Raw genomic sequence first — 144,179 nt, forward strand, 5'->3', positions numbered from 1 at the left:
GAAAATCCTACTATGAATTAAATCCTGTACTTTGCTAGGTAACATCTGACTGGAGTTCTGTATCAGTTATCATAAAAATCCTACGGAAAACATGATTCTTTTCTCTTCAAAATATTGGCAGAATAATTTGCCACTGACTGTTTTTCTCTTTCTTTTCTTTTCTCTCCTTCATATTTTAGCAGCCCATAAATACTTCAGCAAAAGAGATTTTTGACTAAAGTTACCTGATGTTTACGTTATGAGAGTTCAGTTATGAGGACTTGATTTCAGCTGGATTTTCTCAAAGTTTTGCTTCAGAGGATGTTTTCAGTGCTGGGATTTAACCCTTGCAATATGTCAGTTGCCTTTAAGAATGTCTTAACCACCATTTCATTACCATAACTCTCAGCTTTAATTTTTTGAACGATAGTTCCGAGAGCTCCACACCTAGCCATACTCATTGGCACATGTTCAGAAGAACTGTTGTCCAAAAAAAAAGAGCAGTGTTTCCAAGATTTGCCATAACCCCACATTTTCACATTTCTGAGATTATGGGGGAAGGTCTTTAAGGCCAAGCAGAGTGATTTTCCTGGATGGCCTATAACCGCTGAAGCCTAGCAAGTCTCATGCTCAAATCAACCTAGTGCTCACAACTTCGAACATTATTACTACAGTGCTTAGCAACACAAACTGGCGCACAAAACCTTCTCTGCTCTTTGCCACAGCCTTTACTACTGAAGCCTTATTTCAGCCTCAGTTGCTTCAGATCATTCCTGCATCTGACAGAGAGAGAGAGAGAGAGAGAGAGAGAGAGAGAGAGAGAGAGAGAGAGGAGGTTCCATTTTGGAAGTGTTACTTTTATGATGTTATGTTTCAGAGCCGTGGTCCAGCGAGGCCTCATGGACCCGTGTGCTACTTCCTCTGAAGCTTTACTGCTTCACAGCTGGGTGTTAATTTCCTGTTTTGAGATGAATTCACAGACACCATTTGAAAAAAAAAGGAAAAGAAGGGTTTTTTTGTTTTTAAAAAAAAGAAAGAAAAGGACCCTGCAATGCTGACAAAAGGCACTAATAAAGCTCTAAAGTTTAAAGGTGGCTATAGTGTTTCCTCGGTGTAGCATGACAGAGTGAACTTTTCTCTCCTTTTTTAGATGTATTTATTGTAAAGGATATTTGCTCTTCTCCCAGTCCCTATCGTCTCTTCCTTTCCTTTTAATTAAAGCTGCAGAGAGTGTAAGCAAGTCATAATTGTATTTGGAAACAACTGTCTGCCATGCAGCAAGCTGTAATACACATGTTTGCCCTTTTCAATGAGCTTTTAAAATGGATGCTGGACTCTAGTGTAACCACTGGAAAGTTAATGGTGGAGGGTGAGAGATGGAAAGAAATGACTGAATAAGAGAGAGACAGAGAGACAGAGAGAAGCGAAGAAGAAATAGAAACAAGGTTCTTTTGATAAAGGAGAAGCTTGAGAAATGATAGCTCTACATGCTATATTTATTTTTGTTTTTTGTGTTTCTGTGTGAGTCCATTTTTTATCCCGGATAGAACCAGAAGGCCACTCCCCCCCCCCCCAAGTAGGCTTCTTTTGCTTTTAGCAGCTGTCCAACTAAGAGCAGTTCCACACGTTGAGCCTTTATTTCCTGGCACTGCAGTTATGGGAGGCAGGAGCCTCACTGTTTGAATGTGGGGGGGGGGAAGCGGGGAGGGGGAGGGAGGGAGGAAGGAACAAAATACTGTGGCATCTTAAAGATTAATAGTTTTGTTTCTGTGTGGTTTCTGACTCACAAAAGTATTCAAGGTGCCACAATATTTCCCCACACACAGCTTTTTTTTTTTCCTTGTCAGCATGCTGAAATGGATTAATGTGGCTACCTCTTTGGAAATCACATGTTGAATGTTTGTCTGACAGAAGGGGTGCAAGAGATTTACCCACAAACAGTTTATTTTTGTTGTTGTTATCTGCCATCAAGTTGCCTCCGAGGCGACCCTATGAATGAGCGACCTCCAAAATATCCTGTCCTCAACAGCCCTGCTCAGCTCTTGTAAATGTAACACTGTGGCTTCCTTTATGGAACAAATCCATCTCATATTTGATCTTCCTCTTCTCCTACTGCAACTTTTCCTAGTATTACTGCTCCCCTCCCCATCCCAAGTGAATCTTGCCTTCTCATGATGCGCCCAAAGTATGACTACTTCTGTTTCATCATTTTTGCCTTCAGAGAATGTTCAGGATTGATTTGATCTAGGACCCCCCTTTTTTGCCTTTTTGGTAGTCCAAGGTATCTGCTTTCAACCCCCCCCCCCCAAAAGTATACTTTTATTTATTACCACAAAGCTTTGAAAGGCACTAGTAGTGCCATTTTACAGAAGAAACTGAAGTTGAATCCATACATATTATGCTAGAATTTTGTTCTGCCCCAGGATTCACATAAACTGGCCCAAATTGCCTCTCCGAACAGGTTTTCTTCAGCCTTCTGTTGCTTTTTCACACAGATGGGCTGCGAGGAAACTCTACTGCCCCCTTTGGTATTCCGACAGACTGCCATCCATGTTCGCTCTATCTCTTAATAATAGTGCCCTGTCACTTCTGACATGGATTTTCTGACTTTCAGGACTATCTAGATAAAGAGTATTCATTCATTTAGGTCTAAGTGCTATGCTTTTTTTTACACTGAGGATGTGGGTGAGATGCATGATGAAATTAATTGTAAATCTTTATTGGGTGGCAAAGAGTTTTGGGATTTTTTTTTTAAAAAATTATGATTATTACTACACCCAGAATCTCCCAGCCACCACAGCCCTATATATTCTGGGAGCTACAGTTCATAAAAGTAATTTTTCTATGTTCTGTAAATAAATATTGTGTGTGTGATTAGGCCAGCATATAACTCACTACAGTATTAGGTGAGAATTGGCTTGAACCCATTCAAATCTGCATATGGCCATGGAAACTCCCTGGGAGACCTGGCAATGATACCACCCCTAACCATTCTCATATAACTCAAAAAACAAACAAACAAACAAAAAACTACTGTGTTTGCAATATGTTGGTAATGACCTGACAGCATATAAGAACCACTAGTTCTAGTTCAATTACTCTAACCTCTACCCCATGCTAGGCTGCTTCCTTAGTCTTCAGATATATTCTGTTTTATTTAATGAATACAAGTGTCCATCCATAAACCTGTTATACTCTGCTAATAAATTGGCTTATTTAAGTAGTATGTAAATAGACTGCAGGGGAAACTTTGTTTTTGGTAAGCTATCATCTGAAAAAAGGAACACTTCTTCCCCTCTGATGCAGTCTTGCATGGAAGTAATTAAATAATGAACAGACTTATTGATTTAGAAAGCATTGCTTGTATACCTTCTATCTCCCACATACAACTGGGATATTTTGTATCTTTTTGTAATGAAAGAAAGAAAGGAAACAACAGAGTGTACCACATGACTGAATGAACTATCTATCTTTCTCGAACTGCACGAACTGTAGAACACGATAATCAGGAGTGCTCTGAATCACGACAAAATAAACTGTAGCTTTAGCGCTATGCTAGAAAGGAGTGGAACAGCTTTTAAAAGGGGGTGGGAGGGATTGCTCTTATTCAAAACACGTGTGGTTGCTGAGATTGGATTCAAACCAAACTGTACCCAAATTGAACCTGAGCTAGAAAAAAAGGGATGTGGTAGCGCTGCGGGTTAAACCGCAGAAGCCTCTGTGCTGCAAGGTTGGAAGACCAACAGTCCTAAGATCAAATCCACGCAACGGAGTGAGCTCCTGTCACTTGTCCCAGCTCCTGCCAACCTAGCCATTCGAAAGCATGTACAAATGCGAGTAGATAAATAGGTACCACAATGGTGGGGAGGTAACAGCATTCCGTGTCTAGTTGCGCTGGCCACGTGACCACGGAAACTGTCTATGGGCAAATGCTGGCTCTACGGCTTGGAAAACGGGGATGAGCACTGTCCCCTATAGTCGGACATGACTAGACTAAATGTCAAGGGGAAACTTTACCTTTACCTAGTGATTAGACCCCTTCTTTCCGAATTTAATTTTCATGATCTTTGGGCCTTGCCTTTTGTTGATTTTATTCAATAAATGAGCAAGAAGAGTCCACACTGTAACATAAGATATAACTCTGTATCTTCATTCAAGATATTTCACAGTACCTAATGGAGATAGGCCCTAGTATAATTTATTCAGTAAAACTCTACTGTGAGAGCATTGGACATATGGGCAAGATAAATGGAAGAAATGCTGGACTTTACTTGAGGTGTGTGATTGTATGTAAGTGGAGTGGCACAGGACTATTGTTCGTAAGACTGAACATGACTTCCTCTTCTTTATTTAATATTTGATTTTAAATATTTTTACTCTGCCTATCTCCGTAAGAAGGACCCAAGGTGGCTTATATCATCAGAAGACATTATTTAAAGCTAAAAACAGTAACTAAAAAGAGTCAAACAAAAAGACTAAAAAGTATACCACACTAAAAGACAGGAAACCCTTGGAAATCACAAATCCATCACCAGAGTAGCTGTCTTTGTGGGCATTGGGATTCCTTTGGAGTTTGTTACATCCCTGTTCCTAATCTGTGCATAAAACTGATAGAGTAAGAGACAAAAAGCAAAAAAAGAGTGAAATTAAATTGGATAGTTAGATGAAACATACTTATTCTCACTATACTTTTCACTGTTGATCCATATTTAAGATGACCTCTGACTAAACTTCACTGGGGCCTCCACTATATTTGCAAAAATCCTATTTCTGTTCCTGAATTTCATTTGTTTACGGGCCATCCATTGTGGTCAGCCATATAGCCATTGTTGCTTCCTGAAATGGATTGAGGAAATTGAAATGTACATGCTTGTGCAGTATGAGAAACAGATGAGAACTTAAAGATGAGTCAGGGTTGCTTGGAGCCAAAGGCAAGATTGGTATTTTTAACTAGGTCTGTTTTGCAGCTTGCATGTTTGCGGTTTGCATTAGTGCACCTAATATGAAATTTCGGGAAATCAGCAGCAATAAAGCTGAAACAAATAGTGAATTATATGAGTTGTACGGATTTTATTTTTGGGACCTAAACTCTTGCCCTTATCTTCAAGAATGTGGATGCATAGGTATATGGACGTATGGGATAGGCATATTAATACATGTGAAATTACAGTGCATGCTTTCCATACAGACATACTTTAAACCAGAATTGGGTTATGGCACATGTGATATGTCTGCTTTCCAAGCTTTGGTGATTTTCTCATTCAAACACAATCAAGTTACAGTGGTGCCTTGCTTAGTGATTGCCTCATTTAACGATGTATTCATTTAGCGATGAGGTTTTAGGAGCGATATTGCGCTCCATTTAGCGATGTTTCCAATGGGGGAATTTTGCATAGCGATGTTCGGGACCTTGCTTCGATTAGCGATGACAGTTTAGGTCCCCTTGTTTCGCTTAGTGATGTTTTTGACAGCTCCATTTTCGCTATTTTTAAAAGGGGTTAAATTGTTTTAAAAGGATTTAGAGTGCTTAAAATCGTTAGTGCACTTAATAAACCCTTTGTTAACCAAATTTGGCTTCGTTCTGACTCTTTTTGAATTTTTGGTGATTTTTTTTCTCCCCCATTGAAATGCATTGAAAAGGTTTCAGTGCATTCCAATGGGGGAACCGCGTTTCACTTAGCGATGTTTCCTATGGCGATTTTCGCTTAAGGATGGCAATCTGTTCCCATTGGAACGGATTATCCGGTTTTCAATGCATCTCTATGGGAAAACGCGTTTCGCTTAGTGATGTTTTCCCATAGTGATGAATTTTTTGGAACCAATTAAAATCGTTAAGCGAGGCACCACTGTATTTCCAACCATTTCTAGTCATTACCTCCTACTACGGAAATTTCAGGCAACCATTTAGAGTTATAAACAAACCATCTGGGTAACAAGAAAAGAACAACTAGCTAGCTTCAAGAAGCAACTGCAGATTCCCCGACCCACAACAATCCCATCTTGTCTGGTTTAAGTTGCAAGACTATTTCCCCTTATCCACATCAAAATTGCTGCTAATAAAACACAGGGTACAGGGTTTCTGCTACTTGGCTAGTACAAGAACTATAGAGCTGACTGTTCTTTGCACGCTGATCAACTCACCAGCCCATATCTTCTGTTGATTCTGCCCAGTAGTTTTATGGAGATGATGTTGAAGGTCAAGATGGAACCTTGATCCCCCGCCCCAACCAATAGGCATGAGAAAAAACCATACGTTTCCCTGTACAATGTTTTGGAAAATTTACACATTCATAAAATATTGAAGGTACAGACTGTTTGAAATTCAGTGGCCAGAATCCTATAGATGTTCATGGAAGATCTGTGTGACTTGCTGCAGTTCATTGTTGCTTACTGATGAGATGCTGGAGCTCATCTTGGTGGTGTGTCTGGTCATAAAAAAATTGAGATACACCTCGATACCTCATCAATTAGCTACCATTAGCCATGAAAAGTTAACATAGATTTTGCACAGATGCCAGTAGGATTTTAGCTAGTAAAGAAATAAAATTAAAACTTGTATGTAAAAAATAATGTACAACTAAAGCCACTGCATCATAATTATCTTTCAACATTGCTCACAGCTCTGATTGATGATTTATCAAGACTTCAGACACATCACTGAAGACTGGTGGAAATATTCACCACAGCTTGACAGGATGATGTTTTCCAAACTCAGAATTGGCTTGTGGAGATGGGCAGATCAGTCTGTTTCCAGACTGGATCATTCTTAATGTGTTTATTCATAAGTACTTTCCATCTCATTTCTATTTTAATCTATGATTTTTTAAAAAAACTATAATGAAAAGCCATTTAAATATGTGTTTTAAAATATATTTTCTCTCAAAATATGCATTTCTAGATGTATTTCCTTTCAAAATATGCACTTCTAGACATATTTCCTCTCATAATATTTACATTTGAATGCATTTTGAGAGAGGTTTTTTTCCATATAAAAACCTGAGAACTGAATTCCAGCATCTGGATAAATGTGGCATTTGATGGATATTTACATTCCAATCACACATTAGTCAGGAGGCAAATGTGTAGGGTCTGGTTCAGGTCAGTTCCTATTGGAATTCACAAATATTGAATTCCTTATATATCTGTGTTAGTCAGTCCCTGCCACGAATCTTTTCCTAACTCTAAGGCACCAAAATGGTAATATATTCATAATTCAAACAAGATTTGTTATGCATCTCTCTCTCCACCTGCCCAATCTGCACAGCTAGCATAAATAAACAAAAAGTTGAGTGTGTTTGAGAACCACCATCTCTGTGCAAAGTCAGGCCTACGTATGGAAATTCTTTGCTTAGAGAAAGAAATGAAAATGCCCACTGTTGACACACGTTTAGCATGAGTTTCCTTTAATCCTTCACTTATGCTTTGAGAATGAAACCAATCAATTTAAAAGTCTGGATCCAAGCAGGCAAAATGATTTTGCTGCCAATGCCACCTTGTACCTCAGATGTGCAGCTCCACGTTGATCTCACCAGTATATGAATGAAAAACACATGACAGTAACTGCTTGTAAGATAATCTGTTGTGATGCATGACGTTGTGATACACAGGCATGTAAAAAAATGTTGCAAATACAGTGGTGCCCCACATAGCGACGTTAATCCGTTCCGAATTAATCGTCGCTATGCAAAAACATCGCTAAATGGATCAAAAAACCCTATAGGAACACATTAAACTATGGGGCCCAAACTCACCATTCAGCGAAGTTCCTCCATAGCACCGCCATTTTCGCGCCCTCGGTAAGCAAGGGCAGGGCGCGAAAACACTTGCGGTGGCCATTTTGGGCACTCAGTGGCCATTTTGGATCAGCTGTTGTAAAAACATCGCAATGCGAAGATCGGTAAGCGAAACGCTTACCGCTCATCGCAATGCGAGTTTTTGCCTATCTAAACATCGCTATGCGATCGCTTTTGCAATCGCAAAAGCGACATCGCTATGCGGATTCATCGTTAAATGGTGCGCTCGTTAAGCGAGGCACCACTGTATATGCCGTATTTGCAAGGTGCGCTTTGGTATCATTCGTATACTAAAATTCACCCATGGTTCAAAACATATAAGAGATTTCTTTGGTACTTTTATTCACCTGGGCTCATTCATCACACTGGAGGTAGATGATACTGTTATTAGAACACCATAGAAAAAAAGCTCCCTTAAGAGGTAACAGATATCAATTGCAGCAGAAGGTTGCCTTATTTTCCATGTTGCAAATTAGATTGCTTTTGTCTTGTGATTGGTACTCAGGCATTAAACAGAGGCTTCATTGACAAGTTTTATATTGTTCAGACACGGAATTTTGAACGAATTGTGTTATCTAGAGGAAAACTACCGTAATAACAGGTAATATTAATTTATCTAGAATCCCTAGATCATATAGGGTTTGCTACCATTTTGTATTCAAGGCATGGGAGCCACTGCCATGTGATTTCTTCCTATGATGAAAAGGGACTGCAGAAGACTTAGACCATGTAGGACATGGCCATACCATGACTCCTCTCATGAAAACATCTCAGGGCAACGCTGGTGTGATTTGGAATACCAGCATTGCCTCTTCCCATATGAAGCACAGATTTCTCATGCTGCCTTTGCAGGATGAAGATACTGTATGTACCTGCCATAAATGTACTAACATTGTTTGCTAATATCTATCTATGGGTTTCCCTTCTAATTGTAAGTGAGGCAGGTAGGCTGGAAGAATATATTTTCAATTTGTGGAGTTTTCTTCTAAGAAGATCCAGCTGGTGCCATCATTGCTATAATTCAGGTTAATTTCTTTTTCTTTTTCTCCTACTCAGCCTTTAAAAAAATGAATTGACTTCAACTGAATTCTGTATGCTGCTGTTTACTTTTTAATGTGATTGTAAAATCTAGCCTGAATTAGTTTTTATTATCACTGATATTTCTTGAATACATTTTTCTTTTCTACACACACACACACACACACACACACACACACACACACACACACACACACACACACACACACACACACACACACACACACACACACACATATGTATACATTTCTCGCAGAAAAGAAAAATGTATTCAAGAAATATCAGTGATAATAAAAACTAATTCAGGCTAGATTTATATATGTGTGTACAGTATATATGTGTGTATACACACACACACACACATACAGACATTATATATATATTGGTTGCTATATTCTACTTCATGTGAAAGGCTGGACTGGTTGGTCTTCTTCATATGGAATTTAAATTCTTTGGGAATGTTCGTTAAATTATAGTTTTGAAATTTATTTCATGTCCTTCCTCAGCTTTTTGATATTAGCAATTGGTGACATGCACTACTCCTGGCCTTCTTTTTGCAGAGAGAAGAGAACCTCTTCATATTCTTTTTCTAATTATATAGTCTGCTTGATTTATGTATTGGCCAATCATTGACATTTAAGTGTACAATCATCTGCTTCATTCTCAGAAGCTAATATTTGAAATAAACAAATTGTTGGTTTCACAGATCTCTGTGAGTCACTGTCCTGCTTTCATGCCTAATACTTAGTCCAAATATTCCAGCAATAGTTGGTTCTGCTGTAATCCTACATTTGCATTCTAGTTCCCAATGATTATAAATACATCCAATTTTGGTGACTAATCTGTTTCCTCCTGGACATAAAAACTTTCAATATTTTATTTTTCCTTTTTTCTTTGGCATCTATAGTTGAAACAATGTCCTAAAAGATGATTTTGTTGATAGGCTAGCTGTGAGGTCTAATTGACATTATAAGGACAGTGTTTACATTATTGCTCCCAGCTGTTTGTGTTATTTCTTCCCTCGCTATTAGAGTCACACTTTTTCTTCTGAGTGCATGATTTTCAGAGTAAAACACTCTGTAAGTATCTGATTGAAAATGTTCTATTTCAGTCCACTTCATTTCAATCATCCCAAGCATTGCAAAATGTAAACATTTGTTTCTTATTTTATGATTTTGACTTTCCTTTGATTCATATTTCTGACATTCCATGTTTCAGTTATGTGTGTTGTGCGCGCTATAGACTTTCCTACTTGTTCTGTTCACATCAGCAACCAGACATTCTTTTAGCTTTAATCCACTTTCTGGATTAGCCAATTTGTACTTAATTTGTACTTAAAACTTTGCTGTTCCCTAGTAGCTAATTCTAACCTGAGAGTCTCATCTTCCAGCATTATCTCTTTTTTTTCATTCTGGATTGTTTTATAGGGTTTTCAAAGTATAAACAGCCACAGGTATAAACACCGTTGCCTTTTTCTGTACATACTAAGGGTCACTGCTGTTGTCTATGCAAGACTGATTGATTGATTGATTGATTGATTGATTGTATTTATATCCCGCCTATCTAGTCATTTCGACCACTCTAGGCGGCTCTGCCAGTGCTACTGTCGAATGCTACTGCTGCTCAGTTACTGCTGTTCATGAATGTTTCCACTGCTAATCCAATTGGTACAATTAATTCTTTTTTGTTGATGCAACTATTAATCCTGAAGAGGGTAGGCATGTCTTGTTATGATATCTCAGTGTCAAGCATTCTGCCTTGGATGATCATGCGAGGTGTCTAGAATCTTAATGGAGTTAAAACATGTGATGTTATCAATCTCAGCTTGTCTGACACACTGAAACCCCCTCCCTGTGTTCAGGTCTGATCTAATATTCATTGTTTAGGGTCCCATTATTGACATATCAGGGGATTCTTACTGAAATGAGACTTTCACCTGAAAATGAAAGACCTTGGTTTGTGTCATAGTAAATAAACCACAGAAACCTGAGGAATTTCCACCGAGATAGCTATAGATTCTCAGAGCTTAAGCCCTCTGAAAGGCAACCCTGGGGAGTTTTGTGAGCTTAACAGGGAGAAGGAGCAGCAGCTGTTGTTTTGACAGGATTGGAAGTATCCGAGCATTATCAGGAGTTAAGGAGAGCTGAAAAGCATGTCTTGACAGTGTTGTGCAAAACAAAAAAAAAATGAGGGTTATTCATTAAAGTCCAGGCAGGGGTAGCTGGCTGCCAGAAAGAAGCTGCCATTGCAATGAACAGTAACGCTAGAAGGGAAGAAAAACAGGAAGAGGACTGGAGAGCGGGAGAGCCATGCCAACTAATTGCCACTATTTAATCCTGGCAGGGAACAGTGACCATTCTGAAGTCCTTGAGCAAACTCAAACTCAGTGGATAAGGGGCATTAGCGGCCTGTTTCTCAGTTTGCCTCTTGCTCTGCACACACCTCAGGGTAGATCCTATCCCGTGACCTGTAAGCAGAAACAGCTGATAAGAGTGAGATGAGAATGTGCACGTAGCAACTAGGTGGGCTGGGTGCTTCCCACCCTCCTGCACGGCGAGTCAGAAGTGCTCATCATGAAACTCACAGGCATTAGACTTCCTACTGTTTCGGAAGGAAAGTGTTGGTAGCTGATGAGTGAGCTCTGGGAAGCCCAGGTCTTTCCTCTTCTTTTCTTTCCCAGTGCTTTGCCACATGGGGTAACACAATATATATCTCAAATATATACTACACTCGATCTGACAGCGTAGGTTGCACCTAAAAAGGTAAAGGTAAAGGTTCCCCTTGACAATTTTTGTCCAGTCGTGTTCGACTCTAGGGGGCGGTGCTCATCCCCGTTTCTAAGCCATAGAGCCAGCGTTTTGTCCGAAGACAATCTTCCGTGGTCACATGGCCAGTGCGACTTAGACACGGAACGCTGTTACCTTCCCACCAAGGTGGTCCCTATTGATCTACTTGCATTTGCATGTTTTCGAACCGCTAGGTTGGCGGGAGCTGGGACAAGCGACGGGCGCTCACTCCGTCGCGTGGATTCGATCTTACGACTGCTTGGTCTTCTGACCCTGCAGCACAGGCTTCTGCAGTTTAGCCCACAGCGCCACCACTTACTCCTTTTCTTGAAATGCCAGAGCCAGGCAGTGAGGACCAGCCAGAATGGGGCTAGCTGTTCTGTTTTCTGGGATATGTTTTCAATTTTAGAATTCCAGGGCACCATAATTGTATTTAAAATACAGGGGAGGGCTCAAGCCTAGCCACACTATCATGAGGAATTTTGTCTAGATGAGGATGTGTTTCTGTATCAGCTTGAGTTTTTAGCTCAAATTTGTGAGCTAAAAATTGGATGGTACACAGTTGTTATTATTATTATTAAGTAAATGATGAATATATATATTTTGTTCAGTGTTGTCAAAATGAAATTCGCCGCTGAATAATAATAATGATTAAAGGAAGCAGTTGTCCGCGTGACAACCATGAAGGCCATGACAACATAATAATGGGACTTCTGACATTCACAGCCCTATCTGGGTACATCAAGTTCTCCATAAACTCCATAGATTCAAATGGGTCTACTCTGGTTGCAGCTTCTTATGCTAATTGCAGTAGGACTATTAAATCGGTGGAGAAGTTGACTCAGCAGATCCCCACTGATCCAGTTGGATATCCACTGATGGAAAAGGCTTCGAGGCAAAATCCGGAGCTGGAGTCCCAAAGGCAGTTCGTGTTGTTCTGCCAACTCCTGCGACGTTGCTGGAACCAGTTGTATTGGGTCTTGCCTTTCCATTGGACTATTTCAGCAACGTGGAGAGGGGGGATCTGCTGCTTGGGTAACAGCCTATCCTCCATATTACTCTACCCAGGCTTCATGCTCTGGAGAGGACACTCCTCGATTCAGAGCATGTTACCATAGTCTCTCGAGACTGAAGGATGCCTATGGAGTGCAACTCACAACACTAAGCAACAGGATTTCAGTCAATATTTTTGAAGCTATTAAGGCTTCTTTCCCTGTAAGAAGCAGCCTTATAATGCTGTCAAGACAATTTATGCAGCCAGCCCCCCCCCCCAAATTCACGTACTTACCCTTCTGGCTTATTGTAAAATATGTGACTGTTTAAAAGACAGCAATATTAAATCAGTGACAGGGGAACATAGAAAGTTCTGTCAGGCAGAACAGAATCTCTTGCTCATCTTGTGTTACAACAAATAGTTCTTGTTAGTTCAAGAGAGAGAACAATGGCTCCTGATTCAGCTATTTGAGGTAGAAATATGGGCTAATTTGTTTGCTGGCACAGGCCGCTCTCCACAGTTCATACCTTTCAAGCACACATTGTAATTCTGATTGGGAATAACCACATGGAAAAATAAAAATAAAATTGGGGTTGTTTATTTTAGAAGAAATTAAGTCATGCATTCCTGCATTAGTTCCATGGAGCTCCAAAAGGAGGAAACATTGATGAAGAATTAATGTGTTAAAAGATGGGCCAACATTCCATTTCCTGAATTCAGCTTTATCTACATTGAATGCAGAGATGGAATATGGTGGAAGCAGAGATAGTTATTTGGCCAGGAAAGTGTATATGTGGGGAGATCGATACAGTTGTGGCCAACATAGGTTATTAGGTTGATATTCAAAAAGGAGAGAGAAATGAGAAGAGAAAATAATTCTAGAAGGCTTGAAATTTGTGCATTCCCAGACTGGAAGCAGTGGAAACCGTTTTAAATTATTTATCCGTTTGCTTCTTACATATATACCCTACCTTTCCTCCCATGAGCTGAAGGCAGTGTATGTGGCTTGCCTCTTCTCCTGTTTCTCCTTACAAGCTTTCTCAGAGGCAGGTCAGATGGAGGGCATGTAAATGCCCCAGGGTTACCCAGGTTTCATAGCTGAAGGGGCAACTGAATCTAGGTTTCCTTAGTGATAGGTTGGTAGGAAATGGTCTAAAGCGAAGATTCAAACTGAGCACATTTTGTTGTTGTTTTCCAACAAATAAAACAATAATATTAAACAAGTTTATGGGCTATATGAGGAAGAAGCAAAAATAATAATAATTCTTTTTAAAAACGGAGTAAATCAAAAATTAATAATATTGTGGGCAGCCAAAAACAACTCTATTCACATTTTTTTCTCCTGTGTGATCACACTCACAGTGGGGAATACTGTGTAGTGGAGATTTGGTGTAAATAGTTCATGACAACTGTTTGTTAGGTGGTTGATTACTGATTCCAGGTCTTCTTCTGTATGATAAAAGACATAGGAGTATTGTTTGTGGTCCCCAATCCCTGGGAGGAGGGGTTCTTCACACCGATAGGTAGGTAGGTAGGTAGGTAGGTAGGTAGGTAGGTAGGTAGGTAGGTAGGTAGGTAGGTAGGTAGGTAGGTAGGTAGGTAGGTAGGTAGGTAGGTAGGTAGGTAGGTAGGTACCTACCTACCTACCTACCTACCTACCTACCTACCTACCTACCTACCTACCTACCTACCTACCTACCTACCTACCTACCTACCTACATACATACATACATACATACATACATACATACATACAGTGGACCTTCTACTTACTGAATTAATCTGTATTGGAATGGTGGCTGCAGGTTGAAAAGTCTGTAGGTCGAGACTCCATTGACCTACAATGCACTGAAAACCGATTAATCCGTAACTGGCTGTTTTTGTTCCATTTTGGGTTTTTTTTTCTGGTCTGTAGGTCGATTCTCCAGCTGCAAGTCTAACCTAAATTTTGCAGCCATAGAAGTCTGTAACTGGAAAAGTCTGTAAGTGGAGCCGTCTGTAAATCAAGGGTCCACTTTAGGTAGGTAGGTAGGTAGGTAGGTAGGTAGGTAGGTAGGTAGGTAGGTAGGTAGGTAGGTAGGTAGGTAGGTAGGTAGGAAGGAAGGAAGGTAGGTAGGTAGGTAGGTAGGTAGGTAGGTAGGTAGGTAGGTAGGTAGGTAGGTAGATAGATAGATAGATAGATAGATAGATAGATAGATAGATAGATAGATAGATAGATAGATAGATAGATAGATAGATAGATAGATAGATAGATAGATAGATAGGGCTGAGATGGAATGGGTTTTTGTCTTATATTTTATTTTTCATAAATTTTAAACATTATTATATTTTCCCTTGAGTTTTGCCTGATCTGCTCCACAGTTTTGTTTTCATTCTGTTAATTTCCTAAACTACCTCAATTTTCCCTCTGATGCTTAGTAGTCCGTTCAAGTTTTCCATTCTATTTCGTAGACCTACTGTATGTGGACTCTGGACAAATATAGTTTGTGATGATTACTGTATATTGTGTCAAAAGTCTGTGCGTATGTTTAAAAATGGTTTCCGCCTGAGAAATCAGATTACTGCACCAATAGTATAGCTGGTGGTATAAGGGGAGTCATCATTCAATGCTCGTGTGACAGCAACCGCTGTGTCCTATGAGTTGGTATTAGTGAGCTTTAAACCTCATATTTATCCACCATAACCTTACTTTTCTGGGTGAGAACATTGTTCTCACTTTCTTAATGATGAGGTTTTGAAAATGCTGAGCAGCCCTCGGGAGTTCATGTTTTACGTAACATTGTTTTCATAGCTTTTCCTGGAAGCTTTTTATAGATTGTGTGTTTCGCATCTCTTTGTATCCTGATCACTTTTGTTGCTGTCGTAGTGCAAAATTAACTGCTACTCCCATGGAGGAATAAAGTTTTGGGAAACAGGTGACATAATATGAAGCTAGACTTTCAAAGCACACTAGACTTCCTCTACCAGATCAACTTTATTCCCAGTCAGATTTTAATGGAGGAAATGGCATGTTATTTTGGTCTGTTTTTTGGCTGAAGGACAAGACATTTTAGAACAAAATGCTTTCTGCTGGGGGGGGGGGTTAGTCAGTACCCCACTATGGCAAGCTGAGGTTGGATGGTTTGTGTTCTTGATGGGTTAAAGGCAGAAATGGCCTTAACAAATGGAATTAACAAATGCCCAGGGACTTATTTTTTTTAAAGAGCTAGATTGTATCTGCAGACACTGTAGCTCTTGTGAATGGATGACTCCAGCCAACTTTTGACAGATACATTTAAGGGTTTCTGCTTTTGCCCCAGTCTGACCAATATACATGCAGATGTTGGTATCTGCATAATCTTTTTCCAGGGTGGGGAAGTATATGCATTCATAACTTGTGCCACAGAACAGCTGTACCAATTTTGGTATGTGTTGCAGTGCCAGCAGTGAGGCTTAGAGAACTAAGCTAGGTAGACCTGGCCTCTGAGCAATTTATGTACCAGATTTATATCTTGTGGTTTCTCAGTGGATAGCCCCAGTGTCCAGATTGTTGAAAAAAATAATAATCTCGTAGGATGTTAAATACACAGTTAGTTATGAGCCATGAAGTTGGAATGGACGTACAGCAATCCCAACAGGGATTTCAAGGTAAGTGAGACATTTAAGGGGTGCTTTTATCAGTTCCACTCCCTCAGTGAGCTTTCCTGGCTGAGCAGAGAATCAAACCAAGCCCCCCTGAGAACTAGTCTGTCATTCTACCCACTATACCATAATGGGTATAGATAGATAGCCAACTAGAATTTGGAATCTTGGCCTTTCTTGGTTGCTAAGTGATCACTTATAAATTCTTATCCTTAGGTGACTTTCCACTAGGTATATTCCACCAAATTGTTTTGGTCTCCTTTGTCTGCAATGGATGGCCCCCTGTCAGGGACATTCCGTGCTGGCTTTCAGCAGACTCACATACACATAGAAGCAGCTCTAAGGCTGTCTGTACTTGATTCTGGGTTGCACCCTATTTATCCTGAATGAATGTCTTCAAATAAAAACATAATAAAATATATTTCAATACAAATACAAATAAGAAACATTTTCCTTTTACTTCACATGAGTGTGATGTGGGACCCCACTTAATTTATAGCTAGGAGCTCATTGAATTAATCTGCTACACTCTGCTGACACAATTACCACACATTCCTGCCAGATATCTTCCCATCCATGTGAAACTCTCAGCTCTATCCCCAACTCCCTTAACCACCTTCAGTCCTTAATTAATTGCATTGCTAGTATGACTGTGGAATAGGGTATAATGGTTATGGACTGTATCTACATTGGCAGAGTCACAATTTTACAAACTGAAGCAAATAGCACTCTTTGGGGTATGAAATAACATTTGATTTTGAAAGATCGCAAACTCTTGTGTTTGTCGTTACTTTTCATTTTGGGAGAGGCCCTAGGTTTCTAAAAGGTTTTCTGTGTTGCAGACATCAGTTATCCACCAGAGATGACCCCTTTCCAAAGAGGATTATAAACAAGCAAGCAAGGAAGGAAGGAAGGAGAAATTTGTGTCCCATTTAATTCATGTTCCACTCCAGACACAAGCTAATTTCTGAATTTGCTTTGCTTTGCTCCAGAACCAAATCTAGTATTTCCATGTCCATCTGAACTTCATGCAAATCAGTCCAAACTAGGCTCATTTAATTAATAATTGGGGATTTGTCTGAATCTGATGCACACCCTTATTAATGGATAACATAACACTTTTTTTTCGTTACACTATAATAGTGATATGAGAAAAAGAGCAGAACCCACTAGCAATTGCTTTGAGGTCTCCTCCCTGTCCCCCGTTGTCATCCTTTTTTTTGTCACTGGTTTCTAGGACTACTGACAATGACACGCTCAATCCATCTCATCTCTGGAGGCAAAGCCTTTTTGACCATGAAATGTCCTTTCTTTCCACCTAAGCCAGGATAGTCATTTAATGCAGAGGTTAGAATAACAAGTTCCATTTCTCATGGCCTTAGTAAGGCAATCAGTTGCCTTCTATGGAAATGTAAGTTCTCCTGTTTTCACAGCACTATGCATTGATGGCAAAACTCATCATTGGGACTTCTATTCTGCTGTTTAAATGTGACTGATTGTAGAAATGCAAACCATTTAATAGTACTTCTTGCTTCCCCTCTCTTTCTCTCTCTGCAATATGGTATTAAGGGCAATGCTAACCTTGGAAAACATATGCCAGAAGCCATTACAAGGATCAAACAGAGGCCAGAGAGTTCTGATGCAGGGAGCGAATTCGTGAATGGAGCACATTTGTGAATGGCAGGATGAAAGGCAGCAGAGTCGCCTAAAAACAGAAGGCAAAATGTTTTTAATCACTTCTTTTTGTAAAGTATCATATTTTGAGATGAAATTACATGTTTCTATTATCTCGAGCAATGAAAAGTTCCAGAGATACCACTACTAGCTTGAACTGCCATTGGATGAGAGGCAGAGAAAGGGGAACACTGGAATGAGTTATTGTGCTTATACAATTTTGATTTCTTTACAGTATTGGAAGCAAAATATAAATGGCACCAAGCCAATCTTCCTGCTACAGGCGAAAGACTCTCACCAAGAAGCTTGGCATCCTAACATCATTTGCCTTCAGACAATTCATAGCTTTCCATTTTCCTGTCCCTCTGGCATTGAAAATGTACTTCCACATACTCATTTGCTGGCACTAAGGAAGTGTCCGTTAAGCAAATTTGTTGGAAAATGTCTATTAAAGAAACAGTGACAAATTTCATCGGTAAGTGAGCTTAAAGCTTCCTTGATAAAATTCTCCCGATAAAGGGATCTGAAGTGGCTCAGAATATGGAAAACAATAGAATTTTTAACATAATAAGTTAAATATTTTTTTTAAAAAAATGAAACTATGCTAATTAAAATACAATTGAATAATTAAAAGCAAGTAAACATTAAAAACCCGTCTTAACTTCAAAAAGACATTCAGGAATCAATGACAATTGTTAAAATCCTTCCTGAAAAGTTAGGTCTTCAGCTGTCAGCAGAAGGATAATAGGGAGTGGGCCAGCCTGGCCTTTCCACCATCTGGGACCTGCCACAGAGGAGGCCTTCTCTTGTGTGCCCGTCAGCTGTGCCTTTGCTGGCAATAGGACCGAGAGGAGGGTCTCCTCTGATGATCTTAAACGCTGAGAAGCCAAAGCCCTGATGATACATCCATCAAGAGTAACCAAGTCAAGGCAAACCTAGAACATTGGAACAGTGAAATTGATGCAGACGCAGAAGGGTCGCTGTGGGGCCAATGATGAAGAAAATAGAGGGAGAGATTTTCTTTCTCTCTTGTAAAACAAGAAATGGAGTCCATTCACTGATGCTGAATAATGAGTTCGCAACAAATAAAAGGAAGTGGAATTTACTGCCACCAGATATATTGATGTTTGCCAACTTAGACATCTTTAAAAGGGTATTACTGTATATAAATTTAAGGATGCTAGAGCTGGTAATGGCTACGAGTATCAGAGTTACCTGCTAGGAAAAGTTGAAGGCAGCAGCAGGAGGAAGATTAAATATGATCTGGGTGGATCCCACAGCCTTGAGCTTGCATGAACTGAGCAGGTTTGTTAATGACAGGACATTTTGGAAGTCACTCTTTCATAGGGTTGCTGTAAGTCAGAGGTGTCTTGATACCATAGAACAATAAAACAACAGTACTAATAGCATTAGGATTACTTGGCAGGGAACGAAAGAAGAATTGTGCCCGTACTGGTACACCCTCATATACTATTGTTGTGTTCCCCATAGGTGACTGATCGACCCAGTGTGATAGTGTGGGCTGGGCCACGGGGGTGGTTGCCTTGGGCACAAAATTCTTAAGAGGTGCAAAATTTCAGCCCTGCCACAGAGGCATCTGGCATGGCAGAGTGTACAGCATGACACACCTGCCTTCCCCTCCCTTCTTTTGGCTGTGGCTGCCTCATTGCGCCAGCAGTGGGGTTTGGTGATGGCCAAGCGGACCCGCTTCCTTTGAGAGGTGGCCTGGAGGGCAAAGGGCAGACTGGAGCAAACTGACCTCTCTCCCCTGGAGTAAAAAAAAACAGGTGGGTGAGCCACGAGTAGGGGGCAATGGAGGGAGAAGTTTCTGCCAGCACCGAGTCCCCTCCCCTGCCTCTTCCCAAGACGACCTCAAGAGGGCGCTATACTTGCCTTGCCCCGGGTGCTGGCAACCAATGCTAGCCACTGGACTGACCGTAGAATGAAGAAAACATTGGACTAGGTAGATTTTTGGCCTGAACCAGCAAAGCTCTTCTTAGCGTCATTTGAAAATGCCATATAATTTTCCACAGTGGAACAGAACAGTTGAGAGAATGTTTATTCAAGTAGCGCAATCTGTTTTGGACTAATAAACAAAAGAGATTTCTATTTTAACAGATTCCAGATGATATTGAATGTGTGGACACTTGGATCTGAGGACTTGGTCAGAGTGTTGTAATACCTGGAAAAATGCCACTATCATAATTGTTAACTTCCTTCTTAGATGTTAAAAGTCTCTCCACCTATAGCCATAACAAGGAAAACAATAAATGGAAGTGGATGAAGCCTGTAGCCTATCGACACCGGGGACCTACCAAGGCGAGGAGCCCAAAAGAAGCCCCTCCTCCCTACAAACAGACCTGTGTGAAGGCAAATCCAGATGAATTCTGCAATATTCTTATCAATTATTGAATTGAAGAACCTTACTCTTAATGGCTTGCCTGAAGATGAAGGTCTTTGGCTGATGATGGAAGGACAAGAGGGAGGGGGGCAACTAGCTTCTAGGGGCAGTGCATGTCAAAGCCTGGGAGCAGCCACTGAGAAGGCCCTCTATTGCAGTGGTCCCCAACCTTGGGCCTCCAGATGTTCTTGGACTACAACTCCCAGAAATCTTCACCACCACCTGGCCAGGATTTCTGGAAGTTGAAGTCCAAGAACATCTGGAGGCCCAAGGTTGGGGACCACTGCTCTATTGTGTTCTTACCAGGCAAGCATGGGAAGGTGGTTGAACCAAGAGAAGGGACTCCCCAGAAGATCTTAAAGCTGAGAATGTCTTTCAGACTTTGGAAAATTATGCAACTTCCAACATGCTGTTATAGTGAGGTAATCTGAAATATACAGGTAATGAGGAGCATTGGAGGACTAAAAGGTGGGGTGAAGACTATGTAACAAAGACATACTCATGGACATCAAGTTTGAGGAGATACATTTTACCATTTTTTAAAAAAATTAGTGCTGTTATAGGGCATACAGGAAAATCTGAAACAAAACAAAACACTAACATCTGATACTTTTGAGTAGCATGTGTTGCATAGTTGAGTGACTGAAAGGGGAACAAGGAAGAGCTGCAGGCTTGGTTTGCTTGTTTTTAATTTAAGGACCTTTTGGAGAAAAGGCACAAGACTAGAACTAATTTGGTAGCAGCTTTTTCTGGAAGCTTCCCAAACTGCCCAGGAAAAAAAAGTTCAGACACCTTGTTGTGTACATGTTTGTGTCCTTGTGTCATTTTCTGTTGTGTGGGTAGCAGGGACATTGGTTCAACCCTAGCTATTGTCTGGAGTTTGCTTTTGACTTCTCTGTGCTGTCAGAGAGCCAGTCATTGTTTGCACAATGGAAAGTGTCAAGGAAATTCCCTTGCTTCTAAGTGACCTCTAAGCACTCAGAATGTTGTGTTTTATGTATTCGTTTGTTTTCTCTCTCCCTCTCTTCTGTGAAGTACAGAAACTTCCCAGGCCCTGCTTTTTTGGGTTGTTTGAGAGGGGGAAAAGAAGCACATTTCAAACAGGGACATGAAGCAGTTTTTCAATGACTTTCTTTTAAGACAAGGGTCTCCAAACTTTTGACCCTGAGGGCCACACTGGGTTTTAAAAACATCTTTGAGGGCTGAAGGAACAGCAATGTGTGTGTCCACGTATGTGCAAATGCACGCACACACCCCGCCTGCACCCCCCTGTGCACACACCACCCCACTTCCCCCCCCCCTTCACCACACATGCATGGGCTGAAGAGAACGGGCCAGATAAAACAGCAAGGCGGGCTGGATATGGCCCATGGGCCGTAGTTTGGAGACCCCTGTTAAGAGAAAAGTGGTTTTGGGAAATGGGAACAGAAAGTGAAGAAGTTATAGCACATACAAACTAAGACTTTGCAAGTGTCTGTCAATCCAAGTTTGGAGACAATCCCAGGGGTTTGAAATACATCCCAATTAAGTGAATGACTAGATGGATATTTATCCAGGTGCTTAGGGTGTGTTCCTCACTGGTCCTTTCAATAATTATTCTGTCAACTATATTGCATTTGCACTAACTGTGAATAGATCTGGTGTTTTGCCATTAGGTATGGCTATATTCAGCCAACAAGTCTTGTGTTTTTTGCTTATTTTTTCTGCTTGCATTGTTTTGTCTTGATTCTTGGCTTGTGTGATTGCCTGTATCAGTCCTTTGGGACAGTTGTTGAGTGTGCTCCAGTGGCAGAATCGATGGCATGCAGAGTGCACCTTAATGTGAGGCTCAACTTCAGTCCTTCTGCCTGCTTTCAGCTCGCACTGGTCAGGACTACAACTCTTGAAAACATTTTTTCTCATTGTTTAACATAATTTGTAGAACGGTTGTTAAAATACTTTTCATCAAAACTTGGTGCTATAGTGCTGCATTGATGCAGCACTGATTCAAATACATATAATGTCTTGTCAATTCAGTACTATTTCACTTTCAAACATTAAAAAATGGTGGCCAGTTGCTTAATATTTTGGCAGTTGAAGAACATGGGCTTTGGCTGGCACACAAGGAGAGGTAGTGGAACACTCTCTGGTTCTATGGGGCTACATATATATATATATATAAAGCAAAATAACAACAGTGATATAAACACAACATGTACACCTCAGCTCTCCTCCCCCAGCACTAGAGCAGGAGTTGTGTGAAGAAACAAGAAGAATGCAAATGTCTCATTGAAGCCAAATAAAAATAAAGTCCCAGATATATTTATCAACCAAAGTAGGAGATCCATAACCTAAAGGAAACAGTTCTAAGTTAACAGTCTTCAAAGTATTAAAATAAAATACAAATATAAATGAAAACATATAAGATCACTACATCTATTCACCCTTGCAGTGCCCCTCCTGCACAAACATATCGACATTCTACCACCTAAACACAGGTGGTAAGGGTGTTATAATTCTCCATGGGAACTGAGAAGCTCCTGCTGCTCCAGCGTTCCTGCTCTTTCTCAACCAAAATCTGAATCACAGTCCCTCCCTAAAATTTCTTCACCCATTGGACTGAACCAAATAAGTCCATCAGAGTTACCGTAGCATCCAACCAGCAGCCATTTTAGAGAAGTCTGGCATGGCAATGACTGGGGCCGGTCCTACCACTGGGCAAAGTGAAGTAGCTATTTTAGGCAGCAGAACTAATTGTTGCATTTTACAGCCAGGGAGAGGAACTTGTGGGATTTTCTGTTCCTGGTGTTGAAATAATTTTGCAGTGTCACCCAATGGAACGAGTACAAGTGTTGCAAGAAGCCTGTTACACTCCGCCTCCCCCACATCCCAAACAGCATCCATTGTCCTCAGAGGTGACTTTCCTCAAAATCCATTTGCCATGGCATGGATGGCCATGCCCTTTGTAGTCATAGCATGACAACATGGACATCCGAGAAGTCTGGAAAGAAATCCAGAGTGCACTCTCTGACTCAGTGCCAAAATTAGCCTGTCTGTTGCGTTGGAGATGAACAAAGCAGTTGACCTTTTTACAGATGGCAGAGCAGAAGCTGTATAGGAAGTCGGTTGTGCTGACACTGTTGAGATGGCAGAGATGCCTGAAGTGTCTGCTGCGTGAGCTGAAAATATACTGCGTGAGAAAGCCCCTCTCTCTAGACCTCCCAGACAAGACAGTTGCCCAGCTAACCTACAGGATGAGTCTGTTCTTGCAGTGACAGCTGCAGGAAACTGTGATGCGGCCCCTGACCACTGCTGACATGGGTGTCATGTTTTCCCCTGAGGATGCCACATGCAAATGGAAAATGGATTTTTCCTTCAACAGCCCTCCATCCTGGCTCTTAAAATCTGTGCAAAGCAATAAGGGCAGCTTTGTTAAAATGTGCGTTCTGTACAAAAAAAAAAAAGAGAGAGAGAGAGAGAGAAAGAAATATGAATTAACTCTGTGATTGTGAATCCCAGAAATCTGAATTGTTAGAAGAGAAGGTACGAAATAGGTTCTAGCTTGAGGGCAAAACACGTCTGAGTGTTTGCAGCCAAGTTCAGGCATTCTTGGCAGAAAACTGTGTTTTTTGTGGACTTTTGGTTGGGATGCAAATCTAGTTTTGAAGTTCAGTCTGTTCCTGAGAATGATTCCGACACAGCCAGAATCTGGGAAAGGAGTGATAAAAGCATTCTGGAGCAGGACTCTGTGGAGTTGAGATCATTTTGGAAGTACTCTAATTGTGCTTGGTCTGACCAGTCAGTGGCAACATTATTAGTCCCTGGACTTCAGTGGAGGTTTATAGCAGGCTAAAGCATTGTTCTATATCTAGAGTATGCTAGGAACTTCTTTAGACTGATTTAGAATTCTGTTTCATATATCTTGGTTATGTGTGCTGTGACCAGCTTGTCAAAAACAAAACAAAACACACAGACTACTTCTTGTGGCTCCATTGGATGTTGGTAGCATATGAGATGTCCTCCCAGATTATTTCAAGATTATGTGCAGGCCCCTTTTGAGTCCTGCTTTAAAACAACAAATATAAAAATCCTTTAGATTTGCTTAAACAAGAGTGTAACAAAGAGTGTAACAAAGCTCTCTCTTGCTATGGCTTCTACCTTCTAGTCTAAAGTAGTGACTGGGTGACGTTTAAATTTGAAAGTGCATGTCCCCCTTATGATTGTTCCCATAATCAGCACTCCTATAAGGGGAGCCCCAGGTAGCTGGATCAGTACATATCAACAAATAAGGAGCAGGTGTTTTACCAGGTTATTGGCTTAGAATTCCTATTCATCACTACCTGTGAAAATTGTGAATTAAAATGCAGATTGTTTGCAGTGGGAAATGCATTTCAATCACAGCCATTGTAAGGATTACAGGGAAGCTCAAAGGGAGCAGGGAATCTTGAGAAGTGCAGCAGATGGTAGTGTAGTCCCTGTTACTCAGAATGTGCCAGGGAGCCCTGGTTCCATTGCTCTACTAGTTTCTTCCCAGCAAGCACAACTAATTTAGATGCAGACATCCACACCAGAATCAAAGTACATGAAAAACATTGCAGACTAAAACAACCGAAAAAAATCAGCAGTAGCGGAAACAAGCTAGACACAAAATCCTATTTGAAAGCACAGAACTACTGGACAACACTAGCAGTCATTATGTTAGATTACACAGTGAAGCTAATGAAATCCACAAACATCAGCAGAGCTTCAACAAAAAAGATGACCGTCTAAAACTCAACAAAGCCTGGCTCCCAGCACTGAAAAATACAGCCTGCAAAAAGGTCAACAAACTCTACCCAGTCACAAGGACCAATGATCACTGCACACAAAAGACTAGTTAACAACACCCATAAATAATACCCTGATAACCATAATCACCCAATCTTCTGAAAAGGACAAAAAGCTTATCCCACAGCTACAAATACTCAATAATCCCACACATTACACCAGAACACAGAGAGAGTTCTAACTCCTGTCCTCTAAAGATGCCAGCCACAGAGACTGGTGAAACGTTAGGAAGAAAAACCTTCGGGAGATGGCCAAACAGCCTGAAAAACCTACAACAACCATTAGGATCTTGGCCATGAAAGCCTTCGAGAATACATTTCCCTTAATAATTGTTTTTTTTAAAAAAACAGATTGTTGTGCTCTGTTGTTTTAAGTGTGTTTTAGTACTGACTTTATTTGCCGCTTTTAATATAATACTTGTTTAATTCTTTTTTAAATATTTGCACAGTTTTTAGCTTTTAAACATTGTTTTCTAATGATGTAAGCCACCTTGGGTTCTTTTTAAGGAGAAAGGTGGGATAAAAACATTTTAAATAAATAAATAAATAAAGTCTCAATATCGTTGCCCAGAGTGGGAAAGAGATGGTGTTCCTGTGGTGCTCGAAGGTGCTGCTCTCTGCTTCATCTCTCCTGAGTGACTTTGCCATTCCTACTCCCCCCCCCCCCCGGTTATAGGGTTGGAGCATTTGAACTATTCTCTTACAGTGATACAGAAAGATCCCTGGGCCGTGGTATTTCCTTGTAATACTAGCTCAAGACCAGCGTGTACAAAAAGATCAAACAGGTGTTCTTCTGCGTTTCCAGAGTAGACTGCAGAGCCTGCTACAAAGTCCACTCTGGAGTTCATCTCTTTCATTATGTTCCAGCGGGTACAATTCTGTGTTGTGGAACTGCCTTAGTGTTTGCCCAGCCCTTTCTTGCATAACAGTGAATGGATCCCATCTAGTGCAAATCTTGGTTCATTCAAAAAATGGGGCAAGACTAGACTTTGTGGCTTAGTTTCCTCTGCAAATCGTCCTGTTCATTGACGATCTATAAACAATAGCAAAGAAATGTTGGGCCTTTGGGTGTTGACAGCTTGCCTAATATGTAGGGTTATCATTTCAAACATGATGGCTCTTGGTAGAGGTAAGCAGGTTGGCTAGAGTGGGAAAAGAGAAGGGATTTTTTTTGGCACTGAAATCCCTCCCCTCCCCAAAAAAAGTTCAGTGTCAGACATCTTTGGACACAACAGCATTCAAAAAGAAAATGAGAATCAGAGGAGAGAGAGAAAGAGAGAGAAAGATTCTGGACGCTTCTTACTATAAAAGCAGAATGCATCTGGTGGCTCGTAAAGTATAGCAAACAATCCAGACACTTTTTGCAAGATCTCCATGGAGTTCACCAAGAAAGGAAAAGATGGTTTTAAAAACATTTTCCCCCTTACCCACTTGCAGCCTTGGGATTCATGTAGCTCAGGGCTGGTTCCCAGCAAAACCACAGATCTATGTGTTTGGCATGGTGGTGGTGGAGGAGGAAAAAGAGTACACATTGCAAAAATCAAACCAAAGGCAGCACTTGTATCCACATCTTTTCTTGATCTTCTTAGTGAATAAACCCCTTTACCCACTTAGTGAACTGCTGGATAATTTAGTGGTTTTGGCGTCTGGCTACAAAGTTAGAGGTTGGAAATTCGATTCCCTGCTGTGTCTTCTTGATAGGAACTGGACTTGATGATCCATAGGATCTCTTCCAGATCTGCAGTCCTAAGAGGATGATGATGATGATGAAGCTGATACATTGTGACCCCCTTTCTGCAATAAGAGGGGCTATGGACAAACTGTGCAAAATATGTCCATGTACATATATTTGCATTTAAGGGCTAAACTTTGCCATTCTGTGATTCTTTCCTCTTACTGGGATTTTCTTTTCCAAAAGAAAAAGCACAAGCATGGATTCCCAAGTTTGTATGACTGGTTTGGTGAGGAAGGACTGGAAAGAAAGCTGAAGAGGAGTTACTTATTCTATTTTCTTTCATTGACCTCATTGGTTTTCTGCTGATGGAGTTATGTTTTAGACTTCTATTGTAGGACTTATCATTTTCTATTCTATCAACATTATGTACAGCTTGGAATATTTACTGTTTTGAATTATAGTTCCTTTGTCCCCAAGATGACATGGCCATTGATCATGTTGGCTGAGAGCTATACAAGTGGACCCTTGACTTACAGACGGCTTGACTTACAGACTTTTTGAGTTACAGACTTCTCTGGCCGCAAAATTTAGGTTTGACTTGCAGACTGAGATTTGACTTACAGACCAGAAAAAAACCAAAATGGAACAAAAACGGCCTGTTACGGGATTAATCGGTTTTCAATGCACTGTAGGTCAATGGAGACTTGACTTACAGACTTTTTGACTTGAGAACCGCCTTCCAATACAGATTAAGTTCTCAAGTCAAGACCCCACTGTAGTAAAAACAAACAAACAAACAAAAAACCTCAGTAGCTTCGGCATCTGGCTGAAGAGCCAAAGGTCCAGAGTTTGATTCTCCATTGTTCCTCCTTGACAAAGTTTGAACTCAATGATCCATCATTGCAGTTCTATGATGACGGTGAATAGCTGGCTGGATAGCTATTTGGCTGCAAAGTTGGAGGTTTAGGTATTTGGCTGCAAAGGAGGAGGTTGGGAGTTTGATTTCCCACTATGTCTCCTATGAATAGAGCCAACCTGTGTGGCCTTGATCAACCTGCACAGTCCCAGGATGTCCCCAGAAGAAGAGAATCGTAAACCATTCCTGAGTATTGTCTACCTGGAAAAACCTGAAAAGAGTCACCATAAGTCACAATTGACTTGATGGCATATGATGATGATTATGATGTCTGAGTTTGGAAGTAAGAGAGCTTCTTTCTGAACAACTAGTTACAAGAACAAATTAAGTGGGCTTTTAAAGTGTATTTGTTTGGTCACAGAGGAGAATACTGTTCAGACTGCATTCACCCTGTGTGCAGACACTAATCTTATCAGACTGTGGGCCATATGAAATTAGTAGCAAACGTGTCTTGCACATCCATATGGGGAGCTGAAATGTGTGTTTATTGGATGCGGCGCACATTTCCAAAGTTTTCTTTTTAACAACTGCACCATCTCATTAAAACACAAACCAACTCTTCCCAGTTGGGAACAGCATTTCATCTTGGAGGCTGTTTACATTTCATTTTATCCTGTGATACTTGCACAGTGTGTTCAGTCAAAGCCTGCTTTTGCACTTGGTTTGAGAAAACTCTAGGCAAGCCTGCCAAACGTCCCTCAATTCACAGAATGGCTGTTTATTTCAAAGAATAATATTCTTATCCCCTTTTCAGTCTACATCCCCTAGATGAAAATTTGTTATTCATTATTAAAGTTCATAGTATCAGAATAAATTCTGGGCTTTGGATAGGACTCAAGACCTTTAGGAAGAATAAGCTCTTGATAAAATAAAAGGAGAAAAAGAAAGGGTAGAAAAAGGCAGCTGAGATCACCTCAAATAGGTCATAAATAGGTCTTTACACAATAGTTTCACTAATATATTCTCATCAGGGGCTTCAATCTTTCAAACAATTTTTAAAGGTGCTCTAAATGACAGATTTGGAGGGCTTGCTTTCTTTTCTTTTTCTTTTAAATATATCTTATTTTCTTCAGTTTAGGCATTCTTATTCTGAGAGCTTCTTAACACAGTTGATAACCTATGAGCTTGCTTGAAAATGGGCAGAGAGTCAGGGTGATTGACTTGCATTGTCATCCATGCTTTTAAGTAGAAATGGGAAGAGAAAGAGGGAAAAAATCCAGAAAAAAATTACCATTTCCCCAGCCAGCATCGCATCTGACCATACTGGGATATTCCGGGAGTTTTAGTAACTGTTAAAAAGTAACCTTCCCTGGCCCTGCTTTTAAGCAGGACTGTTGGGACTCAGATTTGGATGAGAGATGATAACTTATTGGAGCCTACTGTCCTTAACTATATTCTCATTGATCATCATACAAAGTGCTAATAAATTTGGGAAGCATAGCACCAAAATAAGCTGCTTGGATAGCTTAATAGTTTAGGTACCTGTCTGTGGAGTCAGAGGTTGGGAGTTTGTGTAGCCTTGGGCAAGCTGCACAGTCCCCGAGTGTCCTCAGGAGAAGGGAGTGGTAATCCACTTTTGTGTATTCTCTACCTGGAAAATCCTGGGCAGGGTCACTGTAACTTAGAATTGACTTGAAAGCATACAATTATTTACTATTTGGCATCCAAAGAGGGAGTGGATGGGTAACTGCCCTCCTTAATTCCATCAGCATGCCCAGCAAGAGGGATAAAGCTCTGAAGGCCACTCTGTCAACCAATTTGATTTAACTGTTGATTTGGGAGGGTTCAGTGGTACAACACACTATTTGCACGCAGAAAGTCCCAGCTTCACTTTTTGACACCTCTTGTTAAAAAAATCCCACAGCAGCCAATAGGAAAGCTCTTTGCTCGAGAGACTGAATGGCAAGGGTAGATATTGCAGGACCACGGGGACAAACTGGTGCTTTCTGGGTGATAGAACAAATACAGCTTGAAATCCTTCAGTATGGCAGCAATGGGCCAGGAATGGCAGGCGCCCAATTTAACATGCTATATGTTGCCTGCTCTGTAATGTGGTAAAAAGAAAGTTACATTCCATATGAAGCTGTAGCAATATGGTATGTACTATCAACACAAAAGGCCGGAGGTTCCTATGCTGACATCACCAAGGACTGCCACGAAAAACTTTTGTCTAAAATACTGGGATGCCCTGCAGACAGGCTGGAGATCATCTCCCATGAGCCTTGAGAGTTGGCCATGCAGGCAGTGACAGATTGAGATCTAAAGTCCAAAATTTTGGAGATTTGCCTACCCCTGAAGTATTGAATGGCATGAAACAATGTTATAGGTCTGTCTTGGTTTGCAGGGGATGTGTGTGGAAAGAGGTTTAAGTGGCTCATTCCTCCCCTCTGTTTCTTTGGGGTGTTCAAAACAGCTTCTCTGGTATGTTCAAGGCCGTGCATTTGTAGGAGCTATCTGAAAGCAGCGATCTGCAAATATTCTTTAGAGCAGAGATGGGGAACATCTGGCCATCCAGACTGCGCCACCAGGATCCTTTGCTGATTGACTATGCTGACTAGAGTTGACCAGTTATAATCTGACGCTGTTTAAAAGAGCAACATGCTCTCTGTCACTGCAGTCTAGCAACTGCCTCTTTTTTGGGGTGGGGGAAGAAGCAGAGAAGCTGTTTTTTATTGAGCTATTTCTGGGGAAAGAGGTAAAGCAGTTTAAGCTGTTTGGGGGTGGGGAGAAAGGCTGGCCTTGTGCAGGAAGACTTGTCACTGCATTCATTCATTCGAGCTGATGCAAGAAACCAGGAATTCCTTAACAATAGCTTAGAACTCCAGATGACATGTTTGGAGCAGAAACTAGTATAGATTTACAACCAAGCTGTAATCCAGCACCATGCTAAAGAAAAGAGAAAGAGCTTGATTTGCAATCTATTATGGAGGCAATTCTATGACTGTTAAAATGAGTAGCTAGATAAACAGAACCTGACACGTATTGTATTGCTGCCTGAATTATTTTAACATCTTGTGTAGTCAAAAAATGGATAACTGGAACTGGAGGATCTATGCTGGGAATATGATCTTAAATTCATTGACTTGGGGTTTGTACACACACATATCAAATATTCCCTTGTAGATATTTCCCTATGGCTTTCTGGTAATAAGATATTTTTTCAGTTCTATGCTTGTTTTTTTTTTGTAAGTCTTTAATGTTCATAACTGAATGGAAGCTTTATATTTTTCAGCTTCAAAACATGTTTGCCCTTATGCATCTTGTTAGGGGCCTTCTCACAGTGTGGAAATTAAGAAATTACAGAGATTTCTTTTCTTAATAATGAAGGTATAACAACATTACATCACAAATTAATCTTATTAAGGTTTAATGTTGCTTCTTTTGTGGTTGACAACATTCAAGAGGAAAAAGTGGGGGGAGAGAAAGCAAAATATTGCAGCACTTTAAAGGCTGGTTTATGTAAGGATGTGTTTTTGTGGCTCAAATCTACTTCCTCAGACTCATGGATTACTCATACTATGTTCTCCATATTTATTCATATCCCATGCTGGTGAAAAGTCATGAGGAGGTGTGGATAAATAGACAAAGTGACAGTGCTGTTTTAGGATTAGGAGGAGCATCTGAGGGAATTGCTTGTATCACTGTTCCGGTGGGCTCTGGCTCTGAGATCTTCCACAGCCAGGCATTTTGAATGTTTGTGTGTAAGCCATCTTTAGTGGTGGTCAAAACATTCTTCTTTCCCTCCTCTTCCCTTGAGGTGAGGCTCCTGTATCACAGTTGTTATTGCACTGGAATATCCTCCTTCTTTTTCTTGGGCAGATACTATTGCTACATTGCATCATTACTGTTTGTAGTGGAGGGTGGGTGGGATGGGAAATGCTACTTTCAGGGCATCTTCCTTCCTTCCTTCCTTCCTTCCTTCCTTCCTTCCTTCCTTCCTTCCTTCCTTCCTTCCTTCCTTCCTTCCTCCCTCCCTCCCTCCCTCCCTCCCTCCCTTCCTTCCTTCCTTCCTTCCTTCCTTCCTTCCTTCCTTCCTTCCTTCCTTCCTTCCTTCCTTCCTTCCTTCCTTCCTTCCTTCCTTCCTTCCTTCCTTCCTTCCTTCCTTCCTTCCTTCCTTCCTTCCTCTCTCTTCAGAGACTCTGAGCAATGAATCCAGGAAGTACCACAATATGCTCTTATAATCTCTGTTAGGACAGAGGATGGGTAGCATCCTCATTTCTTTCTTTTCTGGAGGACTCTTTGGGAGGAGTTGGGAGATTTCTGCATGATGTTGGGACTTTGTTTCTTACTTCAGGCAGCGGAAGAGCTTGGGCTTCTCCAATAAGGACATTGTACTCTGCCAACCCTTTCTGCTTCCTCTGTATGGCTGGGGCACACAGGAATTCTTCTCCTAAGGTGTTCCTTAGGCTTTCTGACTTTATTTGAATTGCCTCCTGACAGACTGAAGCTTTTCTACTTTTGGCACCTAATGAGAAGACTTATTAGAAAAGATAATAATGCTGGAAAAAAGTTGAAGGCAGGAGGAAAAGAGATGGATTGAAACAATAAAGGCGGCCAGAGGCTTCAGTTCGCAAGAGGTGAGCAAGGCTGTTAATGATAGGAAATTTTGAAAGCCACTCATTAAGAAGCTCGTCATAAGAAGTAACTTGATAAGACCTAACCAAAACTGATGGATCAATGTAACTAAAGCCAGGAAAAAAACCCTGCAGAAATCCCCCTAAAAACGATGGAAAGAATATCTCAGTTTTCATTTACAATAGTTTTCAAAGCCTAACAACATAGACGCTATGTTGGTTGGATTCTCATCCACCCACTCCACATCTCATAATCATCATAATCATTTAATAAGTCAGAAGGCTAGTTTTGTAATGCTCCAAACTGAAACACACCCATGCACAAAGGAGATGAGTGGCCTGTCTGTTATCTTAGCAGTTAATTTAGCTATCAGAAAATTTCCCAAATAATGAAAATGTTGTAAATTGCGAGTTTGAGTATGGATTGAAAGCCCTACATGTTTTATGACTCTGAATATTTTGGGAATATCTTTCCCTCCTGAGCTTTCCAGCAGAGAGTCTTCTTTCTCTGAGGCAGAAGAAGCCGGCTTTTTAGATCAATGTACTGTACATCTGGCTAAGATATAGATAACACTGCTATGCTCATGGGATGGAATTTAGGGATATAATGTTAGGCTTGGCTTCCTGCCCCTCCATCTTGTTATCATGCACGTCTCCTTGACTGAGGCCAGTTAGTGGTGAGACTATGAAGAATGTGCAAGGATGCTATGGTTTAAGCAAATGTGGAGGGGCCTCCAAACAGCTGAATAAGTGAGGAGTATGCAAAGCTACTTCAGAGTGAATCAGAAGAATTAAGTACTCCTGGTCTAGTACTCGCTGCTCCAGGGTTGGGGAGCCTGTAAAGGTAAAGGTAAAGGTTCCCCTTGACAATTTTTGTCCAGTCGTGTTCGACCCTAGGGGGCGGTGCTCATCCCCGTTTCCAAGCCATAGAGCCAGCGTTTTGTCCGAAGACAATCTTCCGTGGTCACATGGCCAGTGCGACTTAGACACGGAACGCTGTTACCTTCCCACCGAGGTGGTCCCTATTTATCTACTTGCATTTGCATGCTTTCGAACTGCTAGGTTGGCGGGAGCTGGGACAAGCGACGGGCGCTCACTCCATTGCGTGGATTCGATCTTACGACTGCTTGGTCTTCTGACCCTGCAGCACAGACTTCTGCGGTTTAGCCCGCAGCGCCACCACATCCCCTTACAAATATCTGAACTACAATTCTCTTTTATCCTACCTAGGGTGGCTAATGGTGAGGGATTATGGAAGCTGTAGTCTAGAACATCTGGAGAGCACCAGGTTGGCTGCCTCTACTCCAACTGGCAATGGATCTCTCAGATCTCAGGCAGGCAATGCCTTGCACCAGACAGACACATTTTAGCTGGAGATACTAGGAGCTGCATCTGAGACTATGTGAATGGAAAAGCTCCAGGGTTAGCCAAAGACATTTTGCTGCCTGAAGTGGAAAAACAACTGCGCTTCTTCAGCATCAGTTGCATGTGGTTGTCTCATCCTACAGTGCCTCACCTTCCCTGGTTGGACTGTGGGCTTCCCCTGCTCCTCAACAAATAAAAACACATAGTATCTAAGGCCTGACATTGTTTGGATCTCTGCGGCAGAAAATGTCACAAGCACTCCTTCCCCATCCTAATAGTAAAAATCTAAAATCAACCAATGGAATCAGTCATAATTTACTGTCCTTTCATGACACCCTGTATCAATTGTCTCGGGCAGCTGCTTCATTCTGCTAATGGTAAAGATGGCTCTACTTTGCTCGACCACTGGTAGAGCAAAGTTCTAGGGCTCCTGCCAATGAATGTGATACTCTCACAGCAAAAGTATCCACCTCTCTATGACCCACACTTTAGGATCAGAAGGCAGTGCTTAAATTGGTTTTTGGGTACCAGCTTAATGCTAGAGATCATCGTGTGTTCTGACCAATTATCTTCAATGAGCTAAATTAAGTCAAAAACATTAAGTTAACTTGTAATAATTTTAGAAAAGGTTTATTAATGACAGACTTTAGTATTCCAGTAGTAAAGGTCAAAATATAGCATTTGAGTGAAAAAGAAAGAAGGTTACATATTCCAGGCATTTCTTATATTTCTTTAGCTTTGATGAATGTTTCTAAACTGGGTAAACCACCCCCTAAAAGCTGGATGGCATGGATGCAAGTGTGGATGGAGAGAGACCATGTGCTCAGGCAAGTGCTCATCTTGGAAAAGGGCCCTTCTTCAAGGAAGAAGGCACATAAGAAAGAGGAGGGGCAGGAAGTGATCAATGCACAATAGTGTCCCAATAGCAGGGTAGAACTGAGTGACTGGCAGGATCACCCACTGCATACTGGGACACAATTGATCTGCATACTCCAACACTTAAGAGGGATAGTCACCATCTAGAACAGTGGTACCCAACCTTGGGCCTCCAGATGTTCTTGGACTTCAACTCCCAGAAATCCTGGCCAGAAGAGGTGGTGATGAAGGCTTCTGGGAGTTGTAGTTCAAGAACATCTGGAGGCCCAAGGTTGGGGATCACTGACATGTCCATTAAAAGTTGGAAAAAATGCCACAGGAGGCCAGAGACAAAATTCTATGGAATTGAGGGAGGTATGCGTGTATTTAGCTTCAAGAAGAGACATTTGAGAGAAGACTCAGAGGGTTCAAATTACAATAAAAGGGAGTTAGACAAGAAACTAGGACAGGTATGTGCTTCCAGACGTGCCAGCTGAGGCTGACTATATTTGAAGTCCAACATGTGGAGGGCCACACATTGCTCACTTCTGCCTTAAATCATGATGCAAACTGTACCTGGGCTGCCCAGCTTCAAGCTTTCACTAAAAAAAATATTCACCCCAGATCCACTATTCATCTCACACATTAATTCATCTTAAAGGTTTCACAAAATGTTTCATTTTGTTTTTCCTCCTCCACTTCCTTCTCCTCCACCCTTTCTTCTAACATATTCCATCTCTTCCAAGCTGGCTGGAGAATTCTGAGAATTGTAGCCATTAAAAGAAACTTTTCTCAGCTTAGATTTTTGTTGTCTTTGGAAAAAATAGTGGCTCAGAGGTCTCACTCCTAGACAAATACATATAGGATTGCAGGCTTAAGCGAAATATGTGTGTACGTGTTTTTAATGTTGTTGCTGCCAGAAAGAAGCCCTGGTCTTTTTGCTTTTATGGAGGAGTCAATAGTCACCATGATTAATAGTTTTTAAAGTGGGGTTTCTCTTTTTCAGCGGGGGATGAGAAAAACGTGTGTGTATTGTTCCCTTTTCCTTTGTGTGTGCTTGAAGGACTATTTCTTGGATTCTTTCTAAAGATCAAGGCCTCAGTCCATCAGTCTCTGCAGACCTCCCCTTTCAGTGAAATCCAAGTAGCACACATGGAAGAAAACATGTCAGAGCTTGGAACGGGAGGGAAGAACAAGAATAACTGCAATAGCATTTGTGTCCCATATTCATGACCATCTTGTGTTACCAATGTTAAGTCAGTTCCAAAAGTAGGGAGAACTTACTTTTGCTTAACCCTTTCCTAGAACAACACATTTATAGTGAAAACAAGCACAACAGACTTCAAACCTGCAGTATCAAAATATCAAGAATTAGGGATATCCAGAAACAAAGTTCAATTGATATATGCTCACCAACTATAGACACATTTAACCAGAACAAAATAAAAACAAATGTCTTCTGGCACCTTTAAAACTAACAATTTTATTTTAGTGTGAACTTTAATGAACTATAATCTTCAGACATGTCTGAGTACTTCCTACTTAACACCCCCCCCCCCAGAAATAAACAAACATCTCCCATCAAGATAATCCCTGGATCTGATACTGTCCAAAAATCAGACCCCCCCTAAGCCTGTTTAGGTTGTCCACCTTTGGTTATTGCTGAGGTTGTCCACCCTTAAGTTATTGGACTTATCTTTCACAAAATAGTACGTAATTGATACTCCCCATGGAGAGTGGTTCCATACTTTGTGTCTACAAAAGAAACAAAGAAATAATATCTTTTCCAATCTCTCTCAATCTCTCCATCTTGATTCTTCTGTAATCAAGCAGCTCCTCAGGCCTGTAAATGAAGAACAGGAAGAAGCAGTTAATACCCAAGGTAGTTGAGAAAAAAAATAGGCAAAAGCACACTCCAGGATGAGAAAATTGCTCACAGGTGCATTAAACTCTGCAGCCCCATTCAGTCGTTTTTTAAAAAGTGGGATTAAAATAAATGTGTGAGGAGAGGAGCATGATAGTTCTGCTCCTATCCTTACTCACCATGTGTGGAGAGCAATAGCATGAGGGGGAGTGCCTTCGCTACATGTGGAGGCTCTTTTTTCGTGCTCAGGACCCTTGATTTCTTTCAGGGTTACTGATTTCATGGAAGAACTTTCATATAAGGGGGAGGTTCTTCTCTCTAGATTCTTGCTCCTCACATATGGAGAAAGACAACAGACGGATGGTAGACAGGGTGTTCCCTGCCTAATGTGCTTAATTTCAATATCTGAATATGACGTGTGTGTGTAGGTTGGTGTCAGATCTGGGGAAAGTAATTTCGGGGGACAACTCCCCAAATTCTCCTGCCAGCATTGGTACTGGCTCCACTGTTTGGAATACTCAGGGAGGTGTCATTCCAAAAATAATTATACAGTACATGTGCACACACACGCATGTATACATAAGCATAGTTTTATGTGCAAACATGCACACACATTAGAAACAGATTCTAGGGGAATTGTTTGTGTGTGTGTGTGTGTGTGTGTGTATACATGTACCCCCTTGTGTTAAAACAGTTCCAATGAGGGGGAAACATAGACCTCCCACTGCTGTTTCACTTCTGGCTGACCAAAGTCCTTACAGAAATGTTTGGACCTGTTTCAACATAGTTTGAGCTCATACTATTACACTGAAAATTATTTCTTATAATAATACAACCCTCTTCCAGTGTATACATTGATTCCACCTGGACTGTTCCCAGTTGCCTATTTAGATTTTGACCTTCTACTTTGAAGAATATAGGAAGCTGTCTTAACCTAGCCTAGGCTATGTAGCCCAGTGGTGTCTACTCAGGTCAACAAGAACTCTTCAGCGGAAGCTGCTCCCATCATGTGCTGGTTGACACATGAAGTCACTTATGCATTGCCAAAAACTGGAAAGGTATCAGTGAAAAAGATTTACATAAAATTTGGCATGGGCTATTTTTTAAAAATGCCGATACATATGGCTTGGTTGGGAACTTCGAACCTTGCAGATAATCTGCCATTACAGCTGAAATCATTGTAGTGTTCCAGAGTTCATGTTTGAGAAATCAGACATATAAATAAAAGACCATGCTTACTGGCCAGTGATAAAATAAAGCAAGCTGATTTGAAAGGGAGGCGAGAAAAGCTCCTGCTGTGAATATCTGTTTACAATCAGCCCTTCCTGTAATCTGTAGTGTATAGTTGGGCTCTTAATCATCCTTATAGCAGAGACACTAAAATCAGTGGAGTTTAAGTCAGTTGTGACTTGATTGTCCCATTGTTTTTGGTGCATGTGCTCCGAAAATGGCTCAATATGAGCCCAACCCATTATAATTTAAATAAGACAGGCATTAGAGAGAATATGTGTCACCAAAGTGGGAAGGAATATGCACAGGCAACCAAGGTGATTGTCCAGGAGCAAATTTTTGCTGGGCAATTTCAAGGTTCCTGCTGCTCTCATTTCTTGTTATGGTTCTTCAGCTTTTAACTGGGCATGGACTTGCAGTCTCAAAATAGACAACTCGTCTGTCAAGATCATTACTGAGGTGCCATGCAAATATAAATAAAAACAATAAGAATGCCAGCTTTTACATCCAAACAAAATTTGTGCATGTCCTGGACTGCCAGAAATATGCATGTCCTAGATCAAAACAATTCTGATCTATCTCTGAAGGCAAAAACGACAAAACTGAGGTCTCTTACTCTGACCACATCATGACAAGGCAAGATTCATTGGAAAAAGACAATAATGCTGGGAAAATTTGAAGGCAGAAATAAAAGAGGAAGACAAATATGAGATGGATGGACTCCATCAGGTGACCCACATCCTTGGGTTTGCAATTGTTGAGCAGAGCTCTGGAGGACAGGACATTTTGGAGATCACGCATTCATAAGGTCACCATATATTGGTGCTAATTTGATGGTAGGTAGTTGTTTGGAAATAGTTGCTCTGTATCTATGTTGTGATAGTTGTGTAGACATTATGTGGACATTGTCCTGTGGAGTTTCCTATACTTTTAACTGAACCTGTGATCTCTGCTTAGAATGGGGCCTGTCATGTGTTCTTTTTCAATTGCAGATCAGTAATGGCACCTTGGTGACATAAAGAACCTGCTGAGGATCAACCTATGCATTATAAGCAGCACCACATCATTGGAACACTGATGTGATTACAGCTTCTAATGGGGTGTTATCTGCAATATACAACTAGCGCACAGTTGACTAAAACAAAACTGTGAGGAGCAGAGTTGAACACAGCTGAGAAATCTTCATTGAGCTTACTCTGTAAAGGTGATGGGAGCAAAGAGATCTTACTTTTCTGTTACCATTCAAGCTGTCTGATGGTGGCCAGTGGACCCTTTCCAGGTGTTGAAAAGCACTGGCTTTGCTAAATCAGCAGATTAAGTAGATATCTTCCTGGCTTACTGTGTGCTACTTGCATGGCGTAAGTTAAATGTAACTAAGGTACATGTGTTTCTCATCTGTTTTATGGGTGCTTGATCATATTGATCAAGAATCACCTGCCAATCTATTTTATTGAAATATATAATGCTTAGAGAGAGACTACTCTCTCAATCAGGGAGATAGAGAGAGCCAGCAGGAGAATGAAAGAATACTCAAAATGTGTCTGTGTTCTTAACATATTTCAGCTTCTTGGAATGTTTTGAAACAGTTAATTTTTCTTTTCTTTTCTTTTTTAAAAAATAAACAACTACTCCTTGTCACCTTTGAATGGTTGGTGACACCCCATAATTTACCAGCAGGAATGCAGAAGTGAAGGAAGATGACGGGGATGAAATATGGTGTCATGTTTGTATCTGCTCCCGTTTCACACACTAAAGAGACAAGCCCCTTTGGTCCGTTGCCATGGAGAATTTTCTTTTAGAAGAACGTAACTCAGAACACTGAGGGAAGGGGAGGGGGGGGAACTTATGCTGTCCCAGCTGCAGAATATCATTAGCTCTCAAAGGATTGAACACACAGTGTGTGAAGGAAGGAAATTTATAATGGGGGTATTGATGCAATTGGAAAATTAGCTGAGCAGATTTTGTTTTACTTTTCAGCTTTGAAGACTATTTCCTGTGGTCACAGTAAGGTAAGTGCAGATTATCTTTGCTTGTCAAAACTTCAGTCAGATGTCCCCAGTTCACTGCCATCCAGATTTGTTCGACAACAACTCCCATGTTCCCCAACCAGCGCAGTCATTGGTCTAGATTAGTACACGTGGTGCCAGAGAATAAATCTTTTGGGGGATTCCTGTGCCTGCTGGAAAGAATGATGTCTTTCACAAGCTCCAGAGCACTTTCCTTTATTATCACTAATCAATGGGCTAGACCCATGCCAGGTCGAAATACACAAGACATTTAAACACATTTTTAGAAGATGTGCTCCCTCAAGTGGTAGAAGATGTCTATTCATCACAGTTGTCTCTACCTATTTATCTTGCATTTAGTGTGTTGTGTTTTGTGGTTGGTCACTCAAAGGACAAACATGGGTTTAAAAATAAGTTAGATCAAAACAGCAATGAAGTAACATAATTGAAAAAGACCTGGAAAGCAGCACAATACTCACCTTCCATTAAAAGGCCCTCTGCCCTCAGTCAATCATTATCCAAAGGCCTTTCTAAATAGAAATATGTTTTCCTGTTGACAGATGGACAGTAGAGAGGGGGTCATCCTAGCTTCCTTCCTTCCATTGCCCAATACTAAGAAGGCTCCCTATTTTATCCCAGGGCACCCCCAGAAGAAGGAAATGGTAAATCACTTCTGAATACTTTCTATCTGGAATGGGCTGCCATATGCCAGAATTGACTTGACAGCACATAATTATTAGAAAGGTCTGCAAAGTGGCACAGTATAGGTAGGGCAACAATCTGAATTGCTTAGAGAAAGATGAGCCGGATGCAGGATATGGGAGAATATAGAGCCACAGCTTTATTGCTGAACATACAGATACAGAGTTTGGAAGGTAAATGGGAAGAACCCAGAGGCTGGTGTTTGGCAGTGCCCTCAGAAAGGTCCACAAAGGACCAGTAAGCTCAAGCATAGGCAGCTAACCAAAAGGTTTGGCCTTCTTTAAGCAGGGTCTTCAAAGGCTTGCTTGAATCTTGTGAGCCACTGTAGTCTTGTGAGAATATAGGGCAGACCCATGCAAGACCTCCACGCTTCCCAAGACTCTGCTCTAAGCCCACTCCCACCCAGGTTTCTATGAAACAAGGTTCCCAGCCAGTGGGAACCTTCACCTAGAAGATGCACCCGCTCCCTGCTGTCAAAAGCCTTCCTTCCACGAGAGACATTCGGGTGGAGCATACTGATGTGTATGCTACTATTTCAGAGGTAGCATTAGTATCTAAAATTCAACTTAGTTTCCATTGGCCAATGAACAGCTGCCTTCCAATGACTAAGCACAGAACAAAGCGCCACAGTTCGGCAGGGTTTGGGCCAATACGTGTTACACTGGCACCCAGATTCCCCACCCTACCTCCCCCTGCAGGTACCCACTCAGAAGCAGCATCCTAAGCTTCCCTGCCCTTCCTCCTCCTCTGCGTAAGTATCTGTGGGAGGAGCGGGGGTGTGTGAAGAATCCTGGACAATACCTGCACAATACACCAGGGCCTGAACTACTAAACTGTGGTTCATGCCTATCTCTAATCACAAGCTAAGGAGCCAGCATAGGTATTTGTTATTTTGTGCCGAATTGCTGGTGGATCTAACCGATAGGATTCTGGCCACTAAGTGGCATGGATTAGACCAAGGCCCCTAAGCACATGTATGAGTAAACACTTGGTTATAATATTGTCATCATGCAAGCCAACTCAAGAAGAACGACATTTATAAAGAAACAAAGAAGTGCCTATTAAAAATGCTTGCATTCCATATCCAACTTGCTGGTACCTGTGTAGGCTTCTAACTTCCATTCCTCCCGCCCAACCATTCCTTTATGCTTGACTGGAGTACAGATTTTTCTTATATAGAGGCAGGTTTCAACATGATTAAAAGAGGCATTAAATCAAAACACCAAACCCAGAATTTCTAAGTCCCAAAGTTCTTCTATATGCACAATTAAACGTTACAGCTGAGTTGAGGGCCTTGTCTTAATTTTCCTATTTTATTAGGCAGCATCTTCTGTTTCGGATGCCCAATTTAGAGCTGTTCAAAAAACTCCCAACAAACTTCCTTTCTTAGATTCAAGCCTTGGTATGCTTCCCCTTCACCACCACCCCCAAGTCCCAGCACACTTCATAAGTCTCGATTAGAACCATATGGCCGGTGGACTTGAGGTGGGGGATGGCATTCCGATGTTGAAGCTCACAGCGCTCTATGCCTTGCAGCAAATGTGGCAATATGCTTTGCATTAGGGCTCTCTGCAGGGTGGATTTCTGAACCAGAGACATGCCTCTTGTGGAATATCTGGGTATGCTTTCATTAAGTGCTGTGTCAGTACTGTAAAAAAAAAAGACAATTGAAAATGGGATATACTTTAGAATATCCCTTTTAAAGTCCTCTTTCTCTTCCAGCATTCAAAAAGGCAAAAGTCTGCCTAGTTACAGATCTAATTCTGTAATGGAGTTGGCTCCATCTAACAGTAAGTGATGGAGGACATATACTCTGTTGTGTTGTGTGTGCCATCGCTCTAATAGGAGTTTCAAAGTATGTAAGATATTTTTCCATGGCCAAGAGGGGATTCAAACTAGTTATGGGCACAAACCAAATGACTAACCAGAAAAAAACACCACAAACTGGGCGGGTTCATTTGTGCAACACATTTTGCTGAAATAAAATGAAGCACTGAACTTTTCTTTTTTTGCTTACTGGTTTTTTTTTTGCTTAGGCAAAATGGATGACCACCCTCCCACCCCCTTCACCTCCCTCTGCCTCACCCTCCTCTGCCATCTTTAGAGATAACAGCCCGGCTTCCCTTCCAGGATCCAGACCTGTTGTCTCTGTGTATGCCACTGCTAGAGATGGGGGGGGGTATTCGTATACAAATATGACTGTCCCTTGCACAGGTGGCTATAACGAGAGCCCAGCCCCATAGGGACAGATGGTCCACTCATTGATTTGCTGCTGCTACAAATGACGTGATTCTTCCAATGGCTTCTCAGATCGCGATTGGCTAGCCACTCCTGGCAGGAGGCGGGAGGACAAACCTTGCTGCAAGGCTGAAGAGTGGCTCGGAGATTGCTATCTGCAGAGCCATTGGAAGAATCGCGGTGTCCGTGGCAGTGGTGGATCGGTGAGTGGACCGTCTGGCCCCAAGGGGCTGGACCCTGGTTATTGCCACCTGTGCGGGGATATTCGTATACAAACACCCCCATCTCTAGTGCCTGCCTATTAGCTGATAGAAAGGCGTATGTGCAGACACAGCCAGCTCAGCTCCTGGTGTATGTCTCTGAAGATGCTGGTGGTGGCGGTGCTGGCGGCAGCAGAAGAGGAAGCTGCAGCAGTGGCAGGACCAGGTAGGGAGGTGATGGGGCAGCAGGAAGAGGGCTGGCGGGCAGCATAGAGGGCAGAAGTGGTAGGTTCCCCTCACCCCAGGCGCGAAGCTGAAAAGCAAAGCTCAAATTGGTTCATTTTTTCCCAGATGTTCACTGTGGCTCATGGTTAGCCATCCACACTTTTAAATTGTGCAACGCTCTGATACAGGAAAGATTTAAAAAGGACAAACGATACCACTGATTTGCATAAAATATTGCTACTGTATAGGTACATATTCAAAATTAGATTTAAAAGAAAATATTTTTTTTAAAGCCACAATGCATTTTATTTTAGTAGAGAAGAGTCATAGCAATAATCAGGGGCTGATGTAGATGAACTGGAAACATCAATCTATTCTTGATTGCGCTTTATCTTTAAATTAGAGACAGGAGTATACAAATCTGAATATTCCCCCACAGGTGCAGATAACAAGGGTCCAGCTGCCCGGGGACAGACCGACCACTCACATGTCTGCTGCTGCCATGGGCTCCGTGCTCCCTTCCTATCGCTCTGGAGCTCACGATGGATTAGCCACTCTTCAACCTGGCAGAGAGGCTCGTCATCCTGCCTTCTGCCAGGAGTGGCTAATCCGTCGCAAATTCCAGAGTGATAGGAAGGGATCATTATCTGCATCTGTGGAGGGATATTCATATACAAATACCCCCATCTCTACTTTAAATCATTCTTGTACTGGGCACCTCTTCAAATGGGAGGTCTTTTTGTACCTATCAGAGGATGTGTGGTCACCCAAAGAGGTCCTGTGGCACCAGTGAGGATGGGATCCCCTAGCAATAGTTTCGTAGGCTCCAGTTCACTTATTGACTCAAAATAGCTTTCATTAGTGGTATAGTGTCAGTTCACCCTGCCTCCCCCCACAAATTTCATAGGATTGGGTGCCACTTATCAGCTTGGAGATCCAGTTAACTTCACTGGAGTTCCCCAGAGTACAGGCCCTTGAAAGTAGGAAGAACAGCTTAGGTCTAGGAAACACCCCTTTTAGGAAAAGCTGTGTAGACAGCTTCCAGCATCCTCCTCTTCCACAGCCTTTTCTTTGAAGATAGGAAAGGACCCTCTGCCTTCCTGGTCCTGCCTTTTTATTCTCATTAACACTCCCTCTTCCAGCTGTTTCTCATTAGGGGCGGCCACTCCTTCAGCTGCATCAGTCTGATCCTGAGAAAACTTACTCTCCTCCCGGCTGCCTGATGCTTATGTGCTGGGACTGGACAGCTTGCTGGACACCCTGCATCGCCTCACAAAGAGACTGGAAGTATGGAAACATTTCTTTTGGGGATTAGGCTCCCAGAATCCACCACAAAGTCTAGCATCACTAGTGGTATCAACAGCCATAGAGGTTTGGCTATGTTCTGCATGTAAAATCCAAGTTCATATTTCTGGAGGTCTAGGAGTAAACTCAACAGCACCCTCTCCTAGATTGCTTGTCTGCAATTTTCTGCCATGATGCAATTTATTGCTTTCCTCTGACTTAATGCACATTCTTTTCTAACTTTTCAGGATTTTTCGACTGCCTGTTCATCCTCCTCTTAGGAGTCTCCCTGCTCTTGCTCGCCCCACCCATCCACGAAGTTCCTTAGCCTTTAAAAGGGGGCTCCCTCTGCCCCACCATTCCTTCCCAGCCATACTTTCTAATCCAATTTAGTCATCTAGTTAGGCTAAATCCCTCGGAGGCCTACAGTTTGTCCAATTCTCCCACAGTGCTGAAATTTCCCTCCAGCCCAGCTGGCAGAAGTTTTTAGAAATAACAATATCTCAGTGAATGGGGGGCTGGGGAAGGAGCTAACGATTGAATGAGGTCTTTTGTCAAAGATCTCTATGAACCCAGATTAATTATGCATTGCAGAGCACGGTTTTAAAGCACTGAATCAGGTCCTCGTTGCAATTAAAAGAAGGAGAGCGGGAGAGGGTCAGAGAGAGCACATGGTAGAGAGTAAAAGCAGGCCTATTGCCCAAGTACAGATTTGTAATGACTGAGCCACAGAATAAATTCTGAAATTACGAATCAAATACCATGTTGCACGAATTGCTCCGGAACATTTATTGTTAAATAAATAATTTTTGGTAATTAAAAAAAATGGTTCCTTGACATCAGACTGTGAACAGTGTTCCTTGAACTGTGTTTCTTTGCTTCTCTGAGCGTAACTAAGCCGCTCTTGAAAGCATGTAGGCCAAAGCTGTTAAAAGTTACTCTTTTTAAACTACAACTCTGGGAATACACTACAATCTCCACTATCTATGTCAGCTCGGAGATTCTGGGAGATGTCTTTAAAAAGCTAGCTTCTCGCAGGTCTGGCTTGGACTACTATAAATGAGAAAATCTGGGTTTTCTGCATCCAGTTATTGCACTTATGTAAAACATTTCTAGACCACTTAGTCGTCAAAAAGAAAATTCCAAAGTAAGCTCAAATATGCATTCAACCTGCATCCAGTCTCCAAATACAAACATCGTAAACAATACAATTTATATAGCAAAACATAAGATTGCAGAGCTAGTGTTCATTCTTAAGAAATGTTTGGACAAATGGGCTTGGTTGTGGCAAGCATCAGAAGCCTCCCAAATAAAAGGAGGCAGATGATTGGGTACCCCAGTGGGTACTACCGCAATGAAACCCTGCATCTGTGTTACTTTAAATCTTCATATCCTGTCCTATAAATATCTTGGAAGTGCTCTTGGTTTTTTTAACTGTATTTCCCAGAATGCTTCATCCAAAGGTTATACTGGTGTAGGGATTCTGGGAACTAGATTAAGCCATGGTCACTGCACCTAAAAAATTTATGTAAAGAAACAATATTGCTTTTTTAATTAGATTTTGTAAACTAAACATTGCAAAATATTACAAAAGTAGAAAGAAAGAATAAAAAACAAATTTAAAACGTAACACAAAACACATGTTACATCCAGTGCACCCATCCAACCTTGGCATACAACCTTTTTTTTTAATCTTTCTAATTCATGTACTCCATTTCTCTTCAAAAATATAATGACCTTTCCCTTTCCCAAACACATATTCTAAAAATACATTCCATATATCTGTAAAATGATTTACTTCCAATATTCCTTTTCTAATTTTCAATTCACATGTTAATTTATTATTAATAGCAATATTTTACATTTCTTTATTCCATTCCATATTACAATAGTGGTTACTCATCCAAATTCTCTTCCATTTGGAAACAGTGTCTAAGGACTTCATGAACAATTTGCGTCGAGCTGTATTTTTTTTGAGGGTGCTCTTTATCTAAAAAAGAGAAGGCTGTACATTGCAATATAAAATCCATTTAAATGTATTGTATTAAAATGAGCATTGAATTAAAACAATTTAAAATACCAGAGAAGAAAAGAACATCCAGCGAAACCAGAAGAACCAGTAGCTTTGGGTGTGTTTACTCACTATTTAATATACACAGAATCATAGCCTAACAAATTGTATCATGGCTCACTTAATAACTTCAGGAGAAAACAAACTTCAACTTTATATTTTAATAAGCGTGTTGGTCTTTAAAAGTGTTCTTGTTGTGACAAGATTAATGCAATACAAAAAATCACCTCTTTGAAAAAATTCTGAAGTTGTTTCGGATAGAGTCCGTGCAATTTATCCATTTGCTTGAGGCCAGAGGCTATTTTTGCTCCAAATGTAAAGCTTTGAAAGTGTTTCTTAAAGTAAATGATCCACCGGAGCCTGGGAGCTAGTCGTTTTCAATGGCGTGAACATACGATGGATGCGGTGGGTATGGTAGGAAATGGACTGCTGTGACCTGTGTAGAGGGGTAAGACTGGGGGCCTGTTGAACTTTAGTCTGTACAGTACGTTCAGAGATAACTTCTTTGGTGTCTTGCAAAAGAAGTATATTTGGAAGTGTACTTCTTTCATCTTTCTCCTTAAAAAGGACTTATGGCAGTTCACATCCTTAAAAGACCATTTTAAAGCTAAAAACAGTAAGTATACAAATACTAAAAAGGATCAAGCAACAACACCCTAAAAATGGTAAACAAAAGCAATGCCAAAAACACTTTCAGAGCAGTAAGGCAAAAGAATCCATCTAAAAATGCAAACTCAGGCAGCCGGTCATTGAGAGAAAGTTTGCCTGAGGCTTGCTGTCCTTGTGGAAAGACAGCAAAAATGGGGCCAACCTGGCCTCCGGTGGGAGGGAGTTCCAAAGTCCAGGTGCAGCAACAGAGGAGGCCCTCTCCTGTGTCCCTACCAAGCACAGCTGAGAAGGAGGTGGGACTGAGATGCAGGCTCATAAAGGGAGACACAGTCCTTGAAATTGCTTGGACCAAAGCCGTTTAGGACTCTATAGTCAACCTTGTTTGAGGTGTATGAGTACCTCTTTGCAGGATTGAGGACTGTGCACACAGGAGCATACAGAGTAACAGAGGAATGACTATTGATGTTGAATAAATGACAGACTCGTTGCTCTTATTTTGAAGAACTTAGATTGCTGCCATCTCCCCCTATTTGAGGAAAATTAATTAATGCGAACTAATAAAACATGAACATTCCAAAACCAACGTGTTATTTACAGGCGCTGCAGAACTGTAAAGCTTGCACTCTTTTTGTGCATTAGTGGTCACTCTTATGGCATTAGCCTATTCTGTGTAGACTAATAGATGAAGAAAAAGGAGAGGCAACTGCCACTGTTCTCATCTCAAATAAAAATTCACCTGAGACCTTTCAACTATAAGCCTTGCCAGCTTTTTCTACAGTGACAGACAATGGCCCTCTATAACTGCAAACAAAGGCCTACCTCAAATGTTTTTTTTTTAAAAATTGAGTCAGGAACTTTCTAAAGCTGAGCTGGGCCTGATGGCCAAACCTGGGGCTGGCCTAGACCACCAAAAATTGTTGTAAAGCAGTGCAGTACTTTTCCCACCCCTTTTCTAAAGAATGCTATTTATTAGTGAGCTATAATCCCACAGAGTTAGGGATTTTAGGAGAAATAGATGCCTTTTTTTTTTAAAATATCCTTTTGTCACAGTATGGTACAAAAGGCTTCTCCCCCCTCTTTAGTGAGCTTAATGTGAATGGTGCACAAGCACGACGAATGAATCATCCCGACTGCAGTCTGGTGGAAGATGAAAACATATGCATTCATATAAGCTTGTGGCAGTAAAAAAGTTCCCATTGCTGATTCTAAGATATGCAGTGACCTCAAGCCATAAAAATTTCCCAGAGATTGCTATCCATATCTATCCAGCTGTTTTCCTTACATATTTCATTCATAATGCTTTCTCGATGAAGGAACAGCCTGACACACACATCATGTTTTTCATTTATTTTTATTGTGCAATGAAGCATTTTCCAGTCCATGTTGCAAAGAAACAAGAACGGTTACGATATCCATCCATTCACCTATCATCCATCTGCACGTCTTCAGAAGCTTCAAAAGAAATGTACGGTAATGGCATGCAACTTAGCTTAAGGAGGCAAATGCCTGTTCTGCCATTCACTCATTATTATGGAGAGACAAATTTATTTACTTCCCTTTACCATAATCTCCTGCCACTTCAAAGTTATGGATACAAAGCAGTTTTATAGTTGTTGGTGAAAACGATCATCCAGTGATTTTATATATACATGTACAGCTGAAATGGATATTTCGTACGTTTGTTCATTCAGTCGTTCACTCGTGTCTGACTCTTCATGACCCCATGGACCAGAGCACGCCAGGCCCTCCTATCCACCACTGCCTCCTGGAGTTATGTTAAATTCATGTTGGTTGCTTCGATGACACTGCCCAACCATCTCATCCTCTGTCGTCCCCTTCTCTTCTTGCCTTCATACTTTCCCAACATAAGGGTTTTTTCAGAGGGTCTTCCCTCCTCATGAGATGGCCAAAGTATTGGAGCCTCAGCTTCAGGATCTGTCCTTCCAGTGATCACTCAGGATTGATTTCCTTCAAAATGGATAGGTTTGTTCTCCTTGCAGTCCAGGGGACTCTCAAGAGCCTCCTCCAGCACCACAGTTCAAAAGTATCAATTCTTCAGTCGTCAGCCTTCTTTATGGTCCAGCTGTCACTTCCATACATCACTACTGGAAAAACTATAGCTTTGACTATGCGGACCTTTGTTGGCAAGGTGATGTCTCTGCTTTTTAAGATGCTGTCTAGGTTTGTCATCCCTTTCCTCCCAAGAAGCAGGGGTCTTTTAATTTTGTGGCTGCTGTCACCATTTGCAGTGATCTGTCACTGCCTCCATATCTCCCCCTTCTATTTTTATGTTGAGCTTCAGACCATTTTTTTCACTCTCCTCTTTCACCCTCACTAAGAGGTTCTTTAATTCCTCCTCACTTTCTGCCATCATAGTGGTATCATCTGCATATTGGAAGTTGTTGGTATTTCTTTTGGCAATCTTAATTCTGATTTGGGACTCCTCCAGTCCGGCCTTTTGCATGATGTATTCTGCATATGAGTTAGATAAGCAGCCTTGTCGTACTCCTTTCCCAATTTTGAACCAATCAGTTCTAACTGTTGCTTCCTGTCCCACATATAGATTTCTCAGGAGATAGGTAAGGTGGTCAGGCACTACCATTTCTTTAAGAACTTGCCATAGTTTGCTGTGGTCCACACAGTCAAAGGCTTTTGCGTAGTCAATGAAGCAGAAGTAGATTTTTTGGGGACTCTCTGGCTTTCTCCATAATCCAGTGCATGTTAGCAATTTGTTCTCTAGTTCCTCTGCCCCTTCGAAAACCAGCTTGTACTTCTGGGAGTTCTCAGTCCATACTGATGAAGCCTACCTTGTAGGATTTTGAGCATAACCTTGCTAGGGTGTGAAATGAGTGCAATTGTACAGTAGTTGGAGCATTCTTTAGCACTGCCCTTCTTTAGGATTGGGGTGTAGACTGATCTTTTCCAATCCTCTGGCCACTATTGAGTTTTCCAAACTTGCTGGCATATTGAGTGTAGCACCTTAACAATGTTATCTTTTAAAGTTTTAAATAGTTCCACTGGAATGCCATCACCTCCACTGGCCTTGTTGTTAGCCATGCTGTTTAAGGCCCACTTGACTTCACTCTCCAGGATGTCTGGCTCAAGCTCATCAACCACACTATCTGGGTTGTCCGGGGTATCCAAAACTTTCTGGTATAATTCCTCTGTGTATTCTTGCCACCTCTTATTGATGCCTTCTGCTTCTGTTAGGTCCCTACCATTTTTTCCTTTATCATGTCCATCTTTGTACAAAATGTTCCTTTCATATCTCCAATTTTCCTGAACAGATCTCTGGTTTTTCCTTTTCTATTATTTTCCTCTACTTCTTTACATTGTTCATTTAAGAAGGCCCTCTTGTCTCTCCTTGCTATTCTTTGGAAGTCTGCATTCAATTTTCTGTAACTTTCCCTATCTCCCTTGCATTTTGTTTCCCTTCTCCTCTCTGCTATTTCTAAGGCCTCATTGGACAGCCACTTTGCTTTCTTGCATTTCCTTTTCTTTGGGATAGTTTTTGTTGCTGCCTCCTGTACAATGTTACGAGCCTCCATCCAAAGTTCTTCAAGCACTCTGTCCACCAAATCTAGTTCCTTAAATCTGTTCTTCACTTCCACTGTGTATTCATAACTTTCGCGTGCAGGAGGGGTGCGATCGCGCCCTTGAACTGCACAGTGGCTTTGCTCTCCTGGCCCCGGAAGAGGTAAGGAAGTGGGCCACGTGACCTGGGTATGGGCTGGAGGTGATATAAAGAAGCGCCGGCCCATTGCTTGCCCTCTTTCGCTTTTGGCATGGAGAACAGACAGACGGATTTGGCTGGCTGCTTGGAGGCTTTGGAGACCGGTTTGAAGGGGGGTAGCCTTGAGCTCCCCCTCTGTTCTTTATTCATTTGTTCAGGATGCATGGGAGGCTAGACTGAAGGGAGGCTAAATTGCACGCAGAGTTGATTGGTTTTGGGAGGCATTAGGGGAGCAAGGAGGGTGAGCGAGGCAGCGTGCCGAGAGTCAGCAACAGAGCCTTCCTTTCCTCGCGGCAATTTTTTTTTTAAAAAAGAAGGGGAATGGGCTGAAAAGAGGGCATTCTTTTTCTGGGATTCCCGCTCCTTCTGCCGTGGTTTCGGGGATAGCCGGGGGAGTTAGTGTGGGGTTGTTAGAAGTGCCGCTGGCTCAGGAACATTAAGAAGTAGAGGGACTGGCTGGTGTTTTTTTCCTACACCCCCCCCCGATCCCTTTGGTTATTAGCTCTCTACCTCCCTGTTCTGGTAGAGATCTTACTGTTTTTACAGCCGAACAAGGGGTGGTTGTTTTGAGCGGGTGCCATTTTGTGTGCCAGCATGCCCGCTCTGTATAGCTCCGTCCACCATTTTGTGGGCTAAATACACGTGGGAGGATATTCAATTTAAAAAAGTGAGAGGAAAAAGGGGGGAAAATAAGATAGTATTTTATTAAGGGATAGGAGTTAAGGGGTGGGGAAGCCAAATCAGGGTTTCATATTAGCGGTTTTTTTTTTTTTAAATTTAAAATTAAAAAAATTTAGGAAAACCTAACAACAAAATAGGAGCAGTATAGGGTGTAGGGAACCAATTAATGGTTAGAAATTGGTTGGTAAGAATTAATATACGTTCATTGGATATCAATTTAAAAAAAATTAAAAATTAAAACTTTTAAATCTTTTTATGAATCCACCAATCTTTATGGCCTTTAATTGGCCCTAATGATTTTTTATTAAAGTTTTAAATTACTTATATTGAAGAGGGGAGGCAATTTGGTTGGGGTAGCACTTGGGGATTTGTCAAAGCATTGGGCACTCACCGAAGTAAAACAGAAGGACATCTGGGCATTAGGTTAAAATGCCACCCAAGAAAGGAGCTGGAAATAAGAACGGTAAAGCCCCTGTGAAGAGACATGTTGTTCCCCAGGTGTCCCCCCCCCTCAGTCATCCCCTGATGAGGAATCATGGGTTATGCTGAGGGATTTGCAGGCCAAAGTGGCAGATTTGGAAGCTAAATGGTTGGATAGGCAGGCATCTATAGAGCACGAGGTTACACCTCGTCGCTCTGCCAGAGACACTAATGGATGGTGCAGGGCAGAAATGAGGGCAATCACACAAGATCTCATGAGACGTTTTAATGCCCTTGAATCTGAGGAGGGTCAGGAGGTGGAAAGACAAACTGTGGACGAAGGAGCAGCGGCAAAGCGGCCTGGAGGGCGAAAAAGCAGAAGGATGGAAGCAACAGATGGTCAGGAGGTGGCAGAGGGTACATCATATGGGCATGAGCCCTATGATGAACCTTCTATGAGTTTGCAAGGGGCATTGGAGGCTCCAGGAACATCAAGGGCTGTATGGTGAGTATGTAGCTACGCACAACACACAAGGTCAACCAGCCTCTTGGCCATGGGTTGGGGCCATGTAACAGCTGCCTGGAGTGGTCGAAATGACTAGATAGGCAGGGTATAAATACAATAAAAAATAAATAAAATAAAAATAACAGCCATATGCATCACCCAACCCTTATATGGCATGGCCCGGTGGTTTTTGGCCCCAATGAGCCCGCAGTGGTTTGGATGGGTATTCCCTATGTAAATCCAAGTAGAACAGGACCAGCCAATGAGGAAAAGAATACGGGAGCTAAACAACACCCTTTAGTACCTGATACAGGTTACAATACAGTTCCGATAGTGGCTCTTCCTTATATGGACTATAGCATGCCATTGGGTGATCATCTGACCCCGGCGTTGAAGGAAAAGATTTGAAGATTAAATACATTGATTTTTATGAGCTCCTTAACCAGAAGGTTGAGGTCAAGGAGATAGATAAGGACGATGAAAAACTGAAAGAGAAATACAGGCTAAAGAGGCCTGATAGAAATTGGACTAATTGGGTTACCGGATTCACCATATATGCAGGTGTACTGGTTAAAACGCAACCCTGGATGGCTTCAGCCCTATTCCAATACTTTCACATAATGTGCAGAGCGAGGGCTGAATTTGAAGGCCAGGCTTGGCTTAGATATGATGAAGCGTTCAGAATGAGGAGCGCAATCAGGCCAGAGTTGCGTTGAGATGAACCACACCCTGGGCTTTGATTACAACATATGATACCCGCTAAAACTAATCTAGGTGATAGATTTGACAGTGGGCATCTGAATGTAAAGTTCACAGGGAACACCGGGACCCACCAGTGGGCGGGGCAGGTGGTTCAAACCCGGCTGCCTTGCTATGAATTCAATAATAGAGGTTCCTGTGCAAAGTCCCCATGCAGGTTTAAGCACGAATGTCTCACCTGTGGGGAAAACACTCAAAGATTAACTGTTTCAGAACTGGGGTTCAGCTGCAGAACAAGCCAAGTGGACCTAACAAAAAGCCAGAAGGAGGGGTGGTGCTCCTGGAAAGGGGGCCTACACCAATTAGAATGGAGATACTGGAAAAGGGAATATCTGCATCTTGGTTTCAAATATGGATTTCAAATACCAGCTTTAGGCGTTAGGAGGGCATTTATGGCAAAGAACCTTAAGTTGATAAAGGGCATGGAGGATATAGTATTGGGAAAGATCGGTAAGGAAGTTAGAGAAGGTAGGGTCCTGGGACCCTTTCGGGAGCCGCCCATAGATAGCCTAAGGGTTTCACCATTGGGGATTGTTCCTAAAAAAGCCCCTGGTGAATTTAGGCTAATACATCATTTATCATTCCCAGAGGGGAAGTCTGTAAATGATGCTATTCCTGGAGAACTCTGTTCAGTAAGATAACCTCATTTGATGAGGCAGTAAAAATGATTAGGTCTTGTGGAGTTGGCACTGAGCTTGCGAAGGCTGATGTGAAATCAGCTTTCAGTATCTTACCTGTTCACCCGTCAGACTTTAATCTGTTGGGTTTTCAATTTCAAGGGCAATATTATATTGATAGGGCCCTTCCCATGGGGTGCTCAATTTCGTGTTCAGCTTTCGAAAGGTTTAGTACCTTCATTGAATGGTGGATTCGGCAGAGAGTGGGCTGTAATTCTACAGCTCACTATTTGGATGATTTTCTCTTCTGTGGAAGAGCAAATTCTGGAAAATGCCAAATGATTTTGGATAAATTTCATGAACTGGCTATGGAATTGGGGTTACCATTAGCTGAAGAAAAAACAGAGGGGCCAACAACGTCCCTTGCTTTCCTGGGGATTGAATTAGACACAATACACCAGACTTCAAAGCTGCCACAAGACAAATTGGTAAACATTAGGAACATTATACGCAATTTAAGGGGAAAGAGGAATGTGATGCTGAAGGAATTGCAGGAAGTAGTGGGGCACTTGAATTTTGCATGTAAAGTAGTAGCTCCAGGGAGAGCCTTCGTAAGGCGACTTTGCAGCGCCACATCAGGGTTAAGGAGACCACTGCACAAAACTAGAATCACAATGGGTATTCGCAAAGACCTGATAGTTTGGGAGCAGTTTCTAGATCAATTTAATGGGGTTTCATTTTGGAGATCTGAACTCAGTTTAAAGGCAGATGTCCAAGTAAATTCGGATGCAGCAGGTGCACAGGGGTTCGGAATTTATTTACGTGGTAGGTGGTGTGCTGGGACCTGGCCTGAGGAATGGCATTAGGAAGGTATAACGAGAGGCTTAACATTTTTAGAATTCTTCCCAATAGTGGATCTGGGCAAAGAAGTGGGTTAATACGGTAGTCCGCTTTTGGTGTGATAATCAAGCAGTGGTATATATCGTCAACAACTTGACGTCACGTTCAGAAAGGGTTATGGAATTAGTTAGGGTGTTCACATTATGGGCACCGCAATTTAATGTTAGGGTGCACACCCGTCACGTTCCAGGTATCGATAACAGGATAGCTGATGCTCTTTCACGCCAACAGATCCAGCGTTTCAGGGAGCTGGCACCGGAGGCCAGGGATCTGCCAGAAGTTCTTCCAGCAAAGGTCTGGCAGATTGGCATGAGGAAGCATCAAGAGCAATAGGTCTGGCACTGGCCCCGAGAACATGAAAGAATTATATAGCTGGGACAGGGGATCACTGCACACAAAAGACCAGTTAATGACACCAATCAATTACAGTGACAGATAATCTCTCCTCCTTATCACACACAATACACCCACAACAAGACACACTAATCACCCATCTCCTGAATAGGACAAAAGCCTATCTCACAGCCATAAATACTCCACTCCCAAGCAAACTACACCAGAGCACAGAGTGCTATCCTCTGAAGATGCCGGCCACAGAGACTGGTGAGACGTCAGGAAGAACAACCTTCAGAACACGGCCAAAGAGCCTGAAAAACCCACAACAACCATTAGATCCCGGCCGTGAAAGCCTTCGCGAATACATTAATATCTAGATTGTCTAGGAGACTGACATGGGTGGCTGATATTGCAGTCTGTAAAATATCTTGCAGAAGGCTATACATTATTTTGTATTTCGGCAGCCTGGTTGAAAGACTAGTCTGTTGATTTTAAAAAGCATCATGTCACAGCCACACACGCTTATGGTACCATAGCAATTTCCACTGTCATTCTTTAGGAGAGGGGCTGACATCACTATGAGGCAGAATGGGATGGCATCCTCAAGCAAAAGACGTAGAGGGGTAGATAGCAGCAAAAGGATGCTGATAGACAGAGTTATGTGTGTCGTGGACTTCATTTTGGAACCCTAAAAGTAGCTTCCTGCCCTCAAGTATGGTGGAAATGCTAGTTTGAAGTGAAATTCAGCGACTGTTGTCTCATCAGCTTCTGTATCTGAAAGCTGCCATCTTGTCTTATCTGTTACTTAAGACAACAAGGACAGGCTATGTTTAGGATTAGGGTAGTTTTTTTAAAAAGAGAACAATGGAATCAAAGAGTGGGAGTATTAAGGAGAAAGAAAAAAGCATGAAGGAACATATGAAGAGCATGCTCAATAAGAAAATTAAAAATAAGGCAAAGATAAGTCCTGTTGGAATTTTATTTACAACCTCACGTGCTGTCTGTAATTTGAGTGACTGAGAGGGACTTTATGAGCTGGGATGATTTTCTATCCAGCACTAACCAATCTTTCCTTCCAGCCCTTCAATTCAAAGAGAGTCCAGCCTCTCTGCTGAGTGTTCTATCCCTCTCTTTGTCGGTTGGTGACAGTTGTTTGTCTGCTGTTGATCTGTTCAGTTGGTTGTTACTATGTGTGCCATAAAAAGCAGTATCTACAAGTCTGTAATTTCAAGCAACCTTACAGTAAGTAAAGAAACATTTTAAATTATTCTCCAAATGCTTCAGAGTGAGTTATAGGGATGGTAGGTGCCAGTTAATGAGAAATAGCTGGACACTGGGGAACTTAAAGCTATTCTCCTTTGTGGATCTCTGTACTTCTACTTTGTATAAAAAAGATAATTTTACTAGAAATTCAAAAACCTGCAACAGGTCTTGCATCTAAAACAGTGGAAAGTAGTAAATAAGTGTGGCTCAATGTGGCTTGAGATCTGCACACAAAAACTGAAAAACAGAACACCCGCCCGCAGTGCTTGGAAAAGTTACTTTTCTGAGCTGTGGTGGGGAAAAAAGTGGATGCTTTCCCATATACAATGCACAATGGGTGGGAAAGTTTCCAGCCAGCAAGTGGAAGACCTAAAGAGAGGATACACCTGGATATTATCTAGGCTTCCTTTTGCCACAAAATAGAGCCAGCAGAATGTCTCAGGAGAACGACTTTTCCCTCCAGGAATGAGTCCAGATTGTAACCTACAGATAGGACAGAGAGGAAGACAGAACTGCGCTGTTGCTTGCCGAGCACCGAGGCAGCTGAAATCTGCTGATACAGGCTTTTCATTATCTGAAACAATTATTTAGGCAAGCACAGCAGGAGACTTCATGAAATGTTTTTGAACTTGGATTCCTGGTAGGGGTTCATTACATAACACGCTCTTTGTGAATGCTGGCAACCAGGAACGCACAAAAAGGACGCAGTCAGGAGCGTTGCACTCAGCTGCTTTCTTTCTGCTTTTAAATCTGAGCCAAGCATTCAACAGTCAGGGCTATATCTTCCCTTTGCCATCCCCCCCACCCCGCCCCGCCCTCAGTGCCGGCAACAACAGGAGCCTGGTTTTCATCACAGATTAATAAACCAAACTCTCTGTCGTATTGCTCCACTTCCCACAGCCCTCCCTTTTCGGCATTTCTTTCCTAGATGGGCCTGTTTGTACCTCACTTCCTTCCAACAAGGACTAGTAGGTGTAGAATTAGACGCAATCTTTTCTATTTGTTTCCAGGTTAATCATCGTATTATTCAGTTAAATATTTAGACCCTTTAAATATTGGCATCCCCATTGAACTAAAAGTCATTAACATGTATCTTATCTTACAGTATCTTAAAGATACTGCATTTATTTTTTTTTTACTTATTTGTTAGTCACCTTTATGTCTTGCCTCTCCTGATTTGAACTCGAAGTGTCATACAAAACTCTTCTCTTCCCCAGTGAATCGACAGAACAGTCCTGTGAGCTAGTCAAGCTGAGAATATGTGTGTGTGTGTGTGTGTGTGTGTGTGTGTGTGTGTGTGTGTGTGTGTGTGTGTGTGTGTGTGTGTGTGTGTGTGTGTGTGTGTGTGTGTGTGTGAGAGAGAGAGAGAGAGAGAGAGACAGAGACAGAGACAGAGACAGAGACAGAGACAGAGACAGAGACAGAGACACACACACAGAGAGAGAGAGAGACTAACATTTTAGGCCAGATGGGCGGGGTATAAATCAAATAAATAAATAAATAAATAAATAAATAAATAAATAACTGACCAACCTAGGATTCCTGGTGAGTTTCATGGCTCAGTGGGTATTAGGATCTCTGTTTCCAACGGCGTTATTCACCTTGCTCTAAACATATATACTATATACCAGTTCATGTGGGAAGCCACCGTATGAGCAAAAACTTTTCTTTCCATGTATGGAAACCAACAATGGAAGGGCAGAGATAGGTGATCCTCTGCTTCATATATATATACACACTGTATGATCTTCCTCTTCTGCAAATGCATCACTTTCTATGCAAGAAAAGCAGCAATAGTGATAAGCTTTCCTCTGGTCATGTACTGGAAGAATGCTTGGTAGCACCTAATTAGGCAATCCAGCACCGTAACTTCTACATCAGAGGGAAGGAATTCCATAAGTCTGGTCTAGTCACTGAACAGAATGCTGTCTTGATATGACACATGGGTATGATAGTCTTTAGAAGCAGTGTTGGATGCAGGTTTTGAGATTCCATTAAGCAAGATGCGCTTCCTCTGGAGCACTATGGATAACCAAGTTGTTCTTGGATTGCAGTTCCCAGAAGCTTTCACCACCAGCCGTGATTTCTGGGAGTTGCAGCCCAAGAACACCTCAGTTACCCAGGGTTGAAAACCACTGCTCTGTAGCCATTCTCCCTCTCTCCTCCTCCTTTTTGTCAGAATAGAGTCACAATGAATCATGTAGCAAGTAACCTGAACCAGAGATAGACAGATGTGTATTATTTCCTTCTTATATTTTCTAGATTGATGCTACTCCCAGGTTCATTTCCTTCCCCTGTCTTTCTGTCAGATTATTCCCTGTTTGTTTCCTTCTTAGACAGAGAAGGACAGCTTTTCACTGGCTAGTATATCCTACAGACATGGAAGTCAGTTCTAGTTTGACCATTCTTTCTTTTTAAATATTAAATAAACCTTCACATCATTTTGCCTCTCCTCTTTCTCCCTCCTGGTTCTTTCTGTTTCCTTGCCTTCTCCCTCTGGGCCATTCGGCACCAGGCATGGCAAATGGAGGCTGCTGTCACTACTCTTAGTTTGCTACTTTTCTGTGACTTGAAGAGGATTGATAAAGATGTTGAACTATTACGGGTGTTATAGAGTATTGGGGTGGAGGAAATGGCTTTGTGGGCTTTTTTAAATTCATTTAAGACGTTTATTATATCACCCTTTTTCCTGCCAGAATTTCAGGACAATATACACTTGATTATGGCAGAAAACAAAGAAAAAATACTGAACAAAGATGGCTGCCCCATTGCTTCTAATGTGGCCGAAGGCCACATGATACTGCTGAAAATCGGCTCCCTGCACAGATTCTCTTCCTTCATGTCTTTGCCCAGGGCATCCTACTTTTATTCAGTTATATTTAAATAGAATTGCCTCACAGTCTTCAGAAAACATTAGGTGGTTTGGAATTCACACACCTCTGTTCCTGATTAAAGAGCAATGCTACAGATGTCAGTGTGTGAGGGTTTGCTCTGACCTCCTGTGGTACAACTCAAACTTCTGGTACAACTCAAAAGCATTAGCTGTAAACCCCAAAGCGCCCTCCCAACAGGGCTTCAAGAAACACATACCACAGATCATGAGCCATTTTGTTTGGACAAGATGATAAGTGGAGGGAAAACAGGGCATGTGCAATTGACTTGTGTTTCCTGCTCTCTATCTTTCATCCAAAACTTCTCTGGTGCATCTAACTTTGTGGGGAGCTACAAGATTGCTTTCAGATGAGACAGAAGCATAATAAACAAGAAAGGGAATTGTCCTTGGCATTCCTCTTTCCCTGCCCCGAAGTGGTTCCATACACTTTATCATATACCCTTAAGCAGTCAGCAGTGCTTAAAGGGGTTGACTGCTTTTTTAATAAGAGGGTAGATCTATAATTTATAAATAACAGGGCATATCATAATATACCCTTTCAGCAATCAGCACTGTAGATTTGCATTGCTGGGCATCTGTGAAGGCTGAGATTCCAATAGAAGCCCAATTAAATGACTGAGGTGGCCATGTTGGTTGTTCAAGACATGTTTGTCTTATTTACATTAAAAGTAAGATGTAGGGAATTTTCATTTTTACATCAAACGTCCCCACCCCAGGGCAGTTTATACTTTTCCATCTTGTTTTTGAGTACCCTAATGGCTTCAAGCATTTTTCGTAGGCCAGGAGGTTTCCCGGACTAAAATAAATGACAGGTAAGATTGTCCAATACACACCTAAGAACAGACTTCCCCCAGAATGACTATAGCAACATGAAAACAACTGAACAAAAAACTACCGTATGCTGTCTGAAGGCAGGCAGGACATCCCAAAGGTTTGGGCATCTTGATTTTGAAACCTTTTGTTTTTATGGCAAACATTTTTCTGTTTTGTTTTACTAAGAGGCCTGCTTTCCCTGCCTGTTGAATCACCATGGTATCTTTGCTCTAAGGTTACGAATGCATTTCTGGATTTGTTTACATGGTAGGTGAGTGGGTGGGTGGTAAAGAGACGAGAAATCCTTTTTCTTCTCTTTGTTGTTTATTTTCTGTCCCTTAAGGGAAAAGTAAGGAAGTGTTTGTGAAAGGAAGAAGAGACTGCAAACAGAAAGGTTTTCATCTTATGTGGAAAAACACGAAACTCTCCATTTTTAGTCAGAGGCTTGGGAGAAGGAGAGAAAGAGAGAGGGAGAGATTGATGGAGGGAGGGAAGGAGAGTTTCAGAGATGTGGGCCAGCTGCCAAAGAGGCCTCGTTTCCCCTCCTCTCAACTCCATTCTTGGCTCTGGACATTGATGATGCCAGCTGTCATGCTGGGTCATGCTTAGCTGTCAAGTGAGATAAGACATGTGATAACCAGGACCTGGCCTATTGGGATCCCGGACGAAAACAGTCAAAGTCTTAAACTGGAAACCAAATGAGACAGCATGGCTAAAGAGCATATATAAAGATCCAACATTCAGCTATTTGCACTCTGAAGATGGCTTATGTTGGTATAAACCAAATGACAGCGTACCAGTGCTTAATCTCCAGGCCATGTATTGTTTGAAAGATCAAAATCTGGACTGTAAGGATGTGAATGCAGTAATGGCACTTTTCATTTTAGAATTTTGGCATTAAACATTCTTAAACCAAATTGGGTGCCTTTTATTGGCCAAGAGTGAGTGCTCAGAAAATCCATGTTTCTAATTTCACTTGTCAGTGGGGTCACTGAGCCTTGTAATCACCCAACTGGGAATACAAACACAGTGGACCTGAAAATCTTATCTGTGATTATCTCATGATTCATCTTCTCTATATAAAAACTATGCCTATGTCTCACTCTTCCGTGGTTTAAAATGTCAGTAGCTGCTGCCTTGCTGAATGGAAATTTAGATGCATTTGGATGGCTTGTCTTTGCCTTGTTAAGCGGTGTTTCTGTGATTGCTGTGCAAGTGTGTGTGTTTTGCTTCTTGAAGAGAAAGGACACTAGCTTTGCACAGACTTCCACAGAGACACTTTTGTGAAAAACCTGATGGGGGAAAAACAACTCTTTAGCTAACTCTTGCCCTGGAGGAGAGTCCTGGAAATTCCTTGTCAAAGTGTCTTATCTCTTGCAACAACCTAAACTGATGAGAATGAGAAATTTAGTAAGTCTTCTTCAAATCCATCATGTATTAAAAAGTGCTCTGAGTAAAGTATGTTTAAATATAATCTATTACAGAGTCAGGGATGATTTAGAATGAAGCATCTCCTTTCTACACTACCTCACTACAACCCCAGGTGAGTTAACATTTCTGGTTCAGACTCTAGAAAGTGACTTCAAGGGTGCTAGCTTTTGTACACATCATCAACAACAAGAAAAACAAAGATGATTTTCTGTTTCTTGCATTTGTTAGCAGTTTTGTCCACCCATCTAAAACTCCAAGTATTCACAGAACATAGCTTTCTGCCCATTTAAGCCATGATATTGAAATGAAAGCCTGCTGCACCTCCCAGTGGAGCATAATAGAGGTTGAGGCTGCAATCACACCAGAAAAAGTATGGGAAATATTACGGGTTTGGGACTGGTTGATTCACATTTTTTTTATTAGATGATATAAAATGAAGTGCAAATCAGCCCAGAGTCCACACCCAACCCCAAATCCTTAGTTTTTCATCACTTGGGTTTCTATTTTTAAAAAAGGGTCCATTCACATCAGTTCAGGAATGTGATCACTTAAAATGATGCAGGAAATCCACTGTGCCAACATGCACTCAGGGAATGGTGAGCAAGATCTGTTAGCAAGATTTGTCTTTTTCTTTTTTCTTTAAAACAACTAATGATGAGCAAACCCCTCCTTTTAAACAGAGAGAAGGAAATCAGCACACAGGGAATGGCAAGCAAAGCCCATCATCAAGATTTTTCTTCCCCCCTCCATTTTTTTAAACAGGTAAGAGCAAAGCCTCTTGTTTTTTTTAAAATCACTTTGACAAAGCTAATGAAATGATTTCCGCTTGTTAGGCAGTTCTCTTTTAACCATGCCACCTGGTGGGCTATAAATAGAGTTGCAAACAAGCTGTAAACAATGCTTTATCTTTCCCTCTGTCTGGTCATTTAATGTGGAGAGACCTGGGCAAATCTGAATTCCCTGGTGTGACTTCACAGTGAGTGAATGTGAGTGGACCTGTTTTTTCCTCACTGTGAAATTGCACCCTTATTCTATCTAAAACTCTAACATTTATGTGTGTCTCAGATATGTATGTGCTTCCTGCTTCTGAAGCATTGTTTTTATCAGGGTGAGCAATACCAATGAGGTGGCTACTTTTAGATGGCAAGTGTTTGGTGTCATGAGAAAACAGCAAATGGTTTGGGTTTGTTTGTTTGTTATCTCTGTCCCACCCTATATCAAAATATCCAGTTCTTAATGTATTATTATTGGGTTGGATTCAAACTAACTGAAATTCCATGGCTCTCAGTGGGTCTACTCTGACAAGATCAATGCCGAATATCCAACATACTATATTTTTTTCATTCCAGAGGAGAGTTGCAGTGTCATGAATGGGAAAGAGGGCTACTACCTCAGAGCAGGCCAACATCCTAATTTCTAGACCCATGAGCTATCACTCTACTTTACCTCCATATCTTGTCAGGATTATTTTCAATGTAGGGCCAGCCTCCATCCCAATACTGACTTAGGTAGAGTTGGAATAATGTGGCAGTCTTCCTGTCAGCCAGATTAAAAAAATATATCTTGCCTTCTTTCTACCTCAGATATTTAATTAATTAAAGAAATGTATTTTTATCCCGCCTTTCTCCTTAAAAGGACCCAAGGCATTGTACATCATTAAAAGACAAGATTTAAAGCAAAAAACAAAATATGAAGACATTTCCATGTTTATTTAAACCAAACTGAATGGAAATTGTCACTCATCTGCACTGGCCAAATTGAGCAAGAACAGCTAGCCCTATCATAGAGAGGACCAGCTGTGCCTGCCTGTTGTATAGGTATTAAACATCAGGAGACGATTGGAGAAAAAAATGCAAGGGAGTTTATAATTAATTTAGCACCAACATTCCTGAATATACAAAGACTGAAAGCCAGTGTTTTCAGAGATGTGATGTCTCGAGTCTGAATTGCTGAATCTGCCAGACAACCTTTCTTCCATATGTACATTTTGTAATGATTTTGAATCTAAATGTTTTGCAACTCTTGGTGAATTGTCACGAAGAAAAATTCTCAGCACATTCTTCTTACAGAAAGTAGAAGTGAGCTGGATGTCATTCGCATGTTGATGGTACCTTGACCCCATATACCCAACGACCATTCCCATAGAGATGCTAAGTTAAACGAGTGACAAGATGAAACCTTATGCAGCATGGCAGCACAGCTGTCAAGCAGCTGAGCAGGAAAGGAATGGCAATGGAAATAAAACTAGGCCAAAGTAAAATAGGTAAATAGATACACTGTGTAGATACCTACTACTCAAAATTGCCTAGAAAAGCTATCCGGCCGGATAACTTAGTGATTTAGACACTGGCGGCTGGGAGTTCAATTCCCCATTATGCTTGCTATGAAGTAGAATCAGCCTGTGTGGCCTTGGGCAAGCTACACAGTCCCAGAGTACCCCCAGAAGAAGGGAATGGAAAACCACGTCTGATCTTTTGTACCTGGAAAACCGTGAAAAGGGTAAGTCAGAATTGATTTGACAGCACATCACAATGGTGATGATGTCTAGCTACTAGTTATGTTCATTTGCAGTTCTTTGACAGCCTTTTTTTTTGCTAAAAGTGACAATCCTTGTTTTTTTTTCCTTTGCTTCTGCCTTACAGCAGCCTATTCTCCATTTTAATGTCTAATGTTCCTGAGCCATAAACATGGTGTGAAGATTGAACAAAGGCTAGCAGGTTCAGATCCAAGATCACACTCAAACAGACCAGTAACTGTATTCGCGAAGGCTTTCATGGCTGGGATCTAATGGTTGTTGTGGGTTTTTCGGGCTTCTTGGCCATGTTCTGAAAGTGGTTCTTCCTAACGTTTCGCCAGTCTCTGTGGCCGGCACCTTCAGAGGACAGCACACTGTGCTCTGGGTAGGCTTGAGAGTGGGTGGAGTATTTATGGCTGTGAGAAGGCTAGTTTGTGAGATAGGCTATTGTCCTGAAATCCACAAGCATCAACGAAACTTCAACCGGAAGGAGGAATGTCTGAAACCCAACAAAGCCTGGCTCCCAGCTCTCGAAAACACAGAGTGCAAAAGGTCAAGGAACTCCACCCAGCCACAAGGTCAAGGGATTACTGCACACAAAAAAACAGCTAATGACACCCATCAACCACAGGGACAGATAATCTCCCCTCCTTATCAAAACAATACAGCCACAACAAAACACACTAATCAACCATCTCCTGATCAGGACAATAGCCTATCTCACAAACTAGCCTTCTCACAGCCATAAATACTCCACCCACTCTCAAGCCTACCCAGAGCACAGTTTGCTGTCCTCTGAAGATGCCGGCCACAGAGACTGGTGAAACGTTAGGAAGAACCACTTTCAGAACATGGCCAAGCCCGAAAAACCCACAACAGCCATTAGACCAGTAACTGTCCTGAAGCCTGATCTAACTTCCAGGACTCTGGATGCTAACTTCTTTGGAGGAAAGGTGGAATAAAAACAATAGATGCTCCAGATGAAAGATATCTGTTCTGTTCTTTACCAACTACAGCAATGGTGCAAACAGAACGAGATCTCCACTGAGGGCTGAACTACTGACCTCAGGACTTGTCTCTTATCAAATCCCATGTCTTTTCTGAGTTTTCATTTCATCATGAGCTACAAGGTACAGTGCATTTAAGAAAAAAAAGAGAGAGGTCCTATTTTCAGAAATATTGATTTTATTCTAAAAAGAAGAATAAGAAAACATGTATTAATCAAGAGGTGATAAAGATGAAAACCATGGGGCAAATACTCAAATGAAATTTTGTTGCCATAACTTACAATGTCTAAGACTGACAATGAAGTCATCCTGGTGGCAGTGATTTTGGGGAATTAAAAACATCCTCCCTCCTGCCTTGTGGTTCCCAGTGGCTTCCTGATGATGGAAGCTATTACACAACAGCCTCAGGACCTTAAGAGGGTAAGCTGGAAATATTTAATTTCTGAAAAATCACAATTGCTGCTGATGTCATCAGCCTTATGTGGTGTAACTTATGTAACAGGATTTCAGCCATTGGGAGAATGGAAATGCTTTGAGTGACGTAATTGAAATGGATGAAGACACATGATTGTATATTTAGTGTTTGTTGATTTAAGTTTCTCAATAGACTCATAAACATGGAACATTGAGAACAGATGCACACAATTTTAATTTTGAAGTAATAGGTGTGAGACATTAAAACTGATTGTATTTACATATCTTTGTTTATGCATAGATGTGTGCTGAGACTGCAGTATATTTAAGGGTAACTAGTATTCCAACTCCTTGGTGCTCTGAATTGGGAAAATTACTTTAAAAGTAATTATGCTTCAGTTCTTTGGTTTTTGTTAAAGAGATACTCCAAAAACATGCACACAAGGAGTCTTGCTTCTTAACTGGGCTTTAATTACTGTGCTCAAGGCTTTTATTAAAGGCCCCATAATCCTTAATGCAGTATTCCTTCTCTATTTTGTAAGTATGTGGAAGAATTATTGAATATAAACATTTGAAACTGATCACCACTCATATTTGTTTTAACCAACACACTAGAGCATGACTGAATCAAATCAAGAATGTTTCCAAGTCAGTGTATTTGACCTCTTGCCATGATAGGGAGAATGAAGAGTGGCTTCAATGTGATCTGGAAGAGTGTAACTGAGTCACTGACACATGGTGTCATATATTTAGTGAAGATTTCTCCACTCTACTTCCAGGGACATATAATACTGAAGTTATTGCACAGCCTGGGAAAGTTACTCTCTTGGACTCCATGTCTCAAATTCTCCCAGCCAAGATCCCCAGATCCAAAGCACAAGTCTGAAAAGGGGGGGGGGGAGAAACAGGGATAGATAGATAGATAGATAGATAGATAGATAGATAGATAGATAGATAGATAGATAGATAGATAGACAGATAGACAGAGAGAGAGAGAGAGAGAGAGAGAGAGAGAGAGAGAGAGAGAGATAGAGATAGAGATAGTTTTGAGCCATCTGCATTGTTGTGTGTAGTAACATCAGTCCTTCAGTCTCTGTTAGATCAAGGCAATCTAGTCAAAGTTACAAAATGAAGACAGAACTCTGTCTCTAGTTTCTTGCACATTTTTATTGTCCTTAAAAATGTGCAAATATATAAAAATGGGAATGATTATTGTTGAAATTTGGGTAAACTAAATACTTTCACCTCAGTAGATATTTTCTTCCCAGAAATCAATTTCCCACACTTCAGTAGACCACCTCCAGCGGGCGCGTAACAACATTTCCGAGGCTATACTAATTGAAATTCTGCTGATCTTACTAAGAAAATTATAAGTTCTCTGAATATGCCTAGCTGGCAGTTCTCTAGGGCATGGATGGAGGAATGTGTGGCTTTCCAGATGCTGCTGGACTGCGACTCAACTCAACCCAAGTCAACATAGCCAATGGCAACTGATGGTGGGAATTGCTGCCCAACATCTGGTGGGCTACAAATTCCTCATCACTGTTGGTGGGGGAGGGGAGGAAATTCACAGATCATAGATGATAAATATGGGTGGTCTTAGAATCCAAGACGGGATAGAAATGAGAATGGAGGCCAAGCTATTAATGGTCTTTTAGATCAAAAGCAGCAACTTGAATTCTGCCTGGAAAACAGCAGTCAGCTTGCCCAGATGCTGGAGAGCTGGACTGTACGAATATATATGGTAGAGTAATTATTCAAGAGATGCAAACATGAATAGACCAGATCTATGCCAAAGTTAACCCAGGAGAGAATCATGGCACACAGAGATGAATAGAAAAGTAAACTGAACTGTTCTGGTGAGTGTGAGCCAAGATCTGAGTTAATGGTTGGCACCAGTTAGGTGAAGAGAATAGAAAATGGATCTGAGCCATCTTTCTGTCTACCCCACGGACAGTGATGTTCCCATAAGGGCTATCCACTTTGGCATTACCCCTTCTGTCATTATTATAGTCTTGGCTTGCTCTCTTCACTACAATATGCACTTTTATGCAGAGGCAGGCAGTGTAGGTGACACAGATCCATGTATTGCTCATGTTGCATCTCTCCGTCAGAGGGTAGGCATTCTGGAAAGTGTTTTGTGCTTTGCCAGAAGAGTGTCTCAGAAAAGTAATGAAGTGCCTTGGTAAAGTGTCCAGGTTTGAAGCTTTTCCCTAATGAAGAAAATGTAGGCCAATTTGAATGTTTTGTGTTAAAAGAGAAGGGCTTGGTATAGCCCTCCCGGAGGTGTACAACGCCAGAGTGCAGGTAGGCATGTTAAAATCTTTCCTTGGAAAGAACTTGGTATAATCTTCCTGGACCTTTGGATCTGGGAAAATAGTTTCGGCTTCCTTTCTCCCAGACTGTATCTCCTAGACAGAGAAAAAGTATTAGGGCAACTATCAAGCAGTCAGCTTGAAACTGATTAGTAGACAAAGTTCTAAAACAGGTAATTTAAAAATCTTGCACTTAGAAAAGAATATGGAAACTAGTAAGATGCATCATGGGTTTTCTCAGAAACAAGTCATGCCTGATAATTGGGGGAAATTGGGGGAATCATGTGGATGTAGTGTACAGTATCTTGATTTCAACAAGGCTTTTGACAAGAGTTCCTATGATCTGCTTGTGGACAAGTTTGTAAAATGTGAGCTAGATGATGCTATTGCTGTTATGGGTTGAAAAAGTCACCTAAGGAATGATTTTCAATGGTTCCTCATTATCCTGGAGAGAAATGGCAAGTGAAGTACTGCATGCTTCTGTCCTTGGTTTGGTGTTGTTCAACATCTTGGATGAAGGCATGGAGTTGGATGCCCATCAAATATATGGATGGCATTGAATGGAGAGGGTATCAGAGGGCAGAATCAGGATTCAAGAAGGCCTTAACAGATGGCAGAACTGCCTGGGAGCCAAAACAAAATAAAATAAATTTGAATAAGGAAAAATGTGAAGTTCTATATTTAGGCAGGAAAAATCAGAGGGACACATATAGGACGCACACCTGGCTTTGCAGCAGCATGTGTGGAAAAGATCTTGACATCTTCATAGACCACAAGTTAAACATGAGTCAATACTGTGATATGCTGGCAGAAATTAAAAATATATGCAAAACAAAATCCAGTACAATTAGAGGCTACATCAATAGATAGATAGGCTGAAGGCCTGTTGCAACTAGAGTAAACCCATTTAATCTATGGGAATTTTCTATGTCAGCTCCTTTGTAAGGTCCATTGGTTTGGTGGGCTGCTCTAGTTGTGATGTACTATGCTAAGCAACAAGATTTCGGCCATTGTTGTCCAGGACAAGGGATATAAACAGCATCACAGTAATCTGCTTTGGTCAGACCTCTGCTGTAATATTATGTCCAGTTTTGGACATTTCAGTTTAAGAATTATATCCAGAAACTAAAATGTGTCCTGGTGATGGCAACTAAGATGGTAAGAGTTTAGAGACAAAATCCTGTGAGGAATAGTTGAGGAAACCGAATATGTCAAACTTGGATAAGACATGATTGAGGGCAGATATAAAAAACATCTTCGAATATTTTGAACAGCTTCCACATGGAAGATACATTAAGCTTGGGTTTTTTTTTTTTTGATGGCTCTACATAGGTAAAATCTAGAGGGTGTCCTTGTAATATTGGGCATGCTTTTACAATGATATAGGGGGCAGACTTCAGCAACAATTGGAAAATGGCCTTAAATAATGGCCTCTGATAGAAATAAAATGTGGACACAGAGTGTTGAATTTAAATGAGTAGCCCTACTAAGGGTCGCCTCCAATAGCCTATTGGCAGTACAGTGGTGCCTCGCTAGACAATGATAATCCGTTCCACTGAAATCGCTGTTTAGCAAAATCATCGTCTAGCGAAAAGCATTTCACCATTGGAATGCATTGAAACCTGTTTAATGCATTCCAATGGGAAAGAATCATTGTTGTCTAGCGAAGATCGCCCATAGGAAAGCCACTTTGCGAACCGCCAATCAAGTGTTTAAATAGCTGTGTTGTGAAGCTTAGGACCTGAAAACACCCATTTTGCGAGCACGGAGGAAGCTGTCAAGATTGTTGTCTAGCGAAAATTGGTTTGCGAAGCAGGGACCAAACATTGTCCAGCGAGATTCCCCCATAGGAATCACTGTTTTGAGAATTGCTATAGCGATTGCAAAAAGTCAAAGTCTAGCGAAAAAAATGTCATGGGGGGTAACTGTCTAGTGAGGCACCACTGTAATTTGTAGGATGAAGGCTAAAACACATAGTAGGAACAGTAAGATACAACTGCTTTACACAAAGTGAAAGAATACATTTGGATCTTTTGGTGGATTGCAGTGTGATCTGCAGTATGCTAGGGTGAACGCCCAACCTGGTTAAGAATTGTCAGACCACCAGCATTTTGTTCCCTGAAACTTTGGGACCAAAGTCTAATGCTTGGAGGAAGAACCCCAAAACCTGAGGCAAAGATTGACCATAGGCAACTCCATTAACTTTAGCTGCTCTCTTAGTAAGACTGTGTTAGGATTTTGTTGTTTAGTGCATTCTCAGTACTCTCCTTCCCTTAGGAGTTCTTTAAGCCTCCTGAACTGAATTGTTGGGTTGCGTTTAAAAGGAATTGATGGTGGCAGGGGAAAAAAAAGGAGAGTAAAAGGTGAACAGCACAACGCCAAAGTCCTGACCCACAGCATGGCCGTCCACAATTATCGGAGTCACCCATATACCTTAAAAGAGAAAGATACTATAAATCAAATTGTAGGATGATCACATCACCCATGGCCCTGCTGTTGAGGAAGAGTCATGAAGTTCTTCATTTTCACTCTCACACTCCTGGCCTCCCCTTTCAAAGCTCTTATCTTCCCCGGTTTTATATATTGTTCCGTCTAGACAGCGGAAAGTGACTAGCATACCTATATGTCAAGAATGCAGCGGTAAATCTTTCAGATAAATATAGCTGGGCATTTCAAAGTAAAAATAAATATGTAAAGCTCTCGACTTATTAGCAGCATCTGTCTCAGGCTTGATGTGTACTTCTCAGAAATATTCTAATACCTACTGCATCTATATTTAAGCAACCTTGTTTCTGCTCTGGTGATCACATGTCATAAACTATCTCTATATTGTTGATGTTGTTGCTAAGCCGCCCTGTGAGTTCTGGTTTCCAGTGTTTCAGGTTACACTTTTAAAAACAGGCCTTCCAACTGTTTCACACTCCACATTTAAAGATGATACGCAGGGCAGATCTTACTATTCCACCCTGGTCCACTCTGGCATTAGAGAATTACAGCTGAGGGAGGAGCTAGGGTTACAAACTTGTCATACACTGGACCTTCTAACTTTCCATTCCGGAAATATCATTTGGAAGGAAGGTAGAGCCAGGAGGTATGGTCAATGAATTATCCCATGCCTGGCCACATTCCTTGGGGATTGCAAAAATCTTCAGAAGACAGGAAGGAAAAAAAGAAAGCATCCCAGAAATTGGTTATTGGAAATCTGAAGTCTTAACTCACATAATAACAATTTCTCAAAATTTAAAAAGATTGCTATGTAGTGTCTTTTATCCCCTACTTTTTATGATAAAAGTGGTTTAGTCTAAACACTTGGCAAATTAAGATTCTAATAAAAGAAACATGGAATTCCAGTGTTTTCACAATGCAGTATTTTCTGTTCTGCAAATTACTTATAAAATATGTGTATAAACTCTGATCTCTGGGAAAAAAACATTTTGGATCTTTATCCTCTAGGGAAAAAAACCTGTTTTCTGATTTCTTTTGAAGTGGGCAAAGAGGTAGATGCATCATTTAATAATATAGCACAGGGAGCAAAGAAAGTCATTAACATCCTCCTGTTACATAAAGGAGACTGAGACCTTTCCTTCCTTCCTTCTATTTATAACCTGCCTTGGGGGACACCAAGGGGACTCATAAAATAGATCAAGCACTTGCATATATAGATAGAAAAACAACAGTATGTTGAAAACACAATCAAAACCAAAAAAGAAAATGAAAGAAAAAGCCAAACTAAAACTCAATATTAAATCATAAACCTTCAAAGGAAGAGAAGGAAACAAATTCGTAGAATCATAAAATAATTGCATTGGAAAGGGCCTATAAGGCCATTGAGTCCAACCCCCTGCTCAGTACAAGAATCTAAGTCAAAGTAGATCTAGCAGATAGTTGTCCAGTTTTCCCTTGAGCGCCTCCAGCATTAGCGCACTCACCCCCTCCTGAGGCGATTGACTCCATTATTCGAACAGTTAAGATGTTTTCCCTTACTTACCATTGTCCTCAGTTTATTAAAATTGGTTTTCTTAAAATCCAGCATACATATGCAGTTACACTCTGCATTTGTTTTCTCTGAAATCAAGAACTTGAGTAGAGCATGATCGTTTCCCCCCAGAGTCCCCTCACTGCCACTTCCTCCACTTGGTTATAATCAAGTAAAGGATAGCTAATCTTCTGATTTCTTCTGCCACCTTTTGTAGGATAAAATAATCAGCAACACAAGCTAGGAATTTCTTGGAAGGGTTTTATTGGCTCCCAACAGATATCAAAATAATCGAAATCTCCCATTACTTCTACATCATACCTCTCTGGAATGTTTGCAATCTATTTTTCAGAGGTTTCATCGACATCTTCTCTTTGATTGGGTGGTCAGTAATAGACTCCAACAGCTACATTACATTTCTGTTTCTCCTCAATTATATTAATCCAGATGCTGTCAATGGGGCAATCATGTTCACCCTCCTGTACTTCTGGCAAGGATATGTATTTGACACATACTGCAGCACCATCTCCCTTTCTACTCTTGCTATTCTTCTCAAACAATGTTTATCCTGTGTTTCAGTTATGGATATCATTCCACCATGTTTCAGTTATCTGTATTGAGCCATATTTACCCTCCTGAACCAATATTTCAAATTATCCTTGTTTGTTTCCCATATTCCTGGCATTCACATATAGGCACAGGAGACTGTGTGTTTTGTGGCCTGCTTTCCTTCATAGGTTTTTATGAAGATTATTATCTTCGTCTGTTCCTCTTATTGTGCATAAGTCTTCATCTATTATTACCCTAAGCTTACATCTCCCTCTCCCTTCCAATTCAGTTTAGAGCCCTTCTGATGAAATTGTTCATTCTGTGGCCAAACATATTTCCCAGTGTTTGTGACGTGCAGTCCATCGCTTGCTTGCCTCCATATAGTCAGATGTGTGATTTTATGTTCCTTTTAGGCTGATGCTGATTAAGGATAACCAGTGTTTATGGCCAGAAGTCCCACTTTGTGTTTTCATTTAATTTTGAGTTTTTACTGCTGTTTGGATAGTTTGCTGGTTCCAAAGCAATTAGCCTTCAAGCAATATATATATATATATATATATATATATATATATATATATATATATATATATATATAAAACAAACTAACAACAATCTAAAAAACATAAGGACCAGAACACAGATGTAAATAGAATAACATTCATTTCAGTGGTGAATTGTACTAGTTAATAAGTCACTGTTTGTCTCCTCCATTGTGCACTAGTCATGTGCCTTGGTATGCAACAAGGGATTTGTCAGCAATCCATTAATCCACAGTCTGCTACTGTAATTTATGTTATTACACTTACACCAAGATAACTATCCAACAAAATTCTGGCCAATGTTTAAATATAACATTATCCTTTAAAATACACTAGTCATTTTACAAAAAATTCAAAATGGTGGTGTTTTGGTGAAATGCGCAAGCACCATCTGTGAATGAGACTATTGTGTTTGTTTCTGGTGATGAAAAAGATCATGTCAAACAAGAATGTCTCAAATGTGCAATTTAAATAAATAGATTTAAACACATGGAATTTTGCATGGTTTCCATGTAAATTGGTGGGCAATGGAATTGTCTAGTGCAGAATCTCTAGATCCACTGTCTGTAGAGCAGAAGTGTAGTATGATGGAAAAAAAATAGGTACATTTGTTTTATGTTAACTTAATAAGTGTTTTTTTTTTTTTTTTTTTTTTTTTTGGCTATCATTTCCATAGGGTACAGAGCTACGTCCTACCAAGGAGTTATTGCAATATGGTCTAGAAACATCATCTTCCCATTGTGCTGTCTTGAATGTGTACATGTATGCTACTGTATATTTTGGAAAAGCAAACATGTTGAGAATTTCAGAAGCAGTAGCCGTGAACAAAATTGTGTGATTTCACCCCAAGATACACAGACAGACAGTATTATACTAGCCAGTTAGATATTGTATGATTGCAGGAAAGTTTCAGTATTAGGGGAACACATTATACGCACCACCAACTGGAAGTCTGTTGGTCTCACTGAGAGATTTATATGCATTCCAGAGGCAGTTTCCCTTCCATACCAAGGCCTAATACTGAGTTTCAAAAAACTGTCCATACCAAAGGCAGCTACATGTGAAACTTCATAACTTCAGTTAAGATTTTCAGTTTTGAGTCATGCTTGAATAATAAATACTTCTGTAGATGGGGAAAGCAAGACATATTAACACTACTTCTTGCTGTACAACAATTTATTTTGGTTCCTACCACAACTTACCTCATAGCCTTTCCAGTTCAGTAATTTGTAGTCCAAAAAAAGCTACTTTCCCAAACTAATGAATTGGGATAGAAACGGGTAGCCCATAGAGCACACACTGATAGAAAACAGACAGGTGGGTCCCATTTTGGTTCCTACCACATCTTACCTCATAGCCTTTCCAGAATCTCCTGTTCTAGAATTTGTAGTCCATCCACCACTTCCCTCATCACTCCTTCTTTAGTTTTACAACTTCTCACCCACCAAAGGCACCTCTCCCCTTTTCTTTGTCAACTGTCATGTGACACATTCACTCCCTGACACTGGCTGAAAGGTGGCGTGGTTTCCTTTCTGCCATGTCATCACAGTGTCAGAAAAAGCACAAAGTGAGCTATATGTATCACGAGGCACCGGCATCTCAAACTATATTTCCGAGGTCGGTAATGGTTTCCATGTTATTTTGGCAGCAAGTTGTAACAACTGCATGCAGAATCAATGCCAAGGAGAGAGATAATAAGAGTAGACTCAGATGCACACCAAAGTAATTGATCACACCGCTTCCTGACAGTTTAGAAGCTGTGTAGAAGAACTTTAGTTCATAGCAGTGCACTTCAAAGGGCAGAGATATGGCACAGGCTTGGCTAATAGTAACAATCCACTTGTCTGTTTCCTCTCAGTGTCTCCTCTATGGGATATCCTTTTCTATTCTAGTTCATTAGAGTTTGGGAAAGTTACTTTTTTGAACTACAAATTCCAGAACTGGAAAATCCAGGATTCCCCCCCCCCCCCAAAAAAAAAAGCTTTACAAGCTCAGTCTTAATCTTAGAACAAGGGAACCTATCTTCCAAACTTGGCAAAGTTACTTTTCTGAACTGTTGCTCCCAGAATCCTAGATATGGTTCTGGAAGCTTGTGAAATTTCCAAGCACTGTTTTTTTTAAATGTCAAATAACTGCTGGAAAGCTCAGGGGTTTAAGCATCTGGCTGTGGAGCCAGAGGTTGGGACTTTGATTCCCCACTTTGCCTCCTTTACAGAGGTTGGACTGAATGGTTCATAGAGTCCTCTCTAGCTCTGCAATTCTGATAATAATTTTGCACAATTCTCTTTTGCCCAGTTTATCCTTAGGGAAGACATGAATCCTAAATTAGTCCTTCTAATCAATTTAGGCTGTCTTGATTGGACCTCAGTATGGAATATTCAGACTTTGAGAGATTTCTCACTTTCAGACAAGAGTAAGATGAGTAGTATTTTTATTTGCCAGGATCTCCAAACCCCATTATTTGCATGAACTGCCTTTGTACAAAACTAGTTTCTTTTCACTTTGAGGGGCAAAACGTGTATGCACACAGCAAGCACAGAAGAACTGGATGGTTGTTTTAAAAGATGCAAACATTCTTCCTTACGTATTTGATTCTTGAAAATCAATGCAACAAAGCAACAACCATCAACATTTTGCACATGTTGCATTATTAAAGCATTATCTCTTTTGTGCAATTTTACTTAATCCCCACCCCCTTTTCCCCCTTTTCTGTTGAGGCTGCAACAAAATACCTCACTCCCTTGCGAGGTGAGGAGGATAATTTTGCAACTTCGAAATAGGGACAGTCTTCTAGGCATTATTATTAGACAAGAAATCCACATATCTTCTGATTTCCCACTCAGCCTTTCTACAGAGTAGCAGTTTCATTTTAGAGTATTTTATTGAAATGTGAGCAAGCTGAATTGATTATTTCTGTCTTCTCTAATTTTGAAAGTTCGGGCTGGTTGGGCTGCGATTGCCTGTCAGAGCTGGCAATTAACATTCTTGAGCATTTCAGTAAGATAGCAACACAGTGAGTTTCATGGCTGAGAAGGGATTGGATGTCACTCTTTCCCCACATTTAAGGTTCTAGTTACACCACATATTTAAACTTGGTTAACAGTCATTCCACACACACCATGTTTTGCTTTATTTTGTTTTATTTTATTTATATGCTGTCTTTTTTTCTTTTTCTTTTTTTGGCTAGAATTGGTATCCAGGGTAGCTGACAGGACAGTTTAAAACAACTGAATATTACAATTCAGTAAAATCAAGAGCATGAAAATGGAATTAAGTTCAACTATATAATAAAAATGTACAGTGGTGCCTCACAAGACGATTGCCTCACGGGATGATTAATCCGCAAGGCGATTAGTTTTTGCGATTGCTGTTGAGCTTCGCAAGACGATGGTTTCCTATGGACGATTTTGGCAAGACAACGATTTCCCCCCCACTGGAACGCATTAAATAGATTTCAGTGCATTCCAATGGGGAACTGTGTTTCACAAGATGATGGACGATTTTTGCAAGATGACGATTTTTCCATTCGAATGCATTAATTGGATTTCAATGCATTCCAATGGGGAACCGCGTTTTGCAAGATGATGTTTTCGCAAGATAGCGTTTTTCGCGGAACGAATTAATATCGTCTTGTGAGGCACCACTGTAATTAAAATTAAAATCCCCTTCTTGAATGAACACAGCGCATAGTGAAGTGGTTTGAGGATGTCAGTAAAGCTGAGAGCAAAGCCGTTAGAAGACCAGGCACCATGTCAGAAAGCACTAAATCTGCTACTGTGGAAGAACAAAAGAGAACTATGAATAGCTCTGTCACCAATGACACAATTAAATTAAAGCCAAAAGGACATAAAATGGCTGATGCGCACAGAAGTGAAGGGACGACAATAGTGGAAAAGCAAGAGATCTCTTCCAGAAGATCAAAGAAATCAAAGGGAAACAAGCCTAGATTAAGAATGCTGAATTACTAGCAGGGAAGCATACTATCTGACCAGAAGAAAATAAAGAGAAGATGCCAATAGTATACTGAAGTCTTATACAGAAGAGATGAAAGGATGACAGACTCCTTCAGAGATGAATCCCATGATGAAGAACCTGCAATTCTAGAAAGCTGTTCTGAAAATACTAGGAAGAAATTAAAAACCACGGGTAGATGAAATATTGATAGAACTATTTTAAGTTGCAGAAACTGAATCTGTCAAAATCCTAAGAAGAATATAGGAACAAATTTAGAAAACAGAACAATGGCCCACAGACTGGCAACGTTCAGTAATACAGTCGAATACCGAAGAAAGGAGATGCCAAGGAGTTCAGTAATTATAGGATCATTGCTTTATTTTCTCATGCAAGCAAATGGATGCTTAAGGTGCTGCAACAAAGGCTTTTGTCATATAAGAACTGAGAAATGCCTGGTGCTCAAGCTGGATCCCAAAAAGGAAGAGGATCTGAAAATCATATTGCAAATATCCATTAGTTACTGGAGTCTGCCAAATAATTTCAGAAGAAAATGCCAAAGCAGGACTGCAGTTGAATGTTAAGAAGACAAAAATCATGACTACAGAAAAACGATACAACTTTAATGTTGAAAATAACAAAATTGAAGTAGCGAAAGATTTGGTATACCTTGGTTCAATCATCAACCCAAATGGAGACTGCAGCCAAGAAATCAGAAGGAGACTGACTTAGCAGCAATGAAGGAATTAGAAAAGATTATGAAGTGTCACTGGCGATTAAGACCAAGATCATCCACATCATTTTATTTCTAGTCACCAGGTGTGGGTGTGAAAGCTGGACAGTTAAGAAAGCTAAAAGGAAAAAAAATGATTTGCTCGAAATGTGATACTGTATCTAAGTCTCTTAGGGAAGGGTAAACAGGTCATTCCTAGTAAAACAACAAATTACTAAAATTACATAAGAAAAACATAACAAAATAGTAAGCAAGTAGGACGACGGCAGCTCAGGTAAAGCTCATGGCTCGGGCAAGCACACAGAGTTTCTACCTTTCTTTGTCTGTCTGTCAGTTTGCATCAGTGTGAGAATCTCTGGCAAAAACAATTAACCCCTTTTGTAGAGCCTTACAGAGGAGAGAGACAGAACTCTTGGCTCTAAACTAGGTCATACTACCAGGTGAGGTCCACTTAAGATAAACACATTAATCCCATAGTGACTGGATTATAGATCTTGACATATCCCAACAAGCACATCACGAGAAGGCAAGGTTCTCTGGGAAAGACAATAATGCTGGGAAAGATGGAAGGCAACAGGAAAAGAGGAAGACCAAATATGAGATGGATTGACTCCATGAAGGAAGCCATTGGCTTGAGTTTATAAGAGCTGAGCAGGGCACTTGAGGACAGGACATTTGGAGATTGCTCATTCATAGGGTTACCGTTAGACATAGGTGATTTGGCAGCACGTGACAACAACAAAAATGAAAACTCTTTAAAGTTATTTAATTAAAAATAGTAATGATAACTTCCCTTAAAATACTAAATCTCAGCATCCAAATATCAATCACCAGGATTCCTTGGAAAAGCCAGGGCCATAATAGAACTATATCCATGTGGGTAGTAGGATAGCATCACAGAAACACAGGATTGATCAGATTTCCACCATGAGGCCAGAGAAAACGGTCCATCAAAATAAGGCATCCCATTTTTGATATTTGTTTCCAGTACCTTTTGGAAACTTCAGGGGCAAATCTTTCTCGAAGAATGCTGATAATGCGAGGGGAGAAGGGACGGCCCAAACATCTATTATTGCTTATTTACATTTATTTATAACAACAACAACAGCATCATCATCATCATCATCATCAACAATGTGTAGCCTGTATAATTAAAAAAAAAATTGTAAACCGCCGGAGAGTGCTTGTAGCGCTATGGGGCGGTATATAAGTCCAATAAATAAATAAATAAATAAAATAAACAATATAAAATAAATAAATAAATAAATAAATAAACAACAACAATAACAACAACAACAACAACGATGATGATGTTTTATTATGGTCATTGACCAGCAAAAGTAAGAAACTTTTTAATTTAAATTAGGAGGCATAAAATCAATCTGAAAATACTAAAAACATGTATATTCATCTACATACATATACATATACATATACATATACATATACATATACATATACATATACATATATACATATACATACATACATACATACATATATATACACACACATATATATATACATATATATATATATATATATATATATATATATATATATACATACATACACACACATATATACATATATACATATATACATATATACATATGCATACACACACACACACACACACACACACACACACACACACACACACACACACATCCTGCCTTCCTATCATAGGACTTATCTATTTTTAATATTTATTTGCCAGTCCACTATATTTGACTTCCTTCTCCGTATTTGTAGGTAGGAATTGGATTCAGTGGAAGAATCACTGTGTTATTCATACAGGGTGCCCAGATACACTTTCATTTTTTTTGTCTGTACCTAAACACCACCTGTTTTACAGAGAACATTTCAAAATAGGAATGGGTGGATCTTTCATAAGTCTTTGATCAGAAACGGGTTTTGTCCCATGTCCACGTTAATGTGAGATTTTAAAAAAAGTCATGGAAACTTCCTTCGAAATGTGTATTCCTAAAATGAACTTCTTTTCAAAATCATCATCCCACAATGTGTTTTCTTTCAAAACAATGATTTCTAAGCATATTCTGACGTGTGTTTAAGCTGGCAATGGTGTCAGTGTGAAAGCTGACAGATAGCAGCTTTTCTTTGGGGTGGATGGAGGGCACCAATCAGAACCCATTCACATTGGAATCAAACGGCCAAGACTGAAACTCCTTCAGCATCCCTAATGTAGACCAAAGAATCTGGAGGTATTCATGAGCTCTCATCCATCAGTGCCACACCAAAGAGAAGATAAACACTACGTTTCTCTGTAGGTTCCTCCACCGCCATTCAATGTATTGTGTAAATTTAGAACAATAATTTAGAACAAAAGTGGGCAAAGTACAGTTCTTGTGGTCACTTTCAGTCTACCGTCCACCAGACCCCATTTTTTTCAATTAAAAACAACAAGTGAATCACTGTTCTCGCTTTCTCTCTGTATGTTGAGGGGAGAGGGGACACTGACCTATGGAAGATCTGTGGCAGAAAAATGCCTCTTGAACCCATCCAAGCTAACCTGTTTCCCCGAAAACAAGACAGGGTTTTATATTAATTTTTGCTCCCAAAAACTCACTTGGGCTTATTTTCAGGGGATGTTTTATTTTTTTTTTCATGTACAACAATCTATATTTATTCAAATACAGCCATGTCATCTTCTTCTGGTTGCTGCACAATGGTGGAAGGCGAGGTTTCACTTAACTTGGCCTTATTTTTGGGGTAGGGCTTATATTACGAGCATCCTGAAAAATCATACTAGGACATATTTTCAGGTTAGGTCTTATTTTCAGGGAAAATGGGTATGTGATCTAGAATATACACGCCCAGCAGAGTAGAAGCCACTATTGCATAGCACAGGTTCAGGCTACCTGGGACATGTACGCTGGTAATGGGGACGGACAAGAATTTAATTGGATTCAAATGCTGGCTATCTCAGTGGTTTAAGGATCTGGCTATGGAAGCAGAGGTTGGGAGTTTGATTTCCGCACTGTGCTTCTTTGACAGGGGCTTGGACACAATGATCCAGCTCTGCAGTTCTAAGATTAAGATCATAACAGTCTTGACAAAAGTAATTTAGGCAAAAGTAATTTGTTAGACTCATGAGTAGAAATGTATCTTGCTTTAAGAATTTGCATGTTTCTGAGGCTAGTAGGGCATTTTTGAGAAGCAATGTGTACAAAAACTATGTACATATTTTGTATGGATGGAATACTTACCACTGAAAAAAGGTACAGACATGTGAATGGCTGGCTGGATAACTTAGTGAGTCAGTTACTGGCTTTGGGGTCAGAGGTTGAGAGTTCGATTTCTCACTGTGCCTCCTATGAGTACAGCCAATCCCTATGTCCTTGAGCAAGCTGCACAGCCTCAGGATGCCCCCAGAAGAAAAGAAGGATAAAGTACTTCTGAGTACTCTACTTGGAAGACTCTGAAAAGGGTCGTCTTGAGTCAGAATTTTGTAAAAAATATAAGGAAATGCATGCAACCGGTAAAATGCATAAGGAAATGCACAAAATGTGCAGAAAATATGTATAGCTTTCAGTGCAGAAAGAAAAAAAATCTGATGGAAGGATGGGGTTTCGAGGTACACAACAAAATTAAGAATGAAAGCTTTTCACATCCTATAATCTGGTGGGCCAATTGTGAGGATCCTTGTATGACTTGGAAAGAGGCTACATCATGTTCCTCTGCCCGCTGCATTATCATTGCTGCTGTTCAGGTCAGTTACTAACTGCGATTGAAAGGCTGCGTCTTTTTCTCTTCGTTGGCTGTTTTTAAGTTGCCGCCTTTGTTTTCTGCAGTTGTTTTTGGGCGCTGCCTGCTTCGGTTACTGCTGAGATGGGGTAATGAGCTGTCATCTTGTCAAAGTGCACGTTTACTTCACTTTGCCATCCTTCATTCCACTCCAGGTTTGTTAATGTCACCCCTGTTGGCTTCGCTCTTGCCATCCCTGCCAAGTCGACAGTGGGACAGCTGTTTAAGGAAGGCGTGAAATGAAGTGTAGAAAAGTGTCATTTGCAGAAAGATGGTTCCTCAAGGAGAGGGATGTTTGATTCAGGAAATGAGGTATAGCCATCCTGGCACATATGACACATACGCAAGATGTTTACACTTGTCTATGACACAGATTCTGCATTACCTGATTTTCAGTTGCCTGTAGCTTCCCTCCCTGGATCTCACAAGCTGGAGGATGTGCCGGTTCTCTAGAACCCCTTTCTCCTTCAGCATTGATTACGGAGAATCATATCCGTCTGCACAGACCATTGTTTGTTTTATTTTGCCACGGAGACGTTGGAAATGGGCAGAGCTGCTAAACTTCTTTTTTTCTTTTCCAGTGAATGATTAATATTGCCATTTTTGGCAAGTAGTAGCTGTTCTGGAGCCAAGCTATACTCCTTCCCTCCTCAGTCCTCCACGTGAAGGAGGAAAGAAAAAGAGAAGGAAATGAAAATGTGCAAAACCCACAAAGTGTTTAGAATAAACATTGAATTTAATGTTTATCTTTTTTTAAAAAAAAACAATAAACTGAGTTTTGAGTATGGATGGGCATTGAACCAGAATTCATTGTTTATCCCTTTAATCATGATCATAATCATCATCTTAGATCTGCCGAGCTGGAAGGGACCCTATGGATCATGAAGTCCAGCCCCTGTCAAGGAGGTACAGTAGAGGGTCAAACTCTCAACCTCTGGCTCTTATGAGCCCAACCAAAAATCTTTCTTATTTTTCTCATTACCAAATACGGACAACTTATGAATCCTGCAAGTTGGAATTTGCCATGAAGCTTTGAACTACAGTAATTGCATTTCCTGAGATATATTACTTTTGAGGGTAACAAGAGTATAGTAACTTTTTTTGTAAACAATGTAATAGTTGAGGGCATTATTACTTTTTCAGTGAAAACATAAGGGCCTAATCACACCTGCCAAAAGAACCTGAGTTTTATAGATTCTTTCCATAACTCTGTTGTATGGATACATCTATTTTTGCAGTCATGTGATATATATATTAATCTGAACGTTCTCATTGTTTTTCACTATACTGATTCATTTCTTCCTATCTGAACTGCTAACATTGCTCTTAATTTTGTATTGATTCATTTTCTCTACTGTTTTTGGGGCAATCAGCTCCCCCCTTTCCCTTTTTTTAAAAAAAATAACAAAAGTGATACATTGACAGTACAATAGAGAGGTCCAAGACCTCTTTTCTCCTCCTCCCCTTTTCCCTTCCCTCCTACACTCAACCCCTGTGCAAAGTATAATGAAAAGCAGGGTTAAAAAAAAGAGGGGATGCAACACTTCTTTCTTTATAGTTCAAAGCAGGAAATGTCTCTCCTCAAGCCATAAATCAGAATTGACTTGATAGCACATGTTGTTCTATGAAGCAAAAAAGCAAGGCAAGAGAAGTTGTGGATACAGTATATCTTTCTTTCTATCTTTCTTTCCAATCTGCTCCATAAGGGTTGGGAGAATCCCTCAAAACAGTGTGAAAGATGATTGGTCCAAGAGAAGTTCCACTCTCTTCTCCTTCTGTTTATGGAAGCACGTACTGGATCAAAAAGCCTTCTGAGATTGGGACATAGTAACTGTAGTTTATCATGACTAAGCTGTCTCATGTATTTAAACTGGGCTGAAATGTAACTAGTGGTCTCGGGAATCCAGTGAATTCACTGAAAAATAAAATGTAAAAATGTTCCTTCTGACGCAATGAGGAGGTAAAAGGGCACACCATCTGTATGTGCATTCATACCTGGATGAAAAAGCAAATTCATAAATAGCTCCCCTGTGTGCTACAAATATTAAAATATTTTTGAATATTAAAAAGATCATGACAACCGCAAAGAATTGAAACATCAAAATAGTAATTGGTGGGGAGGAGGCTGAATGTTTGGAAGAATTCATCTTTTTAGGTTCACTGGTCAATCAAAACAGTGATCACAGCCAAGAAATAAAACATTGAATCGTGCTAGATCGCACAGCAATGATGAGTATGAATCAAATATGGAAAAGTAAAGATGTCAGCCTGACACCCCAGTACAGATTAGTTTACACCATTGTGTTCCCCATAACTACATATGGCTGTGAAAGTTGGATGATAAAGAAGAAGGATAGAAGAAAAATTGATTCTTTTGAGCTATGCTGTTAGAGGAGGCTCTTGTGCATTCCATGGACTGGAAAGATAAAGAATAAAGTGCTGAAGTGCATAAAACTGGACATGCTACTGGAAAGCAAAATAACAACACTTCAACTTAGTTAATTTGGCCATGTCATGCGATCAACATCATTGGAGAAAGATGTCATGCTCAGAATGGTCAGTGGTAAAAGACGATGAGGACACCATTGGTTGGATGTAATCAAAGCAGTTGGTTGGATGTAATCAAAGCAGACACTGGTCAAAATATAAAACAGAAATCATGGAGAGAGTTGATTCATTGACATTGCCAAGAGCTGGATATGACTGAATGGATAATTCAGTTTGAGTTGTGCTACACATAGCTAGTTCCGTTATTGGCTGATCTATATCTGAAAATTAGACATACTGTAAATTAGGTCTTTCCAGCCTGGTGTTCTCCAAAATGACAGATGAAAACTCTCATAGGAAACCTGATGACCAGAGATGATGGAAACTGTATGACAACATACGAGGCTACATAAGGATGCCTTAAGTCAACTTTCCTGGAGGAAAAACATTTGTGTTTGTGTGTAATTTTAAGTACTTCTGGTCACTTCTGTTCCTGAGTAGCATTCTGTAATACATGACATGTAAATACGCCAGTAGTCAGGACTGAAAGTGAATCTTTCACTTCCAGTTTGGAAGATTTGAAGTGAGATAAACCGAGGTTAATTCTAAAAATAGTTTGTTGAAATGAGGTCATCTCAGTCCATAGGTTTTGATGTTACCCTGTTTCAACAAACCATAATTAAAATGGGCCATGACTTAGAATATGAATACAACATTAAATGGTGGCTAATCTAAAAAGAGGAGTAGACATTTCTTTGTATTCAAATCCAAGTTAGAAGGAGCAGGAGGAAAATTCAAACTCAAGCCTTGTTATGGCTTATCCTTGTAACATCAAACCATGGTTTAGAGCAGGGCTGATCAAGGGCCACATGCTTCTCCTCATCTTGGCCTCTTTTTTCTGGAGGGCGCGGGAAGGTGAATTGTTACTTTTGGAAGTCTCCAGGAGTAGCTCTTCATCTATTAAATAGGCTGCAGGTCCACCTTATACCACTAGCCCCAAATTTCCCAATTTTTCAGGTGGAAGTGGACTTTCAGCTATTTCTGGTATCACTGTTATATGTTTTCTGGTATTTTTAGTCATTTGCACGACACCAAAAAACTAGGGTTCAAATTCCTGCCTCTGGACCCACTGAAGTTGCCTATACCTGACTTACTTGTGAACAGCCTAATCTTTTTTAGAGCGGGACACCCCGAGTGCCAGGAGTAAATCGCGGCAATAGCCAGGACCTCATCCTCTGTTGGGTAATCAGATGGCTGTGTGTGCCCATGCCAGTGGGCAGTGGGACTGAAGCTATTTCTAATTGGGAAAGAGCCAAACTTGTATCCCTCTTTCTGTCATTCTCTTTTCTCTCACTTCCCTTAATCCTTGCCACACAGCTCTTGCCAGAGGTCTGAAGTGAGCCTCACTTGTTTCTCACTCCTGCTCTAAACATGGCTTAGTGTACAATGCCAGGCAAAATAATTACCTAAAAGATCCTGTTGTCAGATGCTTTGAGAATTTTCAGAAACAAACAGTCCATTTCTATAGCTGCATAGATTTAACAGATCACGTACAACTGCCCAGCATCACGGTCAGCTAAAGTTGTTAGCGGTGCTCTGCCTATTTTTTCCCATCTCTTAAGTGCCGTTGCAGGTGTTAAAAGGTGCGATACCACGCAGAGAACTTGGCTGGAGCATTACAGTGTTTGTACAATTCTATATTTTCCACAGACACACCTCATAAGCTTTCTGAGAATTGCTGTGAACTCAGAGGAAAATACGTGACTTGGCAGCATGGTTTGATCATGGCTATCTCCTTTGTTCATGTTATAAGCCAGTGGAGGCAAACCTTTTTCAGTTCGAGTGTCCAAAATGAGGGGGTGGGGAAGAAACCAGTGGCTGCCATGCCACCCGGAAGACCAGAACCGGAACAGGAAGTGGCAGTTTCAGGGGGGATCATCGGGAGGGAGAGGAAGTTAAAGGGGGAATCATGAGGACGGACAGGAAGTTAAAGGGGGAATCATGGGGACAGAGAGGAAGTTAAAGGACCCAGAACAGGAAGAGAAAGAGGGAATCCCAGCTGCAGCCACTTCAAAAGGTTTGCCGTGTGCCAGAAGAAAGGGCTTCGCATGCCAGCTGTGGCATGCGTGCCATAGGTTCGCCATCGCTATTATAAGCAATCCAGTGGTGTTTCTGGAGTGGAAGGTTCAGCCAACAGGGTGCCATTATTGACCAAGGGGAGCCAGAATGCATTCACAGTCCTCACATTCTCCTCCCCATCATGACTGCAAAAGGAACGACAAAGATTCATTAATATCTTGAGGTAGCAGCTGAAGGCCGGGTCACCCTAAGATTTAATTTTTGTCCATGGGGAATCATTTTCATGCTGGCATTACTGTATACATAAGCACAGGGGACAAAGGGTGGTGGGACTGCCATCCACTCTTGTGAGACAAGATCAGTGGTCTCTACTTGGACCATGAACTGCTAGTGAGACAATGGTTTCAGCAGAAGCCAAGTGTTAAACCAAATTTGGTGGAAGACCCTCTGGATTGTTTGCTAGGCTGAATGATTATGCTGATTGAGTTTGCCAAGCAGAAATTTAAAAAGGTTATGTTTGGTATACTTAGATTTGAGAGAACCGGGGAAGATCTTTGTTTCCTCCTATTTGTGAAATTTACAAAACAAAATTACTACCTCAGACAATGAATGGAGATGAAATTTGGGGACTTGGGAATTGACACCTATTAGAACTCATTCAAAATAAGTCGAAGGAGTAATGGGGCATGTTCATATTTTTGCTTATCATCCAAGCAATGTTAATTTTGAGACCTTCTGTTGAGATTGTTTCTTTTATACTATATACCTGCTCAACTTTTTCCTTCCTTTTTTTATTTGCTTGTTCTTTAATTTTTTTCAGGAATGAAGAAAGCCTTCAGTATGGCTATGTAGTACGTCTGCCAATTTTGTTTTGAATGAGCTCCGTGTTCTGTTTAGAAGTGGCCAGAGATATTTGGGGAACAGATGGACAATGGCAAATGGCCTGAAACACAGGGATAAATTAACTGCCACTTCCCCCCCCCCCCAAAGATCACCCCTAGTTACAGGTTTCAAGCTAATTCTTTTCTTTTGGAGGAAAGCACACATGACCAATAGTTGCTCTGTTCACATTTCTTGAGCTTTAACTTTTATGCCTCTGTTAACTAGCTTGTAGGTTTACCGGATCAAAAGAAGAAGAAAAGAACAGCAACAACCAAAAAAAGACTCCTTTCAAGGCTGGCTCTGGGGTTTATAATATTCAAAGAGAGAAGCAGCTGTCTGGGAACTAATAAAACACATACGTTTGTGAAAGACCAAAATGTGACATTCAGTCCTCCCGGGACGTTTTGGATTCAGATGGAGAGGGAGGAAAGCACACATTTTGGAAATATTGTTCATTGGTGTCGCTGAATGCTGATGCAGCATCAGAGAGGAAATAGGAGCGCAAATAATTCAAACAAGGGAAAGCACTGTGTTTCGCTGCACTTGGGGTGTGGCAAAGTTTCTTCAGAGGGTGGCTGTTCGCCAAGGCTGGGGGTTGCTCTAAGCAATACAAACATAGCCATCCTGACCGTCCAGTTCCTGGGTTGAGACTGGCTGTCAAAAGGAAAAGGGAGAAGTCGATAAGAGTTCAGTGTTGTGTGTGAGGGGGGGAAAGTATTACACATGCCACAATAACCAAAATCCCAGTGGATACATCAGTCCTCAAGATGAAGTTCATTTGTTTTGCTATGTCTGTTCTTTCAGTGTGTATGCGTCTCTGCACGTATATCGGCAGTCGGGGGCCTGAGGAGCACGAGGCCTGCTATGACCAGTGTCTGAGGAAGTTGTCTACTGGGGGTAATTGAGCTATCCCCGGTTATTCTTAATCTTTCTGCATTCTCAGTGCAGTCACAGAACCTGCTTCTGAGTCCTGGGGAAACCCTTTAAAGCCAGTTGAGGGCAGTGCATAAAGCTGTAAGTAGCCATGTTGGCACCTAGGGATTTTTGGCCCCATGGATTAAGCCCAGATCATGTAAGACCGGCGTAGGCAAGGAGAGTTATGGGGAGGATCATCTGAATCGGAGTGCAAAGAAGCAGTATTGGTTCTATGCTGCACCCACCTGTTGTGTCTTTCTGTCTGCACACCAACAGGAAGTGGTGTGCATGGGTGCAAGGCGGCAAGCTGGAGCGCTGGATCAAAGGCTCAGTTGCTCCAACCTAGTTACAGCTCTGGCATTGCAGAAGGCTGCTTGGGGGGGGGAGGGGAGGAGTTTCATCATGCTAGTAGGCAGGCACTAGTTTGATGTCAAATTTAGGACTATGTCTAAAAAGAGGGTTGAGAACACTATTAAAAGGCAGGAAATTGCCAGTTATTTAGTTACAGGGGGTTTGGATATAGCAATTGGATCACTTTTTGCCTCAGGCAACAACATACATTTGCTCATCTGAAAGACAATCTGAGTGTGGATAGGGGTTGTGGGAGTAGATGAAGCCCCCTAAGCTATAGGGATGAGTATGAATAGGCCCTGGACCTCTGGAGGTTGCCCATCCCTAATGTAGAAAATTGTGCTGTTAAGAACTGTGGACCAGATTGCCCATGGTTTGAGACTTGGTCTATGCCCTGTAACCATCTGATTGCAGCAGAATCAGATGGTTACAGGGCAAAAAATATCTGATATATTTATTGATTGTACGGTAGTGCTTCTGATACGAGCAAAGAAGAAGATGGTTCTGAGGTTACAAAATTCTCAGGTCGTCGAAAGTGCTGTGCTGTTTTAAACTGAAAGTGAGGAAGTCACATTTATGAAGGCTCCCTATGTTTAAAAAAGTTCCTGGAAGCAGAAGACTAGCATAATAGAGAGTGAACTTTTTAATAGTTGGTGACAATATTTCAAAGATCAAACCGGCATATAAAGTCTAGAACTGGCATGATCTAGTTTGCCACCTCAGAATTCTACAACCTCATTGTGCGACATCTGGAATCTAGATCCAAATTTTATTTCAGCTGTGAAATCACTGAGAATTGAAGTTTCAGTCACATTACGTTTCTTAAACAGCACATGGTTTGGACGTTCATGCTGGTTTGTATGCATTTTCTTCCCTTGCCTCCTTGGTCAATGATCCACTCAGTAGTTGGAACAATCTCTCCTACTCTTCTTTAGCTGTTTGACCAGTCAACAGCAGGAGCATGGGGTTGTCTGTCCTGCCTCCTTGTCTAAGTGGGCAATCAGCCAAAGAGGCAGGGCAGGGAAGTTCACACTCCTGCCAGAGAACTGGTCAAAAAGCTGAAAAGGAGGAGAGGAGCATGTGCCAGCTGGGAAGTGGGGAATCCAGCCAGGGAGGTGGGGGAAGGGAACACTTATGAACCAAGATTTGTGCTTATCTCTACAGGTAAGTGTGTGTTAGGATGGGGAAAGAATTAACCCGAGCTATTTGCCCATTGAAAAATCACCCCATTAATGTTGTTTATCCCTGAAAAGGTGCTATTTTTTTTGCATAAAGCTTTTGGGGGAAATTGGCACCTTCAGCAGGACTTTTGGTGGGAAAAATAGCATGGAAGGAAAAGGTTAAATCTCACCTTGTGTCGTGGTTGCACATTGCAATGGCCCCCACTCCCATGCTTGTGTTTCGTTAGACGGATCCTAAGATTGCAATTTTACAAAACGACAACGAACACAACATATATTTTGGAATTGAGTCCATTCATCATTTAGCTGATTACACAAGCCCATCTACATGAGAATATAATAAAGATTCTAAAGCTTCCCAATCTTAGATCACCAGATGTTCTTGGACTACAACTCCCAGAAATCTCAGCCAGTACAGCTAGTGATGAAAGTTTCTGGGAGTTTCAGTGCAAGAACATCTGGGAGCCTAAGGTTGGGAACCATTGTTCTAAAGGGAAGACCATGATGCCTTTGTTTTTATAGGATGGCTCTTGTGGCTTTCATTTGTATAGCAAAAGGTGTTCCTTCTTCCAAGATACAGCTTGTCATCATTACTTTTTATAACCATGTTAGAAAACTATATTCAAATCTGCCTGTGAAGAGCACCATTTTAATCCAACAGTTTTTGAAAGCCAATTGAACTTTGCAGGACTAACAGTTATGCATAAATAATAATTCTTTTTTGCCATTCCAATTTGTGAAGGCAAGAGGAGAAGGGGACGACAGAGGACAAGATGGTTCGACAGTGTCACCGAAGCTACCAACATGAATTTGACCCAACTCCGGGAGACAGTGGAAGACAGGAGGGCCTGGCGTGCTCTGGTCCATGGGGTCATGAAGAGTTGGACACGAATTAATGACTAAACAACAACAATTTTTATTAAGCATTTTTTTAAAAAAGAAAAACCCTGAAAATAATGATCAGAGTGGCATAGGGATTTCTGAACTTGGAGTTGTTAGGTCCTGTTAGAACCAAAGGGTAAGTATCATCTTCAGCCTTTAGACATCTGTCCTCAAAGATAGAAGATGGACTTTAATCAAAGTGATATTTGGAGGAACAGTGGTTTGGGCTGCTACAGCAGAGAAAACACATTTATTTTTGCCATAGTTTCCTGGACTAGTAGACTCTACTTTTGCCATAACAAATGTGTTAGCTTGCAATGAACTTATTTCACTGATGGAATAGCTTCTGTCAGAGCAACAGGAAGGAGAGTGGTCCCTCATTTTCTTCTGTAGGGTGTCTGGAACTCTCTGGAGCAATTTCTTTGGGGAACACCAGGGTGCTGTCAGATGGAGGAACAATGCAGGAAGTGGTTGTACACAAGTTAAACATCACCTGATCAATGTTGAATTTCATCCTTAGGCCAGTATCATCCTGACACAGAACTAAAGGTATGGAAGCAGCCCCAGCGCTGTGGCCTGATCTTTCTGTCAAACAACTGGCACATTGCAAATAGTCACAGCAACTTCTACAACTTTAATTCTGTACATGATGACCCCCCAAATGTATACTGGGCGTAGTCTTTAAGGTGTCACAGAATTCTTCATAATTCCTGAAAAATGGAAAAAGTCAAGTGAAAGAAACATCTTTTGAACCATTTCTTTAAATTAGGAAAGACCATCTTTTTAACTATCAAGCTGAAAAGCATCCTGTGCATTCAGCTATGCAATATATATTAGCTAATTGGTCAGCCATGCAAAACACTTTTGAAGGCAAGCTCTTCCCTCAAGAGCTAATTCTTCAACATTAAAATAATAGAAATGATGAGCTCCTTTCTAATTTCTCATAATTTCTTTCTTTCTTTCTTTCTTTCTTTCTTTCTTTCTTTCTTTCTTTCTTTCTTTCTTTCTTTCTTTCTTTCTTTCTTTCTTTCTTTCTTTCTTTCTTTCTTTCTTTCTTTCTTTCTTTCTTTCTTTCCCTCTGTCCCTCCCTCTCTCTCTCTCTTTCTTGAATAAACAAGATACGTTGGCAGAACCATCTTCTCTTTGTGTGCTTTCTATTAACTGGGAAACAGGCAGTTGATTTTTATCAGTTCTGTCCGGCTAAATAAATTGCATATTTCAGAATGGACAACTTGTGTAAACGAGCTGGCTGCCTCCATGCAAGAAAGCCGAGAGCATTAGCAAACATAATTTAGAAACAGGACTGCTCTGCTGAAGTCTCTGATAATGAGAAGAGAATGGTATGAAATCCCAGTCCTAAGAAGTCTCCACTGTCAAAGCCATTGCTGAAAGAAAGTTTTCAGCTGAGAGCTCGTATTGCTGCAAAATGAAAAAATAAATTGAGGCGGCATGCAGTGTGCCACAGGGACTTTTCCAATTAAAGTGGCTGGCTGAGTAGTCTGATATGTCACATTGTTTCTAATTATAAACCCATCCTTTAAGAGTGTTGAAAATATAAACTAGAAGAAGACTGCATGAATTCCTTATAGGATTAAGTGATTTAAAGAGGGATAAACAGGGATAAACACAGTTGAATTCCCACAAGACATGTCACCCTTCTTCCTAGATTTGTCTGGCAGGGCCGTGGTAAGCGAGGCATTTGTGATGTTTGCCACCTTGATTCTCAGTGTTGTCGTTTTAATTTTGGCCATGTTCTGCAGTATTGTACAAACAGAAGAATTATTTGGGCTGGCACAAGTCCATAGACATTCCCTACCTGTAGTTGGTTGCCGACCAAACATCTGTGCTTGGACTGATTATCCTCATGCAAAAAAGGAGCGCCCGGATTCTCTGATCTGGATGCCCCTGGAGGTAGCTCGCACTGGCACACTGGCACTGGGGCTAACAGGTCTTCCAGATCCAACATTTGTGCTCAGAAATATATGTTTTATCGTTGATGTTACTGGTGTATTCCTTGCTATCTAGAAAAGATTAGGGTCTTAGTATTTCCAAATAAAAATCCATGCCTTCCCATGTTTTTCCGTTCCGATCTGGAAGCTAGTTTATTTCTACAGAGAAGTATCACTTCTAGAAGAGTCCTGAGGATCAAACTAGATGACGTATTTACCATGTTTTTAGAAGAGATGCATCCTCAGGCAATGAGAGACCTCTGTCATATGACATGCTTTTCTTCAACCATATAACTTGCATTTAGTGTGCCAAGATTTGCAATTGGTCATTGAAGGGTAAATATGGGCTTCATTTACAAGTCTGATTACTGAAACATGTATCTCTGAAGAAATCCGTGAAAGGAAAACAGGTTTATCCTAGGGGACACACATTCTGCTTAACTTCTAGTTTGACTCTGAGATGTGGCATTGAAGCATGTCCTATTCATGGATTGCTGTTGCTTTTTTACTTATATACTGCCCCACAGTGCTATAGCACTCTCTAGAGGGTTTACAGCATAGTTATGCAAACAACACTTTGCCATTCGAGAAAAAAGGGGGAACCGTAGTGATGATTATCTGAGTGACCATTGAAGGCTCAAAGAGGAGGACATGAACCTTCAATGACCATGTGAGTTTGCATGGTTGGTCTACCAACCTGTCTTGTTGAATATCTCTGTAGTGGGGAAAAAAGGTGATGAAGACATGTTTTAACTTTCTTGAGCCACTATAGATAAAATGGGAGGGAGGGGGGGGGGAGCAACATAAGCAAATGATTTTAAAGGCCCTTCTGCTCTCAGCTGTGAAATTTTGCAATGATGAGATTTGATTTTAAAGGCTTTAGAGAAAGTAAAAAAATTATTGTAAAGCAGATGCTGGGGAGTGTCACTGACAAATTCTGTTTCCTCTCTTATAATTTTCCATCATCATAAAACCAAAACTACGAAGAGTTGTGTGTAATGCATGTACATCAATGGAACTCACAACTGACTCCCCCCTAAAAAAAATTTTGGGACACAATTACTGTCAATGTGAAATTTTAAGCATAAGATGTTGTGCAGGGTTAGGGCCTTGGTTTTTGGACAATGTTCCACTTACTTGTTCGGGGTTTTGCTCCTACATAGTTTGTCTAGCTAGGAAATAAGCTAGTGAAGTTTTTTTTTTTTAAAAAAATATATAGTAATTCAACCTTCCTATCTAAATCAACTTCAAGCTAATAATAATGATGAGGGAAAAGAACAAATCAAAAATTAAAAGAGACAAGGAAAACCTTATTTACAATATCTAATAGTATGTTTATGCAGGGAATATAGATATTAATCTTTTAAAAATTCTGTTAATTTTAATATTTGCATTTACAATTAAAAAGATAAGAAAAATGAAGATTAATTGCAATTTAACATTTATACAAGAGTATTTCTCCATCATTACACTAATGAATACTCTTAGTTTGCAGTATGAGTGCCTCTGTATCAGAGAATCAGATTTGACTTGGGTGATGCAGGTTCTAATCCCTCCTCAGCCATGAATGTCACAGGGTAACCTTTGGCCAGACACACTGTTTCCATCTAAACTACCTCATGGACTTCACAGAGGATGAAATAGAAAGATGCCACTCTAACCCTTTTGGAATAAAGGAGGAATTTAAATATAATCAACATATAACATTTATCTGTTTGGATAATGTCAGAAGTTTAGTTCTCATAGAAACATCAGAGGTAACCTGATGATGTGCGCAGGATTCTTGGGAAGGTGAATGCCACCACATGTGTGCTGGATCCTTGCCCTTCCTGGCTCATAAAAGCAGCCAGAGGGGGAATGGCCAAGTGGGTACAGGGAGTGGTAAATGACTCCTTCGTTTCAGGCGTGGTTATGGGGCAGAGACAGTTTTGGTTGCCTTGGTAGATGACCTGCGCCAGGAACTGGACAGGGGTCGTATATACTGTATCCCTGTTGGTTCTGCTGGACCTCTCAGCAGCTTTCTATACAATTGACCATGGTATTCTTCTGGGCCATCTCTCTGGGATGAGACCTGGAGGCACTGTTTTATAATGGCTTTGATCCTCCTGGAAAGAACAACTCAGAAGGTGGTGCTGAGGGACTCCTGCTCAATGCTCTGGCCATTTGTCTGTGACATTATTCAGGGTTCTGCTTTGCCCCCCATGCTTTTTAATATCTACATGAAACCACTGGGAGAGGTTGTCCCGGGTTTTGGGGTCTGATGTCACCAGTATGCGAATGACACCAAATTCTATCTGTCCTTCCCATCTAATTCCAGGAAATCAAGCCTGAGTGCTCACTGGAAGGACAGATCCTGAAGCTGAGGCTCCAATACTTTGGCCATCTGATGAGAAGAGAAGGCTCCCCAGAAAAGACCCTGAGGTTAGGAAAGTGTGAAGGCAAGAGGAGAAGGGGACGATAAAGGATGAGATGGTTGGACAGTGTCATTAAATCTACCAACACGAATTTGACCCAACTCCGGGAGGCAGTGGAAGACAGGAGGGCCTGGTGTGCTTTGGTCCATGGGGTCACAAAGTGTTGGACATGTCTTAATGACTAAACAACAACAACAAGTTACATGCTGCTTGAATTACTGTAACACAATCTGGACTTAAACAAACAAACAAACACATGGAGCTGCCTTTGAAGATGGTTTGGAAACTTCAGCTGGTGCAAAATACAGCAGCTAGGCTACTGACTGGTGTCAGTTACAGGGAGCACATAATGTCCCTGTTACTACAGCTGTGCTGGTTACCAGTCCGTTTCTGGGCACAATTTAAAGTGCTGATCATTATCTATAAAGCCCTATATAGCTTGGGTCCAGGTTATCTGATGGGCCATATCTCCCCATATGAGCCTTCTCGGTGTTTAAGATCATCAGAGGAGGTTCTCCTATCAGTCTCATTGCCAGCGCAGGCACAGCTGATGGGGACACGCGAGAGGGCCTTGTCTGTGGCAGCTCCCAGGTTCTAGATTGCTCTCCCTCCGGAGATCAAGGTGGCCCCTTCCTTTTATCCTTCTACCAACAGATAAAGACTCTTCAGGGCAGATTTTTAACAGTCAACAATTGAATCCCTGAATGCCTTCACAGAGTCAGATAGTTTTTAATGTTCATTTGCTTTTAATTATTCAATTGTATTTTAGTTAGCATAGAATTTAATTGTTTTTAATGTGTAACTTACTATGTTTTTAACTCTATTTCTTTTAAACATTGTGAGCTGCCTTGGGTCCCCTTATTGGAAGAAAGATGGCATATAAAACAAAGAAAGAAAGAAACAGAAAGAATAAAGGCTTCGGTTAATTCCATAGGGCTTCTTGGAAAACAAGACAACACAGTGGGAATGAAAATGGCCTCCAGTCATTCTCCAGGATATCTTTGGTGGCAAAATGATCATGGTGGTGGTGATGATTTTGAAGAATATTATCTGGGACAAAGTGTATTTATTTAACAGTCCAAGCGGGTGAAAGGAAAAAAAAAAGAAGACAATCTCTTTCCATGAAATTTCAGCTCAGGTTTTACTGAATGAAAAGAATATTTCTAGTTCATAATGATGGAAGAAAGGAAGCAAGAAGAAAGGAAAACGGAAAAGATTAGGAATCTAGCCTATTGAAAAAGTTTTTTTTTTAAAAGCACAGCAGCTGCCTTCCTTGAAGAAGATGGATATTAATAAGATCACCTCTTCAGCATTGGGTTCTTTCATCACTTGACCAAGATCACACTCTTGTCTTTCTGATTACCTTGTATGGGTGTGAAAGTTGGACAGTAAAATAAAGTGAACAGGAGGAAAACAAATGATTCATTTGAAATGTGGTCCTGGGAGAGAGCTTTGCAGATACCTTGGACTGCCAGAAAGACAAACAAGTGGGTTTTAAATCAAATCAAACTTGAGCTATCTTTGAAGGCAAAAATGTTGAAGCTGAAAACCCAGACATGAGACATCCCTGTCTCCCAACATTGTACCACACTGCTTCTGTGCTGCTTTCTGCTGCAAAAAAGAGTCTACTTTCTGCTTGGTGCAGAAAGGCAAGCTATAGGCAATATTGTAATAAAGAAATAAAGTATCCTCCATGATGTTGAGGGTGAAATTCCACACTATGTGCAGTTCTGTTAAATTATGTTCTCCTTAGGGAGCTATTTCTGCTTGTTCTCCACCGTCCTTTGAAATGGAAGGCTAGAACAGCAGGGCTGAGGATGCCAGCCTTTCCCTTTTTTCTTCCCTTACCCACCAAAATTCCCTAATAATCTCCCTAAATATATGGGCCCTCCCTCCACCCATAATGAAGGCAAAAGGCAGCTTATTCATGTGTGGTTCTACCCCATTACCTGTTGTTTTAAAATAGTCATTCAGGTAACAGAGCATGAGAGATGTTTGCAGTGAGGACTTATTTTTTTAAAACCATTCCGTATGCAATTGAAGGGAAAAGGCCAATGTTCCAGAATGCAATAATTTGTGTCAAATGCCACCACCCCCCACCGCCAAAAAAAAATTGTTCAGTCTGCTGAAATTCTTTTAGCAGCAAGTTATGGAAAACATCCCAGAAGTTGGTCGTTCGATAATACAAATGACTTTCTCACTGGCTTTGGCGACCCTTGTGAACTGACCAAAAGTGATACCACGGGCATTAAAAGTGTGTAATGAAATGTTCTGCTTCTCCCCACCACCACCTACAGCTGTCCAGAGATGCCAGAGTTTTACCATGTGTTTAGCATCCCTTCCCTCTCTCTCCTCTTTGCAGGCTGACAGATGAGAAGGAGCTGTATTTTTTTCTCACCACCTCATAAATAGTGGGGGAGAGAGAGCTGAATTTGAATGTGAGGTAATACTTGCCACAGGGAAGAAGAAGAAGAAGAAAAAAACTCTAAAGGAATATTACTTTCCTCCTCTAGCCCTTAAAAGTCTGTGGCAAAAGCCTTTAAAAATACAGCGTATTTCCGCCTTCTCCCTCCTGCTGAGGGCTTTTGGCGGTTGGGGGGGGCTTTGTTGCTGATTCTATTTGGCAGCTGTGTTTGGACTTAGCTTACATTTTTGAATCAAGGGGAGAAATGTTATACAGATTCGGAGCAAGGAGCATTACGACCTCAGGTTAAAAATGTAGGCTTCCATAGCTTCAGTGGAGAACTAAACATTAGAAATGAGGTCTACTACAAAATTGGCAGTTGATGTTCTGTCTCCCATGGGCATTAAGCTTGCTCAGTTCTCAATGAGCCCTTCTGGGTGCCTTTCCTTTTGGTCCCCCCCCCCAAAGGTTCAGGGAGGGGGGAGATTTCATTTCATTTTTTTAAAAAATAAGAATTCACAAAAATCACTGATTTCTTCATATTCAGAATATAATTTTTTCCCTTGAGAGGGGGAAAATGTTGGATTTTGTTTTTTTACAACCTTGCATGCTGTCTGGAGAAAGTATGGTGGGAAGGAATCTTTCTGGGCTGAGGTAGCTGGCAATACGTTCTTGTTGTTTAGTCATGTCTGACTCTTCATGACCCCATGGACCAGAGCATGCCAGGCCCTCCTGTCTTCCACAGCCTCCCAGAGTTTGATCAAATTCATGTTGGTAGCTCTGATGACACTGTCCAGCCATCTCGTCCTCTGTCGTCCCCTTTTCCTCTTGCCTTCACACTTTCCCAACATCAAGGTCTTTTCCAGGGAGTCTTCTCTTCTCATGAGATGGCCAAAGCATTGGAGCCTCAGCTTCAGGATCTGTCCTTCCAGTGAGCACTCAGGATTGATTTCCTTCAAAATGGATAGGTTTGATCTCTTTGCAGTCCAGGGGACTCTCAAGACTCTCCTCCAGCACCACAATTCAAAAGCATTAATTCTTCAGTCATCAGCCTTCTTTATGATCCAGCTCTCACTTCCATATATCAGTACTGAAAAAACCATAGCTTTGACTATGCGGTCCTTTGTTGGCAAGGTGATGTCTCTGCTTTTTAAGATGTTGTTGTCTAGGTTTGTCATCACTTTCTTCCCAAGAAGCAGGCATCTTTTAATTTCGTGGCTGCTGTCTCCATCTGTAGTGATCATGGAGCCCAGGAAAGTAAAATCTCTCACTGCCTCCATATCTTCCCCTTCTATTTGCCAGGAAGTGATGGGGCCAATGGCCATGATCTTAGTTTTTTTGATGTTGAGCTTCAGACCATTTTTTGCACTGTCCTCTTTCACCCTCATTACGAGGTTCTTTAATTCCTTCTCACTTTCTGGCATCAGAGTGGTATCGTCTGCATATCTGAGGTCGTTGATATTTCTTTCAGCAATCTTAATTCCGGCTTGGAATTCCTCCAGTCCAGCCTTTTGCATGATGTATTCTGCATATGTTAAATAAGCAGGGGGACAATATACAGCCTTGTCATACTCCCTTCCCAATTTTGAACCAATCAGTTGTTCTATATCCAGTTCTAACTGTTGCGTCCTGTCCCACATATAGATTTCTCTGGAGATAGATAAGGTGGTGAGGCACTCCCATTTCTTTAAGGACTTGCCATAGTTTACTGTGGTCCACACAGTCAAAGGCTTTTGCGTAGCCAATGAAGCAGAAGTAGATGTTTTTGTGGAACTCTCTGGCTTTCTCCATAATCCAGCGCATATTAGCAATTTGGTCTCTAGTTCCTCTGCCCCAGCTGGCAATATATCCAGCATTAAAAAATAGTTTCCTCCTGCTTCTGAATTCAAAGAAAGCTCCACCTCTCTGTTCAGTGCTCCCCTTCCAGAGTCTGTTGGAGTATGTTGTTGAAAGCAATCATGTTTGGGTAAAGTTTTTATTCCAGCGCTGTTTTGGAAATACTTGCCAAAATTCACACATCACATTTGAGCGAGAAAGAACATGAAGTTATGGAAGAACTGAAAGGAGGGGAAAGTGAAATTGTCAGATTTCCCAATTCCTGACAACTTTTGTAAAAATCCATTTCATCACTGTTCAATGTCAGGGTTCAACCTAAGCAAAACGTTACATTTCTCTTGTTCCTCCATGGTTCTGTTCTGTCAATCATTGTCTTGGTATTGATCCTCTGCATGTAGGGATTTGGAATTACATTTGCAGTGTACAGTAGACCAGTGGTCCCCAACCTTGGGCCTCCAGATGTTCTTGGACTACAACTCCCAGAAGCCTACACCACCACCTCTTCTGGCCAGGATTTCTGGGAGTTGAAGTCCAAGAACATCTGGAGGCCCAAGGTTGAGGACCACTGCAGTAGACTACTTAGGGGTAATAACCTGGAATGTTTATGGTCAGGTAAAAGGAAAAAACTTCTCATTTATTGTTCAAAGAAACCAATTAGAATAAAAGAGGACAGTACCTGGACTTGACTATAGAAGATGCTAATTAATGCATGCATGCATAAGTGCTGAAGGCTAACATGGAGGCACCATCATAGCCACCCATACACTGCAAACTAATAAGAAGAAAGAACAAACCATTTCCCTGGAAAAGGGAACACTATCTAGGGAGAAGTAACTTGAAAGGCAGGTGTCCAAAACTGTTAATTTGGTTACAAAAAAATGAAGAACAACCAAGATGCCCAATCCCACCTCACTACCTATTTGTTGAAACCCACTGACTGTTCTAAATACAGCATGCCTCATTATTTTCATTCAGGGCATCAAGACATCCCCATGCTAATGGGATTAACATAGGGAAGTCTTGATGCCCTTAATGAAAATGACAACTCTGTTTTCCCCCATTACCTCCCCAGTACATGTTGTGAATTTTCCCATTGTTCCTGTTATTATTGAGGAGCCATTGTGATGTAGCGGACAGAGTATCAGACTCAGATGTGGGAGACATAGGTTCAAATTCCCACTCTACCAGGAAAACTTACTAGAGGTTGCAATAATAAAGGTAAAGGTAAAGGTTCCCCTTGACAATTTTTTTTGTCCAGTCGTGTTCGACTCTAGGGGGCGGTGTTCATCCCCGTTTCCAAGCCACAGAGCCAGCGTTCTGTCCAAAGACAATCTCCCGTGGTCACATGGCCAGTGCGACTTAGACACGGAACGCTGTTACCTTCCCACCGAGGTGGTCTCTATCTACTTGCATTTGCATGCTTTCGAACCGCTAGGTTGGCGGGAGCTGGGACAAGCGACGGGCGCTCACTCCATTGCCTGGATTCGATCTTACGACTGCTGGTCTTCTGACCCTGCAGCACAGGCTTCTGCGGTTTAGCCCGCAGCGCCACCATGTCCCTCGATTATAAATTATTATGCAATAATAAACCACTCCTTAAATATCCCATGTATGTTGAAAACTGTTTTAAGAGCTACCATAAGTCAAAAGCAGCTGGTATCTGGGTGCAGAGGCTGAGAGCTTCATTCCTCGCTGTGCCTCCTGAGAAAAGCGACAGTTTGTGTGGCCTTGGACAAACTGCACATGGGCTGGTTCTACTCGCAGGAGGCACAGTGCCCAACTGAACTGCCAACCTCTGGCTCGGCAGCCAGATACCCAGACCCACTGAGTTACCCAGCCACTTATAACCCCCGAAGTGATCCATAATTTCTATTGTTTTAAACAAAGCAATTTGTTTGCATTGCTCATTACATTACATGTTATTTTTTTTAGTCTCAGGGAAGAAATGTATCCAAAGAAAATAAGGGGAGAAAGTGACACTATTATCAATCTTTACATTATTTGCCACTGGGTAATAATGATGTTACTTTGAATGTCATCATCTTTATTGAGAAGCTCTGACACTCTTCTTAGACAAGCAGGGACCCTGCCATTTTCAGGGTTCACAGTCACATACTCCCTAACTTATTCATAGGATATAACTGAGCTTGTACCTGATGCACTAGGCAGAGGAAATCAGTAAAACTGGGGCAGATGCTCTCCCATCACTTACATAGGTTTACTGTCACACAGAAAGAATCTGTCTGCTAATACATCTTGAAATTTCTGATTTATTCCTCATGACCGGGAGGTAAATTCAAGCAGCACTTGACCCACATTGTGCATAGCTGTCTTTCTTCCATGCAGACAATCCCCATAGGTCTGGGGAACCAGTGATCGAGTGACAATGTAAAAAAAGGCGAGCAAGAGCAGGGTCTGGGAAAATAGCGGATCAAGCTCATAACCTATCAGCCAATCTCTGTTCTAGTTGGGGAGGGTCCAAATCCCAAGCTTAAGAGTCCAAAATCAGCAGCCAGCAGAGACAAATAAAGAGCCTGGCAAGCAAAAAAAGCTCACACAAACAAGAAGCAATCTGGGTCATTCATAGCAAGGTAGCGTAAAGAATCCAGGAAACAGATTCTGGCGAGGACAAAGCCGAAACTGAGTTACATGGTTCATTACCAGCACAGAATCCTTGGTAAAGCAGGCTATACGATGAACCTGCCAAGAACCCTACTCAGGCATGAGCCATTGAGCCTTGGGTTTCCATAGGAGTGAAGGCTTGCTAATAAGGAAACCCTTTATTCCTGACAGAGCCCTGCTCATTAAGAAAGTGCCTTTGGAGCCTAGGACCCCATGGGCTTCGCTGGAGCCTTTTTCTTTTTTTTTTCACTCTTGTGGACTGGAAGGAGTCAGAGCCTGGAGGTTTCTCCCCATCAGACGTGGCTTCTTGCAACCGGGAGCATCCAGAGTCCACCAAGATCACAGGAGCTTCCTCTGGGGACTTTAACCTCATCCTCACCCATTGAGGACGGTGTGACACCACCCTGCACAGCAGAATAAACAGACTTACTCGCAGGCAGCAAAACAGAGTGGAGGTTTGCTGAGGGGATCCAGAAGTTCAGAACCTGGGAAGTTATTCTGAAGAACAATGACTACAGCAGCAGGCTGAAGATGCCTCTAATTCTGGGTCCTAAAGGATCGTCTTATCCCTTCTCAGTTTTGGATGCCTTCAGCATGTCTTTCCAACGTCGGTATTGTGATAAGCGTGCCAATGGGGAACATGTGCTCAATGAACAAAATCAAGGGTAGTACCTTGATTGAATCACTAAAATAGCTAAAGCAGGAAAGCTTCCAAGTCCTTCAGGGGCCTTTTTTCAGACTGGGCCTTGCAGAGCTGGGTGGGGGTGGGGAGACATAGAAAAGGCCAAAGTCATCCTTTTGAGGCTTAAACATCTGTAGTTAAAGTGTCTCCCCCGGATGAAGGCTGCAAGATTTGTAAAACCAGCTGGCCATGTGTTGGTATCAGATTTCACTTCTGTAGTCGTTCCTGAGGGATGGTAGATGTCCTCACTCCGGCTGTAGATTCTGCCCTCCGCAGCTATTCTGGGTATTTTCCACATAATCTTGGTTAAATCTTTTTTTATTATTATTTTTAAAATGTAAGCAGAACAATGAAATCAATTTTGTGATTTAGAAACAGTTGTTTGAAGACTCCAGTTGTAAAATGCCGTCCACAAACAATTTAAGGCACATTATTGATACCTAAATTGTCTCTAACGGTATGGATTTTTTTTATTATTGTGCAGAGCAATTTAGCCACAAGTTTCCTGGCTCAAGTGGTTGGTATGGATTTCTGGCATAATCTGTAAAACCAAAGAGAATTATTATTTGTCTGCAGTATAAGGATCATTTTAAACCTTCTCTTCCCATAACCATGTATTTGTATAACTATTTCTTGCTTTTAAGGTTAGCAGAGGGTTTCCTTTGCAGTTCTTGTAAAATACTGATTTATTGCAGTGTCTTTTCTTTTTTGAAAAAATGATTTAAGGGGGGATGGGAAAGGAAGAAACACCATATGCAGCGCAGACTGCAGAAAATGCTTTGGTGATGGCTTCTCAAATTTAAAGCCTGAGTTTTCCTTCCCAGCTTGATACTGGCCTGTTTGAATCAGTTACACTTCACTGTTGAACAGTTGATTGTATTAATCTTTCTTTATGTGGAATTTTACACCATTAACTCATCTTTCATGGTCACAAGAAGTTCTGTGCTAAACTTATTACTATCCCCAGTTAGAAGAAGGCTAGCTGAAGATGGATGATAATAGCATGCTGATGGCTTTCTCACAAATTCATGGTTTTGTAGGAAAGAAGCTCAAGTTTGGACTTTTTGGTGAATAGGCAGTAAATGAGAATTCAGTCCTGGGGGGGGGGGGACAGACCAGTCCTGGGGGGTGGTGGACCTAAGAAGGATGCCTGTCTCAGTGGCCGGCTTGTATCATCCATTCTGTTCTCCAAGGTGAGAGCGACCATCTTCCACAGGATGGGATCTGCATTGGCTTTCTAGAAACCCCTCACCTCTACTCAGTTGTTCCAGTGCTGCTTCAATACTCTTCTAGAAGTGAAATTCTGTTTGTAAAGAAGGTACCTTGTTCCTAATGGAATGATTTGTTCCCTGTCACTGCTGGTACAATGGCAGATTCAGCAGTGAGAGACGGCAGAGAAGATCCTGGCAAGATTGGAAAAATGGATGGAAGCGCATGTGACCCATGAAATGCCCTTAGGATGAAATTAGGATGAATTAAGGACTAAGCACACACATAGAGGAAACTTTGCCTGGTTATTCAGAACATAAAAATGCTGGGACATACCGTGTTTCCCCAAAAATAAGACAGGGTGTTTGCTCCAAAAAACACATTAGGGCTTATTTTCAGGGGATGTTTTATTTTATAGTCATGTCATCTTCTGTTTGCCGCACAATGCTGTACAATGGTGGAGGGCGGGGTTTCACTGAACTAGGGCTTAATTTTGAGGTAGGGCTTATATTACGAGCATCCTGAAAAATCATACTAGGGCTTATTTTCATATTCAAGGTACATCAGAAACCAAAGTTCTGGGTATATCAACGTCATCATTTTGGAACTGCAGAGCTGGAAAGAAGCCCGTGGATCATTGAGCCCAGACCCTGTCAAGGAGGCACAGTGGGGAATCATGCTCCCAACCTCTGGCTCTGCAGCCAGATGCCTAAGCCACTGAGCTATCTAGCAGTTAATTAGCTCTGTGTCTTAATTGATTTTTGGAACTGAAACTTCTGGTTGCTTAAGGACAAATTAACTCTTAGGTTGCTTTTGGGGAACAGAATCATTTCATGTCATCATCAACTGTTGAAACCTCAGGCAGTCATACAAACCCTCCTGTTATCTTTACAGTGTGGGAATTGCACGTCAGACATCTGGAGCAGGCAATATTCCTCAGGCGTATGGGTGGTTCCACAAGTGTGGTTCTGTCATGCTCCAGTGTTTCACCAGCTCCACTGTGAGGGACAAAGTGAGCATGACTAACAGCTCTGTTCTGGACTGGTCATTTGGGACTGTGAGCTTTTGAAATTCCCTTTATCATATAGGGCAGAGCATAGTGTCTTTCCCATGCTGTGGCTAGAGAGCTTGGAAAGTTACATTTTAAAAAGTAATTCAACCCAGTTACAGTGTTTCAAAAGCAACTGACTGTTATGTGTAGCACTGTTGGAAAAGTTACTTGTTTTCTTACTTGTTCAGCGTCTCACTGCTTTTGTCTTTATTTTCTGTTATTTTTAGTTACTTCCCTTAAAAACCTTTTAAAAAAATTAAGAGAATGACATACAATTTAAACATTTCTGTCAAAATGCTTTAAAATGCATCCTAATAATAACTTTTGAAAATAACTAAATATGTTACCATTACACCATTGTCGTAAAATCAAAGCTACCTGTGACATCACTTGGGAAATCAAACTTTGTTAACCCTTGTTTTGGAAAAAAAGAAACCTATATAAAGGTAAATATGTTACTTGTAACTCAGTACTCTGGATTTGTGGTGGGCCATTAGTAGAAAGCTCATACACCACCCACAGAGAGCTTCTCCCTGCCCAGCTTGTCAATAAGGCCACCTTCCTCACAACTTGTATTGACATAACAACAGAAGACAATGGCTGCTTGGTCTGTCAGAGAGGACAATGCTCTTTGTTCTATATTTAGATAGCAAAGCAGGGTTCGCCTTACCAGAACTGCTGGAAAGCTCAGTGGTTTAGATTTCCTTCATGGCTGACAGGAGGCTGGACTAGATGGACTCTTGGTATGATTCAGCAAGGCTGAATGTAATTTTATATTAACTGTTTTATATTAGCTCCTTTTCTGAGCTGCAGTGATTGTCTGTCTATCCAGTAATAACCAACTGTTTCTTCCAGCCTTTGAATTCAAAGAGAACCATGTCCCTATGCTGTGTGTTCTTTTCCTCCTCTTTCACAAGACATTATTTTCAAGCAATTGTATGTAAAAAATATTGTTTTTTCTCCTACAAATGGATCAGAGTGAATTATTGAGACTGTAAGTGCCAGTTAATGAGAAAGGGGTGGAGTATCTGGAGAACTTGCAGCTATTCTCCTCTGTAGATCTCTGTACTTCTACTCTGTAGCAAACAAAGAATTCTACTAGAAATTCAAAACTCTGCAACAGTTCTGTGGTACAAAAAAACCACTCTTCGCATGCCTACATTGTTGCCTCAACACTCACAGAACAGCACTGAGGCTGCAGCACATGGTAAAGCGTCAGCACTCAGACCGTGTGAGGTTCCACTATTTAGTGAAACTTTGTAACTATAAAAGCTACAGATACCGTGCAAAAGGAGTGAGGTTACTCTTCATTACATTATAACTATAATGTCAGATGGTTATAGCTTGGTTCCTGGGGAAAGGAACTAATTCCAACCAATTTGTTATATGTAACTAGTTACTTCCAAGCACTGAACATAACGGGAGCCCTGCCGGATCAGATGCCAAAGTCCTGTCTTGTCCTGCTTCCTGCAGCTGCCAACCAGATGCCAACAGTAAAGCCCCAAAAGCATAAGTGGGTAGAGACAACAGCCCTGGTATCATTCCCCAGCAACTGGTATCCCAAAACACAATGTTACTGATCTCAGAGGTAGGACACCACAGTTTTCAGTGACTGATTTTTCAGTATATTTGTTTTTGCCTATCCCTGAGCTTTTGGGTTGCGCCCTGCTTGTTCAGCAGCATGGAATCAATGTGAAACTGTAAAACAAATCCCTAGCTATACATGTCATCGAAGAACACAATCCCACTCCTCTGGCTTCCTTGCTTTTCTTTCTTTCTTTCTTTCTTTCTTTCTTTCTTTCTTTCTTTCTTTCTTTCTTTCTTTCTTTCTTTCTTTCTTTCTTTCTTTCTTTCTTTCTTTCTTTTCTTTCGATTCTCAGCTCAGCTTTTCTCAGATGGCTGGAAAAGGCAGGGCGGTGGCGGCTGGGAAATTGTTGACAATATTTTCACATGATTGCGATGGCCGGGCTGGCGCTCTGAAAGGCCTTCTGTTTTCCAATGGCATTGAAAGTTTACTGTCTTTCCAGACAAAAGGAGGAGAGTTCCCCTTGCCAGCGGATGAGTAATGGGCATGGCCTCCACACAATACTCTCCTATCCAGTCCTAAATCTACATGGTGTTCTAAGGCTTCCCTCCTTCACCAAAGCAACCATTGTCTAGCCTCCGGGAGACCGAGGCCTCTCATTGGGCGAGTGGGGAAGCAGCCAAGGAATGGTGCTGAGAGAGAGGGAGGGGAGGACCCGTCTCTCAACAACAGTTGCTCAGTGCTCCCTGCCCACTATCTGCTCTCTTGCTTTTCTAATATAATACTTGGAAAACTTTCCTGGCTACAGTTCTGTACACTGATAAGTTGCAGACCATCTGTAGTGCACCTAATTTCAAAAGATCACAGACATTTGTAAAAGTTTTCAAACCCCTTCCTTTTTTTCCTCTTTTTTCCCCTCTTTATCAGCTTAACACAAATCAAGATTCTGGGAAAAGCAACAAAAGCAAAAAGAGTTTATTTGGTGTATTGAGCAGCAGATGGGAATTCAGAAAATGTTCAGTCCTGGGGTTTATTTTTGCATTTTGCTGCTGTGCCTTGAAAGCAGAGGGAAGGAAGGAGGGTTCTAATCTCAATGTAAGAAAAAAAGAAATATTTAAATTGTTTTTTTGCTTCACTGCATGTTTACACCGGCTTATTAGACTACAATTATTAGCAAACCCCTAATCAAGCATCGTTCTGAGTTATGGAGGCGATGGTAAAAAATAGCAACAAAAAAAGCAGATTAGCTTTCTGTCTTCTGCTTTTGACTCAAGCTATTTCAAAACCAACAAAATCTATTTGTTTTCCTGCTTAGGGGGCCATTCGGAAGCAATTCCTCTGATTTAACCATGCATTTGCTGGAGTGTGGCAAAATTAATATAGAAAGTCTGCCTGTTCAACTAATAAATGCCAGCATTCTGAGCTTTTCCCACTAATTTGACTTTGCACAAACACTGTTATTGTGCGGTAGGAGAACAAAGAACGAAGACATAGGATACCTTATGCCATGGATTTTTTCCCCCTGCTTCATTATTTTCTTCTTTTTCTTTTACTAATAAAAGCTGCCAGCAGCATGAATCAATAAATAAGCTACTTTAATTCAGAGTTGTGGCAATCATAGATATAACCAATATAGTAGAGTTATTTTTCAAACTATTTCCCAGATGAATTTAGTTAAGTTTAAATCATCCATTTAAAACCCAGGACCTTTCTCTTTTTTTCCCATTCCTTGCTGGTGGTGGTGGTGGGGGGAAGAGTTAAATATTTTAAACTCCGTTAGGATACTCTGGCATTGTTCCCTGTTTTGAATAGCATGTCAGCTGAAACACATTGCGAAAGCAAAGAAAAAGACAGATTGAAAAAGCATGACGGTACAGAATTTGCCTGTGGTTGCTCTTAAAGAGGCCTTGTCCCTTATTTTTCACATTCTTTCTCATATTCTTTCTGTCTCTCTTTCTTTCTCTATTCTCTTTAGAAAAGGCCAAATTATTTCCCATAGTATCTAAAACATTATGGATTTGAGACATTTCGTAAAAACCTTTGTGAGGAAGGCAGTGGCTGCCATCCAATAAATAGTAAGGTGCAAGTAGAGAAGGCCCATTGAATCAGTGGGGAATTGGTGAGTCAGCTCCTTTGTAGGTTCCATTGATCCAATGGGACTACTCAAGTCACAACTTACTTTTGAATTTTAACTAGAGATGGGCATGAACCTCAGTTTGGAGGTTCGTGGCTCTGCAGTTACATGCTCCTGCTCACTGAGCTATCTTTCCAGTTGTGGGTTGAAAGCCCAAATATGGCTTTCCACTATTCCTGTGTCACCACCCCCACCCCAGCCTCAATTTTAATTTTTTTACATTGTGACGGCCAGACTGGTGTTGGATGTGAACACGTTTGATCACATTTTGCCATATCTGGTTTGTTTGCATTGGCTGCCTGTTGTATTCCAGGCCAGGTTCAAAGTTTTGATTCTAGTTTACAAAGCCCTCAGTGGTCTTGAACTTCATTATTTGTTGCAGCATCTTTGCCTCAGAGAACATTGGCCTATCACACCCATTCCTCTCAGGCCTTGCTTCTGTGGGTGTCCAGGTCAAGGGAGGCAAAAAAGACAGTTATGAGACATTGTGCCTTCTCAGTGGTGGCCCCATCTCCGTGGAATGGGCTCCCACCATCAGCCCCACCCTCCTATCTTTCAAGAGGATGTTAAAACTGTTTTCTTTCAAGAAGCATTTAAATACATCCTTGTTTATCTATGCTGCCATGACTGTTTGAGTTTAACATACATATGTTTATTTGTCGGTATGCATTTTGGTTTACGTTGGTTCATTTGAGTTGATTATGTATTGATGTAAACTACTTAGAATAGTACTCAGAGCTACATCAAGTGATCTATAAATGCCTGAAACAAACAAACAAACAAACAAACAAACAAACAAACAAAGTTATTTGAGTGTTTTGAAAAGAGCTCTGGAAGCTGTTTTCTGGACCCAATGCATAGTAAAATCTTCCAGGTTCTAATAGTTCTGTGTACTGTGTGGGAAGAGGTCCTTGGATCTGTGTTGTTTGTTGTTTAGTCAGACACCATTTGCCCTGTGAAATCTTCACACTGACAGACATCCGCAGAGGCATTTAAGAGGGCAACATTTTAAATGTTCACTTAGAATGTGCACATTTGAATGCAAGTGAACACTGCAAAGAGTAGGAGACCGTGTGTTCAAGCTAGGGTTGTTCGGTCAGCAGCTGACCCGTTCCCAGAGTTTTGAGGACCAACACCCCAGAGCAGCGTGCACCCTTGTGATGTCATAGAGTGGGGTAAACAAGGACTGGTGACGTTCATTCAAGTAATGCAAAAGGTCTCACGTTTGCAGGAGAAGGGAAAGCAGAAAATGTTCACTCTGCCCTGGCAAGAGCTTAGCAAGAAGAGAGCATGGAGGTAGGAAAAAGAGGACAGTGTGGGTTACAGGCTTCATAGAGGTCCACTTCACTAACATACACTCTTAATTCTTTAGATGTTACTCCACGTTTACTCAGAAACATATTTGGGAGGCAGACTTAAACTCTCAAACTTCAAGCCGTTTTGTAGCCTACCAACATTTTAGAAGCTAAAACTCTCCCAAATCATCCAAAGTCAAAACACTGCAGTTGTCCTAAATGGACTGTGTAACGGTGACCTTGAATAACAAGGCCAATGTTGCTGCTGTTTTTTGTAGTAGGTTTTTTTTAAAAAAATATATATCCCTTACAGAAATGCACCCATAAGTGGCCTGGTTCACACGAGAAATGAAGTATGAGATCTCATAAAGACATTATAGCATGAATGCTCTCTTTCTGCTACTCTAAGAATGGATGCCTTGGAGGGTGAAAGGGTAGCATTTACATTTAAATACACCTATTCGGAACACATAAACAGAAGGCTAACACCATGGCATCCTCTTTGAAACTTCTGGTAGCTCCACACACACATACACACACACACACACACACACACACCCCACTTCGTTTTCTTTGGTTCTTTGCATAACAGCCCTTTGCTCTCTCTCTCTCAAGCAAGCAAATATAGAAAGCAAAAGGACTTCTCTGCTCAAAAAGAATCTAAACCCCAAAGGTCTTTGTAAGGGTAGGACCGACTGATTATTTTAAAAGGGATCATTTTAATTTCCATACACATTCAGTAGCCGAGCTCATTACTACACTCAAAGCTCATTTATTTATTTATAGGAAGGAGGGTTTTTTGGGGTGGGTGTCTTATTTATTGATCCAGTTCCAGTTGTGTTCAATGAGATTTCCTGCTAAGCAGTGCCTTTGGTGCTCCTGTGAGAATGTTAAGATGCGACAGACCATCATATCACACCATTCTGCACTTCTGTGAGTCAGCACCTCTATCTTTCTGGCTGTTTTCTCCCTTTGAACTGTCCGTCACAAAAATCCTAGTGGGAAGTGGAGCCAGAAGAAAACTGACTGGGGGACCTGTAACCTTTTGTCGGGCTGTTAGGTCGCCACGTACCTTGCTTTACCAGTCCTCCATTTTAATATCTTCTGTTTCCAGGAGGTTTCCAGCCCCAGCCTGATTTAATGATAAAGAACCACGTGGAGTGGGGAATGAGGCCTTGATTGTACTCATCAGTCCAGGGAAGCAGGAACGTGGGAAGCTGCTGAATGCTGAGTGAGACTATTCACCTGTCTCAGTATTGCCAAAACTGACTGGGAGCAGCTTTCCAGGTTTCCAAGTCAGATCCCTGGTTATTTGGGAGGAGAATCTCCCACAAATTCTAACCAGGCCTGTCACTGCCCATTTCACTTCCAAAAAAGATTGGATGTGTTTGGGAGGGGATTGTGATATAGAGCTTTCAGCCTCCCTGAAAGTCCTGTCATCCTGGAAGTGAAATCACTATTCTTTAATCTGTTGCATTTGTTGCCCGCCTGGGCTCCCGCAATCTCCAGATAGTAAACATGGCCGCCCTCCTTTCTGTTTTATCACCCAAGAACCCTGAGAGGTATGACAGGCTTAACGAGTAAGACTGGCCCTTGTCACTCAGTGAGTTCCATGGCCGTGTAGGGATTCGAACACAGGTCTTCCAAGTCATAGTCTGTTGCTCTACCTATTACACCATCCTTCAGGGGATCATCAGTACATTCATGACAAAAACACTTTCTCTTGCCTCAGACTTGTTTATCTGCTTACCGTCCAAGGAAAGAAAGAATGGAAGTAGGCAAAGAGAGGTGACAAATCACCAGCTGTTGCCCAGAACTTCTTGGCTAAAACCAGTCAAAAAAAAAAAAGTTTCCCATATGCCTTTCCCTCATTTGATGGATACTTTTACTGGTCTCCGATAGAATGATGTCAGCATTCCACTATCTGTGTTACAGACAGCCGGCCAAGTACTCTGTTGCTTAATGTTCCCAGAGAGAAAGTGAACAAACATCTTCAGCCTATGCCAAAGAATGACTTATTATGAGTGGCGGAACATTTGCCACCTGGAACAAATAGAAACTGAAGCTGTGAGGAATGAGGACCTGCTGCCAGTGTGATCTGGCAGTCTCTTGACGAAGCTCAACACGAACCTTGAAACGTAGCACCATTTGAAATCCCGCTGCAATTCTTTTCCTTTGTGTGTCTTTTCACCTTCCTTTTGCATGCATAAAATGACACAAACAGACTCTGTTGGTCCTTGAAGATCCAGAAGCTGTTCTTTCCTTTGTCCCTCAGATGGTTCCAGACATCTTTGAATCCAACCAAGGAGACTTCCAGACGGAGGGTTCCCAATCAAAAGACATTGTGCAGCTCTTACACTTCTCTCTCTTTCTGTAATAAGAAAGGAAAAGTAAGAGTTTTTTTTAATTTTAAAGATAAAATAAGCGATGGGGGAAAAAACCCTAGGATTATAAGGTAAGGTTGTCATTGTCTGAACTTCTCCCCCCAAGGAAAATTGTATAAATGAGCAGAGCTTGGAAGGGTAACTTTACCAGGTTTTTTTTTTGAATGGGGCAGGATGATGGCATGACAAAAGTCTTCTTAGGATGTACCCAAGTCACAGTTCAATCTGACACATCTGTATTTAAAAATTCAGCTGACTTTTCCTTGGGGTTTATTTATGCAAAAACAGCCATAGGCTTGAAGCTGAAATGCATGCATATACTGTATATGTGAAATCCAAATGTAAATCATAGAATCATAGAAAAGTGAAGTTGGAAGGGGCCTACAAGGCCATCAAATCAAAACACCTGCTTAACGCAGGACTATATTATCTGCCAGGTGATTATCCAAGTTTTTATTGAATGCCTTCAGTGTTATAGCACTCACCAGCTCCAGAAGTAACTGGTCCCACTGTCGTATTGCTCTAACAGTTTGGACATTGTTCCTGATATTCAACCAAAATCTGGCTTCCTTTAACTTGTCCTGCACTCTGGGATGATTGAGAACAGATCTTGCCCCTCCTCTGTATGACAGCCTTTCAAATATTTGAAAAGTGCTATCATATCACCCCTCAGCCTTCTTTTCTCAAGGCTAAACATGCCCATTTTTATCAGCTTTTCACCATAAGGCTTGGTTTCCAGCCCCCTGATCATCCTTGTCACCCTCCTCTGAACTTGTTCCAATTTGTTAGCATCCTTCTTGAAGTGTGGTGTCCAGAACTGGACACAATACTCAAGGTGAGGCCTAACCAGTGCTAAATAGAGGGGGACTAGCACCTTGTGGGATTTGGAAACTATACTTCTATTAATCCAGCCTAAAAAAGCATTTGCCTTTTTTGTAGCCACATCACACTGTTGGCTCATATTTAGCTTGTGATCTGTGACAATTTCAAGATCCTTCTCGCTCGTAGTTTGAATGAGCCTGGTATCCCCCATCTTGTAACTGTGCAAGTGGTTTCATAACTCTCTCTCTCTCTCTCTCTCTCTCTCTATCTTTATCTACTCTGTGTAAATGTTGGAAATTGTTATTTCATATTAATTGTTTTTATTCTGTGTTTTGTGAGCTGCTCGGACTGTGTCTAAATGGGCGGCATATAAGCTCAATAAATAAATAAATAAATAAATAAATAAATAAATAAATAAATAAATAAATAAATAAATAAATAAATAAATAAATAAATAAATAAATAAATCTGAGGTGCAGTACATTGCACTTATCCCTGTTGAATTTCATTCTGTTGCTTTTGGCCCAGTGCTCCATCCTATCAAAGTCATTTTGAATTTTGTTTCTGTCTTCTAGGGTGTTAGCTGTTCCACTCAATTTTCTGTCATCTTCACATTTGTCAAGCATTCCCTGCACTCCCACATCCATTAATCAAAATATTGAAGAGCACCAGGCCCAGGACTGAGCCTTGGGGTACCCCATTTGTGACCTTGTCCCAGTTAGAGAAGGACCCATTAATCATTACCCTGTGAGTACAATTCTGTAGCCAACTGTGTATCCACCTGACACTGGATCTATCCAGTCCACACCTAGATAGCTTGCTAATCAGGATACCCTGAGGCACTTTGTCAAAAGATATAGTACTCCTACAGAATTCCCTCTGTCTATCAGGGAGGTGACCTGATCAAAAAATGAGGTCAAATTAGTTTGGCTTCTAGTTATTATTGCATTGTTTTCTAGATGCTTGCACAATGCCTGCTTTATGATCTGTTCCAGAATTTTGCCTGGGATTGATGTCAGGCTGACTGCCCTGTAGTTCTCAGGTTCCTTTTTTCTTTTTCTTTTTTGCCCTTTTTGAAGATAGGGACAATATTGGCCCTCTTCCAATCCTCTGGCACCTCACCTGTTTCCCATGATTTCAAGAAAATAATGGATAGAGGTTGTGAGAATTCTTTGGCCAGTTCCTTTAGTACTCTCAGATGTAGTTCATCTGGCCCTGAAGATTTGAACTAATTCAGGGTGGTAAGGTATTCAGGGTGGTAAGGTATTCCTTAACTATTTGTTTATCAATCTCCAGCTGCAATCCTGTTCCACCCCCTCTACTTGTACTTCCAATTTGTTTGGAAGTTCATAGTCTGTCTTATAGGAAAAGACTGAACTAAAATAGGAATTGAGCGCCTTTTCTTTGTCCTCTGTTATGATGTTTCCATCTCCATTGCAGAGCGGTGCCCCTAAGTGTTTTGTTTATTTTTTGCTACTCACATACCTGAATAATGCTTTTTTATTGTTTTTAGTGTCCCTAGCTAACCTCAGCTCATTCTCTGCTTTTGCCCTCCTAATGCCATCCCTGCATTTCTTTGCTCCTTGTCTGTGCTCATCCCTGGTGGCCTGGCCTTATTTCCATTTCCTGTACATGTATTTTTTTTCTTTTTTTTGTTTTTAGGTCCTCCCTGAGCTTTTTATGAAGCTGCATTGGCCTTTTTTTGCCACCTCCCACTTTTTTTGTTGGAATTTTTGTCGTTGTGCCTTTAGAATTTCTTTTTTTTAGAAGCTCCCACCCTTCTTGGACTCCTTTTCTTGTTAGGATCTCCTGTCATGGGACCTTACTTATCCTTGTTCTGAGATTATCAAAATTGTTTTTTTTAAAAATCCAGCAGACGTGTGTGGCTACTAATCAAGAATTCTAGAAGGACATAGTCAAGCTCGCCTAGAGTTCCCCTTACTGCCATTTCCCCCACCAAGTCATCTCTGTTGCTCAGAATCAAGTCAAGGACAGCAAATCCTCTAATTCCTTTCTCCACTTTTAGTAGAAAATTATCAGCCACACAAGCCAGGAATTTCTTGGAAGGGCCAGTCCATCTCCCTTTTTATTCTCTCTGTTCTTTTGGATCACTTTATATCCCTCAATTGCTGTATTCCAGTCATGGGAGTCATCCCACCAAGGTTCAGTTATTCCTATCAAGTCATAGTTACTCTGAATCAAAATTTCCAGTTTTTCTTGTTTGTTTCCCATTCTCCTGGCATTCGTATACAGACACCAGAGGTTGTGTGATTTGTGGCCTTTGTGAAAATGTCTTTGTACATTTTCATGAATATTATGACTAGGAGGCATCCTTTCTGGGCTGCAGTGACTGTCAATCGATTCAACAGCAACCAATTGTTCCCTCTCTGCCTCAAATTTTGCCTCTCTACTTCAGAATTCTTTTCCCGCTCTTTTTTAGTCAGGGGGTCAGTTAGAGCTATGTAGTCACTTAGAGTCAGTCAGTCAGTCAGTCAGTCAGTCAGTCAGTCAGTCAGTCATGTAGTTAGTTAAGAAACTGGTTGGTCAGCTAGGTTCTGTTCATGTAACCAGTCACTATTTTTCTTCAATATGCTGTGTTTTGATCTATTCACAACTGTGAGTAAATGGGACTTTTTTATTCTTTTTCTTCACAATGTCTTACAGTGAGTTATTGAGACTGCAAGTGCCAGTTGATGAGACAAGCTATAAGGGATGGTGTGCTCTGGGGCACTCCTTTTCTGTAGGTCCCTGAACTTTTTCTGCTGCATAGCTAGAGATTTTTAAGCCACAAAATTTCACACTTTGCCAAGAAATTCTATATTAAGTTTTGGAACATGTAGGGTTGTCAGGTCTTCTATTGCAGCCCTGAGACTTAGGCTTTGGGGTTCACTCTGTGATTCTCAAGATTTATTCTGGAAATCTTAGGAAATGGAATGCTCCCGAATTCCCAAGATTTGTTCAGGACTCATCTGGCACACTGCAGATCACCCAGAGATCTACTAGTAGATCAGGATTCACTCTTGCCATGCCCTTGGTTTAGAAATGTTAGAGGGAATGTTGATTCTTAACCTATTTCCTTTGTATATGTCGAGACTGGCCCTCTCATTAGGTAGGCATGAGGTATACCTGAGGTAGGCATCAGGTATCAGCAGTGTTGTAGTAGATCCAGGCTTCATGGGGTTAAAGTCCTAGGATTTTCTGAGTAGCAGGGACTATGATGTCTTCTGTCACTTCTGTCAGGTTGCTTCTTTCCCTCTTGGATACCCTCACAATAGCTGGGGAGGAATGGCACTTCTTGGGAGCAGTGCAGTTTTGTAAGGTGTCTCGTGATTTGGTCTTGAAAGGGCAATTAGAGGCCATTAAATGTATAAAAGACTTGCTCTTTAATTGTCAATATGGACCGATCCAACCCAGCTATATTTTGGACAATATATTAGTGCCCAGTCGGATGAAGAATAATATAGATTGTAATTCATAATTTCTTTTTAGAAATAGTGGTCTAAGAAAGATGTTGCCTGCCCTTGCTTTTGTATTGTGCAAGGACCACACAGCTCTGATTGTTTACAGTACCTTCAGCGGAATGTGCTTACAAGTTCTTTTGCAAACATATTGAACATTCAAAGGGCTGTTGTAAGGGTGGAAGATCATTCTCGCTCCCACCACAATCTGAGCTGTCCATGCTCTTCTTAGGCATAATGTCTGGATACAGCTCATATCATGGCTGTGTGCAAGCAATTTAAATGCAAATACATCAGTTACATTTCAAAGGAAAGCACAACCCCTTTCCAAGAAATGGAGAAGCAAAGTCTAATGATGATATAAATCCACAGTCTTAAATATCTTGGAATTGCACAGCTGGAAAAGACCCAATGGATCATCAAGTCCAGCCCCCTGTCAAGGAGGCAGAATGGAGAACTGATCACCCAACCTCTGGATGCACAGCCAGATACTGAAACCACTGAGCTATCAAGCAGTTCATAAATATTCAAATGGGTAGTAAGAAAAGGGTTCCACCCTACCCATTTTCCATCATGTATGTGAACAAGGTGTTGCAACGTTGACTTCAAAGTTTTAATGCTTACCTATAAGGCCCTAAATGGTTTAGGACCTTGATACCTGGCGGAACGCCTGCTCCCACCAAGAACTATCCGGATCACCCGCACGAGTCAGGAGGTGAGGCTGAGGAGCCTTAACGCCGAGGGAAGCCCGGAAGGAAAAGACATGAAATCCGGCCTTCTTGGCGGTGGCTCCTCGCCTCTGGAATAATCTTCCTCCGGTGATTCATGCAGCCACTACACTGGGCACCTTTAAGAAACAACTTAAAACATGGATGTATACTCAGGCCTTCCCTCCTGTCAACACCTAACTTTCCTTTATTCTTTTATTCTTTTTCTATTTATTATTTGTTTTAGTATTGTATTTCTTATGGATTGTTTATAAAAAAAATCTGTTTTTATTGTATATCTGTTTATTGGAAGCCGCCCAGAGTGGTCGAACAGACCAGATGGGCAGGATATCTATCTATCAATCAATCAATCAATCAATCAATCAATCAATCAATCAATCAATCAATCAATCAATCAATCAATCAGACAAACAAACAAACAAACAAACAAACAAACAAACAAACAAACAAACAAATTGCATGTTCTCAACAGTAAGGGCATAACTATATGCATATATTCTTAGGAAAAAGTTCTGTTAACATTAGTAGTCGTTGTTGAGCCCCCTACACAGAGCCAGTAATTTCTTAGGCTGTTTTCCAATGGACTTCAGCAGGACATTATCCTTACAGATACGGTTTTCTGAAGTTCTTCAGACTGAAGCCTTACCATCTGCTCTACAGGTCAGCAAGGTAGTTCTTGCCCTATTCACCATCTCCTGTGAACATTCACACAGCTGAAAAATGACTAACTTCCATGGAAAATTTAGTGGAAAATTCCATGGAAAAATCTAAAAAATGATTTTAGAATTTTGCATTTGGAGACAAAATCTAAAGTGGTTTTTAAAATTGGGATGATTCACATGGCCTTTCCCCTAAACACAGCTATCTCTGGAAAAATTTCCAAATTGCTCTTGTATTGGCCTAGTTGCAGCAAGAACAGAGTCTTGGGACACTTTTACTTATTACTTATTTGTCTTATTTATAGGCTGCCTTTTTCCTGAAAAGGAGACTCAGTGACCTTACCCTTAATGGTGAAAAGGTCATTAAAGCATAAACATAAGTTTGAAGTTTGTTCTGCCCTGATATTATGAAGTGAGCTATATCTTATTATACCTTATTATACCTTATTATCATAGGCATCCTTCAGTCTCAAGAGACTATGGTAACATGCTCTGAATCGAGGAGTGTCCTCTCCAGAGCATGAAGCCCGGGTAAGCTAATATGGAGGATAGGCTGTTACCCAAGCAGCAGATCCCTGCTCTCCACATTGCCAAAATGATCCAATGGAAAGGCGAGAGCCAATACAACTGGTTCCAGCAATGTCGCAGGAGTTGGCAGAATGACACATGCTGCCTTCGGGACTCCAGCTCCGGATTTTGCCTCGAGGTTAACTCCTGAAGCCTTTTCCATGAGTGGATATAGCCACAAGGCAGTGGAGGTTTGAAATCGGAGTTTTCCTTTTCCTAGATGGGCTGCCTTCCATGGCTGATGAGCCCCACCTACCCGGCCTGCTCTTTAATAGTGCAAAAGTATGATCTGATCCATAAAACTTTCCTGACTCCCAGGTTTATGCAAATCTAATTGGCTTTCCTATTTACTATATTAAGGTCAGATACAAAATTTGAGAAATTTGTTAGGCTGTGATCCTGTGTGGACTTACAAGGAAGTAAACATGCATCATGCTTATAAAAGGTATAATAAAATATAGCTCACTTCATAACAAAGCCAAAGCATATATATGCTCCTTTTCTATTGTTAGGATTTCAAATGTTTTTTTAAATTGTTTTAATTCAGTGCTTGCTTTATTTTGATAGATTATTTAATTGTAGTGTAATATTATGACTTAACTGTCCTTTAGTTATATCTGTAGAAGAAGCAGTGACAGGGCATTTTTCAACTTGATTTTTTTTTTTAGGAATGTGGGAGAAAGCAAAAATATCAGATTTCATTAGTGATGTGAAAGGGGCTGCTCCATATCGCTTGCCTTCTAATATAAAACATATAGACCCTTCCAGTCACAACTGGTGCCCATTGTGGCTGAAGGGATAGGCTGGCTCACTTTTTCCCCTCCAGCAATCAGACAACATAAGTATCAGCATGAATCAGCACATCTCCAGACCATTCTCACTCACATCTTTCTGGGTCCCTGTCAGAGGCTACTGCTTTTTAGGTACAGGTGGGATTGTCCTGTTTTGGTTCATTTCCAGTATATTTATTTTATTTATTTATTTATTGGACTTATATACCACCCCATAGCGCTACAAGCACTCTCTGGGCGGTTTACAATTTTTAATTATACAGGCTACACATTGCCCCCCCCCCAGCAAGCTGGGTACTCATTTTACCGACCTCGGAAGGATGGAAGGCTGAGTCAACCTTGAGCCGGCTACCTGGGATTTGAACCCCAGGTCGTGAGCACAGTTTTAGCTGCAGTACAGCGTTTTAACCACTGCGCCACGAGGCTCTCACAGTATATGTGATAACTGGGATTGAACGTCCTGTTTCAGTTTCCCAGCAGATTTCAATTTCTCCACATCATAGTAGCTTATGCAGCCAGCTTAACCACTTAATGATATAGGGTAACTGGGAAATTAAAAACTTCCTTCTTTGCTCTTCTGTCTGTATAAGCCTCTAATGATGTGGAGCAGAGGGAATAAGGGGGGGGGGGGAAGAGATAGGTTTTTAAAGTGCTGATGCACGGTACCTCTTAGAGAAAATAAAGAAACTAAAATTTCCCTTCCGAAGGCAGAAGGGGACAGGAGGGGCAAGAAGGGAGATTTCCCTCTTTTCTTTACTTTTGCACAGGATACAGACCAAATAGAGTTGTTTGAGGTGAACATGACATGTGGACACAAAGATCACACTGCATGGCATACTGGATATCGACCTGACTTTAAGGGGACCTATATAGCCCACAACGACCTGCTCCAACCATCCCATGTTGCCCATCTCTCTCACACTTTTATTCTCATTTTCTTCCTCTGGACTATAAGGCTGAGTGTGTGAGGCTGAGAGTTCCACAGGAGAGGCGCACAGGTGAGCCCTTGTCATTCTTCATGGTAAGAAGGCGAGAAGGGTTGGGCTACCCAGTGATAACATGAGCCTGAGGTGGAGCACTGTACCATTTGCTCTTATTAGAGATGGGGGTATTTGTATTCATAAAAAAAATGAATATCCCCATACAGGTGGTGATAACGAGAGTCCAGCCCCATGGGGACGGAAGGTCCACTCACCGATCCACTGTTGCCGCGGGCACCACAATCCTTCCAATGACTCCGGAGCTCATGATTGGCTTGCCACTCCTGGGAGGAGGCGGGACGACAAACCTCCCAGGACGAAGAGTGGCCCGCCGATCGCGAGCTCTGGAGTCATCGGAAGGATTGTGGTGCCTTTGGCAGCGGCGGATTGGTAAGTGGACCATCTGGCCCCATGGGGCTGGACTCTTGCTATTGCCACCTGAATGGGGATATTCGAATACGAATACCCCCATCTCTAGCTCTTATGGAGCAGTCACTGCTGGTCCATGCCCTTGTCCTTGCACAGCATGAACATCTGTGAGGGTGACTTTCTTCTATAGTAATAGACAATAGTAATTGAGAGACAATGCTCAGTCAATGAGGCATTTATCACACTATAATTTTTGCCACCCTATTATTTAAGTCCTAGAAATAAAGGTGATAGAGAATCTTCCAAGAGAAATGGATGTTGAGCATGTGCAGGAAGAAGGAAAATTCAGGAAGCCTGTAATAAAATATTATCAGCATCCCCACCATCACCGCCATCATCACAACAATTTCCAGAATCCTACTGATGATATATATATATACTTGCAGAAGGGAAGTGGTGTAAGTCTTAGTAACAAATTGCTGCATATTAATGAGGTGAAGGTTGTGTGCCTGGGCTCATGCCCAAACGGAATGCCATGGGGAGCTGTGTTGGAGACCATTCACTCATGGGTCCATCAAAGCTCAGAAAAACTTGGCTGTAGATAAAAACAGTTAGTATAAGGGAAACTGTGTATATTTTTTAAGTAATAATTTTCATTGACTGTCTGATGTGATTTACTTCCTCCCAGCACCTCAGCCTCCCAGAGCCTGGACAGTCAGTTGCTTTTTTAGTTGACAAGAGCCAGAAACCCAGATCAGGGTACAATAATCCCAAACAGTAGTGTTGCCAACCTCTGTTGCATTCTAGCACACAAGATACTGTGTGGTTTTTATGTTGTCAGTTCTTGCCCTCTTTCTTGGAAGAAGAGGTGTAGATGTTACCCCAAGTAACAGGACAAAATGGGTAACAGCTTCCCTTGCTAACATCCACCAAGCTGCTGTCTAATAATTCTCAAACCAGGAATTCACATATCTCCCCATTTCCTTATTTCCCTGATCAAGCAACTCTTGTGACGACTGGGCCAGACAGAGCTTCTCTTTATCACCATGATAAACATGATGTTCCCCTCACACAAAGTTCCTGTCACAAATGACCTTTTGTCCTGAACTGCGATGACCTTTAAAAAAAAAATTAATGCTAGTCTATGCAGCTTGCGGAGCAGAGCGATCAGGGTTGTTGGGGGCGGGGGAAAGTAGAGGACGAGAGAGACAGGGAAAAGCCACGATCCAGCCCTTGTTTTTGAATCCAGCTAATTAAAATCTGCATGCGCGGAGTGTAACTGAGAATGCAGCCTTCGCCCACCACTTTCCCACAGGCAGCGAATAAAGGTCTTCAGTGTGGCAAAAGCTAAACGGTCTTTGGAAAACAGAGAACAGAGCCCACAATTCATCTCAGCCACCCTTATCAATTCTGCGGAGTCCCCACTGCACCCACCCCAATCCTTGCCTCATCACTTGTAAACTACTGCTACAGTCGTATAATGCATTCCACTAAAATGTGGGGCATCCCATGGAAATAAAGCTAAAAATGTGTCATTTCTGATTTGCCAGACTCCAAATAGAACCCCCTTCTAATGGCCATTTCGCACTAGGCTGGTTTTATCATCCATTTCATTAGTCACACATTTACTTTGCCAAGAAATGATTTGAATGGCATGTTTGGGCAGTTACCCCTTTCATGTGGTGACAGCATGAGATTGCATTTGGTTAAAGGCAACTATCATTTCTTATTGTTTGTGCTGCATTTGCCTCCTGCCATTCCAAGTTTATTGGCCCGCTTCCTCCCCATTTTATTGTCACAACGTCCCTGTGAGGGGCATCAGCCTGAGAGTGTAACTGGCCGTGTGAGTTTTTGTTGGAGTTTTGTTTGAAACCTCACATACTGTCTATGCTTTCCATGATTGGGAGAGATGTTTCTGTGCTGGGATGGTTCTCTCTCTCTCTCTCTCTGTCCAGCACTAATCAATCATTCCTTCCAGCCTTTGATTTCAAAAAGAATCTTGCCTCTCTGCCAAATGTTTCCCCCTTCTTTTTAATCAGTTGGTGTGAGTTGTTTGTTTGTTGTGGATCAGTTTAGTTTGTTGCTAAGTATGTGTGCAGTAAAGAAAGCAGGGCACAGAAGTCTGTAATTTCAAGAAACTGTCAGTAAAGAGACTTTTATTCTGTCTCCTACAAATGTTTGAGTGAGTTACTGAGACTTTAAATGCCAGTTAATGAGAAAGGGGTGGACTATCAGGGGAACTTGAAGCTATTCTTCCGTGTGGATCTCAGTGATTTTACTGCACAGAACAAAGAGGTTTTACCAAAAATTCAAAACTCTGCAGCGTTTCACAACCGAGAAGAGATTTGTAGACCACCTACTATATCACATTGGCTCTAATATGGACACTTTTTAAAAGAACAGCACAATAGAAATAAAATAGGAGAAAACTAACACTGCGGTACAATTTAGGTATGTGTATTTCTATAGTGCCTGCATCTGTGGACTTTCTCAGTATCCTCCCTTTCTCACTTTTACCCCTATTTGTTTGCTTGTTTGTTTGATAGAATCCATCCTCTTTTCTGCTTAATTTTTTTTCATATTATACATATGTTTTAAATTGTACATATAGGCACCCCCCATTGACTAAAGTGTGTGAGCACATTTTCCTGCACACATTTTTCAAATCTGTGTTGCTTTTTTCCTGAATGCATCTGGAGGGATCCATCAATCTGCAGATTCCAAGGCACAAATAGTATGTGGTCTATGGGAGGTTCAGGAATTACAGGCTGGGCAAATTTTGCGAAAGAAGAAGAAAAGAAAATGAAAAAAGTCTGCTGAAGACGTTTCCTTGGATATATCTAATATAATGTAGATCTGACTGGGAGTAGGTCCCAATGAACTCTTAGTGAAATATATTCATGAGCTGACATAGACAAAGGGAGGCTTCAGGTCAACAAAATAGTAAATGTACACAATGAAATGTGGGAATTACTTGATTTGCCCAAAAGGTTTACAAGTGAGAAATCTCACGATTACCTCGTTAAACGACGAATCCACTTGACGATTAGGTTTTTGCAATCACTTTTGTGATCGCAAAACGATGTTTCAATGGGAAAAAACTGCTTCACGATGATGGGTTCCCTGCTTCGGGAACCGATTTTTTGGTTTATGACGATAAGAAAACAGCTGATCGTTGGGTTTCAAAATGGCCGCCCGCTGTGCAGAATGGCTCCCCGCTGTGTTAGGGATGGATTCTTCACTTTACAGGCACCCGAAAATGGCCACCCTATGGAGCAGGTATTTCGCCCATCGGAGCACATTGAACGGTTTTCAATGCATTTCAATGGGCTTTTTTATTTTGCTTGATGACGATCTCGCTCTACAGCGATTTTGCTGGAACGGATTAACGTCGTCAAGTGAGGAACCACTCTACTTCACATTTGCCTTTTGGGAAAAGACCCAACTAAAGTAGGAATTGAGCACTTCTGCCTTTTATTGGCTGTCTGTTATAATTTTCTCATTCCCAATGAGTAGCTGAGCCACTGTTTCTTCTCTCTGTCTTAGGTATTCTAGTAAATCTTAGGCACTCCAATGCATTCTTGTACAACGAGATGTGTCATGAAATGGCACCAGTGAACACATAGGGTCTCTTCCAGTTCTATCTATCTATCTATCTATCTATCTATCTATCTATCTATCTATCTATCTATCTATCTATCTATCTATCTATCTATCTATCTATCTATCTATCTATCTATCTATCTATCTGTCTGTCTGTCTGTCTGTCTGTCTGTCTGTCTGTCTGTCTGTCTGTCTGTCTGTCTGTCTGTCTGTCTGTCTGTCTGTCTGTCTGTCTGTCTGTCTGTCTGTCTGTCTATCTATCTATCTATCTATCTATCTATCTATCTATCTGTCTGTCTGTCTGTCTGTCTGTCTGTCTGTCTGTCTGTCTGTCTGTCTGTCTGTCTGTCTGTCTGTCTGTCTATCTATCTATCTATCTATCTATCTATCTATCTATCTATCTATCTATCTAATCTACCTACCCCATCCAATTTTAATGTTTTGAGGAACCTGGAAGGGCAGACAGGCTCCAGACGGAGGGCTGGTGAGACGTTTCTCAAATTTATTCTTCAATCTCTTTTTCTGCCTCTTTTTCTTTCTCATTATAGAACGACACATTCTGCCACAATTTCCTGCCAGGATTCGACACTTGGAAGGTTACTGGGCCTCGTGAATTGAAAATGCAGCCCAAAATAAAGCTTCTTTTCACAGTTCCCATGAGCAAAATGTCTCCATGTGAGCATTTCCGAGCGATGACCACAAAGAATTGATCCAACAGCTGTGTGCTCGACTCTGCCTCCCCGTCCCTCTCACATGTGTCTGAGTGACTCTCTGAACATCTGACACAGGATTTTCTCTGGGAATCGCATGCAGCCTCATTAGGTCAAACACTATAAGCAAGGACATATTTTTAATTTCAGAGCAATAATGATTTCTCCCACCATTGTGAATGTCTTCATATGATCTCAACAGGAAGGCTGATTTTTTTTACATCTTCCATTTGAGATCTGGCTGGATCTATAATATAATCTTGATTATTATACTACTACTTATCTTAGAACTGCAGAGATGGAAGGGACCCTGTAGATAATCAAGTCCAGCCCCTGTTAATGAGGCACAATGGGGAATTGAACTGCCAACATCTCGATCCACAGATTACAGATCCAGCTAAATTTATAGAGGTCTGCTAGTAACTAAATTTTGGGCTTGTTTTGTTTCTTTCTGTAAACCTCCCAGAGTAGTGCCTGAGCACTAATGAGAGCTGAATACAAATTTAAGTAGTAAATAACTAATAAAATAAATGATGCTCTTTGGTTAGCTCTGGAAACAGTCCTTCTCAGCCACACTTGCAGAGCAATTCTTATGGAACAATTCTCTGGAAAGGAAGATGGCTATTTTTCACCTGGATAGGGGTAGGCACAGTATGGCTCTCCAAAGTGTGCACCCCATGGAAAAACGTAATCTGTCCCCCCCAAGTTGTTTCCCACTTCTTGGGGTGCAGTGCTTCTCAACCCACAGCAACAGCCACCTAAGTGTCTGTTAACCACCACCCTAACCCCTGAACCAGAAAAACTTGTTGTGAGTTATTGTATGAATGGGTTCTGCTATGAACCTGATCTATCAAGCAGTAGATAGTTTAACCCCTGCAATATGTAATTTCCAAATTAACTTTGCAGCACATTTGTCGCATTGTATGTTGGAGTGTTAGGTCGGCAGCATCTCATTCTATAAAATCAAAGAACTGGGTCATGCAGAGCTTATAATGTCACAAGGGTTGGTTCTTGTGATGTAACAGAGGTGAAACTGCACAAGGATTGGGCAGAAGGCTGCTTCTGGATAGGCCATGGAAGCAGGGCATGCAGAGGATCAAGGTGAATGGGCCCAGAACTAGAGAGCACTAGTAGCACATAGGATGTGCAAATGGATCCCTGCACTCTGAACTGGGCCAGGTAAAATCCCAAGTTCTGGGGACTATAACCCTGCCCCACGATTCCCCCTCCCCTGCCATATTTTTTTTCTTAATGTTTCCTATTGACTCTAGCATCCCCTCCACTGGAAAAATTACAGTGTGAACCTGTCTTAATGATGATTAAATGCTAGCAAGTAAATTCTGACTTATGTTGATGGTTGTCAGTGTTTTCTAGGTACAGAATACTCAGAAGTATTTACTGTTAAATTTACTGTTATTCTTTAATGTTAAGCACAGCATAAGTTGTCCACTTCCTTTAACAATTTTGCACCACATGCATTTGAACAGGGTCTTTTTCACAGGAACTTTTTCTGATTCATGGGAAAATATGCTCAGATGAAGTGGTCTACCATCCCCTTCTTCTCCGGGCAGCTTGGAACTGTGCAGCTTGCCTGAGGCCACACAGGCTGGCTCTTCTGCCAGGACACATTTCCAACCTTTGGCTCCACCACCAGATGCCCACGCATACTCAAACCGAAGTTGTTTCCTTGTTCGGTGCCACTTGCCTTAAGTTTTGTTTCCCTGCCTGGAGAACTAGAAATGCCAGCAATTCCGCAAGACTTCATCTGTTGCCTGCAGACCTAGGATTCCTAGCTGCCCATGGCCAGTTCTGACCTGTTGCTTAAAACAAGTGATAATTTTACAAAACACAAGGCAGTAATATGATGCTGAAATTGTATGTAAATGATGCTGAGTTGGTTGGTACTTTGATCCTTGCCATACTCTTTTAGGCTGCCATTCTGTACAGTACTGGGAAGCCAGCTGCATTGAACTCAGCGTGGCTTACTTCTCCGTAAATATGTATACCGTTTTACTGTTAACGGGCTATTCTTTAATGTTAAACTCCGCATAAATTGGCCACTTCCTGTAACAACTTTGCACCACACACATTTGAACAGGATTTTTTCCACGATAATGTTTTCTGATTCACTGGAAAATGTGCTTAGATGAATTGCTTTTGTGAGTAAAAACCAGTTTACCATTCGTGTCACAAACACTCACTAAATTAAAAAAAGCTCCCTCTGGATTTTTTTAAAGAGTTTGGTTACAAACAAATAGGTAATGAGCATCATAAATCATGCGGGAGTAGGAAAATGCTGGGAAAGGGGTGTCCAAACAATAACTTTTTACATAAGGCACAGATTATTTGGCATTGTCTCTAATCCATGATGGATTGCCTGCATTAACAGTGGTATTTTTCCACATACAATATTATCTTATTATACATGCAAAACAATTCTGGCCCTCCTATTAGGAACAAAACATTTAGAAAAGCAGCAGCAGCAACAACAACACAACAATGTGTTTTCCATTCTCATAAGCATGGTGTCCTACACGTGTTAAAATATACCGTATTTTTCCATGTATAAGACAATACTTTTGTCTAAAATCTTTAGACAAAAATTGATGGTTGTCTTATACACAGAAGTAAGATGAGGAGACAACGGAAACAAGTGGAGGGGGAAAGGGATCAAAGCGATCCTGCTGTGCTTTGATTGCTGCTTTCCCCTCACTTGCTAAGCACCATGGGGCTTAGCAAGTGGAGGGGAAAAGCAGGGATTAAAGGGCTGCAGGTCCGCTTTGATCACTGCTTTCCCCTCCACTTGCTAAGCTCCATGGGGGAGAGCAGGGATCAAAAGGCTGCAGGATTGCTTTTATCATTGGTTTCTCCTCCACTTGTTAAGCCCCATGGGGGGGGGGGAAACAGGGATCAAAAGGCTGCAGTATTGCTTTGATTGCTGCTTTCCCCTGCACTTGCTAAGTCCTATGGGGCTTAGCAAAATGAGGGGGGAAAGCAGGGATCAAAGGGCTGCAGGATAGCTTTGATCACTGCTTTCCCCACCAAAATGAGGGGGAAAGCAGGGATCAAAGGACTGCAGGATCGCTTTGATCTCTGCTTTCTGCTCCACTTGCTAAGCCCCATGGAGCTTAGCAAAAGGAGGGGAAATGGATCAAAGCAATTGTGCAGCCACGGGATTGCTTTGATCCCTTTCCCCCTCCACTTGCCAAGCCCTGCTTAGATTTTGTAAATTTGGGGTTACATCGGGACATCTTATACACAGAAAAATATGGTACTAGTATACCAATAAAGATACCCATCTGTGCACCAAGTTTAATATTAATAAAGAATGTGGGCTCTTTTTTTGGTAGATTTAACTATAAGATATGCTGGCTTGGATAGCTCAGTGGTTTAGGTATTTGGCTGTGGAGCCAGAGGTTGAAAGTTCAATTCCCCATTGTGACTTCTGTGAGTAGAGCCAGCCTGTGTAGCCTTGGGAGATCTGCACAGTTCCAGAAGAAGGGAATGGTATACCACTTCTGAATATTCTCTAGCTGGAAAACCCTGAAAAGGGTTGTCATAAGTCAGAATCGACTTGATGACACATTATTATTATTAACTATAAGACAATGGATTTATTCACATTGTTTAGAAGAGTCCTCTTCTCTGGAGGCATAAAAGCGAATGAATAGCCAAAATATAGTTCAGATGGAAAGTGTTTGTGTTCTGGAACAGCAGAAGCTGTCTTGTTGACTCAGAGCTTGGCTGTATAGCTTGGTTAGAGTGGGCTGGTGTGGGCTAAACAGGATCGTTAGGAGGTCCGGTATGCCATTTGGTGCAACTCTTCCATCCAGCTGGCATACAGATCTCAAGCAACCTTATTTGGTCTGCGCTGACCTGCTGTCAATTTTCCACTATTGTGAAGTGGCTTAAGAAGAGAGTCACATCAGGGTAAATTGAAAACTTCTTTCACTCCTCGGAGGGGTTAAGGAAGTGATTTTTTTAAAAAAAGGTTTATTGGAGCAGTGCATATACACTGCACCAATTTTAAAATAAAGAAGACAAATGGAAACCTCTTGATTCAGGTGTGAGGAGGTTCTCAATCAGGCTCATTATGATGTCACAGGCAAAGTGTAGGAGGGGTTATAACTTCTTCTGGTCCAGATGAATGTGGAAACAAGAATAATGGTAAAACCTGGATCTGTTTAAAGCTGGCTCCAAGTCTGGTCATAGGATGGAGATTCTTTGGTCACCCCAGTCAATGACTTATGCCTGAGAATGGATGGGACATGTTGGTTTCTGCTGGACCTCTCAGCTTTTGATGCCATCAACTATGGTATCTTCCTGAGCCGTTTCTCTGAGATTGTGAGACTTGGAGGCACTCTTTAACAGTAAGGTCTTGTCTTTCTTGGAGGGGTGCTAAGGGACTCTTTTCTGAAGCCCTGGCCATTGGCCTGTGGTTTCCCTCAGGGTTGTGGCTTGTCCTCCATACTAATCAACAGATGCATGAAGCTGCTGGGAGAGATTGTCTGTTGTTTCCACGTTTGGATTCCCTGGTATGCACAGGACACCTGACTCTCTCTCTCTACTACTTTCCAGTAACTCCAAAGAAGCTCCAAAATGACTGGCGCTGGTAATCAACTACTAGATGATGGCAAACAGGTTGAAATTTAATCCAGACAAACAGAGATACTCCTGCTCAATTGAAAGACATTTCAGGGAATAGATATTCAACCTGTGCTGGAGGAAGTTATCCTGTCCCTGAAAACACCTTTCCTGCTGCAGTTCACATCCTACACTGCTGTAACTGCAGCATGTATGACACATGGGACTTTCCCCAGGCCCTGCACGGCTTCAGATGCCTGAGGAAGGCTCACCACCAGCGCAGTGGGATTTCTTTCTAATTCAGGCCTTGTGTTGTTGCTGCCAGGGCTCATGAGCCATAACATTGGCATTCTACTAACTTGCTCCACGTGGTATGAGAGGTCCATGTACACAGTCCCGCTGGCTCTCTCGCCAGTTTCCCCTCCGCACCCCTGGCCACACTGACGTTGTCTGAGTTCAGTGCATGTACAAACATACACCTAATGAAACATGGAAACATCCTTGGCCTAACAGGTGCACAACAAGATCCTCAAACAGGTTCCTTCTATCTGCTACTCCACATTATATGAACTGGATAGTCTTGGATGGCCCGCTGTGTTGATTGCTACCACCAGCATCTCATGTTGGTGCTTCTGGAGTGGAAGAGCCAAAGGGCAGGTGCTGTCATTGTCAAAGAGAAGCCCAAAGTGTATAGAAGACTCGATGCCAGCTGTCCCAAATATTCTTGATGTTGCCTGTTATTGGGCAAAAATGATCAATTACATTTATTAATTGTACTCTGATGCTTTTTTTCACAAAAGCAAAAAAGTACAATAAAATGAAATTCTTGCTCTTCCCTCCTGGAAACCATACACCCCAAATCCAGATGACTATCTTTGCAGTGAGATAAACGTGCTGTGTCTGTGGGTGACATTCAGATGGTGCATTTGTTTTCTTTGAAGTACTGGGTTCTGCACTGATGTTCTGGTAACTATTTCTGCCATATCCATGCAATGTTCCTCTTGTCCTGGTGGGTACAATACTTCCCCCAACCCCCAACCCCCCCACTTTTCTGTTCCTAGTCATCCTTCCTGAAAACATGGTTTATTTTTAGTATCATCTGTCATTCCTGAGGAGGAATGGAGTTTAATCTTACGGCATTTCCAGTGTGAATTTGATGTCTGTGGAGACAGCCTCATAGTCACAGAAGATCTCAGTTAGGAGGAAGGAAGGAAGGAAGGAACAGAGAGGTGGATTTCTCAAAAATAAATTCTCAAATGAATTCTTCAAGATTTATTCCAAAGAAGCAGCATCCTTAAAGAGTGGAGATGCGAGTTTTTACAATGAGGTTTGAATGGGAACCCTGGTAAATCCCACGTGCCTTCAGTAGCCAATGGCAGAAAAGATAGTAGTGTAATAACTCATCTGAAGGAACCTTAGATTCTTAAAGTTAGGACTTCTGTTTAGCTGCTGTTGATGTTCGAATTAAAGTTGGAAGGCTGAGCCCCAGAAAATCCTAAAATTTTACATCACTACATTTTGTTATCTCATGATAACTTTCATCATTATCAAGTCAACACCAATCTTGGTGATTACAGAGCCATACATAATAAAATAGAATACTGGATTTTACCCAGTGAATGATGCACAAACCTTTGAACAGGACAGGAGAAGTCTTCTGAGGATGTTATTGGCAGGCCAGTATGCTTGACACGTATATTTGTCATTTCAATGAAGCCTGAGATTTTTTTCCCCCCTCTCTCCCTGTTAATATGAAATATTCACAGCCGTAACTGTCTTGGTGAGGCACAGGGCTGTTTCTCATTAGCAGTGGTTGTCTCGAAAAAAAAATGAATATGCTGCTGAGTGTTCAGTTTCTGGGAAAACGTGGTTGAAACTTGAGTAGCCCTCTCTCGATTCTGAGCTTGGAGTCAGATGTTGGCAGATGGGATGTTCCCCATTAAGTAACGACTGAGGGCCATATGGAACACATTACAAATCAAAATACTGATTGATGAAGTGCCTGTGGTCAACTTTCTACAGAAATGAGAAATTTGAATTTATTATCGCATCAGCATGGGGCTGCTCTCACGTACAATCACATTCTGTTTGCTGCTATGGTCCCTCCACATCCCTCCCACCCCTGTACCCCCACTCCATCCCACCCTGCATTCTACTTCAGTCTTAGATCTACTGTTATACGATAAATAGAAAGAACTTGGAGTAGATGGTTTCCACTATGATCATTAGTTTCACAGATCTGGGCTGACTCGGGATACCCCTTCAGATAGAAAAGTACTAGTTCAACTATAGTCCAAATCCATGACACCTTCCTTGGTTTTACTATCTGAATCATCACACAGCACTTTACTTGAAGTATATATGGATGAGCTGGACTTTTTGACTTTTTGTGAAGGTCAGAAATAGACTGAAACTTGCTTTGGTAAAAGGCAGATCCCTGAACTGAAACCAGCCTTGTATTTCCAGAGAGAGGAACCTGCCTTTATTTTATTTTTATTTTTTTGTTTGCCATTCCAGCAGGCATTGCACAATGGAATTTGAAGCTGTCAGGGCTGCTAAAAACTCATCAAACTGACATTTCCCATCTTAGGACTGAGTTTAATTAGAACATACAGTCAACGTCTGCATTTCCATTCTTGAAGATCTACCTGATAAAGAGTTTGTGCCCTGTTGTGGAACTGCAATCAGCACTAACAGAGGTATTGACCTCCTGTGGATTTTGTATTTCCTCTTAGGAACCAACACAATACCTCCATTCTGATATTAAAAGGGACCCATCATAGCATTTCTTTCTGATTTCCGCACCTCTGTTTAAAATGGGAATGGGCAGCTTGTGGTCCACCAGAGGCAGTGGGATTGCTACTCCCATCATCCTTCACTATGAGTTATGTTGGCTAAGATTTCTAAGTATTGCAGACATTCACCTCCTGATTTAAAAGGATGTCACCTATAGGGATTCCTCGCAAGGTGCTGAGAAGAGCTGTGGCTGCACTTTGTCCTTCCTGGATTAGGTCAGGCAATGTGGCCCTCCTGTTTCAAAAAACAAAACAAAATAGTCATACATTACCACTGATCATTTCATTAGAGGCTTCCAGAGGATGAGTTCCAACATATCCATTTCAACACCAAGTGTTCCATGTTTCTGGACTTCGGTCTCACCACTTCATATTCCTGGTGTTTTTGCATTGGCTTGTTGATCGGTGTAGAAGCAAAACACATAATTTAAATCTTTCAGCAGGGAGAGAACTTTGAATGTCAGTTTAGTATTTCAAAAGCTGTGGCGATGTTTTCCCCTTAGCTTTGCATAAGGATATACTATCTGCTGTCACTCAAAAGCAAAACTGTGTATTTATCTGCATATCAGGGATGCCAGAATAATTTTTAAAAGAAGACCTCTACGAATTCATACATGAATGGAATACCACTGTGATTTTGTTTTTTAAAAAAAGATAGCTACCAGTTTATACATTGAGTGGAGCCACCACAATAAAAGGAAAAATGTAAATATAAATGTGAAAAAATAGTTTGGCTGGATAGCACAGTGAATTGGGTATGTGGATGCAGAGCCAGAGGTTGGGAGTTTAATTCCACGCTGGGTGTTCCAGCAGACGAGCCAGTCTGCATAGCCTGGGTAAGCTGCACAGCCCCAGGACACCCCCCAAAAACAAAAACCCCACAAAAATGAAATGTAAACTACTTTTGAGTAGTCTATATTTTGAAAACCTTTGAAAAAGTTACCAAAAGTCAAAATTGATTTTATGGCAGGATTATCTACAGGATAATACAGAAAACTATTGGTATGAAGCTTGGTGAAAGGCTGCTTAAAAAACGTAAAAAGTCTAAATATTTAGTCCCTTCAAAACTATTCTGAGCATCGGCTGCTGTTTTTGATATGGCAGTCCCCAGATATTTTGCCAGCAAAGGCCCAGGTCCCACTGTCAGAATAAACCAGTAGAGAGATCGTTTTTTTTTTTAATGGGCTAAACTCATGTGGACTTTAGGCTGAATTCAAAATGCTTCGGTTGTTATGCATGTCCTCACCACCAACACTAACGCTGCTGCTGTCACCCTGGCCTCCCATCTATTGTTGCTGTCACCACCTCGGCCTCCCCTCCACCACTGCCGCCACCTCAGCCTCCACAGCACCACGGCTGTCACCACTGCCTCCCCAGGGCTAATATCCCCTCAGCCTCCTCTCTGCTACCGACACCTTGGCTTCCTCTCCACCACTCACTGTCTTAATTTTGGAAGCTCTAGTCAGGTGGCTGGTGGACCTGCTGCTTGAAGCCACTGGATGCTAAGAAGAAGACAGTTATAAATATATATATAACTATCTGGTATAGCTCTATACCAGACGGCAATAATTTTTTTAAAAGAGGAAACAATGCAGTCTGATTTTGAAAGCCCCGATCAGCTGACTGGCGGGGCTGGGCACCTGCGCCAAACGGCTAACCAACGGCCTCCACTGACATATTTTGAACATGAACTTGAGAGGCAGTCGCATGCGGAATCAATTTCAATGAATTGATTCCACATTTGTGTTACAATGAGCAGACCTCTGGCAGAAGACCAGAAAAACTCCCTGCTACTCAAATTAACTCATACCCACTGTGTGTGTGCGTGCATGCATGCTTCGTGTGTACGTCAAAAATTAACTTTAGATTTTTAATGGAACACCTGAATTAAAAGCAGTTAAAATATGTTTTTACTTGCTGTTGGATCAAGCTCTGAGCCAAGTACCAAATGGTGCACCCACCTACCTCCCAAGGCAAGGGTACTTGGCCGTGTGCACGATACTGAAAGCCAGCCAAGGAACTTTGGCACAGGAGGCAGAAAATCCCTCAAGCATACTTGCTTATTCTCTCTAGCAGTAAAAAGAAAAACACAATCGTAAAAAAATAAACATAACAACAAAAAATGAACATAACAACAGTTTCTGTCCTTTTATGACATACCAAACACCTAACAAAGCATTACATAAACCAACAACAAACATTTATTTAAAACAGGGAGTAAAATAGGAAGGGCTAGGAAACTCTGAGAAGGGTTGCCATAAGTTAGAATTGACTTGACGGCACACAATTATTTATTTATTTATTTATTTATTTATTTATTTATTTATTTATTTATTTATTTATTTATTTATTTATTTTATTCAATTTATATGCCACCCACACTACCCAGAGGTCTCTGGGCGGCTTACAATAATGGTGTGGTATAAAATTGGAAAAAAAAGTCTTACTCATATAGTTAACATTGAGTGGAGTGTGCTAGCCTTGGCCCCTCCCTCATGGCGTTGAACACCAAAATGTGACCATCTGAAGACAATCTGAGGCTCATGTGGAAAGGCAACCTGGTTACAGCAGCTTCTTCCTTTTCAGACGGACGTACAGTATTTCCATGTTCAGTATGATAAGAGGCAGGATAAATATGCGCACTTTCTAATTACTGAGTATGGCTGGAGTTTTGTGGCCATCTGATTAAAAAATTCTAACAATCTTTACAATCTAAGATGTAAGATCCCAGAATTCTTTCAGCAACAAGGCGTTTTGCATAAGTCATATTTATTATTTTCCGTGGGATTCTAGAAGCTGTCATAAAAAAATGGGAATACTCGATTCTGGCTTGTAGGCTTGGGGGCTTGCTTCAAATCTTCAGTTCCTCACCAACCAGATAGGTGGGGTATAAATTAAATAAATAAATAAATAAAATAAATATTCATGGCTCTTTGTGTAATGTCCATAACAAATGGGTAGGACAAATCAACAAGCTATTATATGCAATAGTTGAGAACCCAGAGTTCCTAGTGTTCTGGGACTCAAGCTGACCACAGTGTGTTATTGCCAGCTTCACTAACAGAGAAAAGGGACGTGGTGCTGCTGTGGGCTAAACTGCAGAAGCCTGTGCTCCAGGGTCAGAAGACCAAGCAGTCGTAAGATTGAATCCACGCGACAGAGTGAGCTCCCGTCGCTTGTCCCAGCTCCCACCAACTTAGCGGTTCGAAAGCATGCAAATGCGAGTAGATAAATAGGTACCATCTCGGTGGGAAGGTAAACAGCGTTCCGTGTCTAAATCACACTGGCCATGTGACCACGGAAGATTGTCTTTGGACAAAACGCTGGCTCTATGGCTTGGAAACGGGGATGAGCACCACCCCCCAGAGTCGAACACGACTGGACAAAAATTGTCAAGGGGAACCTTTACCTTTACCATCACTAACAGAGACCAACTAGAGGGATACCTGGATCCTACTTGAACAGTGGGATTGGAATAGAGTCCCCCACCATATCTAAGGAGAGCAAGCTGGCTGACATGGTGAAATTCAGGCTACATGGCATCTACATCTCTGTCCTCTATCCTCCCACTGCCAGACCCTGTCACCGGAAGTATCTGCCTAATTCTGCCAAGTGGTAGGACTGACCTAGTATGAAGTGACAATGGCCAGCACGCTAATGAGCTCCCAGTGAGCAGAAAGGTCCGCCAGCAAAGTAATGCAGGCCCACAGCACTTACATAAAGCATTGCCATCAGCAAGTGAAAGGCAGATTTTCTTCCTGGAGCTCTCTCTGTGCACAATGGAAATGTTTAGTTGATATAATTAACAAAGGCTTCATTCCTATGGATCCCATCACAGACAAAGTCTCACAGAAGACAGCAGGACTTACGTCTCAGTATACATGTGTAGATTTGGGCCATAGGTGTGATGTCTGAGGCACAGGAAAAAGGGAACTTGAGAGGATATCTGAGGTCAGCTATAATAGGATAAAGAAAGACATTTCAAACAACCAAGGCATTGGTTTAAGATTTAAGGAAGACTGATTATAAAAGACAGAATGAGAGTAAATGAAGCATAGTGGAATATTAGCACAGCTTAGCCAAAGCTCTAGAGGAACTCCGAACAGCCTGCCAATCACTTCAAAAACAGATGCAAGTTTAACTTTGTTGTTCAGGGGGAATTAGGGCCAGCACGGCTGGAGTCTGACTGAAAAATCATTCTCCTGAAGAACATGAAAGCCTCTCTTTTATTGACTTCGGATGGCAAATGTGGCCTTCGCCAGCTAGTTACCACTGAGGTAACAAAGGTATATAAGACATCAATGGGAATTTGGTTCTCCCAATTAGAGATGGAGGGTCACTTACTGGCAGGAGATGGGCTATTGAGAAGGAAATCTGTTCGGAGCATGCTGTTTAAAAGGCAAAGGTTTTTTTTTTTTTACATAAGAGGAATGAATGTTTTAACATCATCCCTGAAGTTACTGATTGCAAACTGCAGTGCTTTGCATAGATTTTTTTAAAAAAAGGAAAAGTGGGGCCGATTTTGTTGTTGTTGTTACATGCAGAAGGAGAGAAAATTTCTAGGCTTAATGTGAAGCATCTCTTGAAAAATCAAAGTTGTGCGGGCAATTGTTTCCCCCCTCAAATTTACAGTATTCATTGATTCATTCATTTTAAATATTTTTTATCCTGCCTTTCTCCTTAGAAGGGGACCCAAGGCAGCTTGCATCATTAAAAGATATTTTAAATCTCAAAACAGTAAGTATACAAATATTTAAAAGAGAATCAAACAAGTACCACACTAAAAATGGCAAACAAAATCAACACCAGAACCAGATTCAAAGCAACAAGCTGCAACAATACATTTAAAAGTCTCTCTCGAACAGACAATCACTAAGGGAAAGCCTGCATGAAGCAAAAGGTATTTGACTGCTTGCAGAAGGACAGCAAAGATGGGGCCAGCCTGGCCTCCTGTGGGAGGGAGTTCCAGAGTGTGGATGTAGCAACAGAGAAGGCCCTCTCCTGTGTCCCCAACTAAAAACAATTGTGAGGATGATGAGACAGACAGAAAGACCTCTCCTGATGATCTTAATACCTGGGCAGGCTCATAGTGGGAGACATAGTCCTTTAGACAACTTGAACCCAAGCTGTTCAGAATTTATAGGTTCAAAACACCACTTTGAATTGTGCCCAGAAATGGATCAGCAGCCAGTGGAGCTGCTGTAACACAGTCAGAAAAGGAGGCTATTGCATTTTGATGAGGATGATTTGACTTAGGGTAACCCAGCATGGAACTTGAAAAAGTTGGTTTGGGAACATTAAAGGTCAAAACCAGCACTTTAATTTGAGCTCAGAAGTAAATCGGAAGCCCCTTCCAGTTGGTTCAAGCATCGTATGATCTCGAAAGTGACTGTCACAAAACAGTTGGGCAGCTGCATTTGGAAATAGCTGGAGCTTCTGAACACTTTTCAGAGGCAGCCCCAGATAGCTCACATTATAGTTATTCCAATTTGGGGTTGACAGAGAAGGCATGGATCTTGGGCGTGGGATCTGCTTTCCCAAGGAAGGGGCGGGCACAACTAGCACACCACCCAAAGCTGGGAAAAGGTCATGTTGCCACAGAAGCCACCTTTTAAAGAAGACAATTCCCAGAATCTTCCAGCCAGTGTGGCTCCTCAAAGAGGGGTGACAAAAAGGTTTAAAAAAATAGGAACTTACATATTGTAATTTATATGTACCAATGCAACTTATACATTAAAAATGAACAAATAAAATGACAATGTGTCTCACTCAAGATGGGAAGAGTGACCTGGTGACCTTTGTGCCTGCTGAGTCTGCTTTTCAAGTGCTCAGTATTGACAGGCAGCTTCAGAGTCCCTCTTCTCCTTCCTCATGGTCCTTCACCTTTAAATCAAACTTGGACCAGGCAGTCCTTCAAACTGAGGGTACCTTCAAAAGGGAGACTCTAATCAGGCAGCCCTTCAGACAGAAGGCTGTCTTTCCTGGAAGAGTATACATAGCCACGCAAACTGACACAGAATTGGCTGCTGCTTGGGTCAAGGTTGGTGGGTGCCATCTTAGTTATCCTTCACCTTTAATAAAAGTGTGTGTGTAGGCATCCTTCAGTCTCGAGAGACTATGGTAGCGTGCTCTGTATGGACTGTCCTCTCCAGAGCACGAAGCCTGGGTAGAATAATATGGAGGATAGGCTGTTACCCAAGCAGCAAATCCCCCCTCTCCATGTCACTGAAATAGTCCAATGGAAAGGCACGAGCCAATACAACTGGTTCCAGCAACGTCATAAGAGTTGACAGAATGACACAAACTACCTATGGGACTCTGGCTCCAGATTTTGCCTTGAGGTTATATCCTGAAGCCTTTTCCATCAGTGGATATAGCCACAAGGCAGTGGAGGTTTGAAATCAGAGTTTTCCTTCTCCTAGATGTGCTGCCTTCCATGGCTGACAAGCCCCTAATAAAAGTATAATTGGGAAAATCTATGTACATGTCTTTTGCTACTTGCCATCTGAACTAGAAAATACCCATGGAATCAACGTAATTTACGTATGTTTTGATGTATCATTCAGCAACACAAATCCTCTTGAGTAACTGCACAAATGGTGTAACTTTGGGGGTGGAGTGTGGCCCCAAGTTAAGAAATCACCATAGACATTGTCAGTTGCTTGATGAGTCACACAACTCATTTTACAACAGATAATATCTATGGTGATTTCTTACTTTAAGGCAATTTTCTTTTGAAAGTTGTATCTTTTGTGTTATGGCAGTGTAACTAGGCAAGAGGATTTGGGCCAACTATTGATTGAGCAAGTCTACTCCAATTGAAAGTAGCAATTATATTTAGGCAAAGGTAGCTTTCTGTATTGATGATATATCCTTCCATTTGCTAAAATTCAGCTCCATGTTATGGCCTGGAGGAACAAAAAATATCCTGTTACTTGAATATTCTCCTTGTTGTATGAATAAGAAATACATGTTGAAGTCCAACTATTCTTTAAACTACTTTTTTTTTTAAAGTTGGTCTGCTTGATATTTTATTTTATAAGAATGTGGAAAGTTGTGGGAACAGCCACAATTACTAAACAAAGAGCAGCTCTAAATTTGAACTACCTTAAGAAAGCTTGGGAGTAATCCACTATTAACAGTTTCTTTTAAGAGTCACAGCTTATTTTCTTTAATTAAACTACTCATGGAAGTATTGAAATGTAATCATTATCCTAAAAGGCCCTATTGTTTATGCCTTTTGATCACTGTTGCTTTCTGGCATAACCCTGCACTTCCGTATTCTTGAGAGGGATGAGTAGGTTTTTGACTGTCATCCAGGGCTTTTGTCAGTAACAGTATATGTCTGTGATCCTCAAGATGTAGATAGATACCATCTTACTTCCTCTCATCAAATGTTTTCATAATAAATGCACTTTTTGTTATGGTATGTTACACATTGTCCAGCGAGTTCCTAGAGGAGCAAATGAGCTGGAAAGGGAAGAAAGAACAGACTCTTTCTTTACCTGTTTCTTCTCTCCAGGTGAATGCAGGTATATGTGTATAGTTTTCGTATCTGTAGAAGAAATGATACTGAGAGATACCGGAGTAAATGGATGGAAATGCCGAGTGTCTAATTTTATCACAATCGGGGGAAGGAATACTCAGCTAGAATCCCCAAAGCAAATCTGTCCCACAAGTTAATTCATCTGTCTGTGGAGGCCCAACCAATTTAAACAAGAGAGGGAGGGAGACTGAGACAGACAGAGAGTATGTGTTTATCACGTCGTTTCACTTGAGAGCAAAATCAAATTGGTTCCAAAAGTTGTGAATGATTCCACATGTTAATATTACCTCCCTCTTTGTTTCTTTGATGAAGAGTATGCTGACTAATAGCTACTTTGGGAAGAAACAAGATACTATAGAATCAGAGAACGCTAAAGCTCAAAGCAAAGTTGAGTATCACCAAGTCAAATCGCCTGCTGATGCAGAAAATCTGCACCTATGGAACAACTGATAAATAGTGATCCAACTTCTATTTAGAAATCTCATGTCCAAAGATAGTTCATCATCTTCTCAGGTAGTTCATTCCACTGTTCAACAGCTCTTACTGTCAAGAAGTTCTATTAGTCAAAAACTGCTTTTCTTTAATTAGGTTTTGATCCTGCTCTCTGGAACTGTAGAAAACAAATCTGATCCACCTTCTATGTGACAGCACTTCAAATATTTGAAGATCTCCCTCAGTGTTCTCAAATATAAACATATGCAGATCCTTCAACCATTCCTCATGGATCAACAGCATGATGTAGTGGAGGGGGGAAAGGCTGTTAATGGGTTGCATCAACAGAAGTATAGTGCTAGAGTTAATGGAAGCAACAGTATTACACTAATCTAGTTTGGTCAGACCATACCGAGAATACTGTGTCCGATTCTGGGGGCACCACAGTTTCAGAAGGATATCAAGAAGTTGGGATGCATCTGGAGGGTGGCAACCAAAATGGTAAATCTGAAAAACAAGCACGGTGAGGAATGGTCAACACTGATTGGGACATGGGTTTCAAGTGGCATTCTGGCCTGTCCCTATCCATTGATCCTAAAAGCTGAATCTTTGACCTTCTGCATGCAAAGTATGTGCTCTACTACTGAGTTACAGCCCAACCCCCCAAAAGAAAGAAAGAAAGAAAGAAAGAAAGAAAGAAAGAAAGAAAGAAAGAAAGAAAGAAAGAAAGAAAAAGAAAAAAGAAAAAAGAAAAGAAAAGAAAATGTACTGATTTAGACCATATTTCTCAGTGTCCCTTAGACCAGTGGTTCCCAACCTTGGGTCCCCAGATGTTGTTCGACTACAACTTCCAGAAATCTTGGCTAGCACAGACAGTGGCAAAGGCTTCTGGGAGTTTTAGTCCAAGAATGTCTGAGGATCCAAGGTTGGCAACCACTGCCCTAGACAACATGAAATTCTAGGAAATATTATGCCCCCCCCCCAAATCAAGTTCTGTTCTCAACAGGTCAATCTGTTTTGGATGTCTGCACCAATTACAGGCTACCTTGCCCTTTAGAGCCTTCTAGCCTTGTCATTTTGAACATTGTAGAACTGCACAGATGGGAAACTTTGGATCTCAACAGATGGGAAACTTTGGATCTCAACAGATGGGAAACCTTGACATCTCAGCACTCAGCCTGGAGGCAGGCGGTATAGCATGGCCTCTCCCAATTTGAAGAGACCCTTGTACAGCAGGCTGAGGCAAAGAGGCAGTCCTGAAACCAGCCAAATCAGGGAGCTGGACAGGGGACAGATTGTATTCGTCTTCAGCATGGAAGGGATTGTCACTCTTGAATTGGCCTTCTCAGCCACACTAGATGCTGTTCCAAGACCTCTACTCAGAGCACGTTACCATAGTCTCTTGAGACTGAAGGATGCCTACTAGAACTGCACAGCTTACATGTCAATAGTTTCTGTATCTTTTGCATAAAGAAAAGAGTTCCCTTCTGCCACTCAGCTTTCCCTCTTCATCCTTGTGAAAAACTGCTCCAATTCAGTGTTGAGATCAAATTTTATTGACATATTTGACTGGAGCACCCAACGCAGTCCAATGGAATCCTCACATTCTGCCAGCATTTAGCTTGCTCTCTTCCAGCTGGCAGCGAGAAGGCTTCTATATGATTTAGCAGACTAATGACAACCCTAAGGGCAGAGGCCTGTATTCCCAGGATACTGGAGGACTTCAGCTACTGCTGGCATGGATGTACCATCATACTGGATGCTGTTGAAGTCTTGGCTGGGCCATGGTTTATGTAAAAAAGGACCACCCAGTTGTTCTGGCTAGTTTTCTCTTCTTCATGTGCTTGTGGTCACTTTCTGAGCTGCTTCTTCTAAACACATAGTGTTGCTGAATTGCTGGCTTGGTGGGATTCCTTCAGAAAAAAGGGTTAACAAAAAAAAGCATGATGGATCAGACCAAGAGGTCATCCAGCATCAGTATCCTGTTTCACAAAATGAACAAACAGAAAGCTGTGGCAACCTATTGTTCATTGCCATGGGTGATCAGTCATATCAGTCTTTACATGTTGATTCAGTCTTTTTAAAAAGTTTACATGCTATTTGTAAGCCGCATCTCTATTCCAGTCCTAATTTGATCCAGCCTAATTATAGCAAAATGGATGGGATGAAACATTTCAGAGGATATATAAAGGTATTCTACATATGCTTCTCCCCAACATATTATGGGGTGAGCAGCTTCCAAGGGGTAGGGGACACAGTACCAGCTTGCCAACACACTGGAGACTGAAACCTTAACCCGATAACACTGCCAAAATTCAGTGCATGACAGTGGCAAAACACCATCCACTTTTAAAAAAGCACTTGTGCTTTAAAACAAGACACATGAGGAACATGCAGCTTGTTTTGAAGTTGATTAGTATGTTTTGCTGTATGTCTTGTTTTGAAGCAGAAATACTTACTTTTGAAATAAAGCTTTTACTGTCACACTGCTAAACATCTGGTAGTACGATATCAAATTGAACCTTCAGCCACATGGGTAGGACCTCTTAGTCCCTCAGTGTCATTTGTGTTGCAGAATTCTTACAAAATTTTGACCTGCAAGGTATTCTGCAACATTGTCCTCTGGGCACTTGTAAGCGACATTCCCCAGTCTACTGGCCCTGCAAAGTTCTTACCCCTCTGCCCCATTTTACAGGCAGAAAACAACTGGGGCTTAACACCTACAAACTGAAGCAAGCAAGCAAGGAAACAAACAAAAAACCCAAAGCAAGTCAGGGGAGAACCACTGCAAACAGCTGGGACAAAAACTGTCCCATCATGTTTGTGAACTTTTTCCATTGGGGTGGGTTTTTTGTTCAATTAATGTGACAATTAGAGACAACCCGTACCTCTTTTTTTTTTTTTGCTAAACCATTTTGATTACTGTGATTGTTAGTAGATTTTAGATTAAGGTTCCGCCTTGACATTTAGTCCAGTCGTGTCTGACTCTAGGGCATGGTGCCCATCCCCATTTCCAAGCCGTAGAGCCAGCATTTGTCCATAGACAGTTTCCGTGGTCATGCGGCCAGCGCAATTAGACACAGAACGCCGTTACCTTCCCACCAAGGTGGTAACTATTTATCTACTTGCATTTGCATGCTTTTGAACAGCTAGGTTGGCAGGAGCTGGGACAATCGACAGGAGCTCACTCGGTCCCGTGGATTCGATCTTACAGCTGCTGGACTTCTGACCTTGCAGCACAGAGGCTTCTGTGGTTTAACCCACAGCGCCACCATGTCCCTGTTAACAGATATCAGGGACTAAATTAAACTATTAAACTTAACCTTACTGCTAATCTCAATACACTGGAATTCCCATGGGGTCAGAAAATACCCAAAACTCACTCCTGTATATTTATTCACCAAGATGAGAGTTTTAAAAAAGCAGCATTCCCCCACTTCTCTTGCTCTGGGGAAATTTGGGTGAACACAAAAGTGGTTGGGAAGGGTGAGTGCATGTTATCTCATGGATTTTGTTTTGCCCTTCTTAATATTACCTTATTACAACTGGGAAGCTTTCAAAGCCTGGTTAGACAAGATCATAAGCTGTACAGCTCCCTCGTCCTTCTTCCTTGTAGGCTACAGATGTGACAAGTGCTCCCAAAATATCATGTTCTTGTTGATTTTTCTGAGTGTAAAGATGCCAAGACTAGCTGCTGAGATTTTCCTCTGCGCAGAGAAGCGTTTGGCTTCCCACGAAATCAAAACCGAAGTCTTGTTCCCTCCCCTCTTTTTATTTTTTTATTTTTCACTCATCACTCTGCACAGGAAACAGCCACATTTTATGCAGCTTAATGCCCTTTCCATCGAGTCATTATGGGAAAGATGCCACTCTGCATAGGAACTGATCTTGCACAGCAGACAGGGAGGATGCCATTCTGTGCAGGAATTTTGGTGATCCTGTGCAGGTTGGCACACCTCCTGTTCTTTACAGGTGAATCCTGCACAGGACAATTGCTGTTCCACGCGGGAATTTTAAATTATTTTGCCCAGCTTGGCATTTCTTATAGAAAAAAAATTCAAGGAAACCACAAAAACTCAGAGAAATTCAATGATATTTCTCAGGATACTGCGAGGGGGGGGGGAAGAAAAGTCTCGCTCAAAAAACAAACACCCCCCCCCTCACAAAAGCAAAATACAAAACTGCTGTGTGGCGTAAAGAGCTTCCCCTACCTTGATTTCTTTCTGAAGATGAGAGACTGTGAGAATCATGTCTCCTATAGGCGAGCTCAGGAACTGTGCCATTTTCTTACTGATTAAAAAACCCAAAAAATTACTTCCTGTTGTGATATGGGCAAAAATCTGAGAGACAATTTCCAGTTTTGTGTGATTGCTTAGACATTTTGCTGAAAGTGTCTCCTAAATAAATAGAATTGTGACATAGCATTCAAAGCACTGTATGCTTGGCTCTACTCAGAATATTTTAAAGAAAAGGAGCTGTGGATATAGTGTTTTGTTGTATCAATAATCATGATTTGGGGTGTGCATCTATTTCCTCCCCACTTCTTATTGGAGTTATTTCAACCTTGTATGCTGCCTTTAGTAGGTTTGGCTGGGAAGGACCTTTCTGGGCTGGGGTGACTATCAATCAATCCAGCAGTTACCAATTGTTTGTTTTGTTTTACCTGCTTCTGATTTCAAAGAGAGCTATGCCTCTCAAGAGTCTTTTTCTCTCTCGGCTGGCAGTTATACAGTTAGCAGTTTGTGTGTGCAGTTATGTGAATGTAGTCTGAAGTGTCTGGTGGAAGCAGTCAGCAGTGAGTCTTCAGAAACCTGTTGCTCTAAGCAATCA

At 41.3% G+C, this 144,179-nt stretch overlaps 3 long non-coding RNA genes across 3 annotated transcripts; 1 reads left to right on the forward strand and 2 right to left on the reverse strand.

Annotated features, from left to right (window-relative positions):
• The first annotated feature begins 36,983 nt into the window (after positions 1-36,983).
• On the forward strand, positions 36,984-114,359 carry LOC140704363 (uncharacterized). The gene is made up of 5 exons (XR_012083522.2): positions 36,984-38,774; positions 39,548-39,579; positions 61,310-61,368; positions 61,937-62,018; positions 94,067-114,359. It is a non-coding gene; the product is annotated as an uncharacterized LOC140704363 (long non-coding RNA).
• LOC144585764 (uncharacterized) lies at positions 37,907-57,346 on the reverse strand. Its single transcript, XR_013540308.1, has 2 exons — positions 57,274-57,346; positions 37,907-41,926 (listed from the first exon to the last, which is right to left on the reverse strand). It is a non-coding gene; the product is annotated as an uncharacterized LOC144585764 (long non-coding RNA).
• LOC140704362 (uncharacterized) lies at positions 82,354-94,116 on the reverse strand. The gene is made up of 2 exons (XR_013540307.1): positions 91,617-94,116; positions 82,354-90,510 (listed from the first exon to the last, which is right to left on the reverse strand). It is a non-coding gene; the product is annotated as an uncharacterized LOC140704362 (long non-coding RNA).
• Positions 114,360-144,179: the final 29,820 nt, after the last annotated feature.

Source organism: Pogona vitticeps, chromosome 1 (assembly GCF_051106095.1).
Source record: "Pogona vitticeps strain Pit_001003342236 chromosome 1, PviZW2.1, whole genome shotgun sequence".
Taxonomy (NCBI): Eukaryota; Metazoa; Chordata; class Lepidosauria; order Squamata; family Agamidae; genus Pogona; species Pogona vitticeps.